The 126417-nt window shown below is 31.4% G+C and overlaps 3 protein-coding genes across 5 annotated transcripts; 1 reads left to right on the top strand and 2 right to left on the bottom strand.

The window, feature by feature from the left end:
• Positions 1–15736: 15736 nt before the first annotated feature.
• Positions 15737–52571, bottom strand: LOC143080217 (fatty acid 2-hydroxylase-like). The gene is made up of 6 exons (XM_076255945.1): positions 52188–52571; positions 30959–31033; positions 24793–25045; positions 21775–21941; positions 18612–18861; positions 15737–16208 (listed from the first exon to the last, which is right to left on the bottom strand). Exons 1-6 carry the CDS (start codon positions 52431–52433, stop codon positions 16150–16152), a joined length of 1050 nt encoding a protein of 349 aa, XP_076112060.1. The 5' UTR covers positions 52434–52571; the 3' UTR covers positions 15737–16149.
• A 14339-nt stretch (positions 52572–66910) lies between these two features.
• On the bottom strand, positions 66911–90659 carry LOC143080216 (alanine aminotransferase 1-like). 3 transcript variants are annotated; one of them, XM_076255942.1, is made up of 13 exons: positions 90339–90658; positions 86590–86679; positions 85191–85302; positions 83505–83635; positions 83159–83275; positions 82395–82524; positions 81394–81473; positions 79300–79433; positions 73154–73262; positions 72447–72512; positions 70480–70635; positions 67729–67841; positions 66911–67316 (listed from the first exon to the last, which is right to left on the bottom strand). In XM_076255942.1, the coding sequence occupies exons 1-13, from the start codon at positions 90537–90539 to the stop codon at positions 67226–67228; spliced, it is 1530 nt and encodes a 509-aa protein (XP_076112057.1). In that variant the 5' UTR covers positions 90540–90658; the 3' UTR covers positions 66911–67225. The 3 variants fall into 3 exon arrangements, with proteins under 3 accessions (XP_076112057.1, XP_076112058.1, XP_076112059.1); XM_076255943.1 differs by lacking the exons at positions 66911–67316; positions 67729–67841 and adding an exon at positions 68132–68203 and having other exon boundaries at positions 90339–90659; XM_076255944.1 differs by lacking the exons at positions 66911–67316; positions 67729–67841 and adding an exon at positions 68785–68829.
• A 14951-nt stretch (positions 90660–105610) lies between these two features.
• Positions 105611–112964, top strand: LOC143080215 (carboxypeptidase B-like). Its single transcript, XM_076255940.1, is given in 9 exon segments — positions 105611–105767; positions 106547–106856; positions 107802–107903; positions 108289–108393; positions 108967–109077; positions 109511–109595; positions 110132–110334; positions 111331–111415; positions 112675–112964. Coding segments are annotated over 9 exon segments (1257 nt in total). The 5' UTR covers positions 105611–105696; the 3' UTR covers positions 112860–112964.
• Positions 112965–126417: the final 13453 nt, after the last annotated feature.

The raw sequence follows: 126417 nt of genomic DNA, 5'->3' as shown, positions 1-126417 counted from the left end.
CTTATGTTCTATTTTTAGCCGTGGCAGCCATCTTGATTTGATGACCGGGTCACCGGACACATTTTTTAGACTAGACACCCCAAGAAGATGATTGTGGCCCAGTTTGGATTAATTTGGCCCAGTTAATAATAAGTTTCAGATGAGAAGATTTTTGTAAAAGATAACTAAGATTTACGAAATATGGTTAAAAATTGACTATAAAGGGCAATAACTCCTAAACGGGTCAACTGACCATTTCAGTCACTTGACTTATTTGTAAATCTTACTTTGCTGAACATTATTGCTGTTTACAGTTTATCTCTATCTATAACCAGATGCTCCGCAGGGCGTAGCTTTATACGACCGCAGAGGTTGAACCCTGAACGGTTGGGGCAAGTATGGACACAACATTCAAGCTGGATTCAGCTCTAAATTTGGATTGTGATTAAATAGTTGACACAGAATGAATGTGTTCTAATGAACTTAAAATTTTTGTTTTCTCTTAGAGCAATTCACTATGCTGTTGAATATTAATCCACTCAAAAAAATGTTTGAAGAAATTTTCTTTTTTATTTACGAAATTTCAAATGAGAAAAATTGAACCCAATTTTTTTAATCACATCCCCCTTTCCCTTATTTCAAAACTAATCTCAATTAAAATTTCTAATGGAGTTTGCAACAATAACTACTCATTTAAATACATCATAAAATATTAAGATGTAAAAAAACTGCTTGTTATCACTGAATGGTAAAGATTATTTTAATTTATCAGTTGGTAGTAAAAAGTGAATATACATTGTATATTGTATATAACAAAGATTTAAGTTGATTCTGGACAAAGAAAGATAACTCCAATTAAAAAAAAATCTTGCTATTGCACAATATTTTGCAATTAGATATTTCTTGCTTACTATTCTGGACAAAGAAAGATAACTCTAATTAAAAAAAAATTGCCATTTCACAATATTGTGCAATTAGATATTTCTTGCCATTGCGCAATACTGTGCAATTGAAAAGACTTGCTATTGCACAATACTTAATATAATAATTTTAGATCCTGATTTGGACCAACTTGAAAACTGGGCCCATAATAAAAAATCTAAGTAAATTTTTGGATTCAGCATATCAAAGAACCCCAAGATTTCAATTTTTGTTAAAATCAGACTAAGTTTAATTTTGGACCCTTTGGACTTTAGTGTAGACCAATTTGAAAACAGGACCAAAAATGAAGAATCTACATACACAGTTAGATTTGGTATATCAAAGAACCCCATTTATTCAATTTTTGATGAAATCAAACAAAGTTTAATTTTGGACCCTGATTTGGACCAACTTGAAAACTGGGCCAATAATCAAGAATCTAAGTACATTTTTAGATTCGGCATATCAAAGAACCCCAATTATTCAATTTTGATGAAATCAAACAAAGTTTAATTTTGGACCCTTTGGGCCCCTTATTCTGTTGGGACCAAAACTCCCAAAATCAATACCAACCTTCCTTTTATTGTCATAAACCTTGTGTTTAAATTTCATAGATTTCTATTTACTTATACTAACGTTATGGTGCGAAAACCAAGAAAAATGCTTATTTGGGTCCCTTTTTGGCCCCTAATTCCTAAACTGTTGGGACCTAAACTCCAAAAATCAATACCAACCTTCCTTTTGTAGTCATTAACATTGTGTTTAAATTTCATTGATTTCTATTTACTTAAACTAAAGTTATTGTGCGAAAACCAAGAATAATGCTTATTTGGGCCCTTTTTTGGCCCCTAATTCCTAAACTGTTGAAACCAAAACTCCCAAAATCAATCCCAACCGTTCTTTTGTGGTCATAAACCTTGTGTCAAAATTTCATAGATTTCTATTAACTTAAACTAAAGTTATAGTGCGAAAACCAAGAAAATGCTTATTTGGGCCCTTTTTGGCCCCTAATTCCTAAAATGTTGGGACCAAAACTCCCAAAATCAATACCAACCTTCCTTTTGTGGTCATAAACCTTGTGTTAAAATTTCATAGATTTCCATTCACTTTTACTAAAGTTAGAGTGCGAAAACTAAAAGTATTCGGACGACGACGACGACGCAGACGACGACGACGCAGACGACGACGCCAACGTGATAGCAATATACGACGAAAAATTTTTCAAATTTTGCGGTCGTATAATAATATTCAAGATAATAACCAAAAACAGCAAAATTTCCTTAAAATTACCGATTCAGGGGCAGCAACCCAACAACGGGTTGTTCGATTCATCTGAAAATTTCAAGGCAGATAGATCTTGATCTGATAAACAATTTAACTCCTTTGTCAGATTTGCTCTAAGGCGGCAACCATTTGATTTTCTGGGGGGGGCTATGGTTTTTTTTTCTGGACAAATTTTTTTTTTCACCTGCAGCGAAAAACAATCTATTTTTTTCGCGACAAGTCGAAAACAATTTTTTTCTTTCAATTTTAGCATTACATATAGTGGCAGCTGAGGGTGAAACAAACAATTTTTTTTTCTCAGAATCAAAAACAGATTATTTTTTTCTCCAAAAACTGGAAACAAACTTTTTTTTCCAAAAAAAAACATAGCCCCTCCCAGAAAATCAAATGGTTGCTGCCTAAATGCTTTGGTTTTTGAGTTATAAGCCAAAAACTGCATCTTACCCCTATGTTCTATTTTTAGCTGTGGCAGCCATCTTGATTTGATGACCGGGTCACCGAACTCATTTTTTAAACTAGATACCCCAAAGATGATTGTGGCCCAGTTTGGATTAATTTGGCCCAGTAGTTTCAGAGGAGAAGATTTTTGTAAACGATAACTAAGATTTACGAAAAATGGTTAAAAATTGACTATAAAAGGTAATAACTCCTAAACGGGTCAACTGACCATTTCGGTCACTTGACTTTTTTGTAAATCTTACTTTGCTGAACATTATTGCTGTTTACAGTTTATTTCTATCTATAATAATATTCAAGATAATAACCAAAAACAGCAAAATTTCCTTAAAATTACCAATTCAGGGGCAGCAACCCAACAACGGGTTGTCCGATTTATCTGAAAATTTCAGGGCAGATAGATGTTGACCTGATAAACAATTTTACCTATGTCAGATTTGCTCTAAATGCTTTGGATTTTGAGTTATAAGCCAAAAACTGTATTTTACCCCTATGTTCTATTTTTAGCTGTGGCAGCCATCTTGGTTTAATGACCGGGTCACCGGACACATTTTTTAGACTAGACACCCCAAGAAGATGATTGTGGCCCAGTTTGGATTAATTTGGCCCAGTAGTTTCAGATGAGAAGATTTTTGTAAAAGATAACTAAGATTTATGAAATATGGTTAAAAATTGACTATAAAGGGCAATAACTGCTAAACGGGTCAACTGACCATTTCAGTCACTTGACTTATTTGTAAATCTTACTTTGCTGAACATTATTGCTGTTTACAGTTTATCTCTATCTATAATAATATTCAAGATAATAACCAAAAACAGCAAAATTTCTTTAAAATTACCGATTCAGGGGCAGCAACCCAACAACGGGTTGTTCGATTCATCTGAAAATTTCAGGGCAGATAGATCTTGACCTGATAAACAATTTAACTCCTTGTCAGATTTGCTCTAAATGCTTTGGTTTTTGAGTTACAAGCCAAAAACTGCATTTTACCCTTATGTTCTATTTTTAGCCGCGGCAGCCATCTTGATTTGATGACCGGGTCACCAGACTCATTTTTTAAACTAGATACCCCAAAGATAATTGTGGCCAAGTTTGGATTAATTTGGCCCAGTAGTTTCAGATGAGAAGATTTTTGTAAAAGATAACTAAGATTTACGAAAAATGGTTAAAAATTGACTATAAAGGGTAATAACTCCTAAACGGGTCAACTGACCATTTCGGTCACTTGACTTTTTTGTAAATCTTACTTTGCTGAACATTATTGCTGTTTACAGTTTATTTCTATCTATAATAATATTCAAGATAATAACCAAAAACAGCAAAATTTCCTTAAAATTACCAATTCAGGGGCAGCAACCCAACAACGGGTTGTCTGATTTATCTGAAAATTTCAGGGCAGATAGATCTTGACCTGATAAACAATTTTACCCCCATGTTAGATTTGCTCTAAATGCTTTGGTTTTTGAGTTATAAGCCAAAAACTGCATTTTACCCCTATGTTCTATTTTTAGCTATGGTGGCCATCTTGGTTGGTTGGCGGGGTCACCGGACACATTTTTTTAACTAGATACCCCAATGATGATTGTGGATAAGTTTGGTTTAATTAGGCCCAGCAGTTTCAGAGGAGAAGATTTTTGTAAAAGTTAACGACAGACGACGACAGACGACGCCGGACGCCGGACGCAAAGTGATGAGAAAAGCTCAACATATAACAATATAACAATGGGGTAAGACTGCAGTTTTGGGCCAAAATCAACAAAGTGAATCAGTAAGATGCAAAACTAATATTGCTAAGTTTATTAACACAGGTGTATGTGCCCCTGGCTAAAATAGACTTCAGATATTGTCATATTTGCAACGTTTCAAGGCTGTGTTAATTTTGTTCTACAAATAATCTACATTCCCATTGGAACCCAATGTGTTCCTCCTCTTTCAGACTTGTTCCTTCAATCATATGAGGCAGACTTCATATGGGAAAGAAACGAAGTTAGCAATATTCTTTACTTCATCTTCTACTGTTAAGATGATGTTCTCTCACTAAATAATTCAAAATTTTGTGACTATATATGTTGGGCTCATATTCCATCAAACTTTAGAAAAAGAAAACAACAGATACAGCTTATTCTGCCTCATATCTTTACTTACATCTACAAATTTACAATGAGGTTGGTTGAAAATTTAATTTTATGACAAAGCTCCCCAATTGTAAACTTTCCATGCATTTCTATGTAAAAACATTCCAACAGCTGTGTACGGAGTACCGGTATATATATATCTCCCAGTTGATGCGATTTATAGGCTTGTATTTCCTATCATGCTTTCTTTGATGGAGTGTTGCTGATCACAAGGAAACATAAAGCAAGATTTCTAAGGGATGAAATTTATTCATCTCTTTGTAAATTTTAAGGACACCTTCACAAGTTGGTTAACTGTTATGGAATATTCGTTTCACAAATGACAACAGATATGTTCCAATGTCACAACTACAATCCTGTCCCCTTTCCCAAGAATGTGACATTACAAAATTAGACTTATCACTGGTTTGAACTAACATGAGCAGCAAGATGGATGCCACATGTGGAGCAGGGTCTGCTTACCCTTCCGGAGCACCTGAGATAACCCCTACTTTTAGTGGGGTTAGTGTTGCTCAGTCTATAGTTTTATATGTTGTAATTAATGTACTGTTATTTGTCTGTTTTGCTTTTTCTTTTAAGATTTGGAATTAGATTTCAGCTAGTTTCAAGTATCCCATAAAACTTAAAATATTACCTTTACATTGTTTTTCTTTTTGTTATTTTTTGTGTGTGTGGAGTACTGATTGAATGAATCCAGCCTTTTTCAACTAGATTTTTTTAATATTTCTTCTCCAAAGGAGAGGGTATTATGGTTCTTGTCGGTCTATCCCATGATATTTTGATCTCATTTTCTTTATACCAAATTAAATCAAAAGTTTCCGGAAATTTGGTGTCCAGTTTCATGTGAGCATGCTCTTCTGTGGGATACTTTTGTATAACGACTTATCAGCTTCCTGTTTACAAAATTATTATATTTTTGTCCAATGAGTGAGCTGTTCATTGTAATGTATAAAATTTTGTAACATTTTTATCCACAGATCAATACATTCTAAAATTTGGAATCAACCTTCATGTGATTTCTATTTACAACCTTTGCTTATCAACTACCTGTTTACTAAAATTCTTACATAGGGGTATTGGTGGAGACATAAGTGAGCAATAACTCATAGTTCAACAAGTTATAGATATAGGAAAATGTGTGGTATGAGTGCCAATGAGACAAGTCTCCATCCAAGAAACAATTTATAAAAGTAAACAATTCTAGGTCATGGTACGGTCTTTAATAAGGAGCCTAGGCTCACACTGAACAGCAAGCTATTAAGGGCCCCAAAAATTACCAGTATAAAACCATGCAATCAGGAAAAACAACGGTCTAATCTATATATGTCCAAGTTTAGGGGTAGGGTCATGTCTTCACATATATGATTAATCAAGACATATTTTATGTGACTATCCTGAGGTAGCAGCTTCTTGTTGAGTGGTTGTTGTTAGCTGTAGTCTACATGACTTGTTTCTCATTTATTGATTAAGCATAACTCCAGCTTGGATTTTCTCTTTTGAATTGTTTGACATTTTGACATGCTGAGGAATTTTCTAGCTACCTATATGGTTTCAGCTTTGCTCATTATTGAAGGCCTAATTGTGAACTATAGTTAATTACATCCGCATCATGCAGTCACTGATAGATAGTTTTCTCATTGAGAATCATACCACATTTCCAGATCTTGATTTTCAACATATTGTTTAATGACCTATTAAAAATATAGTCCTTTCGGGCAAGGTAATCTTCTTCCTGATGTCAGGCAATAGCAAAATCATAGGAAGGTAATAAATTTTGAGAACATAAATTTTTGACCAATATAATACTGAGAATAATATTTTTTACCAATGACAACTGAGACTAAAATACTGGCCAATGAAATGCGGAGAAGGGGATCATTTCAAAATAATTAGCCAGTAAGGGAAGTTTAAATTGGCTAAAAAAATGGAAAAAACCCTCATTGTCTAAATACAAACTATGAAACAATATTGTATATAGTTTATTGACATTATGTATGACGACCACAAAAACATAACCAGCTTGTTATAAAACTGTGTAAACTTTTCCAACAAAAATACATATATTATGCATAAACAAATACATGGATTGAGAATTTCTATCTCAGTTTTTATTGTATACCGGTATATCTAACAATTATTCTTCTTTTGACAAAATTATTTATTTTTCTCTCATTTTGTCCACTCATGTCATAAAAATATATGATTTAGATCTTCAAAAAAATCATTTTGCAAATAAAAAAATTATCAATGTTTCATTCAATTCACTTATAATCACTATTGAAATATATATTTTTTTCAAATCAAAATATCTAAAAAATGCAAGTGCGTCCATCACAAGCTTCAGGTCCGAGTACAAAATATAATTATATGATACATGTATATCAATTCTCATTTTATAATTTATTTCAAAAGCAGGTCATCTATTACCTATAATATATATCATAATTTTATAAAATTCTAGCCCAAGGACCCTTTTCACAAAAAATAGAACAATCAAAATGAATAGTAAGTTTTACTGAACAGTTTAAGACTTGCGAGTATTTTACTTGTAAAATGTTTTGTGAAAAGAGTCACATACACCTTACTATTAATAATAAAAATAAAAAAAGTCCATTATAATTAAACATTCTTATATAATGTATGTTTCCTTGATTTATCTTCATTAGGAATGCTTAGAGCTATGTGTGCAATAACAAAAAATGTGTTCTTAGAAAAATAAATTGATACACATTTTACGGATTTATGTATTGCTGTTAAACATTGACTAAAGCACTGCAAAGTTGAGGGAGTCACTTTTTTCAAATTGCAACCAATTGAATGGCTGTGTTTTTTCTGACTTTATGTTTTTCGGTGCCAAATTTGGTGTGAACTGATAACCAAAGCTACACTTATATTTAAAACTTTATTTTGAGATTTTATTATAAAGTGTATCCTCTCCTCAGGAATTGGAATGTATAATGCAAGATCTTCAGTCCTAAAGCTATCAGTGTTTGACTTAACCACTCATTGGGAACTAAGAGTATCGTGTTTTGGTGCGAACAAATATGTGTACTACTTCTACTGTGAACACAAAGTTTATCATACAATAAAATGCATGATTAGAGGTAATGAATATGTGACTGTGTGTGTGGCATGTTAATCAACAAATATTTTTTGTAAGATTTAACAATAAAATTATGTACTGATATTCACAAGAGATTTCTTATATTGAATATTGGCTTATGCAGAGTAAAAGAAATATTTAAAAAAAAAATTTTAAAAAGAAGACTTTTATCATTCTAAAATTAAGTAAATCATATTTGTTACCATGGAATCGCCTACTGTTCAAGACCTAACGGGTAGGTCGTTAAAAATCCACTTATACCAAGGGAATTAAATCATTGAATTAATGAACAACAGTATATATGTATTTACTTAGACAATCTTTCCTAAGAATTCACAAGTCAGTTTTATATCTATATAGCTCACAAGATCTGTATTCAGCTATTCTATATAAACTAAAAGATGTATTGCTTGATAAAATACACAAAACATACTAGGTCTCAAACTACTCTAAAAGCTATGCTTCCAAAACCGCTACAAACTACATACATACAAAATGGGACTAACGAATCTTATTTTTTCTTAAATAAGGTAAAAATTCTATTCACCACAGAATATTTGAATTATTCATAACCAATAAAATGCTCTTAATCAGATTCCACAATTACCATTTTTTCTGCATGGTATATGAAAATAACAATTTATAAATTTGTTGAGTTTGAAATGCTCTTCTGGATTAAACTCCAACCTAAACATTTGAAAGCTGGGAATGCATAAATAGGTAAAAACTTAATGAGCTTTCTGACCAAAGGGTCCTTAAAAGAAATAGCCAAATAGGTTCTTAAAATACATGTCTTAACTTAGAAAAATGTGAAGACAGTCACTAAATGGGAAAATGTGAAGACAGTCACTAAATGGGAAAATGTGAAGACAGTCACTAAATGGGAAAATGTGGTCTTGATGTACATGCCTTTGGGATCATAAATCTAATGCAATAAAATGTGTGAACCAAACACATCAAAACCTCATAAATTCTTTTTGGGAGATTCAGAGGTGGTGTAAAGAATTTTATTTTCTTAATGATTTGGGATAATACCGAATGAGGACATCTACAAGGTTAACGCAAAATTTCCACACACAAAATTAGTCAAATTATTAAAAATGTTATCAATATAACATTCCCCTTTAGTTGATATTTCATTAAAATTTACTACTAAAGTGAATATCTTGAGATCTCTTTCAAATACAAATATCAACTTATTGCACAGAAATAACATAAAGTGACTTGTTTTAATAAATCAAGGGCAAAAACTTCTAAATGGCAAAAATGACAATTTCAAACTTGACCTCAAGTTTGTCATCAGTAACAACATATTAAAATATGAAAAGCATTTTTTTAGTAGTTAACAAGTTATTGCACAGAAACGAGTTAAAGGGTGATTTCAAAATCAAACCAGGGCCATAAATTCTGAACCTCAACAGTGAAAATTGTCAAGTTAGACCTCTTTTTGTCATCAGTAATAACATTTTGAAGTTTGGAAAGCATTGGTTGAACAGTTTTAAATCAACTGAGGGGACAAGCCTTTTCCCAAATCAATAATCTGATAAACACGATTAACGTCAAACACCCCTAAATCAATAACCAGATTTGGAGAAAAAAAAACAGTTTAAAATTAATATTAACCTTGAACAAATCTCACAAAGGTCATTGAAAAACCTTTCTAAATTCATCCAAATATCTTTCATAATATTACATAAATAAATATATACTTCTATACAATAACAATATACATATAAATATTGGCAACAGAACATTATTGTTACCCACTGTTTTTCACACATACACAGCACATAGCAGCAAATAAGTTATAAAAATACCAATATTTACAAAGCATAGCAAACCATTTATAAATAGAACTGCTGCCTATATAGTTCATGATTAAATTATTAACACTAGGAATTTCACCAGCTGTTCCCTGCCTTATAAAACATTTGATAAAGAAATATATAGACTGCAACCTTTGATTTTACTTCCCGATCATTCCTAATTTTTGCATGTCAATTCCTACCAAATATACTGAAATTTTATATTAACTTTTAAATTCTTTTACTTTTTTTTTTTTATACAATTAGATCTTGAAATATGTTCAGCATAATCGCTAACAAATTAACTTAAACAGAATTTTGATGTCTGCGGTTGTATCTCTATAAACCAAACATGAAATAGCACATCATTAAATTTATAAGGTGTTCTCTTCTCCTGCAAAAAGGGGATACTTTATCAAATGTGTCTTTTGTCTTAATTTATAACAGGACACCTTAATTCTTTCATTAAAAAAAAAGAAAATTCTCAATAAAAATAATACAACCCTTGGAAAATAAAGACATTAAGGTACCATAAAAATAATATTAAAGATCAAGACCAATAATTTAAAGTTATGGTCATCAAGGAAGAGCTTAACAAAAATATCATGATAATAAAACTACTTTCATTTCACATGGATATATCTATAAATAACTTCAACAGAAGACTAACCAGACAGGAAGAGACAATAGCAATGCATTTACACTGCGTAACATCTCCGATTTACTGTTACCACTTTTTTACTGTTAGGTTTTTCACTAAAACAGTAAAATTACATGACAGGGATCCAGTAGTGAAATACAGTACATCAGGGCCCTTTGCCATAAAATTTATTCAGTACACAAAGAACACAATTGGTGTCTCAAACACCAATTCCTGTATATTGGTTGATTTCTGAGTCTTAGTACAATAATTGTGCTAAAAAAATTATGACCACAAAGCCAGAACAATATATGTTTTTTTTTATACTGGATTCTTATCAATTATTCCACTATTCCAGAGACGAAATTGTTACTAGCAGCAATAGATATCATCAAGAGTAAAGGAACACAAGGATATAAAACTATATGTATATGAAGCACATGTTAACATTTAAACAATAACTTTTAACAATAAAAGAATGAAATATGTTTCCATTACTTAACAGAGGGTGGTAAAGGGGGAGTGCTTGCACGAAAAAAACGTGAAATAAGACATAATTTCACGTTGAACGTGAAATAATTTCTGTAATGAACGTTGCACGAAAAATAAATACTTAAATTTGAACCTTTTGTGACTGAGTCACTGCCTTCATGTATATATTAACTCTTTGTTTTACTTGATATTCCCGATTTAGTATACACATTTATGATATAATTGGTTTACGGCTTTTAAAAAAGTATTTCTTGACGATCCCTGCCATGTGTTTGAATTTTATTTGAAAAATACCGAGCACGCAAATAAGACTTTGAAAATCATGATGCACATAAAATTAAATAAGCAGAACACGATGAACGAGGCACCAGTCTTGCACGACTGAACGTCAAATTAAAAAGTAAAAACATGTTGAATGTGAAATAAAAAATGGCGATCACGTTGCACGAAAATAACCCTTTACCACCCTCTTAACATTTAATCATATTATTTCTTGCAGCAATCAATTAAGTTTTTTATGACAAAGAGGCATTTATTTAAATTTGAATTAAAATTGGTAAAGGGGGTTCTTATGTTTCAACTTGATTATTGCAAACCAAATAGTTTTCGTGACTTTTATGAGTAGACAAATACATATTGTCCCAAATATGTAAAGCTTGGATCTTTCTTTTTAAACTTCATCAATTAGATTTTAAAATTGTGAAATTAAATCAGCCTAGAAAGTGCTTCACACCAAAATAAAGTCTCCAAGAAAATAAGTTAACTTACACTTTACCACTAAACATGCATCAAGTTTGTCTTTATCGTCAATATTTACTTTTTAATTCAGTATTATTGTTTTGTAATTGCACCCAATTTAAAAAAAAAATATTGAGTATAAAACGTGATTGTACTATAAATATTAATTGTTAAAAATTTGTACTAATTTTCAAAACAAAAAAAGATTTAACAACAAAGAAGAATCTAACATATTGCACACTTTTGAATGATAAATTTGAGTCCGTAAAACAAAGAATCTTCCAATGACCTTGAAAGGTTGAACAACTATATTTTTAACAATACACTATTGCAGTCGTTAATGATAATTTAAGCATGGCTATTTATTTATGAAAAGCGTAACAATATGTAGAAACTTAACAGATAAAAAAAAAGTTTGGTTTACAATATAAACAACAGCCATTTGATAGGTCAAAGATTACAACAAAGGTCAAGGTCAACAATAAATACAAAACCTGAGTTATGTATACATAACAATTAATAACTACACAGCACTGTAAATGTAGGCTTCTAACATATTAGTACATAACAGGCTATTATTTGAACTTGGAATTATTTTCAATTATGGAATTTGCATAATTTCTTGTGTTTAAAATTTTTAATAAATTCCATGTTTATTTGGTATTATAACCTTTTGAGCGGTTAATAACACTTTCCATACAATGTATTTTGGTTAGATAGTGTTGTGTGTGGCACAGTACATTTATTGAAAATATACTATTTTCTTTGTAATAGAAAGTTGTGCGCAGCTCAGAACATTTCAGTACATAATAAACATGAAATTTATTAAAAAATTCAATAACAAGAAATCAAGCAAATTCAATAATAAAAATAATTCCAAGTTCAAATAATAGCCTGTTACATTTTCTTTATTTCAGAACAATAGGTATACTGTGGATTCATTATAATTCGTTGGATACCCATTTTCGTGGGTTTCGTGGGTACAGGTTAACCACAAATTCAAATGATAAGATATTTTCAATAGGCTTGTATACTGAGATTGGCAAAACCACCAAAAAAAACAAAATCAACGAAAATGCAATTTTTCTGCAATCCATGAAAATTATTACCCATGAAAATAAATGAATCCACTGTAGTAGAATTTATAGTACTAGTGTTGTTTTCAACACACAATTGTATTAACCAGAAAAGGAGAGCTTATCATATATGCTTTTATATTAATTTATTTATTCTGTTCAATGGTGCAAGTATGATTTCTCAATTATTTTTTCTTAATTTAATCATATTTTAAATCAGCTTATGAATGAAATCAATGTCCTAATGTTGTGTGAAAATCAGGAATATGTTATTATCATTTTTGTAGAGGCAATCTTATTTTCACTATATAGCAAGTTCATATGTGAAAAACAAAAAAATTCTGTCTAATATTTTAATATGGATTTCTTCATTTGCAGTATATAAAAAAAAACAGAAAACAACTACTCTTAAGAACATATACAGATAATAAAAAATAAAACATGTACAAAAGCTAAACAAATCAAAACAAAATGTATTTTTTATTGCACAACTAGTTTTTAGAAGGCCATCAAAATTCTAAATACTAAAAAACAGTAATTTTTTGTCAAATAATTACTGTCTTTCATAGGGATGTGCATCAGATTTGTAGAATTTAACATTATTCCCCTTAATTTTTATTTTTTTCTAATTGTGCACTAAATGCTGTATTAGCTAGCTTTATCAAATTGAAATATTTGCAAAAATAGTATAGGTGACTTAATTCAAAGAAAAATAGAGGGGAAAAGAAAATAATATCATACTTAGTAAATTAACTTGCTTTAGAATTTGTCCACATTATTTCTCCTTACTAAAATCTAGAAAATATTTTTAACATAGATGTAGAATCAGTTAATATATTAAAGCACATAATAAGGTGTAACACCACTAATTCTGGCCCGGCCAGAAAGCACATACCAGAAAGTAGTACATATTTAACAAAAAATAGATCCTACGCATGAGTGTAACTTTCAAAATATGTAGAATATTTAGGTATTTTTGGTATCAAATGAAAGCTGAAGGACTGGTGATCATTGTGGAACCCTTTTGAACTTTTAATTTTGAATATTAAAATAACTGCACCAAATTTTAAATAGAGGGTACAATTTGTCTTTTTGTAGATATGAAGTACCGGTTTTAGGTACATCTGAAGTTCCCGGAACCAGTTCTTTCTCATATCCCATTAAATGTATGTTGATTTTTCAGTACAAGACACCATAAAGTGTTGCTTTGACATGCAATGATTGCCACTTTATTTGAACTTAAAACAAAAGAGGTGTGCCTGTTTGAAACAGAGGAATTTAACATAGAAAGCAATGGGACCATGAATTAGTGGTGTACTTCCATAAGGCTAAAACCTGTGCTGCTAGTTATCTCCACCTTGATGTGAGGTGAAAAACTAAAGCTCTATGTTGAAGCCCTAACTGTGTCTTAACTTGAAGACGGCAATAAATGCACTTTTCATTTGCTTCAGGTTTTGCAATGTCAAGTCACAATGTGTGTAACCATTTTGAGTCATGAATAACTATATGTTATTTCTTTTTTATCATTATACAAAATTAGAATATTTTATTACTTATTATACATAAAAATAAAATCAACAAAATATACAATATCATTTATATACACTAAAGGGAAATATATGAGGTCTAAGGGTGGAATAACATGATAATAGTTTTTTCAACAACACAACCAATTTATTAATAACATCACTATGGCAACAGAATATTTTTTGACAACTAACAAACATCAGATAAATAAACAGTTCAGATATGACTGACAAAAATATAAAAAAATACTATAAAATAAACACATTTAAAAAGTTTCATGGGCTATAATCATTCAATTTTCAGAATTTTTTTAACAGAAGATTCTCTTGTTACTTAATATATTATGAAATTTTAGGTATTTATCTTATTTTTGCTATGTTTCTAGTATGAATTTTTCATTTATCAATATACATTATATTGTACTGGTTCATCAAAGATACCAGGCTTAATTTAGTACGCCAGATGTGTGTTCGTCTCCGAAAGACTCATCAGTGACGCTTATATATACATGTTTATATAAGGCCTAAAAACAAAACAAATGAACACAGCCAAGGTAAAATAATGCAGAAACCTCGAACAAAACATAAAGCGAATAAAAATACCAACAACACTCAGAATACCATATGGTATTTTAAATTATTTCAAACTTTAAACCTATAAAAATATTTTTTAAATGTAGTTGTGGCACTCTGCTGTATATAGTAGCACTATGTTTTCAAGTACTGATATTGATATAAAAAGAAATTCTGAAATTCCTATTTTTTTAGCTTATAAACACAATATATCTAAATTATAAACCCATGAAAATGGAAAAACTACTTCCAAAAAGAATGTTATATTAATAAATCTACGAAAATATGTAAAGCACTATACCTAAATCTAATCTAAAATATACCAAAAAAAAAAAGACGTACTTAAAAGGTCAGAGGGTAATGAATAACTTAGGTGGAGAGTAAACATTAAAAAGAAACTTTATTTGCTCAATCTTGTAAGTTTTTTAGAAATGGTGACATTAAAGTGATTCTATGCAACCAATGAATTCATGAAATGAAAATTAATCGCAAACTCTTTTTTTTATCTATAACTCTTTTTATATAAGACACATTAGGAGCAATTTTAATCAAAAAATTCTATTGCCTTTTTTCTCATCCAACAGAAAAATGGCCAAGCATAGATGCACCCTCGAAATTTGTACAGTAGTAAATTAAAAGTTTAGAAAACAGTTTGTTTTGAAAAATTGAATAAATGTTTTCAAATACTTGAACAAAACCAATTACAAAACAAAACGAATACAAAACAAAAACTTTGGCTGAATAAAACTATGGGCAAATGACACAAGTATAAGAATTATAAGCAGACTGATTATATTATATTTTTGTACAAGCGGATGGAAGAAAGATAACGCATCATTGACAACATCACTATCCTTAAGGAATTTAACTTTTGTAAAAATGAACCTATTTCCTGTTTCATAAAAAAATGTCCAACTAGAATTTATTGTAATTGTAGTAAACTTCAATGCCAACATTTGAATGTAGCTTAAACATATTAGATTGTTCAAAAGAACATATGGATCAGACACAAGCTAAGTTTTTCAACTACCGTAAGTAATGTCATCTCCAAAAATTTTAATTTATAAATTGAGGGCCAGATATAGGACAATAAATCATAGTTGTACCCTTTTTTTGAAACAGGGGTCCATATTCTTAGCGGTAGAACACAGCTAATAACATCAGAGTCAGATTCTGCTGTCATGGTTGTAGTAGGAAGAAAAGATCCACTATCTAGAGGTGATTGCTCTACACAGGTATTAATTCAGCAGAGTGTTTGTCTTTACACAGGTATGAAATAGCCCTTCAGCAGACATGTTGTTTTTATACAGGTAGATAATGCCCGTTTAGAAGCAGATCTGTCTTTTTGGAAATTCTAGTTATGTCTGTGTAAGATGGTACCATACACATTCCATCATAATAAGTCTGTAAGGCCACAAGTTTAACCCTCAATTAGGGTGTGGAATGGATAATCCCACATCTTAGAGGAAATTCCAAAACCTGTAATTTGAAAAGTCTGAGTAAAAAACATTTTTAAATATGAATATGAATACTTTATTAAATCAATCATCGCTCAATAAGGAATGTTACATATCATATAAAAAAGAAGATGTGGTATGATTGCCAATGAGACAACTATCCACAAAAGACCAAAAAACAATTTATAAAACAGTTGAAGAATTCTTATAAAAACTATATTGAACAGCCCGACAAACAATGAAGATATATAACAAGACAGATATGAAACAAATATAGGTCCGAGCAAACAGTTATGATGTAGTGAATTTATCTATAACAAAAAACAACAAAAATCTTTTAACAAAAATTTGTAAGGGTTCCACGGAACCCAGTGTCTCGCCTACTTTTGCTGTTAATCGCAGACTCAACAAAAACAAGGAAAGACATCAATAAAAATTTCCCTCTCGATACTGTCTTTTGGTTGAAAGAAGCTTCCAAGTTTGGTAAAAAATCCAGGATAGTTTATGAATCTAATAAATGTTTTATAAACTTTAACTGCAGACTGTATGTAATGTTAACTGGAAGAAAAACTAAGTCCATTTATAAGTAAAATACGGAAAAAGTGAATTTTTTTTTCACAAAATTTACTTCTGAATAATATCTTTTGATCAGAAACAAGCTTTTGTCTAAGTTTGGTAGAAATCCAGGATAGTTCAAGAACATTATAAAAATTTTAAAAACTTAAACCACAGAGTGAATGTTTTGTTTCTGGCAAAAAAACTAAGTCCATTTATAAGTAAAATACGGAAAAGTGGAAATTTATTTTTACAAAATTTTCTTCTTGACACTATCTTATGATCAGAAACAAGCTTCTGTCCAAGTTTGGTACAAATTAAGGATAGTTTATGAAAGTTATTAAAATTTTAAAAACTTCAACCACAGAGTAAAATTGAGAATGGAAATGGGGAATGTGCCAAAGAGACAACAACCCGACCATAGAAAAAAAAAAAAAAAAAAAAAAAACAGCAGCAGAAGGTCACCAACAGGTCTTCAATGTAGCGAGAAATTCCCGCACCCGGAGGCGTCCTTGAGCTGGCCCCTAAACAAATATATACTAGTTCAGTGATAATGAACGCCATACTAATTTCCAAATTGTACACAAGAAACTAAAATTAAAATAATACAAGACTAACAAATGCCAGAGGCTCCTGACTTGGGACAGGCGCAAAAATGCGGCGGGGTTAAACATGTTTGTGAGATCACACATGTTTGAGTGAATGTAATGTTTGAGTGAAACATGTTTGAGTGAATGTAATGTTTCCTCGCAGAAAAACTAAGTCCATTTATAAGTAAAATACGGAAAAGTGGAAATTTATTTTTACAAAATTTTCTTCTTGATACTATCTTATGATCATAAACAAGCTTCTGTCAAAGTTTGGTACAAATCAAGGATAGTTTATGAAAGTTAATAAAATTTTAAAAACTTTAACCACAGAGTGAATGTAATGTTTCCTTGCAGAAAAACTAAGTCCATTTATAAGTATAATACGGAAAAAATGGAATTTTATTTTCACAAAACTTACTTCTGGATACTTTCTTATCATATTCAATTCAATTCAATATTTTTTTATTTACGTCTCACCTTATGTATAAAATTACACAATACATTTATAACAGATACAGATACAAACAAGCTTCTGTCTAAGTTTGGTAGAAATTCAGTATAGTTTAAGAAAGTTATTAAAATTTTAAAAACTTTAACCGCAGAGTGAATATTTGTCGAAGCTGCCGCCGCTGATGGAATGTAGGATCGCTTAGTCTAGCTTTTTCGACTAAAGTCGAAGGCTCAACAAAAATTAGCACGTGCTCGATTCAAAAAATATTTTTAAAGTGTAGTGTATTAATTTTGGGACACATCCTAATTTATGACGTTTTAAAAACTGGACCAGATCACTAATTTATCTTAACATAAAATTACTATAAACTGTTTAGACATGTCATTTCCATTCCATATGACTATATTATGCATAAAATATAAGGAAGTAAAATTGAAAGGTGTATGAATCAAATGTAAAACACTGTCCGCATTAGGGACTATATAAGAAGGACGATAACTGTGTCCCAGATCTATTAAAAGGCTAATACCATGACTTCATACAAACATAAATATGTTATTATGATACTCTATTTCTAGAGAATTAATATAATATTAGACTTTATATATTAGAATTAATAATTATATGTTTGAATCAGAGTTATGATACAGAGAAAAGAAACCGGTATAAACTGTCTCAAAACATTGATATTTTTTTTCTTGACATAGAAGAAAGAAAGAAATGATTTCACAAAGCCTATTGTTCTACCTTTTTCTTAAACATGCTGTTGCTCAAATTATTTAAAATTTTGAAACAATGTGTAGGTATATTCTATATGTATTCATCTTACCTTTTTGCTGGTTTTCAAAATGATGTCTGACATGGTATCTTTTAAGTGATTTAAAATATGTTGTTGATGGCACACCATGATGAAGGTAGTAATGGATCATATCATATGCCAGGTAACCACCAATGGACCCAGCAAACATCATAAGTGCCGCTGAGGATGGCATAAACATACAATATAAAGAGTACATAACCATCCCCAGGCCTATGGCTGGAATAGGAGGGAAAACTAGTCTTTTACTATCCATAGGTGTCTGAAAAACAATGATGTTGAAAGATTTAATTTTTAGTATATAATCATTTCTAAACTCTGATTAAGGTTTTCTGTCAAATTTGCTATGGTAATTTGATTATATGTACAAAATAGATTATTCTCTGCAACATTAAAAGGTTTGTGAACAACCTTTTAAAACTTAGGCAACCTAAAAGCTTCAAGGAGCCTGTCTCACTCATCTGCCATTTTTGAATTAAAATGATTATTTGTGTTAAATAGAAACTGTGTGAACCAAAATCTTGTTTTAATCAATCTTAGTTTCTATTACCATGATTACAGTTTTTCAGATTATTGAGAAAAACAATAAATATGTTTTAAAATATATCATCAAATCCACTAGAAACTTTGGTCATTTTTACTTTATAACAGATCTTCAATTGCTTATTGAAAACCCTTTATAAATTTTCTCTCTCAATTTTCAATAGTTTTGAACAAAAACACAAAAAAAAAATAACCATTCAAGGACAACAAGCCAATAACTCATATAAGTAGTCTATACGTCTGTACATGCATTAAGCCGATCATTTTCTTGTTAGAATTGTTTTAAATTTATCATTTCAGATCATTTATAAGCAACTACCTGTATGTGATATTGAGTTTTGGTCATTGTTGAAGGGTGTACGCTGACCCATAACTGTTAATTTCTGTATCATTTGGTCTCTTCTGAAGAGTTCTCTCATTGACAATCATACCACATTTTCTTATTTTTATATTACAATTTCAGCCATATTGACCTATTAGTAGATTTCATTTTGCTGATAATTTTTGCATTATACAATTTCTCTCAATCTTCTATATTTTTTTGGAGAGAAAAAAAAACACAATGAAAATAGGTTAACTTAATTGTCGTTATACTGATGGCTAAGGACATGTTGACATTTATTTCAAAAAGCATTTAAAAGAGTGTGGCAGACGTGACAGACATGACAGATGGACTCCTATATACTTCCGTACGGTCAAGCGAGGTGATAAAAAATAATAGAAAAGTAAAAACAAACAAAACTGAGCTTGTCCAAGGTTTGGTTTAAAAAATAATGCAAGGTCAGAAATTTTATTGCATAAATTGTTGTTAGCCACCAACTTAACAGTTTGGCATCCTAATAAGAAATTAAAACTTTTAAAAATAGAAAATATCAACCCAAAATAACACAAAGCAACACCTTATTGAGAAAATGATCAGACCAAATTAAAATAATTTAACAGTTTGGCATTAAGATAACCATAAACAGAAAATATGAACCCAAAATAAAAACAAAGCAAAACTATAAATAGAAATTATCAACCCAAAATAAAAACAAAGCAATGTGTAAAGAAAAGTATCAAAACATCTTAAAGCCATTAACATCAGCTGCCAAAATTGTCACTTGTTTATTTTGGTTCTGATCTCATTAACACATGATTCTTCTGGGATTAAATATATAGACATCTTTTGGGTTCTATTTATAGTCATGTCTGTGACTATATATATATAGCCATGTCATTAGCCTTATACAATGAATTACACTTCAAAAAAAAATCTTGAGTACTAATTAATAATATCTTAAAATAGATTTTACTTTAAAACACAAAATACTAGGACATAATTGTCACATCATGTTTTGAATTTTATGTATTTTTGTATTAAGTATACAGACACTTTTTAAAAAATATATTTAGTACTTATTCATAACATCTTAAATTAATTTTTACTTTAAAACGCAAAACACTATGACATAATTGTCACACTTTATAAAAAAAATAACCTCAGTACATGTACTGTTAACTAATAATATCTTAAAAAATATATATTTTACTTTAAAATGCAAATCACTATGACATAATTGTCACCATGTTATGAATTTCATGCATTAAAATTAGTAAACAGGTGTTGAAAATGACCCTGACACAACAATCTGAAGAATAAGTAATGTTAATTTACATTTTGTGTGATGAATTTTACAATAAGAAATGTGTGTCAACCTCTTCCCAAATATAATAAGATCAAAAGGCTTAAATCTTTAATAAAAAACATACCAGAAATTACTAATCTTTGTTTGATAACAATCATTTATATATAGGGTAAAATTTAAGTTTGAATCAATCACCAAAGTATTAACCTAAGAAAAAAAACTTTTTAACAGCAATTTTACAAAAAGTCTTTATATAGATTATACAGTTGTTTTTCCTGTTTGAATGGTTTTACACTACTCATTTTTGACACTCTTTATAGCTTGCTGTTTGGTGTGAGTCAAGGCTCCATGTTGAAGACATTTCTTTGACCTTTAATGGTTTACTTTTATAAATTGTGACTTGGATAGAGAGTTGTCTCATTGGCACTCATACCACATCTTCTAATATCTATTTGCATGTGTAAGAACTTAGCGTGTGTACCGGTATATATTAACTTGCAAAGTTCTCATACAAGTCTTTCAGCATCTTAGCATTATGAGCCATCAAGGCAACTTGAGGAGTACGACTTGAAGAAAGTCAATGCAGCTCCATAACAGGGGGCCTGATGCATCCTACCCCTCTTAAAACGGCCTTGGGTGCTATAATTGTAGGTTATCACAGCTATTTTAAAAGTTATGATGTTATTTGAAAATGCTGGAGTTGATTGACTGTTGGTGTTTAACCCCACTTTCACATCTCTGGTCTATTATATCATAGCAACAAAGGGAAACAATGCCTTGTACTGTAAATTCAGAAATTATTGCATCGTTTATTATTTCGATTTTGTCATTTAAGACTAAAATGCATTATTGAAAATTACAATATTGATAAAAATCTGAATATTCAAAATACGAGTTTAAATTATTGCGATTATAACCCTATGGCATTTTTCACAATAATAAAAACATCACAATAATTTCTGTATTTACAGTATATGAATATCTACACTATATCTTTGCTTTACCTTATGATGTTGACCGTGTAACAGAAAATGTACTAATATGAGAGATGGATAGCCGGCAGGGGGCTTCATGTGAAATAACCAGCGGTGAATAATATACTCCTCCAGAGTCCAGAACATCAAGCCAAGTAAATATAATAAGGAAGCATTCCAACCATTTATTGTTATACCTACAATAATAAATACAAATAATAAATTCCTGATTTTTTTTAGAATAAATAAATGACAAGAAAAAATTCATGTTTCATCTTTTTTTTTCTGATACTATAGACACTTTTATGAAAATGACTATTTAGTGATCTTAAGACAATCAGTCAGCAGACAATATCAATTGTATTAAAGAAATAATGTGAAATTTCCATTTAAAAGCTACTGGTTGGTAACTTGTAAAGTCACTGTTTGTTTTGGGAATGTCTTTCCCATACCCTCTATTAAAAGAAATAGCACTGAAAAAAAATTAAAAACTTCAAAAGTTTTTGACATATGTTTTTGACATATGTTTTTGACATATGACATATTCATACTGCATCTTCTTAAACATAAGTTTATTCTTATATTGTACTGTTACACCACTGTCCCAGGTAAGGGGAGGTTTGGGATCCAGCTTACAGGTTTAACCATGTCAGATTCTAAAATTGAGAATGGAAATGGGGAATGTGTCAAAGTGACAACAACCCGAACATAGAGCAGACAACAGCCAAAGGCCACCAATGGGTCTTCAATGTAGCGAGAAACTCCCACAGCTGTAGGCATCATTTAGCTGGCCCCTAAACAAATATGTATACTAGTTCAGTGATAATGGAAGTCATACTAAACTCAGAATTATACACAAGAAACTGAAATTAAAAATCATACAAGACTAACAAAGGCCAGAGGCTCGGGACTTGGAACAGGTGCAAAATTGCGGTAGGGTTAAACATGTTGTTTTATTTAGATCTCAACCCTCCCCCTATACCACTAGCTGTAGAAAAAACATATGCACAACAATACGCAAAGTAAATCTCTGTTTAACAGAAGTCCGAGTCCGATGTTTGAATATGAAACAAAAGAAAATAAAAAAAATGACAATAATACATAAATAACAACAGAATACTAGCAGTTATTGACATGCCAGCTCCTGACCTCAATTAAACAAATTGCAAGATAATGTCTTCATCATAAGAATATCAGGCACAATGCCTCCTGTTAGGGGTTTAGTATCATGAAATATATGAAAAGAATATAACCTGTGCCATGCCAACAACTGGTTTTAGAATTATTAAATGTGTTTAATTCTGATGCAAAGTCCCTATAAGTGAAGCAATATTAAAGCCAAAATATGCAATCATTAATGACCTGACAACAGTATTGTAACTTTGTCCCTTCTTAATAAGTCTGTTTAAAGGTTTTGTTAGCTTTTGAGGTGAATACTGACATTTTTGTGCTTTGTAAAGAATATTACCATAAAAGATTGGATGTGAAATACCTGAACGTATAAGATATCTGCATGTTGAGTTATATTTACGAATTATTTTCTTATACCAATGATAAAATTTAGTAAATGTTTTGACTAGATATCGAAAACCTTGGTGTAATAATTTTTCAGTAATACATAAATTTCTCTCGCTAAAATCTAAAATGTTGTTACATACACAAGCGAATCGTACAAGTTGAGATATATAAACACTATAAGATGGTGACAAGGGAATGTCACCATCTAAAAATGAATAATTTACAATAGGAAATGAAAAATCATCTCTTTTATCATAAATTTTTGTATTAAGCTTCCCATTATTGATATAGATATCAAGATCGAGGAAAAGGCAGTGGTCATTGTTAGTATTAGCTTTATTTAAAGTAAGTTCAACAGGATAAATTTCTTTAGTATACATACTGAAGTCGTCATTATTGAGAGCCAATATATCATCCAAATATCTAAAAGTATTGTTAATTTTTTGTATCAAATAATGTTTTGATGGGTCTTTGCTGATTTTAGTCATCAACTGTAACTCATAACAATACAAAAACAGATCTGCAATAAGTGGTGCACAGTTTAGGCCATAATAAATATAATAAATAATAGGTTTGTTTCCCCAAACGCTACCTACCAAGAAAAAAGCTGCCTAATTCTTTTATTGTCCTGATTTGAAGAAGTTTTTTTTTAATCAAATAGGCATGAAGACTAATAAACATCTGATACTTCAATTTCTTTTTTTGAAAAAAAAAGAAAATGCCTACCTACCTACCCACTGTCTCAACCTTTGGGTAGGGTTTGGGCAAACCAAAATATTTTTAAGTGTGGCCGTAAGTTCCCATGGGAATTCCAATAACTTGACTATATACAGAATCTCCAAAGCGAACAAAAATGTTATCAAGTAAAAATTCAAGCGCAGAAAAAGTATCAAAGCATGTCCAATTAATTGACATAGTTCTTTTATTTGTGGTACTGTATGTATATGCCTGTCCTGAGTCAGGAGCCCGTAATTCAGTGGTTGTCATTTGTTGATGTGTTCCAAATTTGTTTTTCATTAATTTTTTGTACATAAATTAGACCGTCAGTTTTCTCGTTTGAATATTTTACAATAGCCATTTCAAAGCCTTTTATACCTGACTATGCGGTATGGGCTTTGGTGACCTATAGTTGTTAATTTCTGTGTCATTTGGTTTCTTGTTGAGAGTTGACTCATTGGCAATCATACCACATCTTCTTTTTTATATCCACTAGAGACCAAATGACATAGAATTTAACAACTATAGGTCACCATACAGCCTACAGAACATAATGTAAATTGTTTATTTACTGAAATACTCAACTTAACCTTTGCATAAAACGTATAGCGGTTATTTTCGCTGGTGTAAAAATTTCCATTTTCATTGAATAAGATATACGAAAAATTTCAGGGGATTCAAAACTTTTATCAATACCTTTGCCTGTGCCCTTTGAAATAGGCAGAAATTATTTTGGCAATTTTGTTATATCCGCCAAAATAAGCAAACATTTATATCCTGTGAAAATAACTCTCTATACGGTTAAATACTTACTATAGGAAGAATTAGCTGGCCATTCCACTGGATTCTGCACCAATGAATAATAGGACAATCCTATTAAGATAAACATTACAGGAAGCCAGAATATAGGAACTATATACCAGGAACACTGGGAAAAATATTCTACAAAATCCCACTGGAACAATCTCATGTGGGTATCTACTGGAACATGGACCCAGTCAAAATATTTGTCACCAAGACTGGGGACCTGCCAGACTATTGGTTTCGACCAATCAATGAGACCATCCTGCAAAAGAAAGTTCCAGTTCTGCTGTTTTTTAATCATGGACATTATACTGGTCTGAGTGATAGACACGAATTCAATAAGCAAACAACATTTTTTTAAGTTACTTTTTTACTTTTTGGTTCTTTTTATAAACTGCAAATACTTTGTTCTTTTTATCAAGATTTCAAACTAGAAAATATAAGTTGCAAGTTTTATGCCCCTCTTCAATTATAGGCAGGGCATTACATTATCCAATCAATAAAATTGAATCAAATGTTATAAACAGAGTGTAAGAAGACATTCCATTATATTTTGTTTTTCATAAATCTATTTTGTTATAAATTAGGCAGTTAGTTGCTCAGTTGAATTGTTTCATAATTATTTTTCATGTAGGGGCCTTTTACAGCCGACCATTCAGTATGGGTTTTTCTAAAGGCCATACTGTTGACTACAATAATACATCCACTTCATTTGAACTGTGTTGGATGCTGGGTAATTGTCTCGTTAGCAATCATACCACATCTCCTTAATTTTTTTTAAATAACAGGTACTGAATAAAACTGATAAATGACAACAAAAAAACACATTGATGTTTACCACATGGTAAAAATTAAATTATTTAATGCCCAAAAAGGTGCAAGCCAGGGCCGACCGTGCAAGGGCTGTATAGCCAGTCAAGGTCATTAAAAACTTCCATTTGTTGTTGATGTTCTTCATCTCACTGGGCTTCATCCAATTATAAAATTTGGGAATCATGATTATTCCTTTACCACCTGTTCAAATTGTAGGCTTGAAGTGTTTTTCAACATGACAATTTACATGAAATAAAGAACTTGCTATACATTTAAATTACTTAAGATTTTTTTTTATTTAAATGAATGAATTTAAATTGAAACATGATATATCACCTAACTAATGCTTTTGTTTTTATGTAAGACCCCACATTCCGATAAAGAGAGAATTCAAGTATAAATTATTTGTATACATATCCATTATAATTCTATTAGTAAAAGCTTCTATTTAATTTTGTCCCGTATACTACTTAACAAAAGGGAGGGGAGATTTTCATAGACTATTTATTCTATACAGTTTTTAGATTTATAAGAAATAGATAAAGGCAGATGTGGTGTGAGTGCCAATGAGACAACTCTCCATCCAAATAACAATTTAAAAAAGTAAACCATTATAGGTTAAAGTACGGCCTTCAACACGGAGCCTTGGCTCATAACCTTTTTTGGCAAATATTTTACAATACTTGTCACCAAGTGTTATTTCTACAATCATAAGAATTAAATTATCCCCTTTATTTTTTCATTTTATGTATTTTCTTTATTTTTATTTTTTTTTTTTGGGGGGGGGGGGAGTGGGATTAGGAGAGGGGATGTTAGCAATGCTTCCTAAAAAATATTATAATACACCTATTCCAAAAATTAAGGTGGTTGATGTCCCTATCTGACTATAAATTATCTTTACTTGTGTCCACACAACGCTTGTAGTGTTTAAATCTACCGTCAAAAACATAGTAAATCTAGACAAATTTATACAGAGATAAAGTGCTCTATAAAATAACATTTAACTTATGTTAGTATATCATAAAAAATTTACTAAAATTGGATTTTGATCCTACATTAAATAATGGCTAAGTCCTTAGGATTAAATTGTAATTCTTGTTGCGATAAGGCATAAAATTTAAAGAAGTTAAGTATTGAATTTTTTCCTATAAATGTATCATATTCAAGTGTGTAAAAAACTTGTCTTGTCATTCAAACTTTGTGACAGATTACAGTTTGACTATTACATTGGTTTTATCTTTTTCTAAAAGTCTGTAAAACCAATTTATTTTAGCGGACAACTTTTTTTTCACATTTAGCCCATTTTAGTCCACTATGCCGTAGTTTAATTTTTCAAATTTCAAACTATCTGATGTAGGTAAATAAGGACAGATCCTAGTTTTACAAATTCTGGACGATAAATATTTGTGTCATTTTTCTACTAGAAGATATTGTGAAAATAAATTTGCTTTTCAAAATTAGTTGGTTTACAGTATGTGTCACATGGACACGGTCACCGCAATTGGCTATTGCAGTTTCTCATTCCAATTTTGATGTTCAGTGAACCATGAAATAAAGTGTACTATGTATGCCTTCAATTCACTACTTTCAGATTGCTCTGATATCTGAAAGTATTTTTAAGACCATAGAATTAAGTTCATCAAAAAAGCTGTCTAATGTAGAGTAATGTCAAAGCAATCTCGGACAAACTATTTACCAAATTATCTGTAAGATTTTTACAAGCGAGTTAAAAAGCCTCAAAAACATAAAAACATTATTATCAAACCCTTTCAAGAAATAATTCTGTCGAAATTTAACCATCATTTTATCATCCTAAAAATAAATTTTAATTATTCGATAGGAAATGGCTGAATGATTTAAAAGTTATTGCAAGGAAATAACATAAAGCGATCCTTTTCAGTCAATCAATGACCATTGGTCACAAGTAATGATCAGAAAAATTGTTAAAATTGAACTTAACATAATTTTTTCATGAGAAAAACTTGCTGTACTAATGTTGGTATAGAGTACCAAATATACTAACTAGAACATTACTTATATCACATTTAGCAACTCTACTTTTTTTTAATAAACAAATATTAAGCACAATATCCCAAAGGATGACCATAAGCTGAAAAGCATATAGAATCTGTCAATCTAGTGAAATATTGGCAAATCCCATGACTATAATCAAGTCAAAATTTATGAACCAGAATAAAAAGTCATATGTATATTGAAACTATTCATTATACAATAATATACCAAATTTATAAGTTTAATATCTGAATAAAGAGAAGTGACAAGTAATGAAAAATCTATTTTTCACAAATCAAAATTTTACAAGTACATAATGTACAAAGGACATTTTAATACTAATGAACTGAAAGTCGATCAACTAGATAAAAAAAGAAAAAAGAAAATGCAATCTGAACTCATAACTAAAACTTCAAACATTTCTCAAAATAGATAAAATATACAGAGGGAAAGCAATAAAAGAAATATATTTTTACTGGTTACACCCGATACTTTTATTTCTATAAATAGCAACATGGATGACTGATTTGTTGATATATCACTCAGACACAATTTTAAAAGGATAGACACTAAATTATTTGCCGTCTTTAATTTTCTCAACATCCTCTTTTTTATTCCTACCCTAAATTTGAAATGTTGATTACAGCTAGCCAAATCAGATTCAGAGTATTTTCTGTTAAAATTTCAAATTTGATAAATGAGCCTAGAAAAAGATTAAAATTATATACTGTGGATTCATTTATTTTTGTGGGTACCAATTTTCGTGGCTTGCAGAAACCTTGCATTTTTGTGGACATGTGTTTTAGTGGTTCTGTCAAAGTCTAGATACAACTTTATAGAAATTTTCATTTTGTTGAACATTTAAATTCCTGCTTCACCTGTACCCTTGAAACCCATGACAATTGGTATCCAATGAATAATAATAAATCCAATTTAACCAACCAGTGTCTTGGGACATGTGAACAAGTAAATTGGTCAGTCAAATCCCACTTTGCCAAAAATTGCACTACATATGTTATGGTGTTCACGCTTATATATCATGCAGACTTCCAAACTTTTCAAATATATGGCGGAGCTCTTCAATGAGAGGTGTTGACCTGACACTTGAAATCCTGAGGTAGTCCTCTATTTTAAACACTAAATATTTCAAAGCAGACATTAAAGCAGTTAAACTTACATTTAAGCACTTACATACCTATTTAAAATGGTAGACATTAAATTTAAAACACTTTAAATAGACATGTTTAAGAGATGCACAATGTCTCATTGCACTTTTAAATCTCCCATGGAGATTTTGAAAGGTTGGTAGGTAAAATATATGTCATATTTGTTTGGTAAACATAAGGCATTTCTGTTTGTAGTAAATAAATATATTGATATAAGATGTATTGTTCTTAAAACTTAAAATACATGTGGTTAAAATCAATGATATTGCATCATAAATATTTTATAATTTAAAAATTTTTATTGTGATATATTCAATAAGATATTAGATATTTTGTTTTAAAACCAAATCATTAACTAGAATTTCATTAACACTGTAAATGGTAACTAGAAAATTTAAGCTGTTGAAATAAAAGTGGATGGAAGCTTGTGGTTATATACCTGTATTTGATCAGTATATGAATTTAAGACTTTATATACCTGTATTTGATCAGTATATGAATTTAAGACTTTATATACCTGTATTTGATCAGTTTATGAATTTAAGACTTTATATACCTGTATTTGATCAGTTTATGAATTTAAGACTGTATATACCTGTATTTGATCAGTATAAATTTAAGACTTTGTATACCTGTATTTGATCAGTATAAATTTAAGACTTTATATACCTGTATTTGATCAGTATATGAATTTAAGACTTTATATACCTGTATTTGATCAGTATATGAATTTAAGACTGTATATACCTGTATTTGATCAGTATGAATTTAAGACTTTCTATACCTGTATTTGATCAGTATAAATTTAAGACTTTATATACCTGTATTTGATCAGTATAAATTTAAGACTGTATATACCTGTATTTGATCAGTGTGAATTTAAGACTGTATATACCTGTATTTGATCAGTATAAATTTAAGACTTTATATACCTGTATTTGATCAGTTTATAAATTTAAGACTTTATATACCTGTATTTGATCAGTATATGAATTTAAGACTTTAAATACCTGTATTTGATCAGTATAAATTTAAGACTGTATATACCTGTATTTGATCAGTATCTGAATTTAAGACTATATACCTGTATTTGATCAGAATGAATTTAAGACTGTGTATACCTGTATTTGATCAGTATATGAATTTAAGACTTTATATACCTGTATTTGATCAGAATGAATTTAAGACTGTGTATACCTGTATTTGATCAGTATATAAATTTAAGACTTTATATACCTGTATTTGATCAGTATAAATTTAAGACTGTATATACCTGTATTTGATCAGTATAAATTTAAGACTTTATATACCTGTATTTGATCAGTATATAAATTTAAGACTGTATATACCTGTATTTGATCAGTATATAAATTTAAGACTGTATATACCTGTATTTGATCAGTATGAATTTAAGACTGTATATACCTGTATTTGATCAGTATGAATTTAAGACTGTATATACCTGTATTTGATCAGTATATGAATTTTTAAAAGACTTTATATACCTGTATTTGATCAGTATATGAATTTAAGACTTTATATACCTGTATTTGATCAGTATGAATTTAAGACTGTATATACCTGTATTTGATCAGTATGAATTTAAGACTTTATATACCTGTATTTGATCAGTATATGAATTTAAGACTTTATATACCTGTATTTGATCAGTATGAATTTAAGACTTTAAATACCTGTATTTGATCAGTATATGAATTTAAGACTTTATATACCTGTATTTGATCAGTATGAATTTAAGACTGTATATACCTGTATTTGATCAGTATGTATTTAAGACTTTATATACCTGTATTTGATCAGTATATGAATTTAAGACTTAAAATACCTGTATTTGATCAGTATGAATTTAAGACTTTAAATACCTGTATTTGATCAGTATGAATTTAAGACTTTAAATACCTGTATTTGATCAGTATATGAATTTAAGACTTTATATACCTGTATTTGATCAGTATGAATTTAAGACTTTAAATACCTGTATTTGATCAGTATATGAATTTAAGACTTTATATACCTGTATTTGATCAGTATGAATTTAAGACTGTATACCTGTATTTGATCAGTATATAAATTTAAGACTTTATATACCTGTATTTGATCAGTATAAATTTAAGACTGTATATACCTGTATTTGATCAGTATGAATTTAAGACTTTAAATACCTGTATTTGATCAGTATTGTTGTTTGTAATATCGGAATCATTTGTCTTCCTATTTCTAACTCCATTCTGTGATTTCTAAAATGAAAAAAAGTAGAATATATGTAGATTTTTAATCTATTTTTATATTTCAGCCATTTACTACAATACCTGATAATTTATTTACCTGCTTAATCAACTCAGGTTACCTTTTGTGTTGGTAAAGCTCTTTAAGTGTGATACCAAAAGTATATCCCTTCTGATATGTACTCTTCTTTGGCTATGTTAACAAAGTCAGGTTCTAATATTAAAGTAGAACACAGGATGCATGTGTGTGATGTCAAAATTAAAATTGCAACATCTATCCTATTTTGAATATAGCAAAAGATCAAAATTTACATTATTGATGGTAAATTTTGCTAGCCAGGAAATTAAATTAAAAAAAAAATATGCAAAGTATTTTGATATATGCTTCAATTTAGATTTTTTAACAGTGAAACAATTTGTTTTTTACTTCGTTTAAAAACAGTGAAAGTGATGCCACACAAAATTTGAACTTTATATGGTAATAAGCAATGTGTACAATTTTCATAACATCTGGTTGAGGCAAACTTAAGTTAGAGAACAGAGATTAATATTGGGAAGAATGTTAATACTGAAAGGACGAGTGTAACCCTTAATGCCCCCCTTCGCTCCATCTGGGGGCATAAAAATTAGATGCTTTATACAAAAAAAAGTTCTGATGACACAAACAGTTAAATATTTTGGGGTACAAATCTATGATTGTTCAAATTGTATGTGAAAAAAACAAAAGAATGCAGTGAATTCTCCAACTCTTAATGAAGGTTTAATGAAGGTTTCATGAAATTTCGTCCACAGAATTTTCCATTAATTTCTAATTGATTGCTATAATATTTCCATTAGTTCTTAATTGATTACTATGAAAATTTCCATTAATTCTTAATTGATTACTATGGAAAATTCCATTAATATCTAACTGATAGCAAATGAACATTTCCATTAATTTTTAATTGATTGTGAATATGAGGTATAAAAGCTACATGTATTTTTTTTTTATTGCATGCAAAATTTTACAAAAATCTATAATACTACCCAACATAATATATAGATGTGGGGTTTATATGTCTATGAGACTGCATATACAACCAAACAAATATCAAAACACACCTAGACAATTACAAAAAGTCTTCGAATAAAAAAGTATACAAATCTAGACATGATTTTTTCTTATTTTTGCAAATCCTTTTCTCATCACAAATTGTCAAAAGAACAAATCACAAAAATTACGGTAAATTAAACAGACTTTCAAAGATTCTAGAAAGCTAGAAACTTTTTAACCTTTCTTAGGAAAGGAACATAGAAAAATATGAAAATAAAGTTTCTACAAACACAATATCCTAAGACAGATTTCAAGGTGTGCTATTATGAAGGATAGCATGACATTCATGATAAACAGATATTTAGAACCAATCAAAAGGCATCTTAAGTTTTTGTTCTATCTGTACTCCTAATAGATATCGGGCAGAGGGATACCAGGCTATCCTAAATGGAGAAGAAACAAATACCAAAGTCTTTAGTTTGACTCAGTCCTGATTAATATTCAACGTCTTTCACTGACTGCAAGTGATTTCTAGATCATCGAAGCCATTGACACAGCATCATACATATGTAAGCTTATTTCACTAAGGTCTTTGTGTAAATTCCTTAGTCTTTTGAAGGTATAGAAAGAAGGAATTAACAAACAAAAAAATTCAACTAATACATTATCTTTCTGATCTTGGTAATTTTCTATAGTTGCCAATTTCAACTGGTGATTTATCAGATCATTGATTCTTACTTTTTTTTTTAATTATGATATTCTTTGACACCTCAAAATTTTGATGGTTAAAAAAATATTTAATTTTTGATTGATCAATTTTTATAAATTTGTAAAACTTAATGTAGTGTTATTTTCATGAAGATTTTCAATTTTAAACCTTAACCTCTTTATGAAAGTAGGCAACATATCATTGAGAGATAAAAAAATTAATACATGATACAAAAGCAACACCCTTGGATTTAAAAACAAGGAAAAGGAAGGCATTTAAAATGTCAGAATTCTAACATCATTTTAATTTAAATTTAAAGTCCTAAGAAACCTCAAATTTTAAAAAAATAATGCATATGTTTTTTTATAACTCAATGGATATAGTTTTCATTTTAAAACTTATGTACATATACTTTTTTCTGAAGAAAATTCTTTAATATATTCATATTTAGAAGAAGTTTACTTTATTTTAATTCCAGAAAGCAATTTCCCCAACATACTTTCCGTATGCAAAGTGACCTCAATGTGACCCATCCCATAAAAATCCGGTGATCGCAATACGCATAGATGTCCTTAAACTAAACTATTATCTGAATTTACATGTTAAACATGTGCTCAATTTCCATACTTTTTTGTTGATTTTTTGTTGATTGTTGACAAACAGGTGACAATCGTTAAACTTCGGCTTCAAAACACCAACTTTAAATCCTGCCATATTTTCACAACAACACTGACCGATGAAAAAAATATTGACGATTATACAAAATTTATGCGAGAAAATGATAAATACGTGCACAGAAGACTTAGTTTATGAGTGTATGCACTGGTTCAAGAATTGGAAGAACATTATTTTTCACCGGTCACTCGTTTCTTATAACTTTAACATGACTATGCAGTTTATTGTTAAATTTTTCTCTCTTTTTATTATAAATATATGATAATGGCTAAAACGTAAAAATAAGTAAAAGTCATGATCATGCATGTTAATATAGGCTGCATTTAAGAACTGATAAAACATAACCTTGATTATACAAAGACAAGCTTCTGATGTAATTTAAACAAACAAGGCTATGACTAAATACTGATAAAGAAAAGGATAGCCTGAATTTCCCAGAGTCAATATAAGTGTCCAAACATACACAAAAAGTCCACTTGTCATATCTTACTCAGCATGTGATTTTTCATCATCTCAGACAGATTTTGAATACTACGTAATCTTTCAATTATAAAATCAGACCATTCTGGGCTATTTTCAATCTATTTTCACCCTTTTATTTCAATAATTGGCAGTATGTATATAATTTTCAAATTTTGCTCCTCTCTTACAAAAAAATATTGATGAAATTGACAAATCAATCATTTGACTATCCCAATATTTATATAGGTTTTCCTTTACACAAACAGAGGTTAAAAGGTCAATAACTTCCCTTATTGAAAGCATTATTTTTTTCAAACAATACTTGTTCATCATACAAGAAAATGAACAAGTTATTAAAAGCAAATGCTAATTAATTTATTTTGACTTCCTTTAAAAAGTAATTTATCATTGGCTCCAACATTCCAAAATGAGGGAAAAAAGCTTAACTGATAACTGTAATCAATTCTAGTTTTCCTATAGGTTAAACAAATTTACATTTCATTATTTCTCTGTTTGTATTTCCTCTTACAAATACATTTTCACCTTATTATATTGTAATTTGTAAATGTACCTATATATTTGTTCTAAAAGTATACTTATATATGTATGTATGTCAATAAGTATTGGGGAAAGGTTATCGTATTATTAATTCTTTTCTATTTGAAACTGTTCAGGCGAATTATTATTTCTTTTCTGTTTGTAGTTTATTTTGCCAATCTTGAGCCTCCTCATGGGTTTTTTGATTATGTGATTACTTGACCATTTTCATAGTTATTACTTGGCTGTTTTCATAGTGATTATTTGATAAAAAGACCAAATACTTCATGATTATTTGATTAGTATTATTTGATAATCTAGGACCATATTTTTAATTATATGAATATGTTGTTTAAAAAATAATTAATGACTATGTGATTATATTGGCAAAAGATTTGTGATTATGTGATTATTTGTACATCCCCATGAGGGGCCTCCATCTTATGTAATTCAGTGGGCGTGACAGTCACATTCATGACACAAGCATGCCAAACTTTTCAAGATCTCCATGGAGGATTTAAAGCACAAGAACACCTTATACATCAATTACACACGTCATAAGCGTTTTAAATCTAATATACAATGTTTTTGAATGAGTAAAGTATATTTTTAAACTCATTTGAATGTTTTGATTGAGATGTTCAGTTTATAATATGCAGCTTTTAAATAGTCAGGTCAACACCTCTCATAGATAAAATCCCCAATAAATAGGGAAACTTGGCAGGTCTGTTTATTAAGATTGAAGAAATACTAAAGTACCAGTTTTTCAAAATGATTTCTCTTTTTATTACTTCAATGTATATTACATTTGTATTTTCTATCCTTCTCTGGATAGATCAGTACAAATCAATATTCAAAAAATATGTTATGATAAACAGGTAGTTGTTGAGTTACTTAAGAATATTAAATTGAAGTCTAACTTGAACCAGAATATTTCTATTTTAATTAGAGTACTCTAGGGTCATTATCATTCGTTGGATGCCAATTTTTGTGTTTCTTTTTGGTACGTGTGAACCACGAATTCAAATGTTCAACGGATATCATATTTTCAATAGGCAGAGATCGGCAAACAATGAAATCAAATATCCACGAATATGCAAGTTTTCAGCAATTCACAAAAATTGATATCCACGAAAATAAATGAATCCACAGTATATTTCTTTGATACATTGGTCCACGTCTGTCTCAAAGAGGCAAACCGTTTTTTTTTTTTTTTACTCATAAATAAGGCTTTATATATAACTTGTTTTAAAATTCTGGATATAAATCTGTGCTGTTTTTATTAGAAATGGTCCATTGACCTTTAATGGTGTCACAGGTAAAACGAGAAAAAAAACTCTTTGAACATAAATCCATATTCATCGACAAATTGTATATATATATAACAGGAAAACTAACAGTATATATGAACTCCATTAAAAGGCTTTCGGTCATAAAAGTTATAGTGAAAATTAAGTTAATTACAAAATAACAGAGTATCCTATATAGAGAAACCGCAAGGGATAAATACAACAGTATTGGTCTTGGTGTTTCCAATTAAGTTGTTTAGTCAAACAGATTTTATGGATCTGAAAATGTCTATATTAACTTCAGGGTCTGGAGGTGACCATTCATAATTCTTACACAGTTATTCAGTAGTACATTTCTTATAGACAATAAACACAAATTAAAGAAAACACCTGCTCTATTTTTCCTGTTTTTAAAAAACTATTTTTACATTAGTGCAGGATCAAATTATAGAAAAGTCGATCAGTCCTTACTCAAAATATAGATAATTTTATGTTTAGGGGGTCTATAATTTAGTTTGACAGTTTCAGACTACTCTTTTTTACCTTTAACCAAATGGACCAAATTAATAATTTATCTAAATATTCATGACCCAATTTTTTAAGACATATACTAACTAGAATGAACTCTTCATCTATAAAATCCTAGGATTCCTATGACTTTATATCTATAAAACCCTATGCCATCTACATATGTAACAATCTCTATCAATAAAACCCTATGAATGTCTATGACATCTACCATCCCATTCAAACCCTCTCAATGTTAAAACCCTGTGGTATATATTGATCAGACAATAAGTAATAGCTTGTTAACCTAGACTGGTGTACTGCATGTATATTTTAAATGAGATTTGGTTATTGATACCCTGCTACTAGGATAATGTTGTGGCTATTGATTGCGTTGATGTCAAATTCAAGTACCTAATGAAACACGACAAATTAAAGCAGAATTCCTTGTGTGACGACAAGAAAATCTTACTCGATAGATATGATGATCTTCAGTCAATGTTAATATCGTTGATATTTTATTTCATCATATCATTCATCTCATCTGAACAATTCTGATGTGTACAATCAGACATTAAATACTTCATTAATAATACAAATGGTAAAAATTGATGATTCTTTAATTTACTATCGACTGATGTAAAGTTATGTATATTTGATTTGGTTTTAGTAAATCGACATCAAATCATTCTTTTGCACTTGTATGCTATAATATATTATTCATAATCAAAGCTACTATATAGTATTTACATGGTACAAACTGTAAGCTCTTTGTGGTAAATCTGACAATTTAAATGGATTATTGAGTTTACCTTTTCCTATAGAAACTGATTAAAAATCTTGAAACTTATACTTGCAATTGTCAGAGTAAGGCATGCTCTACTGTTTATAACTCCAGAACAATAAGGCAAAAATAAACACAAATGACTGATATAAAACACTACTTTGTCCTGTAACATTAGTTACTTGCTTAATAAGTAAATAAAAACTTGTTTTAGAAAATATGTAGTTGAACCTGAGTTTCTTGCTTTTGGAAACAAAAAAGAAACATGAAACTTTATTGCCTTTCAGATTTATTTGCCTAAAACCTTTTGGTGACTGAAGTAACGGTCTCAAAGAACACAAAGGATTCCAATGATATTCAGAATTTTAAATAATGCAACACATACAACAACAAGTCTTCAACTGTATAATAACCCTTTAATTTATCAACAAATCTAACGCCATGCCTTCAAATACACAGCAAAGGTAACACTCAGCCTTAAATTTATCAACAAATTGAACACGGTCATGCCTTCAAATATACAGCAAAAGTAACACTCTGCATTTAATGTTAAAGCAAATTTAACACCATGCCTTCAAATATACAGCAAAAGTCACACTCTGCCTATAATAGCCTTCAATTATACAGATAAAGTAACACTCAGCCTTCAAGGTAACAGCAAATTTAACACCATGCCTTCTAATAGACAGCACATGTACCAGAATAGGTTTAGAATATACAGCACATATAGCATGCAGTATAGTCAGCTACATGTAAACAATGCCCTGACATAAAAAAAATGTGAAATATTTTAAAAGAGAAAACCAAAAAGGCCTGATTTATGCTAAAAACATTAAAAAAAAGAGAGAAAGAAAGAAAGAAAGATAATAACTTTAATTAATTACACGAACCTAAAGAAAAACCTTGAATTACGCAGCACATGAATGTGATACTAAATTATATCTTTTAAGACAGTTCTTAATCAAGTTTATTCACCACTAAAAACTTTTTTTGACTCATTTATTTCTTTTTCTGTGTAATGAAGTAATCTGGTTATTTAATCTTAAATAAAGGCAACAGTAGTATACCACTGTTCAATAGTTATAAATTGATCATAATAAAATGGAGGGAAACGCATCAACTGTAAGAGGAAAACAACATAATTTACTCAAGCCCTTAATTCCTCTTAATGTAGTGTATGTAGAAGATAAAGTAATATTGACAATCGTCATATCCTTAATTATATACAGAGAAAAGTTGTAATGATGTCTAATATTCTCTCAGTAATTTATTAGATTTTTTTATATTCTATTTATGGCTTACATGTACTTATAAAAGACAGCTATTTCGAGTTTATAATCATTTTACGATTACTTTATCTTTTTCTGAAAACAAATTTGTATTTTGAATGTTTTACAGAAAAAACATATGATACGTTTTAAAGACGATTTTAAATTGATTGAAAACTTCAAATAGAATTAAACACATATTAAAATAGAAAACGTGTTATGATTGCCAATGAGACAACTGTCCAACTGATGCCGAGTCCAAATGATTAGGATTTTAGCAGTCATTATGTCACTATAAGGTCTTCAACAATGAGCATACTCATACTGTAAAGTCAGGTATAAAAGTTGTTGATTACTGATGCTTAAATCCCTCCCATTCAATAAGTTCCTATTTCTGTCTAATTTCACCTAAATATCTGATTCCATCCCATGAATCCAAATCAACCCTTGATAATTTTATCAGACTGTTCTCTTGTTAATTTAGCTTCATTTCTATCTAGTTCCCCATCTACATGTAGTCACCGTAGTCTGTACCAAACACTAATAGCCCTATTATTAAGCATATGACTAGTAATAACTGGTTTGGACTTTGCAAATAACAAATTAGTACTTTTACAAATTGTGACTTGGATGGAGAGTTGTCTCATTGGCACTCATACCACATCTTCTTATATCTAATTAAGACATGTAGAATTTTTTTTTAAATAGGTGTTTGGACTAGAAGGTATAAAAGGTTTCAGATAAACTGTAATCCATGGGCACATATCAAATGACAGAAAGTAAAGGTTAGAATATAAAAAAGATGATGTGGTATGATTGTCAATGAGACAGCTCTCCACAAGAGACCAAATGACACAGAAATGATCAAAGTTGATTTTATTAACTTACTCCCTACAGACACATTTAGCATATAAAGTATGTGTATACAAGATAAAGTCTTTAAAGTAAATGTGACAAGCTAAATTAATGTATTTTTATTTTTATCTTTGGTCATACATGACTTATTAAATGTATTTTATGGTTGCCTTTAAATAACATCTATTTATTGATTTTTTAAATATAATTTACCACTTTAATGTATCTATGCAACACTAAAGTTGCAAGAGTTTGAACTTTAAAGTCAGACCTCATGTCACATTAACTGATACTTAATACTCTTACCAGCTTTATAAAACATATATTCATAGCATGAACACTTTAGTTCAAACATGAAGTTGTAATAAATTGTCAAGCATTTATTACTCAGGAACTCCCAGGACTATTTTTCACAATGTACTTTAATATGGAACATTATAGACATGAAATAATTGAGAAAGCTTATAACACTCTGAGTATATGGTATGACTTTCTTCTACTTTAAGGAATTTGTTAAAAAAAAAAAGAATGGATTAAAAAAATAATTACCCAACTGTACATGCCCATTAAGGGGAGGGGAGGGGGGCTGGTGAAAGCTGACCCGTTTGGTTGGAAAATTTGTTTGAATATACAGGGATTAGCAAAAGCATGACTGAGGAGCCAATCATCCCCTTAGGTCAGTCAGTGGACCCCCCCCCCCCCCCCCTTTATAAAAAGTTCTAAATCCACCACTGATACCAGCAATTACTAGATTCTAATAATAAATATTCATATACCTATATAACTTTCATGTTAAAATCCATGAATAATTCTAATCATATTCAGAATTTTAAATAATGTAACACATATAATAACAAATTTTCAAATGTACAGCAAAAGTAACACTCAGCATTTGTTTTAAAGCAATTTTAACACCATGCCTTTAAGGGACAACATCAAAAGTCATCAATGTAAGATAAAAAACTTCATTCAAATAGTTTGGGGGTGGGGAGGTGGGAGTTAAACGGCTGCAAGATTTGGTTATCCGACATTGATTTTTACATATATCCATATGGGTCAATCAATTTTTCCCAAATTAAGTTAAGAGGGGGGTGGGGGTCAGTGAAAAAACTATGTGAATTAAGTTTTTTATCCTTGATTGAACTTTTGATGTCGTCCCTAAATATACAGCAAAAGTAACACCCAGTCTTTAATTCATCAGCAAAATTAACAGTAAGTCTTCAATTAAACAGAAAAAGTAGTACTCAGCCTTTATTTTACAGCAAATTTAAATTTAACACCATACCTTTAAATATACAGCACATGTACCAGAATAGGTTCAAACATACAACAAATATAGCATACAGTATAAGTATAGTCAGCTATACAAGATCCTGACATGAAAAAATGTGAAAGAATTTAAACTTAAGAGCGCACACGCTGAAGATGTCTCCCCTTCTTTACTAAATCATGATATTATGTTGATAGTCCTAAATATAAAGGATTATTACAACTTGAAAATGAGGTCAAAGTCAAATAAAACCTGCATGACTGACATATAGATCATAAAATATTTCCCTATACAAAATACAGTTGACCTATTGCATATATATAGTATTAGAAAAAAAAACCAAAACTCAAAACTTTGACCACTGAACCATGAAAATGAAGTCAAGGTCAGATGACACCTGCCAGCTAGACATGTACAACTTCTAATCATTGCATACACCAAATATAGTAGACTTATTGCATACAGTATGCTCCGCACGGCACAGCTTTATACGACCACAGAGGTCGAACCCTGAACAGTTAGGGCAAGTATAGACACTACATTCAAGCTTGATATAGCTCTGAATTTGGATTGTGATTAAATAGTTGACACAGCATAGGTTTCTGACACAGAAATAAAGTGATCTAATAAACTTAACATTTTTTTTGTTGCTTTTGAGCAATACACTATGCTGTTGAATATTAAACGCCTCAAAATAAATATTTCAAGAAATTTTCTTTTTAATTTCTGAAATCTGAAATGAGAAAAATTGCAACCCTCCCCCCTTTATTTTTTTTTCATCTACCCCTTTTCCTTATTTCAAAAATAATCTAAATTCAAATTTCTAATGGACTTTGCAACAATAACTATATACTCATTTAAATTCATCATAAAATATTAAAATATAAAAGGACATACAGTCATTGTTAAAATTAATATTAATTAATTGTAACTTCTAAATATAAATTTACAGCTAATAATCTCAGTATTCTATATTCCAGAAACAGTTTTAAACATTTTATACTAGAACTAGCAAAAAAATAGCAAAGAGTACCAACATAAAGAAACAAGAGGCTCTCAAGAGCCTGAATCGCTCACCTTAATTCTTTTGGTTAAATCTCTCATCAATGATTATTTTGGCTTTTCAATTTATTTAAATGTTTTTTGGATCGTCCTATTTTCTTCAAAAGCCAAAAAAAATAATCATTTTCTCCTATGTTCTACTTTAGCCATAGGAGCTATGTTTCTTGACATACAAGGAAATAAAATATAAAATTTATACTAGATACTCTGAAACTCATTTAGCCTAAGTTTGGCTGAAATTGATACAGCAGTTTCAAAGGAGAAGATTTTTTAAAGTAAGTCAACATGATGAACAAATTGTGAAAAAAGTCTTTAAAGGGCAATAACTCCTTAAGGGGTCAATTGACAATTTTGGTCAAATTGACTTAATTGAAGATCTTACTTTGCTGAACATTATTGCTGTTTACAGTTTATTTCTATCTATAATTATATTCAAGATAATAAACAAAAACAGCAAAATTTCCTTAAAATTATCAATTCAGGGGCAGCAACCCAACAACAGGTTGTCTGATTCATCTGAAAATTTCAGGGCAGATAGATCTTGACCTGATAAACAATATTACCCAACGTCAGATTTGCTCTAAATGCTTTGGTTTTTGAGTTATAAGCCAAAAACTGCATTTGACCCCTATGTTCTATTTTTAGCAATGGCGACCATGTTTGTTGATAGATCATAACTTCGGATACAATTTACAAACTAAATACCCTAAGGAACATTCAGTTAAAGTTTGGAAGTATTTGGCCCAGTAGTTTCAGAGGAGAAGATTTTTGTAAAAGATTACTAAGATTTACGAAAAATGGTTAAAAATTGACTATAAAGGGCAATAACTCCTAAAGGGGTCAACTGACCATTTCCGTCATGTTGACTTATTTGTAAATCTTACTTTGCTGAACATTATTGCTGTTTACAGTTTATCTCTATCTATAATAATATTCAAGATAATAACCAAAAACAGCAAAATTTCTTTAAAATTACCAATTCAGGGGCAGTAACCCAACAACAGGTTGTCTGATTCATCTGAAAATTTCAGGGCAGATAGATCTTGACCTGATAAACAATATTATCCCATGTCAGATTTGCTCTAAATGCTTTGGTTTTTGAGTTATAAGCCAAAAACTGCATTTGACCCCTATGTTCTATTTTTAGCAATGGCGACCATGTTTGTTGATAGATCACAACTTCGGATACAATTTACAAACTAGATACCCTAAGGAACATTCAGTTAAAGTTTGGAAGTATTTGGCCCAGTAGTTTCAGAGGAGAAGATTTTTGTAAAAGATTACTAAGATTTACGAAAAATGGTTAAAAATTGACTATAAAGGGCAATAACTCCTAAAGGGGTCAACTGACCATTTCCGTCAAGTTGACTTATTTGTAAATCTTACTTTGCTAAACATTATTCCTGTTTACAGTTTATCTCTATCTATAATAATATTCAAGATAATAACCAAAAACAGCAAAATTTCCTTAAAATTACCAATTCAGGGGCAGCAACCCAACAACAGGTTGTCTGATTCATCTGAAAATTTCAGGGCAGATAGATCTTGACCTGATAAACAATATTACCCCATGTCAGATTTGCTCTAAATGCTTTGGTTTTTGAGTTATAAGCCAAAAACTGCATTTGACCCCTATGTTCTATTTTTAGCAATGGCGACCATGTTTGTTGATAGATCATAACTTCGGATACAATTTACAAACTAGATACCCTAAGGAACATTCAATTAAAGTTTGGAAGTATTTGTCCCAGTAGTTTCAGAGGAGAAGATTTTTGTAAAAGATTACTAAGATTTACGAAAAATGGTTAAAAATTGACTATAAAGGGCAATAACTCCTAAAGTGGTCAACTGACCATTTCCGTCATGTTGACTTATTTGTAAATCTTACTTTGCTGAACATTATTCCTGTTTACAGTTTATCTCTATCTATAATAGTATTCAAGATAATAACCAAAAACAGCAAAATTTCCTTAAAATTACCAATTCAGGGGCAGCAACCCAACAACGGGTTGTCTGATTCATCTGAAAATTTCAGGGCAGATAGATCTTGACCTGATCAACAATATTACCCCATGTCAGATTTGCTCTAAATGCTTTGGTTTTTGAGTTATAAGCCAAAAACTGCATTTGACCCCTATGTTCTATTTTTAGCAATGGCGACCATGTTTGTTGATAGATCAAAACTTCGGATACAATTTATAAATTAGATACCCTAAGGAACATTCAGTTAAAGTTTGAAAGTATTTGGCCCAGTAGTTTCAGAGGAGAAGATTCTTGAAATAGTTTACGACGACGACAGACGACGACAGACGACGACGGACGCCAAGTGATGGCATAAGCTCACTTGTCCCTTCGGGACAGGTGAGCTAACAAAGCTAAAGTAATTGTCCATTAACCAGCTGGGAACCCTTGTTTTCTACCTTTTTTAAAAACAGATTGAGTCATAACTCCACAACTCCAATCTTAACCATCCTTTTGTGTTGTGTAAACTTGTGATACAATTTCAGGCAATTCTATACACTGTTCCACAAGTTATTGTCTGGACACTAGAAAAATGCTTATTTGGGCCCCTTTTATACCCCTTATTCCTAAACCAAAGAGACCATAACCCCGAAAATCAATCCAAACCTTCCTTTTTGTGGTTTCAAACTTTGTGTTTAAATTTCAAAGATTTATATTTACTTATACTTAAGTTATTGGCAAATTTGTAAACATTACAAAAAATCTTTTTTTTCAAGTAGTCACTGAACCATGAAAATGAGGTCAAGGACATTGGACATGCGACTGAAGGAAACTTCGTAACATGAGGCATCCATATACAAAGTATGAAGCATCCAGGTCTTCTGCCTTCTAAAATATAAAGCTTTTAAGAAGTATTAGCTAACGCCGCCGCTGTAGGATCACTATCTCTATGTCATGCTTTCTGAGACAAAAGTTGCAGGCTCGACAAAAGTCGTAAGCTCGACAAAAAGAAAACCACAGGCCTGATTTCTGCTAAAAACATAAGAAAAGACAATAAAAGAGAGAAAGAAAGAAAGACAATCACTAAAATTACACGAACTTAAAGAAAACCTTGAATTACGCAGCACATGAATGTGATACTATACATGCTATATAAATTATATCTTTTAAGACAGTTCTTAATCAAGTTTATTCACAACTAATTCTTAAAAACTTTTTTTTACTCATTTATTTCTTTTTCTGTTTAATGAAGGCCGTAATCTGGTAATTTAATCTTAAATAAAGACAACAGTAGTATACCACTGTTTAATAGTTATAAATTGATCAAAATAAAATGGAGGGAAACGCATCAACTTTAAGAGGAAAACAACATAATTTACTCAAGCCCTTAATTCCTCTTAATGTAGTGTATGTAGAAGATAAAGTAATATTGACAATCGTCATATCCTTAATTATATACAGAGAAAAGTTGTAATGATGTCTTATTCTCTGTAATTTATTAGATTTTTTTATATTCTATTTATGGTTTACATGTACTTATAAAAGACAGCTATTTCGAGTTTATAATCATTTTACAATTACTTTATCTTTTTCTGAAAACAACAACACACATGTGATGACATATTTTTTTTACAAATTTGTATTTTGAATGTTTTACAGAAAAACATATGATACATTTTAAAGACGATTTTAAATTGATTGAAAACTTCAAATAGAATTAAACACATATTAAAATAGAAAACGTGTTATGATTGCCAATGAGACAACTGTCCAACTGTGCATGCCGAGTCCAAATGATTAGGATTTTAGCAGTCATATGTCACTATAAGGTCTTCAACAATGAGCATACTCATACTGTAAAGTCAGGTATAAAAGTTGTTGATTACTGATGCTTAAATCCCTCCCATTCAATAAGTACCTACTTCTGTCTAATTTCACCTAAATATCTGATTCCCATCAACCCTTGATAATTTTATCAGATTGTTCTCTTGTTAAAGTTTTATTTCTACCTAGTTCCCCATCTACATGTAGTCACCATAGTCTGTACCAAACACTACTAGCCCTATTATTAAGCATATGCTAGTAATAACTGGTTTGGACTTTGCAAATAACAAATTAGTACTTTTACAAATTGTGAGTTGGATCATGGAAGTAATATTTAAAAGGAATAACATCGAGTAATTAGCATGTATTAATGGCCTGTAGAGCCCTGTACTAAAGTCATATGATTTTATCCAATTATAGTCTCAGCGGTAAGACCCCTTTGGTTACTATCTGTGATACCGCGATGGTAAAATGCCATCTGCAATTTCTTATCAGTCACGTGATTTTATCGAGTCCGGTAATTTTAAAGTACCTGTGTGAAATCCAAGGTTTATTAATAAGAAGGTGGCGCTGTATCATATAAAACCTCTGCCTTCAGATGAAGTCGTATGATGTAAAAAACTTGAAAAACGGACGAGAATTGTTCAAACTACAGCAGTTTAACATGGAAAATTGCATTTAATTTAGCATATTTTTGCTTTTTACCGTTTGTTTTAAACTGTTCTAAAAGTATTTTCCGGTTAAAAGCGGATCCCGAGTTAAACAGATAAATACCGATGAATCGATCAGGTTTCACATGATGTTTAACAAAATAATGTAGGCAAATGTAGGCATAGATTTTTTTACTGTTGAAATGTGCAAAGTTAATCGAGACTGAATAAAAGAATTTTTACTTTCAAGTATTCTAAATTTATGTATATGTCATAAATGTCATTGATTGCATTATTGAAACTGGACAACTAAAATGGGGATAATATTTTCGTAAATATATATTATTGTGGAATGCTTGTATTAATATAATAAGCAGTAAAGCTATACAGCAAAAATTATAACAAACCGACGAAATGGGCTTGAATCTATCTGTCTTACGGTAAATTCATTTTTACACAAATTAGTTTATGCATCAAGAACTTAAATTGAAGGATAGAACCGTTTAGAATTGTGAATATTTTAATTGACTATAAATACACGAAGGATTTAGATTTTTCGTATTTAATAAAGGGGGTCCAAACGTATTTTTTTACAATCATCTTCTTAACTTACGGAAATGTTTTTTTAACTGTCTGTAAATATTAAAATTGAAATGACACAATCTTGTTCTCCAATTTCGTATGTGATAGCTGTCGGTTTAAACTATTATGACTCAAACTAACCAAAAATAGGAAAAAATTGGACTAAAATAAAAATTGAACGAATGACTCTTTTCGGCAGCGTTCATCAACGGAATGTAACGAATGGACTATTCGGGTTACTTCGCACGTATAAACGACAAAAACTTGTCTGTTCGTACTTCTCCGTGAACACGAAAATGACCGATAAGTGTCAGTGATTGGATCGATCACATGCAGAGAATCAACTTCCATGCCAGATATTGAACCAATTAACAAGTTATTGAAAGATGGGCGGTTACGCAGATGAAACCTTTGAAGTGACGACGATGTTATTCCTTTCAATATTACTTCCATGGTTGGATGGAGAGTTGTCTCCTTGGCACTCATACCACATCCTCTTTATATCTAATTAAGACATGTAGAATTTTTTTTTTGAAATGGGTGTTTGGACTATAGGATATGAAGGTTTCAAACAGACTGTAATCCATGGGGACATATCATATGACCCAAAGTAAAGGTTAGAATAAAAAAAGATGATGTGGTATGATTGCCAATGAGACAGCTCTCCACAAGAGACCAAATGACACAGAAATGATCAAAGTTCATTTTATTAACTTACTCCCTACAGACACATTTAGCAAGCATATAAAGTATGTGTATACAAGATAAAGTCTTTAAAGTAAATGTGACAAGCTAAATTAATGTATTTTCATTTTTATCTTTGGTCATATATGACTTATTAAATGTATTTTATGGTTGCCTTTAAATAACATCTATTTATTGATTTTTTAAAATATATAATTTACCCTTTAAATGTATCCATGCAACACTAAAGTTGCAAGAGTTTGAACTTAAAAGTCAAACTTCATGTCATATAAACAGATACTTAATACTCTTACCAGCTTTATAAAACATATATTCATAGCATGAACACTTTAGTTCAAACATGAACTTGTAATAAATTGTCAAGCATTTATTACTTAGGAACTCCCATGACTCCCCTTAACAATGTACACTAATATTGAACATTATAAGAATGAAATAATTGAGAAAGCTTATAAGGTTATAAAATCAAACAGCTAGCGACACTTTGAGTATATAGTATGACTTTCTTCCACTATCAGAAATTTGTTTAAAAAAAGAATTGATTAAAAAAATAATACCACTTGATTTTTTACCCAACTGTACATGCCCATAGGCTTGGGTGTGTGAAAACCAACCCCCCTTTGGTGGAAAATTTGCTTGATTATATAGAAATTCACTAAAGCATTCACTGAAGCATTACAGCAGCCACAACCCCCTTAGGTCAGTTGGTGGGCCCCCCTTATAAAAAGTTCTGGATCCACCTGACTGTTGCAAGCTATTACTAGATTCTATTAATAAATATTCAAATACGTATAGTTCTATAACTGCAAATGTGTTAAAATCTTATTTTGAAGCTTGTCTTCATAGAATCAGAAATTACATAAAATTACTGTATTAAAAGAACAGACATCATCAAATGCCACCTTGAGTATCTTTGGGATATCAGAGTTACATGTACAGATAGAATATTGTAAACAAAACTATATTCATCTCTGAAAAGACTGTATTGAAATAAATTGGGAGTAATGGATTCAGATATATTAATTGCCTTTATATTAGTTTTAAGTAATTATGATAATTATATAACCCAGTCAGAGACATGCCATGATAATTATTAGTGATATTAGTATTATTCTTTTCTCAGTGGTATACATTGCTACAATATAAAGTACTTCTCTTTTACTTAAATTGGATAAATCGTCTTCTTTCTCCCATATTTTATTACAACATTGTCAGAATGAATATAGTTGAGCCAACATAATTTCAAATCAAATTTGTGTGCATGAAAAAAAAAACATATATATTTATATAAGTTGTGGATTCAAGGATTGAAGAGAAATTGTATTTTGGATATTTGATTTCATGGTTTTGCCTAATTATGCATAGAACATTTGTAGAAGTCTATAGAAAAAGTGTACCTTATTCTGAAGTATTTCAACATTTCAATTTGTGTTTCACTTGTCCCAATACCACAGTACATAAGGTATAACATATACAAGAATGGTACCACTGTATGTGGATGTACATTCTATAAGATATGTATGAGATTAGTACTCTCACTGCTCTAAACATGTGTATACATGCTGTATGATCAGATAACTTTCCAATAAACTGAAAGTCACTTTCCAGAAAATAGTAAATTCTATTTACCTGTAATAACTAAAATATTTATTAGTAATCAATTGATAAGATCTAGCAGCAAACTATATTATTTTTCTGAAAGAGATTTTAAAAGAAGGACGTGCTGTACATGTAAATGAGTAAAGTACCAGTTCTCTGACTCACTAAGGATTTAGAAAAGAGAGTCCATGGACTTGTCAAATTTGGCTATGTCTAGTCAAGCAGTGAGAAGGTGAAATTATTGCAATGTTTTAATTATTGTGAAAAAATGTGACTAGTTTATAATCGCAATAACTTGAATTGGCATTTTGAATTTTTTTATATAAGCTAAACAGGATTTTTCACAAATATCGCAAAAATTAAAGTCTAATTCGCAATAAAAAATAAACACAATAACTTCTGAAAAACACAATAACTTCTGAAGTACAGTACTTATATTATGATTCACTGGTTATTGCCTTACTTAATTTTACATGATAGAATGATAGATTTTGAATAATCCTCAAAATCAGACAGTTAAAGATTTATCTTCCTGTCCAAATCAAAATATATTTTATACATACAAGAATAAATGTATAAGATATGTTTTTATTTTGACATGTCACAAGAAGATTCATCTATTGTAGAGCTTTGTCACATTGCATTTTTATAATGTCTAAATATAGACCTTTTATTCTGCTAAGTAGAATTGAGAATGGAAATGTAAAAAATAAACAACCACTTGCAGTGGCGAATCCAGGACAGGGGGAAAAGTCATTTTTTTTGGATGATCAATGCATTTGAATGGGGACATATAGTTGGAACCCCCCCCCCCCCCCCCCCCACCCTCCTTTTTTGTCCTGGGTTGGGAACTGGGTCAACCCCCTTTTAAAAAAGGCTAGATCCGCCCCTGACTTGACCCAAGAGCAGAAGTAGTCTGTAAAAAAGTACAATGACATTGACAATGATAATGTACAAGCAGTATGTGTATGCATCTTTATAGATACATGAGATACATAATTCTATATTCTTTTATATACTTTTTCACAGTTTTATTAAATGTGCTGTCCTTCTCAGAAAATTTTATTGCAATGTTTGCACGTTCAGAATCAACGATCATCTCTTATCAAATAAACTTCCTGTACATGCATGTCAATTGGACTCAATCCTATTGCTGCTACATAACAATGCTTACCATACAGCATTAACAGTAACAATATAAGCTTACACCTAAAGGGTATTGCATAACATTTTCAGTGGTAAGAAGAAAGGTCTTTAAGTAGACTTTCACTTATATTTTTACGACATAATGTTCTGCATGTTCTGAGTGGTTAAAAGAAGACTTTCGATCATGTTTTTATGACATGATGGCCTCAGAGATACATTGTAAGAAGGAAGGTCTCAATGTAGACTGTTACTCAAGTTCTTTAATAAAAAAAAGTAATGACTATAGCTATAAATAATAAATCTTACAATCATGTGACAATGTAACTTTGTTTTTTTTGCACTATAGGTATTTTTTATAGAAATGTTTAAGCAATGTTTAGTGTTTTCTGAATGTTCATGTAATATTTGCCACTGGACATTCAGCATCCATCTATTAATCATGTTTATCAGGAAATCAAATAAGTCAAATTTATTCAAACCTTGGAATAAGGCTTATCTTTTACTACAAACATTTATAAAAATTAGTTTTCATATACTGTACCAGGAGTATAAACACGGGCAATGACCCCAAGTAAAATGTAGTAATAAGGAAAGAGCCAAACTTATGTAAGCCTTAACTAGCTTGTATATCACTAGTGAATGAAATCCTACACAATTCTATTTAATTCATAACATTTGGTTAAATGTTAAGTCCTAGGCAACTTTACATCACATTTTCACTGACTTGAAGGTAAAGGTAGCTTTCTCTAAGCTGGGGGGGGAGGGGGGTTGTAGGACCGTGATCAGGACTCCAGGATCGGTTGTTTTTAAGCTCTAGATTTCGGGATAGACCCTTTCAGGATCCGGGAATTCTTGTTTCGAATTTCGGGATGCCATGGCCAGGATTTAAAAAAAATTTAAATTCGGGACCTCAGGATTTCATGTTTTTAAGCCTGGGATTTTGAGATCAAGACACCTACCCCTCATCATACCGTAGGACATTTTTATAATATATATATTCAAACACAAGTCTTCATGACTTCCATTAAAATCAATATCAATATCAACTATCATCCCAACTCATTTTAGGTGATAAAATTATTTTTATATAAATTGTTGAAATTCTTTCTTCCTTTATATATATATAATATACATGAATATAGTTAAAACTTGTGACACTTGAAGAAGGCCATTTGTTGAGCCGAAATATTTGTCAACACGATTTAATAACAACATTTTCGTATTATAACATCTTATATCAGTACCGTTGTGCAAATCTTTAGACTGATATAATATACATGTATATGGCCTAAATTAATATATTGTTTGTTTCCCCAATCCCGACCCTGCCAAGCCAGGTGTGGGTCGGAAGGTAGGGAAATAATTTTATTTTTTCCAAAAAGCTTGAACAACATTGGACAATCCTGCAAGCCTGAAAATAGGAAATGAATAAAATAATATTTGACTTAAATTTGACAATAAAATTTTATGAGTAGCACTGTTTTTGCAGGGTCGGTCGGGATTGGGGAAACAAACAATATTTTATTTTAGGCCCATACATGATATATACATCTAAGTGCCTAAAACAACCCCAATAACAACAAAATATTTGAAATTTAATTATCTATGCAATAATATGTCTTAATGTGTCATAGCAAAATTGAACTAAGATATCTTTCATATTCTTATATTTGAAAAATATTCAAATTAGTATGTTATTTAATGGAAATAATACATTCAAATATGCATCCAAGGCACAATATTCTGTGTCCATCATCATGACTATACATATACATGTATGTAGACATAGACAACATAATTTGCTATTAAATTGTAAAATTAATAAAACTTTATTTACTTTCTGTCCAATAGTATCAATAATAGAATAGTTTATCTATCCCTTGTTAATACCAATTTTTACAAAGCGGCTGAATCAAATTTTGGCCTGACCAGAATGACAAAAAATACTCATAAACAGGGACTGCAAATTGGTTTAAACCTGTGTTTAATTTCCAACCTTTGAATGATATTATACTATTCAAGCTTTGATACAGGTGAAAGCAGGAAAATTAATTCAATAATTCAAAATGTAAGATTGGGGTACAAAATTTGTTATATAGCAGTAAAGTTAATACAATAAATTTGAAATATATGATTGGGGGCAAAATTTGATACATTACAAATGTTTACTAAACATTGCATAATCGGAACTATACTCATGTGATAATTTATGTTTTTATATTGACCATACACAGACATACAACTTACAATATGCTGCCGTTTTCCTATACAATATTTCTTCATCATAGAGTACGCCGCTTTGCTATGTATATGTGGGTCTTTTTGCATAAGTTGGGAGACATCCTGACCACAGTGTTCTTCCAGGTATTTCTTACCCCCGGGATGTCTGTCAGCAAATTCTGTTACATCATAAACATTATCGGATTCAAAAATGACTATTCGTTCACTTTTAATCCTAGCTTGAATGTGAGATTCGACTATTTCAGCTGTCATCTTCTGATCTCTCAATGCTATAAAGTATGCATTGGTGTGGTTGAGTTATTCCAGTAAGGTCAAGGTAACGTTATCCAACCGGTCTATAACTTCCGGTCGTCTCAAAGCATATGAAGGCAAACAAAATCCGACGATGAAAAGATAATCTATTGACATGGAATTAAAACTGAAATATAGAAAATTCAAAAGTAGATGTCACATTCTAATCGGCATAGTTATCACAATAAAATGTAAATTTCATAATTTTTAAAACAGTATTCTTTCGTCCGTTTTGAAATACTCCCCAGACAAAGATATCACCTGATACCACAACACAAACAAAATTACCAGTGAATTAGCACGTCTCTACATAAACAAATCATTAAAAAGGTGAAAAAGTAATCGCAATGATTAATCGACACAAATATAGATATCGGATGATAATCCTGGTACCATTACGACATTTTCAAATTAAACCAACATCTACATTTTTCAAAACAAAACAGTTTACATTAGTCAATTTATATTCCGTTTTAATTTTTGAAAAGGTCAAGGAACAGTAAGTGGCCTGTTTTAATATGTGTTGAATACAAATTATTGATCTGTGATTTAAAAAAAAAAGATCAAAAATTAACTGACAAACCAATTTAAATATGATGTAATCCTTCACTTATTTATTTTAAACATCTGACTCGATGTCGATAAGCATGACAAATGAAAAGGTGCTTAGTTGTGATTGTATATTTAAACTGAATGCAGGACACGCGACGAAAAATAATTGTATGATACATCTATGTTTAGATAACTGGCTAGTGTCTTGTCTTGCATTAGGTGCCTGCTGAGTTACTTATTTTCAATTTGGGTACAAGTGAATGGTGAAAGGAAGGGTGTATCATCCCGAATTCCAGAAAAAATATTCTCTCCCATGTCACGTGAAATTAATTAATAATTCTTGGGTCCAAATTTGTTAAAATCCCGAATCCCCGCACAAGAGTCCCAATCTTGACATCGCGATAAAGGTCCCCCCCCCCCCCCCCCCAGGAAAATGAAAATTGCGTTGTTTTCAACGGGTCATATTGGTGAAGTGTTTTAATGTAGATTAATGGGCACTTAAATTTCATTTATTTTTTTCATAGAAAAGGGTTGCACTCGAGTTGCTTGTCGGGGGGAAAAGGAATCTTTTGTTTGATTCTTTTAAACATTTTAATAATATGTCTCTATTTCAGTCCGAAACGAACATATATATAATGTCAAGGATTTGTATATTATGGGGGATTGGAATCTTGTGGACAGCTTGCATAGCCTGTATGGAAATACATGTATATTGTACATAAAAGGCCTTGAATAGGTGATATAACTATATAAGAACAACGGGGGAAAAAGGAAAAGTAAAAAGCCACCATCACCAAAGACAGTGACACAACTAATTACAAACTCACTTTTGAAAGAAGAAAAAAATATTTGTTTATCATCTTTATATCGTACGAAGGTATGTAACAGTGAAATAAAATAAGACAGTATACGATCGAGCTAATGAAAAAATAGTTACGGCAGATATTACATGAAAATTCAGAAAACACCAAAATTTCTATAAGAATACCCTCAGTACAGCCAGAGACATATATATGTGTATATATGTCTCTGGTACAGCGCAAACAAAACACCAACATATGATGATACATGTTACAAAAGACACTCTTTCAAAAATTGCCTTATTAAAAAATCATTTATTAAGATAGTAAGACGTATTGGAGTCTTGCCGAGAGCTTGCATAGCCTGTATTGAAATACATGTATACTGTTAACACATATAACAAATCCTTGATTAGGTGTCAATTAACTTACCTGCTAGTCAATAAATGATACATGTTATGTTTTGAACATATTTTAAAGAAAAAAAGGACCAAAATGACTGCTTATAGTTATGAAATATTATTTCAAATTCCGCTTTTATCAATACTTGAAACAAAAATAATAACATTTTAACTTTTGTATAATCGAATTCAATACTCTTTTCCATTACTCCTGAATCCGTCAGTACCTTGAGGGATGTGAAAATCAGTTTTATCCTGTACTAGACAATCATTGGAATTGGAGAAGGAAAAAATAATAGCATATATATTTCCAAATCTCTAACGGGATATACTCAATTAATGTTGAGATTCCCATTTTTATGATTAAGATAAAAGTTTTCATACAATCAACAAATGTAATTATTGAACTTATTGTCTTGTAAGTTCAATGTTTACTAGAACACACCCGCGAAATCGCGGGCATATACAGCTTGTAGACTGCTGTAGGATGATTTTTTGTAAAAGATATTATGTATGGAGAATTTCATAAAAGGTGAATTTCATAAAAGGTATCAAAAGCCCTCTCCCTTTTTCCAAAGTCCGATATTTGTTTCCTTTCTGTTAAATTCAATTATTTTCGTGTGTCTGGCCTCAGACCACAATTACTCTTCTCCTTTGCTACAATGCTTCTTTTGGTAAAAGTCAAATCAAATTAACAATTTGCACCGTTTCAAACATGAAATAAATGTAACTGCTTATATATAGACCATTATTAGTCTAATAAAATATGCTTCTAGGACAATCCATCAGTGTTTTCTTTTTCTTTTGAGAGCCTTATTAACATGCCAATGGTAGGATATGAATCATGTATAAATGACTAAGGCTAATTTGAGGGGTGGTCGGACGGGTCCTGATCCCGAAATCCCGGGCTTAAAACCATGAAATCCCGAGATGCAGAATTTAAAGAAATGCATATCCCGAAATCCCGAAATCGAAAAATATATTCCCGGATCCCGTAAGGATCAATCCCCAAATCCCGAGCTTATAAACACCCGATCCCGACGCCCCGAAAAAGGTCCTGCCTACTTCTAATCTCTACCTTACTTTCATTTTTGCCAAATCACTATTTTCCCTTTCAACAAGAAATTGTTATGCCCCATTTATGGGCATTATGTTTTCTAGTCTGTAAATCCGTTCGTTCGGTCGTTCGTCCGTCCGTGTCTGTCCCGCTTCAGGTTAAAGTTTTTGGTCGAGGTAGTTTTAGATGAAGTTGAGCACTTATTTTAATATATATGCAAGTGGTATGACCCCTTAAATAGTAAAAAAATTCATAGAAAACAGTAGACAGAATCATGGCCGACTTTCTATACTAACATACTAACATGCTAACATAGAAAGTCCCTGACAGAATACAGACAGTCTCTATATATCAAAGTAGTATAATCGTAGTTTACATGTAGATAAACGCGAAAAATAATTGTCTTCTCTAAGGAGGTATAATAGTTTTGGTTCTTGTGATCTAAACACCATGATATGAAACGCGAAAAATAATTGTCCTCTCTAAGGAGATATAATAGTTGTGATTCTTGCGATCTAAACACCACGATATTGAGAACGCTCTGAATGGCTTATTTTTTTCCCATTTTTGTTATCCATCATACGATTGGTTGTACTTGTGTCAAATGTTTTACTTATTTTAATATATACAACTGGTATGACCCCTTAAATAGTAAACATTTCAAAGAAAACAGTAGACAGAATACAGAGAGTCTCTATATATATTAAAGTAGTATAATCGTAGTTTACACGTAGATAAACGCGAAAGAAAATTGTTCTCTATAAGGAGGTATAATAGTTGTGGTTCTTGCGATCTAAACACCATGATATGGAGAACGCTCTGATTGGCTTATTTATTTTTCATTTTTGTTATCTATCATACGATTGGTTGTATTTGTGCATCTTTAAAACCGGAAGTCTTATCTATGACTAAAAGTCAGTCCGATGACGGAATCATATCCGGACTCCTTTTTTGTCGTTTTTCTCCCAAAATAACTCAATCTGAATAATCAGAAGAATGGATGACAAATGCGACTATGCATGTTACCTATAGGACACAGAGGCATGATGCAGGGGCGGATGCAGGAATTTTCGAAAGGGGGGGTGCTAAGGGGTGCTAACCCAGGGCAAAGGGGGGTGCAAAACATATGTCCCGATACAAATGCATTGATTTGCAAAAATAAAGGGGGGGTGCGCACCCCCGGAACCCCCCCCCCCCTGGATCCGCCACTGTGATGATTGATTTATTGTGGAAGGAAGAGAAGCGACACCCAAAATGAGGTCTTCTCGTTTAATAGTATAGATATTGTTGATTAATATATATATACATTTTCCCATTTTCCATAATTAAGTTTTCAAGCCATCACTTTCGGTAGAAAATAATGTGTGAGTGTGAATATAATGACTCCAGAGCTGTGTCACTTCAGATAAAAAAAGTTCCAAATAAATAAAAGATTTTTTCTAGCTGCATGCATGAGCGGTCTTATCGATATTTTCGAATATTTGAATATAACGAAATCAGTTCCGTTATGAATTTGCTAAATGAGGTAATTTCAAAATCTTAATCTATGCTGCTTTAGCCTTTATAAATCGTTTATCGATATTTTCAACGACATAACTAGACCACATATATGTTTATTTCTATATCATTGGTGATAGATACATCGATCTATTGCTCGGACACGGTTTTCTTCTTTCTTGGAAAGAGTTTTTTTATTTTTGTAGGGAATAAAATTCATACAGACAAGGTGAGAAGAGGATAAAAAATGAAGAGTTCAATATGCAGCCAGTTTATTTTTCTGGTATCAGCAGTACAAGCTCGCCAACTTTTACCACTCATAAGGTTGCAGATTTCCTTAGTGGCATTCCTATCTTCAGAATCATGAGGGGCCTGATAGGTTATTTTCGCTCTTCGTGATCGGCGCATTTTCGCTATCGCGATCCGTTTTCTACAGATTTTTTATTAATTTATTTTCGTGATCCGTGATCTTGGAAATTTATTTCCTGTGAATCGTGATTGACAAAAAATCAACTCGTGAATCGTGATGAGGACCCCCCCCCCAAAAAAAAAATTAGGCCCTGAATCATGACGAGACCCATTCATTTTCTCGCTGTATTCTGTACAGAGAAATTCTTTTGTTCTGTGGCCCTCTCTGGACCATTTGACCAGCAATCCATGTTCCATGCATTGTTGATACTGTTTATAATGCTTTTTTGTTATTTTATATTTATATGGATCTTGTCTATATACCAGCTTTGATTATTTGGAATATTTTCTAAGTTTCACTTCTTCTTACTACATTTGTATAAATTTCAAGATTTACCTGTATTTTTTTAAAAACCCTTTTTTTTCTAAATTGAATATTTTCGAAGGGTTAAATATTTCGCAGTGGTATCTTGACATGGCTTTGTTTGGACTTGTTTGTTTGCTTTTTGGCCTTGAGTGTTCCAATCTAATTAAAATATAGATCTCCGATTTCGTTATACTACGTTACTACGTATGAGCAAGGACGTATATGACTAACATACTAATATACGTCCTTGGTATGAGGTAACGTAGTATCACGAAATCGGAGATCTATATTTTAATTAGATTGTGAATGTTTGTCCCCAATATTTTATTAACTGCGCATTTGCATCAGATATCGCAGATCAAATTTATTCGTTCATAGTTTTTGATTGAGTTAAGCCTGCCAATTGATATTTTATCGTGTGTTTTTCTATGTTGTGATGTTATTGCTATTTATATGCTATTGTTTCAGAAAAAGGGAGAAGGTTTGGATCCATTAAAACGTTTAATCCCGCTGCAAATGTTTGCACCTGTCCTAAGTCAGGAATCTGATGTACAGTAGTTGTCGTTTGTTTATGTTATTTATACGTGTTTCTCGTTTCTCGTTTTTTTAATTTTATTTAGATTAGACCGTTGGTTTTCCCGTTTGAATGGTTTTACACTAGTAATTTTGGTGCCCTTTATAGCTTGTGGTTCGATGTGAGCCAAGGCTCCGTGTTGAAGGCCGTACATTGACCTATAATGGTTTACTTTTTTAAAATTGTTATTTGGATGGAGAGTTGTCTCATTGGCACTCACACCACATCTTCCTATATCTAATTTAATAGAACCTTTGAAGCGGATGCCATCATCTAGATCCCGTGAGTACAGCTCTCCCCATGCAATTGAAACATGTTACAGGTCCTGTCCCAATGGAAGATGAAGCGATCATGCACAAAGAAAATTGAAGAAGATCTGGAAACAAAGAATTTCTCGAGTGACTTTGCCTTTTGGGGTATGTTGAAACATTATTTGGCTAACTCCTCTTAGAATGGTTAATTAAATATCGCTACAATTTAAATGACACTGAAGATGAATAGTTATAGCATGGCATAGAGTTATTTACATTACATCTTTAAAGTTTTTTTCTATTTCCCTTGTCGAATTTTCTCATGTTTTGATGCAAGTTCCTTTAATATTTCAATGTTTGAAGGTCCACTGATTTACACAACTTCTTTTGACGAATCTTCACAGGAGCCAGGAGGGTGTAGTTATTTTGTTTTATTGTGGATTACTTATTTTCAAAAAGAGGCATTGGGAATGTTCTTTTCAACATAGAATAAAATGCTTTGCTGAGCGCAGCCTGATACGACCGCAGAGGTCGAACCCTGAACAGTTGGGGCAAATTTGGACACAATATTTAGGCTTGATACTGTCTGAATTTGGATTGTGATAAAAATTTTGACATAATATAGGTTTCTGACAAAAAATAAATGTGGTCAAAGATCTTACAAATCTATTGTGCAAAATATGCAATTGATGATTTCCTGGAACTTTTCAAAAATTCGAAATTGAAAAATTTTGAAAAAAAATATGAATCCCCCGAAATATTGGAAAAAACAAAACCGCCAACATTTTAACACCCCCTTGGAGCAATAACCACAAAACTCAATCCCAGCCTTGACTTTGTAGTTTGGAACCTTGAAGTACACTTTCAGAGAGATTAATACACTTTAATCAGAGACATATATACACATATGTCTCTGCTTTAATACAAGTTATTGTTTGGAATCTAGAAAAATGCTTGTTTTTGGCCTGTAATTCCTACGTTTTGGGCAATCAACCTCAAACTCAATTGCAACCTTCCCTTTGTGATATGGAACCGTGTGGTACAATGTCAGAGAGATCCATACACTTACACACAAGTTATTGTCTGGAATCTAGAAAATGCTTGTTTTTGGCCCCTTTTAGGCCCTTAATTTCCGAAACTGTTGGCACCATAACCCCTAAAATGAATCCTAACCTTCTACTTGTGATATTAAACGTTGTGGTATAATTTCAGAGCAATCAAAATACTTATACACAACTTATTATCATGAAATTAGAAAAATGCTTGTTTTGGGCCCTTTTGGACCCCTAATTTCTAAACTGTTCCCGATCATCCACAAAATCATTCCAAACCTTCCATTTGTGGTATTGAACCTTCTAAAAATAATTCATAGAGATCCATTAACCTAAACTAAAGTTATTGTCCGGAAACCCATGTGTCTTCGGACAATGACGACGCCGACGACGTCTACGACTTCATACCTTTATACAACAGGTGCGTTTGACTGTAATCTTGATGAACTTGAATTTTCAGTTATCTTTCCGAAAGGTCGGTGGTTCTCTCAAGCATCCTTCATGGATAAAATAGCCAACAGTGCTGAAAGTGGCAATCAATCAATCAATATATCAATATATCATATACATATATACAAATACCTTATACATTATACTGATCTTTTTGATAGCTTTTTAATTAATTAAAATTTAACTGTTGAGAGTGGAGAAATATCGTAATACACGAGTTCGATGGTGGAATCTGTTTCTCTGATGATTTTTATCCTTCCTTTTCAAAGATTTGTGGAAAGTTATGTACTTTTGATGTAAAGTCACCAGGCATGGTCGCCTTTTTTCATGACGTCACAATAAGAAAATTCAGAAGAAAGCAAGAAAATTTAATGTCACAATTAAATTTCAACCAATTCTTTGACGAGAACAGATTTTTCACTAGTGAGGAGAAATATTTTTCTCACACCGGTCAGGAAATGTGAAAATAGCACAAAAATTAGAGAAATACATATATACAAATGCCTTATACATTATACTGATCGGTACTGTTAAAGGGGTATTAGATGCTGAATTCATTTTAACTGTTTTGACTCAAAATTTCATATGGATTACAAACATACCAAAATGTTTATCCAAATTGCAAAAACGGTCATATTATCAAATATAAACAGATAACAACCAAATGCAATTGGATTTTTCTAGGTCTGTTTGATTTCATATTGTTGGTTATAATCATCGTTGTTTACTTGTAGAAGAATGATTTTTTTAAGGATCCAAATGCATGGTTCATCCTTGTTTCACTTAATATGTTGACATTTTTTTCCTTTTAATAGCTGAATACATGTGTAACCTATCACCAGTTAAGAGGATGCAATCGGAGGTCACATGAATAGGGATTCTTTGAGGTCAAATTATTGACTTGCAAGTGATATTTCTTGACTTTTTTTTAAGAAATTGACACAATTTGGCTGCTAAAATCATAATGCAACTTTATTAGAATAGCAATAAAATCAAAGAAAAACAGATACATTTTATTTATTGTCCAGTATGCATATGTTAAGAGTTATGCAAATTTGTGAATAGTTTGAATAAATAATAAAGATAATTGTAACTTAAGTTATAGACTAATTACAGATGATTATAACACAGATTTCAATTTCTTGTTTTTCTTTAAAAGAAAATACATCTTGTTAATCCTTAATCTTTGAAATGTACATTACAGTGTACTGTTATGCAGCGTAGATTAAAAGTACTATAGATAATTAAAATCAACATTTCTACATATTTACCTACGATTGAGTTCAAAAATTATGTACTAAGTTGAATTATTAAGTGTCTTTTCAATTGTGTGGTTCAAAAATTAGGTATGAACTATAATCAACTAAGATATGTTATTTTCCAATCTATCAAGGACCACATCTCAAACACATTAAAAGTTGAAAATGTCTTTATTGACCTTTGACCTCCATTCGGTAGTCACTAGCATTGGTTGAACTGAATTTATTTATAGCATGGAAACAACATAAAATGTCATTTTTAAATGTCAAGGACAATAACTCCTGAACACTAAAGGTGAAGGGGAAAATTATCAATATCGAAAACTGACCTCAATTTTGTCACCAGTAACAACATATAAAATATTTGAAAAGCATTGGTTGAGCAGTTAATATGTTATTGCACAGAATCTGCCCACTACTCCACTAAATTAATAACTGGACTTTTCCTTTTAAAGAAGTCTTCAATAATATGGAGGTCTTAAATAGAAGAAGGCTGAATTCACAGCTGAAAATGCAGTAGTAACCAATATTTTGCACAAATGTTAGTCTATTTTAAGTTACTATGACCTTGACATTTGAAATGGTGACCTCAAAATCATAAGGATATCTACAATAAAAGAAGGATGAGGTCTATGAGACATTTTACAACAAACCTACAGAGGACAACTTAAGTGCAAAAAATAAATCTGAGGCTTATTACAGAATAAGATGAGGGGGTCTGCCACACACAAAATCATGCTTTAGTTTACAGTTAAAAAGAAATAATGTCTGAGGACATGAATGCTCCCAGTGTCATAAAATTTGCAGCATGTGGCAGACTAAAATAAGAGTGCAGAAACAGATGGACAAGGGTCGCACTGAATGCTCCCTGTCACTTACATAGGGGGGGGGCATAAAAATCACACCATATTACCAAATAAAATATAAATGTTCTTTGCTTTGGGGTTTTCTATCCAATAAAATACAAAGAATCTTATTTCGATTTTTTTATTCATGAAAAAAATAATGACAACATATAAAAATCCTACTAAAAAGTATAACATGCTGTTTAATGTTAAGACATGTCATAGATAGCACTAAATTCTTATTCACAGTGTTCATTTTAAGCAACAATATCAAAATTAAAGCTAATGTTAATATTCATTTTATAAAAAACAATGAGAAGACATTTTGGGACCCAAAAAAGTCTGGTTTTGATTTTTGAAATATGTCTACAAACTGGTTAACTCGTACAATAGATACTTAGTACTATAAAGTGGCAGAGTTGTAAATAAATATACTTTGACCATGCATTTTATGAATTTGAGAGTAATAGAATATTTGTACTGTTTCCAAAATTGTTTGCACCAAAATTTTTCATATCACAGTTTATTTTTATAAAGATTTTATTAATAGTAATTTTTTCAAATTATCAGAAAAAAAACCAGTCACTTCTTAGGCTTTCAATTAATGATTCCATTATACAAAAATGCATGGATGTTTAAAAAGAAAGGTATATGGTCAAATGCACACCAAATTATTGCCCTTTCTTAAATAACTTGGCTTAACAATGAATATATAATAATGGTGTGCAGTTGCAGAGAATACATAATTTGTTGTTATGTTCACAAATTTTTAAGATTTATAAAAAAACACGTAACAATCTTGTGTTTTATTTCAATACTTCTACTTCACAATTTGTGACTTGAAAACCAACAACAACTTATGTTGCCAAATCGCATACTGTAAATTGTGAAATTATTGCGATTTTGTCATTTGGACTGTCAGATTTGAATTATAGCGATTATAAGAAAAATACTTTTTAATTCATATAAAAAATTTCAATATGCAAGTTTAAATTATTGCAATTTTAACCCTGTCACATTTTTCGCAATAATAAAATCATTGCAATTATTTTTGAATTTATCGTACTCCAATATCAAACAGTTATAGTTTGTATGTCTCAGGTAAAGCTCTGAAAGTTTTATAAATAGACAACAGAAGCTATCATGACTGCTTGACTGCTCTTATGTTGGGTCGTTGTTTTTTTGACATATTCACCTTTTCCATTCACACTTTCATGTAAAAATATAGTATAAATACAAACAATTTTATGGAACCAAATGACTTATGGTAAACAATATGTATTTTATGTAATGCATGCCTATAAAAAATTAACAACAGATCTTTATAATAATTTGAGATTATCATCCAAAAGGATATATTTAAATTGAATAAGAGAAACATGAATAACTATAATGAGGATTCATTTATTTTCATGGGTATTAATTTTTGTGGATTAAGGAAAACTTGCATTTTCATGGATGTTTTATGTTGTGGTTTTGCTTATATCTGCATTTAGCTTAAAAAAAATTGTAATTCGTTGAACATTTGAATTTGTGGTTCACCTGTATCCTAAAAACCAAATAAAATTGGTATCCAGCAAATAATAATGAATCCACAGCATAACCTATTAAAAATGAAAACATTTTTCACGTAAGAACATTTTTTTTTCTTATTTGATTTTTTCCATTTAAGGAGATTAGTCAAATTGACCTTGACCCTGATTTGGCACTGTAATCCTATAGTGCCAAAGAGGATTGTCAGCCTATTAAAGTGAATCAGTCAAAATACCTAAATAAAGTAATATTTACACGTATAAACACACAAATCTGCACATTAACAGAAATGAATCATAATCTTCAATCCTTGTTCTCTAAACACCTCAAATTGGCCATGGTTAAAATACTATAATATACTGTAAAATAGTGTAATACCTATATAATTCATAATTTTTATTTGTTGGTGATATAAACATTCCTAATTAATCAATGACTTACAAAAAAATTTATCAGAGTAAAACTTGTCATGATCACCAATGTTAAATTTATGTAGTATATTTAATAGAAAAGTATATATAAACATTTGCATCAATGACCTATAAAACTGAAATAGCACATAAACTACATAAATCAAGGATTGTATAGTATACAAATCCTTCCATAAAATAAACATTAAAATTGTAAATATGAAATACTTCAGGTGAATGTTGTTAAAATTAATGCAAATGCCCATCTATTTACTTTCAGGTACTATCCTATATCAAATAAAAACAATTACCAAAATTTATTTACATTAACATTTATACTCTAAAGCACTAAATTTCAAACAAATAACAAAAACATTAGCAGTGTTATATAAATAGATATATAGAAAAAAAGAAATTTAGCAAAAGAAAAATGATCTATTGCAGCACTTATCATGATAACAGAAAAATATACAACTAAGATTACATTTTGAAACAAATTTATCTTTTTTTTTGTAGCAAATTAATCCACTGCAGGTTAAACTCTAAGCTTTTATTGAGGTAATACAAATCATCTAAAATGTTTGCTTCCTATGCAACACATGACGCTAAAAGAGTTGTAAGTAAATCTCCCAAAACAAATTTATAACTTGATATTATTACAGTACAAAAAAAGGTTTAACATTAAAAAAAAATAACATTACTAGCTATGTTTCTTAACATAATGGTTAACTTAATATTGTTTGACACATTTCAAATCATTACTCTATACTATGGTTAACATCTGTAATTCAAGACACTATAAATAAAATCTAATCGTTTTTTCTAATGTTAAAATAAATCTGATGATGGAAAATATAGCAGCCCTTTTCTGATGTAATGGCTCCTGTCAAGTTCTTTTAAAACCAGGTGCTCCGCAGGGCGCAGCTTTATACGACCGCAGAGGTCGAACCCTGAACAGTTGGGGCAAGTATGGACAAAACATTCAAGCGTGATACAGCTCTGAATTTGGATTGTGATCAAATTTTTGACATTACATGGGTTTTTTTACACAAAACAAATGTCAAGATTTTACAAATCAATTAAAGATTTCTTCTTATTTAAATCTAAAATTAAATAGTTGACACAGCATAGGTTTCTGACACAGAATGAATGTGGTCTAATGAACTTAAAAGTTTTTTTTTGCCTTTGAGCAATTCACTATGCTGTTGAATATTAATCCTCTCAAAAAAATGTTTGAAGAAATTTTCTTTTTATTTATGAAATCTGAAATGAGAAAAATTTAACCCCCCCCCCTTTTTTCACATCCCTGTTTCCCTTTTTCCAAAACTGATATCAATTCAAATTTCTAATGGAGTTTGCAACAATAACTACTCTTTTAAATACATCATAAAATATGAAAATGTAAAATAAAGTGCTTGTTATCACTGAATGGTAAAGATTGGTTGGTAGTAAAAGTGAATATACATTGTTTATTGTATAAAACAATAAAAAAAAACTTCATCAGCAACATTTTATATTGGCAAATTTCCAATGAAGTTATTTACATAAAGTTATTGGCAAATAAAAATAGAAAATGACATCATAGTCATGTCTGGCAAATTTCCAACATACATTATCTAAAACATTTTAGATAAGATAAGGAAAAAAAGCTTCATCAGCAACATTTTATATTGGCAAATTTCCAATGAAGTTATTTACATAAAGTTATTGGCAAATAAAAATAGAAAATGACATCATAGTCATGTCTGGCAAATTTTCAACATATATTATCAACTACTATTCTATACAAAGAAAGATAACTCCAATTGAAAATTAATTGCTATTGCACAATATTGTGCAATTAGATATTTCTTGCTATTGTGCAATACTGTGCAATTGAAAATTTCTTGCTATTGCACAATACTTGATATGGAATCCTGATTTGGACCAACTTGAAAACTGGGCCCATAATCAAAAATCAAAGTACATATTTAGATAAAGCATATCAAATAAGCCCAAGAATTTAATTTTTGTTAAAATCAAACTTAGTTTAATTTGGACCCTTTGGACCTTAATGTAGACCAATTTGAAAACTGGACCAAAAATTAAGAATCTACATACACAGTTAGATTTGGCATATCAAAGAACCCATTTATTCAATTTTTGAAGAAATCAAACAAAGTTTAATTTTGGACCCCCATTTGGACCAACTTGAAAACTAGGCCAATAATTAAAAATCTAAGTACATTTTTAAATTCAGCATATCAAAGAACCCCAAGGATTCAATTTTTGTTAAAATCAAACTAAGTTTAATTTTGGACCCTTTGGACCTTAATGTAGACCAATTTGAAAACGGGACCAAAAATTAAGAATCTACATACATAGTTAGATTCGGCATATCAAAGAACCCCAATTATTCAATTTTTGATGAAATCACACAAAGTTCAATTTTGGACCCTTTGGGCCCCTTATTCCTAAACTGTTAGGACCAAAACTCCCAAAATCAAACCCAACCTTCCTTTTATGGTCATAAACCTTGTGTTTAAATTTCATAGATTTCTATTTACTTATACTAAAGTTATGGTGCGAAAACCAAAAATAATGCTTAATAGGGCCCCTTTTTGGCCCCTAATTCATAAACTGTTGTGACCTCAACTCCAAAAATCAATCCCAACCTTCCTTTTGTGGTCATAAACCTTGTGTCAAAATTTCATAGATTTCTATTCACTTAAACTAAAGTTATAGTGCGAAAACCAAGAAAATGCTTATTTGGGCCCTTTTTGGCCCCTAATTCCTAAAATGTTGGGACCAAAACTCCCAAAATCAATACCAACCTTCCTTTTGTGGTCATAAACCTTGTGTTAAAATTTCATAGATTTCCATTCACTTTTACTAAAGTTAGAGTGCGAAAACTAAAAGTATTCGGACGCCGGACGACGACGCCGACGCCAACGTGATAGCAATATACGACGAAAATTTTTTCAAATTTTGCGGTCGTTTAAAAAAAACCAATCTGCATTTCATATATGTATATAGAAACATATCAAAATACACAGCAGTAAGGTATAAACAATTGCTTTTGTCTTATGTTCCCAATTTTTATACAGCGGAAACATGTTAAGTTCTATTATGCTATTTGTGCATGTGCAGAATCTGTACAAACTATAATCATGAATTCACTTACAGCGGAAACATGTAAAGTTCTATTATGCTATTATACATGTGCAGAATGTGTACAAATTAAAATTGTGAATTCACACGTCTTATTATGAACTGGTTTCTTCTATGACCTGGTACCTGGTTGACTTTAATTGGTATTCACTTGTATGTAGACAAGAACTGTTCATGAAAAGTCCTAAATCTTTCCAACATTTCTTTCAACTTTTCTACAGGAGGCAAGATTGTGGTCCTAAAAAAAATTAGTTTAATTAAACAAATAAAATAAATAGTTTCTCCACTCTTTACTGGCATAATTTCAAAAAAGTTATTTTTGTGCAAGCATGTCAATTTATATTAATCAGATGCTGCAGAAAAAAAATCTTATTTTTTACAATTTTCTTATTTTCTTCCATATGACGATTTGGTTTAGCTTTTTTAGCACTGGCATACCTTATTTTCATAATTTGGTGACTTTAAAATATCTTTAAAAAGAACTCAAATATTAATTATATATATTTCCTTAGATCTCTATTACAGAATAAGACATGAAATATAATTTATTCATCAATTTTATTTGCTGATTTTTTTTTTAATGAAAGTATAATTTTGTGCCAAATGAATAAATTGGATTTGATAATGATTATATTTTAGCATAAGTTTACCTAAAATGATATGTGCCAGGTCTCTGACCAAATCCTGATCCAGGGACAACACATATACCTGTCTTTTCTAACAACTCAAAACAATACATCACATCAGCTGGTACACCTCGTTTCTGAAAACAGAAAGTCAAAACAATGCATCACATCAGCTGGTACACCTTGTTTCTGAAAACAGAAAGTCAAAACAATACATCACATCAGCTGGAACACCTCGTTTCTGAAAACAGAAAGTCAAAACAATACATCACATCAGCTGGTACACCTCGTTTCTGAAAACTGAAAGTCAAAACAATACATCACATCAGCTGGTACACCTCATTTCTGAAACAGAAAGTCAAAACAATACATCACATCAGCTGGTACACCTCGTTTCTGAAAACAGAAAGTCAAAACAGTACATCACATCAGCTGGTACACCTCATTTCTGAAACAGAAAGTCAAAACAATACATCACATCAGCTGGTACACCTCGTTTCTGAAAACCGAAAGTCAAAATAATACATCACATCAGCTGGTACACCTCGTTTCTGAAAACAGAAAGTAAAACAATACATCACATCAGCTGGTACATTTTGTTTCTGAAAACAGAAAGTCAAAACAATACACCACTTCAGCTGGTACATTTTGTTTCTGAAAACAGAAAGTCAAAACAATACATCACATCAGCTGGTACACTTCGTTTCCAAAAACAGTAAAAACAATACATCACATCAGCTGGTACATCTTGTTTCTGAAAACAGAAAGTCAAAACAAAACATCACATCAGCTGGTACATCTTGTATCTAAAAACAGAGAAGTCAAAACAATACAATACATCACATCAGTTGGTACACCTCATTTCTGAAAACAGAAAGGTTAAAACAATACATCACATCAGCTGGTACATCTTGTTTCTGAAAACAGAAAGTCAAAACAATACAATACATCAGCTGGTACACCTTGTTTCTGAAAACAGAAAGTCAAAACAATACATCACATCAGCTGGTACATCTCGTTTCTGAAAACAGAAAGTCAAAACAATACATCACATCAGCTGGTATACCTTGTTTCTGAAAACAGAAGGACAAAACATTACATCACATCAGCTGGTACACCTCGTTTCTGAAAACAGAAACTGTATATAGAGGAGAGCTGTACTGCTATGTCACGTTCGCGTCAGTGTGAATTTATTCAAAATCGAGTCTTACACTTAATTAGAAGAAGTAGAAGAAGATAAGCTATTACACCTTGTTTCTGAAAACAGAAGTTGAAAATAATACATCACATCAGCTTGTATGCCTTGTTTCTGAAAACAGAAAGTCAAAACAATACATCACATCAGTTGGTACATCTTGTTTCTGAAAACAGAAAGTCAAAACAATACATTACATCAGTTGGTACATTTCGTTTCTGAAAACAGAAAGTCAAAACAATACATCACATCAGCTGGTACATCTCGTTTCTGAAAACAGAAAGTCAAAACAATACATCACATCAGTTGGTACATCTCATTTGTTCACTTTCCCATACAAGAGTCTGTATCGCTCACCTGACTCTACTTGGATTTTTGAAATCATATTAAAAGATAAAATTTGGCTACAAAGTTACAAAACTTGGTCAGCACCTAATAATAAGGAACATTCATGCTATAGATATAGGAAGATGTGGTGTGAGTGCCAATGAGACAACTCTCCATCCAAATAACAATTTAAAAAAGTAAAAAATTATAGGTCAATGTACGGCCTTCAACACGGAGCCTTGGCTAACACCGAACAACAAGCTATAAAGGGCCCAAAAATTACTAGTGTAAAACCATTCAAACGGGAAAACCAACGGTCTAATCTATATAAAAAAACGAGAAACAAGAATCATGTATAAATTACATAAACAAACGACAACTACTGTACATCAGATTCCTGATTTAGGACAGGTGCAAACATTTGCAGCGGGATTAAACGTTTTAATGGTACCAAACCTTCTCCCTTTTTCTGAAACAATAGCATAACATCACAACATAGAATTCATTCCATTCGATGGTTCTCTAAAAGAAGACTTTTGTATGCATTTCCCATAGGGTACTATGTTAAACTAAATCCCCCACTGGCGACCATCTTGGATGATGGATCAGCTACAAAGTAACAACACTTGGTCAGCATCTCATTAGAAACATTTATGCTATGTTTTATTTCTTTCCTTTTGGTGGTTCTCTAAAAGAAGAAATTTGAATGTCTTTCCCATAGGGTCCTATGTTAAACTAAGTCCCCTGCTGGCGGCCATCTTGGATGATGGATCATCTACAAAGTAACAACACTTGGTCAGCACCTCATAAGGAACATTCATGCCATGTTTGGTTTCATTCCATTCAACAGTTCTCTAAAAGAAGTCATTTGTATGCATTTCCCATAGGGTCCTATGTTAAACTAAGTCCCCCGCTGGCGGCCATCTTGTTTGATGGATCAGCTACAAAGTAACAACACTTGGTCAGCACCTCATAAGGAACATTCATGCAATGTTTGGTTTCATTCTATTCAGTGGTTCTCTAGAAGAAATTCAAAATGTAAAATGTTAACGACGACAACAACGGACGAAAGGCGACGGACGCCAAGTGATGAGAAAAGCTCACTTGACCCTTCAGGCCAGGTGACCTAACAAGAGCAGTATCAGATAAACAAACATTTATATACATATTCAAGCTTTTTGTTACTTTATATATATAGAATTATGGAAATACATAAACTGCATGAGATGTTACAGATAAAACAAGATATTTACCTTGGCTTCTTCTAAAGCAGCTGGAGGCATATTAATTTGTGGAAAAGCATACATAGCACCTTGAACAACATTACAAGACATTCTGTCCATTGAATTAAATGTCTCAGTCACCATTTTGGCCTTTTCTTTTAGATCTCCTAAGACTTTTTCTTTTTCCTTTTTAAAGAAATTGTAAGCATATTCAAATTATGTGCATTGCTTGAAAAAAAATGGTCTCAATGAAACCTGTAATATTTTTAATCTAAATTTACATATATCTTGTGATAAACACATGTTTTGGCTTGACTTTGTTGTTGAGGTGCTGTCTCACTAGTGTTTATATAAAATCTCTCATTTTTTTCATTAGTTTTCCCATTTAAGTCAATTTAAGCAACGAAAAAAACATCCATAGGAATCAACAACACATCTAGTTTTAGTTCATCTCTAAGGTAACTGTGGCATACCAAATACACAGTGAGTGGGGGTAATAGATAAAAAATTAATTCAAAGCAATTCAATATATATGGCTATATTTTTTCAGTAGAATTCAGAGGTAGAAGCATTTCATGAACATTGTATCTCAATGAAATACATCTTTACTTAAAGAAGTAAATATAATTTGTTTGATAACAGCAAAAACAAGAAGCTGTCAAAGCTACAGCAAACCAGATTTATTAACATTCATTTGTGTCCTGGCATTTTTCAATATCACAAGAACCATAACTCCTGAACGGTGAAAGTGAAAATCATCAATATCTTACTTACTTGACCTCCATTTTGTTATTAGTTACAGTAATAATATATTAAAATTTGAAAAGCTTTAGTTAAACATTTAATAAGTTACAGCAAGGACATGACTGGAAAGACCATTTGTCAAAGGAGTAAGTTCGATAACGGCCATATTTGGCCCCAATTATAAAGTTCAATGTTACAAGACAAAAAACGTTTTAACTTGACTTAAAGACATGGGAAATAGTTAAATAGAACAATTTTTGGCAAAGTTTAATTCTAACACGTTGATTTTTACATCCCAAAAAGGTCAAAATAGGAGATTTTGATGAAATTTGACAAAATCGGCTGGATTTCAACGAAATTTATGACCAGGAAACATAGAGCGCAGGCGTCGACAAACTAAACATTCAAATGAGACATGTGGAATGTCTTCACAAACATTATTTTAAAAGATATTTGTTGTCGACGTATGCGCTCTATGTTTCCTGTCCAATAATCTAAGGAAATTTACCGATTTTCTTTGATTTTTTCGTGGAAAATCAATATGAGTACAACTTGTGACGTCATAATAAAACACAGGAACGTAAATTTTCAACAAAATGGCTTATTTCCTATCTAGTCACTGTATTAGCTATAATGTATTGTGATATTGGTCAATAAATCCTAAATTGAAATTTACGCTAATAAATGGGGCCATTTTAGGACCTTACCGAACCCACTCCTTTTTAAGAACCATAACTCCTGAACAGGAAATGTGAAAATCGCCATTATTTAACTTGACCTCCATTTTGTCATCAGTAACAACACATTTAAATTTGAAAAGCTTTGGTTGAACGGTTCATGAGTAAATACACGGACACGACTGAAAACCCTATTTTTCAATCTTTCAAGAACCATAACTCCTGAACAGTAAAAGTCAAATCGTCACTATTGAACTTGACCTCCATTCTGTTGTCAGTAACAACATATTAAAATTTTAAAAGCTTTGGTTGAATGATTCATGAGTAAATGCACAGACAACATTTGGCTGCCAACCGCCCAACCACGACCCACGGTACATCCCCAAATCAATAACCCACATTTTCGTTGGAAATCCGGTTAATAAAAGAATTCCTAGACTTCTCACTAATATGTTCTATTTCATCTGTACTTTTTTCAGGTGTTTTCTACACTTAAAGACTTGTAAAGTTCATATAGTGTGTGAAAATTAATTAATTTGACATGCATGATGTTAGGTTACTTGAACCATTACTTACTTTCAGAAAAAGTGGATATGAAGGTTCACTTGATGATGGAGGGTTGACAACAACATCCATTGCAGCCTACAATAAACATTAAAAGTTAAGAAATTGTACTCTATGATGATCAGCGGATTAGGATCAGTTGTTTATATATCCACATCAATATATGACTAAAGTATTCATTGTATTTTCTTTTAATTTGTTGATAATGACATCATCTAATACTCAAAACATGGAATGAAAGTTTATTTGTATTTTGTACATATATGGTTTCTTTAAAAAACGATGGCAAATCTTTTTATAAAATTAATGAAAATGTTTTGGACATTTCTTAGGTCATAAGATAATTGTCAAAATAATAGGTAATACTGTAAATTCCGAAAAGATTTAGAGGTTTTTATCAATATACATAATGCAACTCATTGATTATCGCAATATTAAGAAATAACATTCTAATATCTGGAACATATACCTGTAAGTAGTTTACCTCAATTCACAATAATTTAACTTACAGTCTTGTTCATTCTTTCAAAATCATGATAATAAATGCATGCAATAATTTCTGAATTTACTATATTCAATTATTGGGAATTGAAAAAAAAGATATTGAGAAAAAGGAAATACAAATTTGTCATGATGTCTTTCAAGTCATAACAAGCTTTACAAGTTTTCAAGATAAAGAAGATATAATTATGATTCTGGTAGCTATAAGGTAAATGTACCTGTCCAGAAACAGATGAACATAGTTTAGCAGAAATGGACTTCAGCAGCTGAACTTTAACATCTGGGTCGAGGTTGATAGCTTCACAATATCCTCCACGGAAACCACACCTGAAAGATGAAGAATATTTTACATCGATTCATTTAGAAAATCAAAATCTTATAAGGATCCCATATCAAAGTAAGAAGAGCAATCGAGTTGAGATGAACAATCTGTTTATCGCTATTTTACCTATGACGATGTTGTCTATTTCATAAGCAATGCCAAATGCCCCCTTAGTTCTAGCGATAACTTTTATATCACTTGACTACTTTGAGAAAGGAAATTATAGGTCAGTAAAATGAAAGCAAAATTTCGTAAAATAGCGATAATGCATCACACGGTATAGCGGGTTATTTTCGTGGGGTGTAAATTTTCGCGGAAAGAACAAAACCACCAAAATAAATTCCACAAATTATAAAGGGCTGCGCTTTAGCGCATGATACGCCCGTTGCTCTTTTAACTTGTCTTTTATGCTTTAAATGAATTTATATGATCAACTAGAAATATATATACAAATCAAAAGGGATGTTACAATAATATATTCACCAAAGTTTCATAAAATCCCCCTTTTTTAAGTATAAAAATTCATTACTAAAGAAAACGTAAAATCTAAAATTTATAAAAATGGAAAGGGAGCTTATGTCAATAGATATAAACAATTTACCAAAGTTGCATAAAATTTTGTGAAAGTTATTGTCCCAAAATTGGAAAATCCCCCCTTTTTTAAGCATAAAAATTCATAACACTGAAATGTAAAATCTGAAATTTATAAAAATTGAAAGGGAGCTTACATCAATAGATATAAACAATTCACCAAAGTTTCATGGACATTGGTGAAAGCCTTTTTGAGTTATTGTCCGAAGTGTTGAAAATCCCCCCTTTTTTTTATGAATAAAGCCCCATAAATCCAAAACTTAAAATCTGAAATTTATAAGAATTGAAAGGGAGCTTACATCAATAGATATAAACAATTCACCAAAGTTTCATGGACATTTGTGAAAGCCTTTTTGAGTTATTGTCCGAAGTGTTGAAAATCCCCCTTTTTTTATGAATAAAGCCCCATAAATCCAAAACTTAAAATCTGAAATTTATAAAAATTGAAAGGGAGCTTACATCAATAGATATAAACAATTCACCAAAGTTTCATGGACATTGGTGAAAGCCTTTTTGAGTTATTGTCCGAAGTGTTGAAAATCCCCCTTTTTTTATGAATAAAGCCCCATAAATCCAAAACTTAAAATCTGAAATTTATAAAAATTGAAAGGGAGCTTACATCAATAGATATAAACAATTCACCAAAGTTTCATGGACATTGGTGAAAGCCTTTTTGAGTTATTGTCCGAAGTGTTGAAAATCCCCCCTTTTTTTTATGAATAAAGCCCCATAAATCCAAAACTTAAAATCTAAAATTAAAAAAAAACGAATTGAGCTTACGTCAATAGATATAAACAATTCACTAAAGTTTCATGGAAATTGGTGAAAGTGTTTTTGAGTTATTGTCCGAAGTGTGGACGACGGACGGACGGACTGACAGACGTACGGACGGACGGACAGACGGACGGACGGACAACGGTTTACCATAATACGTCCCGTCTAAAAGACGACGGGCGTATAAAAAAGTGTACATGCAAAGGTATTGATAAAAGTTTTGAATCTGCCAAAATAATAATCGCCAAAATATTTCATATACCTTATTCAATGAAAATCGTCAAATTTTACACCCACGAAAATAACCCGCTATACAGTATGTCAATCAACGTTATACTTGTCCTTTCAAATCAAACGCATCATAAAGAGTACATAGCAAAAATTGCAAAATATGTTTTCATATGTTTAACATATGGCTTCCAAAACAGTCGATTAGTCATATATTTCAGACATTTATGGACATTTACATTTTTACCGGACATTGTCCGTCTGGGATAAGCATGAACCAGACATCTACTTTTTAGTGTTCAAGGCTTTCTTAAGAGACTGTCATTTTAACATTATTCGCAATGTTTTTGACCCAACCTTTTGCCTTAAACAGCCACACATTTCCGGTTCATTCAACCTATGCCAACATTTTGAAATTTAGGTATAAAATTGTGTGAAAAAATGTTGGCATAGGTTGAATAATTTGTTACAGATTAAGTGTTATAAAAACATAAATTAATTAGGGGCTAATCAATCTACAACCAGTTTAAACGTAGCATTGATGTTTACTCAATATACAATTTCTTTTACAAGTACTAGTGAAAATGTAGGTAATTGTGTGTGTTGAGGATCTCTATTTCATAAAGGAATAAGTTTAAAATTAGTAAAATGAAATAATGGAGGGGGGGGGGGGATTTTATGAATTTTTATTTAAGGAACAATCATCTAGTCATATTGAATATCTATGAGTGTCGTTTTCATGAATAATAAAGAAATATATGATAAAATATTGAATTTTATGTAAAATAGATTCCTTCAAATACAATGGCATACACCACTATTGAAACTCATGAATTTCATAGATACTGACTCATGTAAAATATCTATTTTAAATGTTCACTATTAATTCCAACACATTCAGAGAATAAGACAAATTTCACTAATATGATTGCCTCAAAAGTCATACTATAGAATATGAATTGAAGCTGCATCTGCACAAGCAGCTGGTGTCATGTTGTTATCCTTTAGTTAAAAAACGAGACATAGCGATCCTACATTCCGTCGACGTCGACGTCGGCGGTGGCGGCGTCCACAAATATTCACTCTGTGGTTAAAGTTTTTAAAATTTTAATAATAACTTTCTTAAACTATTCTGAAATTTTAATAATAACTTTCTTAAACTATTCTGGATTTCTACCAAACTTGGACAGAAGCTTTTTTATGATCATAAGATAGTATCCAGAAGTATTTTTTGTACAACAAAAAATCCATTTTTTCTGTATTTTTCTTATAAAAGGACTAAGTTTTTCTGCCAGGAAACATTACATTCGCTCTGTGGTTAAAGTTTTAAAAATTTGAATAACTTTCTTCAACTATCATGGATTTGTACCAAACTTAAACAGAAGCTTGTTTATGATCATTAGATACATTGTAGTATCCAGAACTAAATTTTGTAAAACAAAAAAGCCATTTTTTCCCGTATTTTACCTATAAAAGGACTTAGTTTTTCTGCCAGGATACAATACATTCACTCTATTGTTAAAGTTTTTAAAGTTTTAATAACTTTTTTATACTATCCTGGATTTGTACCAAACTTGGACAGAAGCTCACAACTCAATATATAAGGAATAAAAACAAACACAGAGTACTTGAATTTTCTAAACTACCCGTAAAACAAAGTAAATAAATAGTGTACTGTCCAACTGGAAAGTTGCTGCCTATAAATGAACCAAAAAAAATATTTTTTTTAAATTTATTTAAAATTTTATATTGCAAAATTAATTTGATTTAGAAAAAAGTTTGTGTTGAAATATGTTATATTTGTATATTTTGTTGCTTGTTAAAGTATGTTTCATATTTAATACAACAAAATATTGAAAAAGAAATAAAAAAAATTGCACTATTGAAACATTTTTTAGTCTCTTTTTTTCTCAAGTATTGTTATGTAATTAATTTTAGAAATTTAGTCTTATTTTATTTTTATAATAATTTAATATTTATTTCAACTCAATTTTGCTAGTATCAAGTGTTCTTTTTTACAATTTGGTCTCTTTAGAATTTGTTTATAATTCCATTTTTTACTACAACACAATTTTGCAGGGCGCACTACGTTTGCGCGCATTTGGGGATTAAAATGTTTTACGTTTGCGCGCAGCTTTTGATTACATTTGCGCGCATTCATTTTACAGGTAAATTCAGGTAAAAATTTAAATTAAATTACAATTGACTATATATTTTTTTTATTTTCATAATAAACATGACTATCAATTATTAATTTTGAAAATATTTCTTAATTCAAATTATAATTTGTTCATATAAAATTGTAAAACAAATTTTAAAGTGATCATTATAAATAATCGGTAATTTGCGTTATTTACAGTTTTATAAAATTTGGGTCACATAATCTCCTTGCAAAATGAAACAAATTGCCGTTTTAAAAAATAGGTGTCCATGCACTCGTTTTCAAATTAAATCAGTTTGAATGATAAAAACCAGTCGAAAAATGCATCTTTTCCCGATATGTCACAGTTTGACGTCGCGAAAATAACATTTTACGTTAGCAACGTCATTACCTCCCCTGTAACTGTATCGTATGCCCTTAAGACATACATGTAACTTCATTGCGAATGTTTCAGAATAAAAAGTGTTTCAGTGAATAGTGATCGATTTTAAAATTAGTAAATAATTTAAGTTATTTTTTAAAGTTACACCAAGGCACAAACATGGAGTTTCGGCACGTAACACCATGTAAAGTAATGAATTTATCAATACCTTTACCTTTTTTTAAGATTAGCTATCATGTTTTAGCATTTTAACAATTTTATCTGTATAGATTTCTAGGATTTAGTGCTTGTGCAAAATAAAACGGACTTATCTTGCTCGAAATCCCACTTCCACCTCATCGTTGGTGAGCAGGGTAAATAATTGAACAAATTATAAATAAATAAGTATTATTACCTGTATTTTACCTGAGTTTACCTGTCAAAAAAATGCGCGCAATTGTAATCAAAAGCTGCGCGCAAACGTAATGATTTTTGCGCGCAAATGTAGTGGTAATGCGCGCAAACGTAATGCACCGATTTTGCAAATACTTTATTTTTGTTTGTGAATTTTTAAAGAGTAATATTTAGTGCTTAAATATACTGACTGTATTTTACCTTTTATTAATTAATAATTGTTATAACAACACCTATTGTATTTTGTTTGTAGGCATAGGTTGAATATATTTTTATCAAATGTTGGCATAGGTTGAAGACACCACATTTCCATTCATAAAGGTGACATGATGATAAATTACTATCAAAACAACCCCTACTCTTATACCTTCTCATTTTAATCAAGGGTAATTAGTTGAAATCTACCTGTTAAGGTGACAGGTAAACTATTTTGTACTGGACATTATATAAATTGTTCAGTCTATTCAAAGTTATTTTCTTACTTTTTTGCGGTTTGCAACTAATTCATTTAGTTTAAAAGATTTAAATTATGAGAAATACGTTTATAAACTTGATTTGATTACAAATTTTAAAAGGTTTATAATGAAAAATCGTCAGAACCACATGGTTTGAACTAGTAGACTTGTGCACATGTGTGCAGGTAGGAAATTTAATTAAGCATCCAATTTGCTAAAATTATCATTGATACCTGTATCTAACATAAAATTGAGAATGGAAATGGGGAATGTGTCAAAGAGACAACAACCCGACCAAATAAAAAACAACAGCAGAGGGTCGCCAACAGGTCTTCAATGTAGCGAGAGATTCCCGCACCCGGAGGCGTCCATTTGGTGTATTTTGTTGAAGAAATAAAGCGGAAAGAGCTTCTCATACTCTGTCGTGCTTTGAAAACATACACAGATTTTATGTATCTGTCTCTGGTCCATGTTTTACCATTGTAAAGTCAACATTCGGTATTAGGAAAATGTAATTTAAAAACAAAAATAAAGTGTTTCACAAAGTTTAAGGCAGGTATTTGTACACAGATGTTGCACACTTCAAATGATGCACTGCCAATTTTACAGTTTAAGTGAAAAAATCGAATTATATCAAAGTAAAGTTTTATACTGGTTTTTTCTTTCTTTTCAATCATTGGGAACTGATTACCATAATTTCGTTTTTTAGTCCTAAGGGATTAAAAATTAGGATCAGATATAAAAAGTTCCGGCTAGCTCAAATATATTTTGGAAGTCCTGGTTTATATGTTTTTCATATATTTGAAAACTTATGTAAACATATGTTCAGGCCAAATATGAAAACATATGTTTTGGAACATAGGGAAAACATTTAAAAAACAAGTTTGCAATTTTTCCTGTGTATGAAGATGACAGCACTATTTCATTAAAATAAAAAGACATACAGAAAACATTTGAATTTTCTAAATTACAGACTTTGCAGATTTTATATAAACATAAACATTGAACTATTAGACTTTTATTTTATTTGGCAAAGAGGCAAGTGATTAATAACTTACTCGCCCATATATCCTTTTGATGTGGACATAAATGAGGCCAGCTCAATGTCCTGATATTCTGGTCCCATCTCTGTCAATACCTTTTTAAAGGAATGGAATGCTGATCCTTTGGCATATACATTGTGTTGATAAACCTACAAAATGTCAATAAATGTCAATTTTATAATCATTATTTCAACAAAAAAATATTAAAAGTATATGTTATTGAACCTGTTTTTAGTAACAGTGTTTTGAAAACTTTTTCCTTTTATACATCAGTCTTCAAATTTATCTTTAATGTAAGATAAAATAATATAAATGTCTTTTGTTTATACAAATTTCCTCAAAAACATTGCATCCTCTCTTGTGTCACAAATCTACATTAACTATTTGAGAGACAGTTGGCAGATACTACATCATGGACATTAAGATTCTATTGTTTTTTCTTGCACGACGAAAGAGGCTGATCAGAATTTTGAATGTAAAGAAAGACTACTTGAATAAAATAATATCACATCTCCTTATTTAACTGAAAACCAAATAAAATGAAATAAAGAACAGAGTTCTTATGTGCCCTGCATTGCACATATTTTATCTATCCAAGGGGAAATAACTAAAAAATCTTTATTTTTCTCATTTTACAAATATCTTTATTAAAAGAAATAAAGACTTGAAAAAAATACAATGCAATTTTCAATATATTTAATATATTCAAGGGGCATATTTTTTTCAAAAATAATTATCAGCACTGATTATCCAACTTGTCTTGAGACATAGCTGATATAAACCTGTGAAAAAAGTTTCTTAAAACTCTGGCATCAATTGAAAATATATGATACTGATAACAATGCAATATCCTATATAATAATCAACATTTTCCAAAGGACATGAGTTCAACAATTTTAAATATAAGTGATATTTCTAAGGGACATGGCATGTGACATCACAAATGCCAAGTTTTCATATTTCTGACAAACGAAATGCAACTATACAAAAGAACTTAATGAAATACCATACAAAACTCACAAAAAAATACAATAAAAAAATATTTTTAAAACAACAGCACGCAAATTGTAAGGTAACCCAGGTTCCTCGGATGAGTAATTGAGCAGTTCTTTAAAAGCTTTTAAAACAAGACAAAAGTAGAACTGAAGGTAACCCAGGTGCTAGGGATCAGAAAGCAGTTTATATATACTCTCCTGTTGAAATATATGATAAAGCGTATAAAACATGACAAAATCTGTACCACATGCAGTATCACCCTCGGGCCTAAAGGCCCTCTGGCTGATATTGGTATCTCGGGATGATATGGCATATGATACAGATTTTGCCATGTATTATTCTCTATAATATAAGTTTCAAAAAATTCTGGCAAGAAAAGTACATATGAGAGTGCTTACAATTCAATTTTCTTAATTAATAAGTATTATTTCCAAGGGGCAAGACTTTTTTAAAATAGTTTATCATCACTGATTTTCGAACTTGTCCAATACATAGCTGATATAAACCAATGATATAAGATTCATAAAATAATAGTAAAAAAATGTATACATAATTACCAAAGCAATTTTCCATATAATTAATTTTTCCAAGGGACATGACTCTTTAAAAAATAGTTGATTAACACTGATTTTCTAACTTGTCAAATATAAACCTATGATATAGTTTTGTTAAAAATCTTACAAGAATTGTATTTGTGATAGCACTGTCAAAACCGGACTGATCCCAGTATTTGTTTGTCAATAATAGCAACAATGGCAAGTGCTATTTCTGCATACCAAAACGAGTAAAAATGCAAAACTGATCTGGGGATCAAAATAGCTTCTCAGCTATTCAACTTTTTCTATACATCCTTGGATTACAAAAGTTTGAAGTTTGGGATTGACCTTTCTTGGTGAAAGTAAATCCAGAAAAGAGCTTTGAATGCACATAAAATGTAATTTTCTCTTTAATACTCCTATTACCTGACCAAATTAAATTTCTTTTTCCTAATGTTAATGGTTTCCTATACCATAGAGTAAAATATTTCCTTACAGCATGTTTTGCATTTGTCTGCAATAAAGCCTCGAGTAAAGTTTTAAAAAAGTTATGAAAAATGTATTTGATTAAACCTACCTCATCGGCCATCAAGACTAGATTTTCTTCTTTGGCAAATTGAATAACATTTTCTATATTTTCTCTAGATAGCACCTGGCCTGAAAAATAGATAAAATATAGTGCACAAATGTTTATTCTGATAAATTAACGGGGAGCTGTATAACAATAACTAGTCTACAAAAAACTGGAGAAAAAATTTCTACAGTCAAATTTGCCAGAGGAACCTTGAAAGTCAGTTTAGTCATTAATTAATATGATTAACAAGGATTTATTCAGGTTAAAGATTTATGTACTAAACGCAATTCAAAAACATCTTCGGGGAAAAGTTTTCCATAATCAATATGAGGGTGGTAATGGGGATACCTTCATGACGAATAACGGTAAAAAATCTTGCCAAAAGACATTTACGGTAATTTTTGGTGGATGAAGATTAAATGTACACCTTCTTTTAGACAATAGAATAATCCAATGATTTTGACGAATCACGTTAATTTTTTTTCAAAAAATATCGGAAACGATAATTATTTGAGACCTTTGAAGAATCATGATAAGAATATTTTGATGAATCACAGTATTTTTTTTATCAATTTAACACTAACAGTAGCCGAAAATGACCATTTGACGCCTGACATTAAAGGGCATTACTACCCTCTAATATGTATTGACTTATAAATTGGGAAAAGAAACATTTACTGTTAATAGAAAGACTGGTTTTATTATTTTCAGGCAACTTTAGGTCTCTTTTTTAATGTGTGCATTTTCTTATTCTTATGTAGATAAACCAATTGGTTTTCCTGTTTAGATGGTTTTTCAATAGTCATTTTGAGGCCCTTTATAGCTGTTCGGTGTGAGCCAAGGCTCCATGTTAAAAGCAGTACTTTGACATATAATTGTTTGCTTTTTTACACATTGTGACTTGGATGGAGAGTTGACTCATTGGCACTCATATCACATCTTTTTATTTCTACTTAAATCTATTTTACTTTTGTATTTTTTTAACTGTCAAATTCAATCTTTACCTGTAGGATTTCCAGGGTTTATAACACATAGAACTCTAGGTACACAGTGAGATCTTGCTTCTTGTATGGAACGTTTAAGTTCAGGTATGTCTAATGACCAATTGTTATCTTCATTTAAGTAATAATTGATCTGCAAAAAACAAACTTGTATAAAGAGCATGAATGAGAAAATATGAATACAAAATATGAGAGAATTTCAAAATGGGGCACTTAATGTCTTTTCACACAAAGTTAAGGCATTTACAAATGTAAGCAGCACTTCTTCTGCAGTTGCTACATTTTTTGGTAAATCGTGTTGATTTTAGGGTAGCTTTTCTATATGGGGGAAATTTTTTTTCCACCCTCCAGTTTATCAAATAGAGGTTCTTGTTTTGAAGAACAATTAAACCGACTACATTAACTGAAGATGTACAATTTCAAAGTATAATGATTTGCTCTAACTTTTTGTAAAAAAAATTCCAATTGTTGAAATAAATTTAAAATACATGTAGTACCTATGTTGTGCATATAAATATTCATCTATTATGCAGGACAAGCATTATACTCAGCTATTATAGTGGTCGTGTGGAGGGGAGTGTAGTACTTACAGGACAAGCATTATACTCAGCTATTATTGTGGTTGTATGGAGGGGAGTGTAGTACTTACAGGACAAGCATTATACTCAGCTATTATTGTGGTTGTGTGGAGGGGAGTGTAGTACTTACAGGACAAGCATTGTACTCAGCTATTATAGTGGTTGTGTGGAGGGGAGTGTAGTACTTACAGGACAAGCATTGTACTCAGCTATAGTTGCTGTATAGAGGGGGTACTGTGGTATTGGTATCATAACTCCTGCTCTTTTGTTTCCTCCTTCACCAGTCATACATAGTTTCATGATGGTCTGTGGAAAATAAAACAAAAAATTATTCACGATAATAGCAGTGTTTTTAAAAAGAATCAATTTTGATATTGCTGAAAATATAGCTTGTAAATGTCTCAAATATTATGAACAATAGGAAAAAAAGTCACAAGACAAAAATGTCATAAACAAAAACAGTGTAAACATTCAACTTTCATAGAGAAAAGAGACTCTTTTGCTTCATTAAACATAAACGGTCATCTATCCATACCTTGATACCATCACTTGCTCCAGTGCAGAGGAATATATTATCAGGATTACAAGGATGACCATCTCTGTTTGTAATATAAGCTGCTATGTCTTCTCTTATAACCCTCACACCTGAACTGTCACTATAAGCACCTAAAATAGAATCAAAGAGCAGATTGCTCTGAGGGATACGATTGCCATTGTTTTCATTGACACATGTATGCATGTAGCTGGATAATATTATTTTCAAAACTAATTCAACTGCACATGTCAAATGTAATTTACGTAATCTGAATAGTTACAAAATAGCCAATCCCGGTTAAAAGTGTATGAACAATGTACTTAGGCCTATTGTGTTTTATTTTTGTACTATCAATTCCATTTTTTCTTTCCACAGCAGTGACTGAGACTAAGAGTGAGAGAAGTATTTCACTTCGTATCTTATCACCTATTTTCCTACGTTAATTCTAGGAGGAACCCCATTCCTAACTCTTTAAATATTTAATTTCCTTTGGGTCAGTGATCATGACTCCTTTCCGTACACATTCCTCAGTTTAAATTGCGATCGTTTTTAATATAATACGACGTTTATCGACAGAACAAGTTAATTTTTCTCAACATAATGTTTTATGCAGAATTCAAGGAAGTGACTTCCGGAAGGGAGACAACTCGAAATGATAATATGGAAGACTCCATTTCGCCTGAAGGGGTGTTGAAAATAAACCTAAACGATGTGGACTATTTTATTTTAATTTAAATGATGCATATGATTTAAAATTATGCAACAACAATAACCCTCAATAGCAGACATACATAGAAAGGATCCCATGAGTTATAAATTAATCAATCGAGTGTGGAATCCAGAGCAACCATTTAACCTAGTACCCCTTGAAGTCAAGAAAACTATACGCATGCGCATAATTACCTAAACAAACCCTGTAGTAAGAACGTATATTAAACCTAAATGGTTCTCTATTTTTTATGGAAGTACAATATCAAATACCAGTTTAATAACGGTGACATATAAGTAAAACTCCACTTCAGTTCTTATATGACAGAAATAGATTTATCGGAATTCAGAGAACTCTCGCATTTTTATCACAACTGGGGAAGTCCCTCTGATGTGTTTCTAAATTTATAAAAACACTAAATATAAATACTGCTTGATTCTGATTTTCTGTGTTGTTAAAAACATGCATATAAGTCAAAGGAAATATCAAACATGAAGATTATGAAAAGAACATTATAGGAAAGTTGTTTAAGTTCAATCCCTTTGTTTGTTTTTACCTTTTAAACCAAGACAATCACAAGAATCTGAGACGGTCCTTAATCATGTTAATGTTTAGAATAAAACGGTTGACGTGAGGGCATTGTCCTGAGCCACTGGTATAAGTCTACAGATTGCTTGAAAGCAATCGTATCCCAAAAACAAATTGGACTTTTACCAACATTTATCTATCAGATGGAAATATGGGGATGACCATGTCTTTAAGTAACATATTAAAACTATTTCTTAGCTTTTCTCATCCAATCAATGTACAAAAACTACAAACAAATTATAAAATAACATTTAAAGTTTTGCAAAAAGACATTAATTCTCCATCATCATGGACATTGGGTGAGACACCAATATCAAAGTTTTTAGCAACCACATGATAGTTAACCAACATATCAGGGTGAGAAGGAATATTTGATGTGATACACATACCTATACTTTGGCCCCCACAGCCTGATAATATACGTTTTGCTCTACTTTTAGCATCTGCTGGATATTTTGGATCATCCATTAACCTATCTGGATCGGTACATATAGCAACAACCTGGAATTATGTGTAAAATGTCAAACATCTTGAACAAAATATGTGTCATTGGTATAAATCAAATTTTTTGTTTTATATAGGAATATTAAGGATTTCGCTATATTTTTTTATAAATGCACTTTATCATATATTTAAAAGAAAAATGAAATAAAAAAATGCGGTCACCATTCATTTAAGCTCACAATCTGCCTCTGAAAGAAGCATACATTTTTGTCAATATCCTTTTTTTCTGTTGAACTAATAGGAGAAATAGAGGTAATATAGAAATAAAAAAAGAACTAAATTACAGAAATCGCTTTAATTTTACAATTATTTAGTTTATGTACAGCTTATTTGAAAACAATGATAAAAATTATAGGTCACCGATGAGTTAAAAAAGATATTTCAATTTTATTGCCAAAAAAGTCATTTCAGCACTGAAGGGAGATAATTAGGAGCTTGATAAATGATATAAACATTTTTAAAAGTCATCTGGGGCCAAGCCGAATCTATTTTTGTGGTTAATTTTTGTACCATAGCATAAAGCAATAACTAATAGTGTAATAAATAAAATGTGTAATGAAAAAAACAATTGTTTAATCTTATGCTGAAATCTTTGTATCCACGATCCTCCTTAACATGAAAATATATATGTAAGGAAGCAAGTGTTAAAAGGAAAAGAAAGCAAGTTTCTTGTATTTCATTAATTCATAACCTTTCGTAATAGTATACTGTAAATTCAGAAATTATTGTGATGTTTTTATTATTGCTAAAAAGGTGACAGGGTTATAATCGAAATAAAATAAACTAGCATTTTGAAGTTTTTGATATAAATAAAACAAGATTTTTCCCAATATTGCAAAAATTCAATTCCTTATAACAAATGCTCACAATAATTTCTGAATTTACAGTATTTGCTGGAAATTCTGTGTTTCAGCAGTAAAATGAAGATAAGAAATGTATAATAACCAATTACTCATTTAGCATGTTCAGTTAGGACACATTTAACTATAAAAAGGAAGATGTGGCATGATTGCCAATGAGACAACTCTCCGCAAGAGACCAAAATAACATGGAAATTTATAAACAACTATATATTGCGGACAGTTGTCTCATTGGCAATCATACCCCATGCATCTTCTTTTTTATATATATAGGTCATGGTTTTTTTTTTAAACAATAACATGAATAAGGCAATCCTTTACCTGTTTACAGAGTAAATGTCTGAGAAAAAACAAACAGTGGTTATTTTCAAACAGCATGACAATCAGTGGGGGTTTTTCCTAGGACAATGCTTTATATATTTACCTGTCTCAGGAAGGTCAGGGGTTTTTGACCAGTTGCATGACAATCCCCAATATTGGCCCTAATAACATCAGAAAATGGTTTACTCTTACCCTGAAAATAAATAATATATATTTTTAAGCACTTTGATTTGTAAAGTTTTCAGATACCCAGATTCTCACTGAGGCTTTTTGAAGGCAAGTCCAGAAACTTGTTTTTTTTTTATCATGGTCCATTCATTGCCAACATTGGAAAATGAAATTTTATTCAAATATAATTTATAATTTCTGTCTCTACACATGCTACATGTATATAACAAAATAGAGCAAGGAAATAGCATCAAATTTAGATTATTTCTAAACTTTTGTTTCAAGATGATTTGTGTGCTGAGCTCTGTTGATACTTCATTTTTCAATTTTGATGCATTTGTGGACTGATCCCCAGTTAGTGAAACAATGAGATCAAACAGATTTGTTGAGTCTAGCTAGGACTCATTGACTCACCTTAGTGAAACCCTACATGTTAGTATTTTTTGTTTAATCTGTTGTCATGAGAAGACAAAATTTGACAATTAGACCTACATGTACTATAAATGGGAAAATCTTTTTGGTCTCATATAAATAGACATCAACTGTATCTTGTATCAGACTATAGTGCCTTTAAATGTCAGGTGTAATTGTGGTAGACTAGGAAACAGGTGTGATGTGAGCTTTAGCTATGAGCTGGGGACAAAAATTTCTCTGATTGAATCAATGTATTTACATGAAAAAACTAACGTTTGGGAAGGAGATCTAAATAAAATTTTGTTAATCCGATTGGAACGGTTAATTTTCATTGTACTCTAGGGATCATTATTCGTCTATCAGCTGTTCCCCTAGTGTTTCTGTACTTGTTATCATAAGAATACAGATTTACTTCATAGCTGATAGCCTTCCTATGACTACTGCCTTAGATCAGTGGTACCAGAAAACATTATGTTAATAAGGACAATTAGCTATAAACAGTTACAGTTATGCTAGGGAAAGCCTAAACCAGAGACAGAAGTTATAAAGATGTATAAATTATTCTATTTCAGAAATGTATAGCAGTTTGATCTATTGTTACATGTAAGCAGCATATCATGACATTATTCTAGAAGACAGTGGTTGCTTTAAAAGAAGGCAGTGTCTGCGCGTAACCGCATGCGGGAACGAATAGTCAAATTGCTGTTCTAGGCTGCACGTACCCATATCCGGTGTTCTATTAAAATGCCCTTGGATCGGGAATGAAACGTGAAATATATACGGAATTTGTTGCAATTAGTGAATAAATTGATTTAAACTACTCAGAATTTTTATAAATATACACATATATATACAGGTAAGTGAACAGTTTTTTCTCAGTTAGTAAATATTCTTAAAATGGAAGAGAGTGATATTATAACTGTGGGGAAGACTTTTATATTTTGTTCATTTTAACCTGAATATGAATACTTGAAATATTTCATTATATTTCAGGTGCAACAGTAGAAGTAGTAAAAGATGAATCTGGTGTTTTGAATGGAATATTTTTCCAGGATAAACCAATGCAAAATTTCTTTGATAAATATCCTGAAGTCTTACTTATTGACGCAATGTTATATATCAGTATGTATGGTCAGATTATGTTTCTGTATGTAAGAGAGAGTTGTTCCCCTTTTGTCAGTATTTTGTATTTATGTTTGTGACGTCATCTTTGTCTGATTAAAATATAGAAATGGAAGCTGATGTGTTTTTATGTGTCCGAATATAATCGTCTCCATCCATACTACCAGAGCTATTCCCCTAGTCTGTAATATGGTGGGGACCCGAAACGATCGTGAATAATGATTTATACATATTTTGGAGTTTAATTTTTCATTAGATTTTAGATATTTTTACTTAAAAAGTTGACCGATTGTTCCTGATGGATCCTGTTATTCCGCCATGATGCTGATAACTTTTTATTGTTTTTAAAAATTTATACCTGAACTTTTATTATGATACCAAAATTTAAATGGATTTTTGAAAGAAGAACAGACCATGTCTCGTCTCGTGTACGTACTGTCTTTGTGAATTATTTATGAATGTCTACATGTATTCCGTTTTTAACCAGAAAGCACGTGAGATTTATCTCATTGCATCATGATTATTCGATTTCCGTAATATTTGGATCCTGTTTATATATATGCTATTTTCATTTGACATTATTCAATTTGCATCGGTGATAACTGTATCGCCATGCATAGTCTAAAGTTCCGATTTCATCAGAAGAGCCATTTTACATAACAACTGTTGACCCAGATTTATCCGTTGAACCTTCTACACGTGTGATGTGTATTGCGTAATATGTTGACTGTATTGCTGTTGTGTTCATTCCGCCGTAACCTTTATTTGACTCCGTCTTTTAAAAACTTAATTATATTTACTGTGTTTTGGTGATAACTGTATCGCCATGGTTTTGCAGATTTCCGAGAAGACCTATTTTAAAGAAAAGATGATGAATTTATTCTGTACGAGAACATTCTATTTTTAACCATGTTGATTTTATGAAACCAGATACTTTTCATGCTAATTTTGATCTACGTTATTTGTTTACTTTGAAATTTAAGCTAATGTGAATGTGTTTATCATTTAGCGGTGTGATATTTATCATAAATAAAACCTTATTAAATTTAAGAGTTTAAGGTCTCTGATGATACTATCAAATTTGTATTCAGCTATTTATAATGATATATGTTTGTCTAGTAGGAAATGCCATTGATATGTGTGTATCACTGTAATTGTTGTGTGGAAGTAATGCGTGCATAAGGTCATCCGAGGGAGGAGTCCGAGATGCCAGACTTTCGGGTTTGCAGCGTTGATACGTTTGTTTTAAAATGGTTACTAGAGTGTCGAGAGATTAACTTTATTCATGTAAACTTTCAATTTTGGAAATTAATATATATTGTATTTTTTTTTATAACACATAAACATATTGACCATTGTAAAAATTTAGTAAATTTTTGTTTTGGGGGCGGGATGTTATATATCAGTATGTATGGTCAGATTCAGTTTCTGTATGTAAGAGAGAGTTGTTCCCCTTTTGTCAGTATTTTGTATTTATGTTTGTAAAGTCATCTTTGTCTGATTAAAATATAGAAATGGAAGCTGATGTGTTTTTATGTGTCCGAATATAATCGTCTCCATCCATACTACCAGAGCTATTCCCCTAGTCTGTAATAGCAACATATAAATTGAATGACTTATGACTGCCTCTTTTTGTTCTTATGTGCGTTGACGGAAACAAAACAGTTTCTGTTTTACATTTTACTAAAAGATTATTTTAAAATATCATATGGGTATATTTTTAAATTATTAAAATGTTATTCTTTAAATTTTCCGTGATTTAAATTTTATAATAGTATTAATTTCTATCATGTTTTTTTCTTTTACAGGGACTGTACAGTTTCATTTTCCATCATTGTGCATTTAATTTTGCAATGTTTATTATGTATCATTATTTAATTAATACAATTTGAAAATATTATTTTTCATACTCTTTACTTGTTCTACACGAAATCCCCATATTATCGATAATTTCCATATATATTTCATGTTTCATTCCCGATCCGATAGCATTTTAATAGAAAACCGGATGTGGGTACGCGCAGCCTAGAACGGCAATTTGACTATTCGTACCCGCATGCGGGTACACGCAGACACTGCCTTGAAAGAAAACTTGAATGTACTGTCAGAGACAAGAATCTTACAAATGTTAACTCCAAAGAAGCTTACAGCTTTTAGTTCTTGCTCTATTTCTGCAGCACGAATAACAATAGGCCCTCTAACTGCATATTCCATGTTTTTGACAAATGGATTAATGTTGTCAGTTGACAAAACCTTTGACCTTGTTTGGACAAGGTTTACACGTCCGTGTTCTTTTGACCATTTTACATGACTACAAATAGTATGCAACCTTTGTCGTGCGCTCCTCATTTTGGTTTTCACTTCAAAAGTCCCGTCAATAACAAGTTTTGCTGTTGCAGTGTTGGTTGAAGCAGTTTGAACTGGAAATCCAATTATGAGAGAAGTATTTTTCCAAGGGAGACAATTCAAACAACAATGTTAAAATTATCCAAAAGAAACGAGTCCGGTGTGGAGTTCCGGAAATTTGATAGATAAATTTTCCGACACAAATGTGATTATTTGTCTTTATATATCATACATTTAAGTAATAGCCGTAATAGCAATTTGTATGTTTAACTTCCAATAAACGACCTAAATCCTCGTAACCGATTCCTTTGAGGATTTATTTTCAGAATTTCATTTTATAGGCACTAACTGCTTTGAAGGGGCTTGATTTTTCTTTATTAACGAGAAACTTTTTTCGACGTAGGTAAAAAACAGGACAGAATTACGATAGAAGAAGGTAGCTACCATTTGATTTTGATTTGATGGTGGTGGTGGTAATGGGAGAGGGCGCCAGGATGAGGTTGAAAAAAAGCAGAACAGGAGTTTTGAGTAAAACAAAATGACAGAATAAGACACAAAAAATAGACAGGACGACAATTTCTGTATATAAAAAAAAATCAGGATATACTAATAAAAAAGGCACTGGCTACGGTAACATGGAAATGTAACAATAATAAAAAATATTATTGTTACATTGGAGACTAAATGCCGGAATGCAAAGTCGGATAAGGAACCGATTAATTACGAATGTAACAATACTAATTGAGGCTACGGTTACATTGCGTTATTGTTACATGAAAAACAGCAATCATGGTACGCTCGATTTATTAAACTTAAATCTTCTATAGTTTTGTTGCCTTAATCTTGCATATGTACGAAATAATACTTGTGTGATGATTTTGTATCTAAGGTTAAATTGTTCACATTGGTTATAGTTCGGTAGAAGCATTATTTTATGCATTGTATATATACTTTAATAAAACATAGAAAAGAGTAAGATGTTTCGCGGGTAAACTTTGGGTCAGGTCAAACGTGAAGGGGTGTTCCAAAGGAAACTGTCAGTACGAGTAATGAGACACTTTGGATGAACACCCCTCCTTCAATAATGGTACGGCTACCATTGGGGTATATAAGCAGGAGAGATTCCTAGCTCAGGGTCGATTGTCATACGTTTGAAGACGAAGACCTGAAGTACGGTACGTAGATATTCGAGATCGCTGTCTCTTATATATTATATGTTGTGTTAATATTACTAAATGTAATAAAGAACAGGTTGGTGCCTGTAATAAATACGGACTTGTACGTTTACAAGCTGAACCGTATTGTACCGTATAGGACAAGTGTGAGTCTGTGTGACCACCTTGTAAAGTACATAATTGTACCAGAGGAACAAAGACAAGTGTGTAAACTTGTAGGGTACATTATTTTACCAGGAGGACAAGTTTGTTCTTGACCTAGGACAAATTTGTAATAGTACAAATTTGTACCAGTTGTATATATATATTAGAGTAGAATTGTTTATAGCTAGTTTAGTAGCGATTGCAAAGAGCAGTTGTACATATTTTGGTTCATTGACGTAAATATTTGAATAAAGATCATTTGTTATATATTCTGTAAATAGAACATTTTGGATCCAGTATCAAACTGGTAACGAACACATTCTAGATAGAAATAGACACGCTTACCCTGTGTACACGTTACACTTGTAATAATGATGAATAATAAATATTATCGATTAACAAATGGTGTTTAAATTGGGTTTTTTAACGTATAAATGATCACGTTTGGTGTTTTAAAGATACTACTTTAGATAAGTAGTGCCAAAGGCGAAAATTTAGTCCAATGGTTTGTTGTTGAGAACTCGGGCTGAGTGTTCACTTTAAGTATTTAACTGCAAACCTACTCGTATTACTGTCATTGTACTTTGCACAATAGATGAAGAGATTCCTGTGACCAATTTTGTTTTGGGTGAAAAATTTAAAACTTGGGATTCGTTTAAAACAAAACTGAAACAATATCAAGACACAAATTTCATTCAGCTATACAAACGCAGTTCTAAAAAAATTGATTCATCTATAGCAAAGTTTGCTAACTGTGAAGTAAAATACTGTGAACTTCTGTATACATGTATCCACGGAGGACGTAATTTCGTTTCAAAATCAGATGGAGCTCGTCCAAACCAAAGGTAAGTTATTTTAACCTATAAACGAATATCAATGGGTCATAATATTCATGCGAGATTTCAATTACATTCATAATTCAAAGTTTGAATTGACACAGACCAAGTCTCCAACTTTTTCTCTCATTCTTCCAACGACATATCTGCTACATCTATATCATTTAAATGCACCAATTACGCAAGTTAGTTAAGTCATTCAATATGGTGCTCATTAAAAACATTTTTGTATGTGAAATTAAAATCAAATGTTTGTTTTGTGACTAGCTATGCCAAATAGCATTCAAGAACAGCCTCACATCTTCTTTAACAGAGTAGTTTAATGAATGTAGTATGTATGCCTCTGCCTCGTTTTTGTTGTGAAATTTTAAATTATTTCTTAAAACCTGATCTAAAGCATTGTTTTTATATTTTTAGCACTTTCCAGATGAAATTCCGGATAGTTTCTGGTCGACAACTGGTCCAAAATTCGATGTGTAATGAGTGACAAAGACATGATCGAGAGAGACGTCATTAGGGAAGAAATACCAAATGTACCCTAATGTCTTTTCCATGTACTTAGAACTTAGAACTTTCAAGAGAGAAGTGACTACTGAGAAGCTTGGAATTTCAAAAGACGAACGTATTTTGGCTCTTGAATTGCTTCAAAAGATGGCATATGCTAGGACCGAAGACAGCTACTCAGAATTTTATCGAGAACTTAAAGACACTGATCTTGAGTCAGTTATTAGGTACTTTGACAAGAAATGGCACCCAATTAGGACAGAATGGGTAGAAGGACTTAAAGATAATACTACAAACTTAATGAACAATACAAACAATCGTGTTGAATCTACTAATCAAAAATTAAAAGGAGTGATCTCAAAATTTTCAAATATCGTTGCATTTTTCGATGACTTGATGAAAACTGTAAAATCTTTACGTACTGAGAGGGATCACAGAGCTATCACGATTTTCCAGAAGGTAAAAGTAAACCGTTTTGAGAGTAATTCCAGTTTATCTGAATATTTAAAACAAGTCACACCATTCGCATTTGGATACATAGCAAAGCAGATGGAGGCAAGTCATAAAATTACTTATGATGAAGCTATTACTTCAAACACAGTAGATGTATCGTTACCAAGTTCTGATGGTGATCTAACAGTAACTGCAACCACATGTGACTGTGGCTTCTTCAAGAGCATAACTCTACCGTGTCAACATATTCTCTTTTTTCGTACACAGTCTTTATTAAGTGAATACTCACCAGACCTCAGCGCATACCGCTGGACAAAAGCTTACTATAGAAAAAGTCATGTAGTATTTGATGAATCTCAGCAACCTGAGAATAATATCTAACTGACCACAACTCATCGGCGCCGTCGAGTGGGTGTGTTGTCAGGGCAAGATAAATACAGACGTTCATGGTACAACACAGCAGTTAGCTCGACTAGTGTCGGATATGCCGATGAGACATTTCAACGAGCATGTACAGAAACTTGAGCAAATAGTTGATTTGCTGAAAGACGGAAAAGAGTATAACGTCCAAGACGATATTCTTGCAGGTAATGATCTTCAGTTATTATAATGTGTATGTTAATACTTTATAATATACTAAACTATGTAAGATGATTTCAAGTTACTGACAGAACCTTCCTATAAGCTCCCCCTAAAATTATACGCCGAGGAAGACCGAAAGGTGCAGGAACGACCGTCGTTGGATTGCCCAGAAGAACGAAGAGTCATGCCGTTTCTTAAAAGACGACCAAAGGAAAAAGAAGAAGGTAAATAACTTTTAAAAAAATTGGACAGTTGATGTACCCCAGTTTTTGATAGGGTTCGTGTTTCTTAGTCTTTAGTTTTCCATGCATGTTGTGTTTTGTGTGCTTTTATTTGTCTGTTTGCCTTTTTACTTTTTAGCCATGGCGATGTCAGTTTGAATAATGGAAAATAATTCACTATTTATTAGTACATGTAGTACTTGATGAACTTTTGACTTTTGACTTGCATTTTTATAATTTATTGGTTTTTTTCAGCTATGCTAAGTTGGATACTGAAATCCGAGGTAAACCTTACATCCGTAATGGACGGCAATGTGACCATACTGAAAGATGACATACAACTACATCACATGCTTCCAACCAAAATATTAGATGAGAATATAAACATTGCTAGAGTGAAAAAAGTATTTCTCACTGGAAGCATGGCAAACATTAAAGGTTGCCTTATCATCAAAACGGGATATCGCAGAATGGAACTGTACAGTATGTGATACGGACGTTCAGTGCGGCATCACTGGTGTGTGATGGCTGCTTGGAGTGGTTTTACCAAAAATGTGTCGGACTTAGAAATGCTCCAAAAACCACTTACCGGATATGTAGAAAATGTCATTGCAAATAAATAATTAAAGAATTTATATTTAATAATTGTATGTATTGTAAATATAAAATAAATGTCTTCAGTTTTTATTAGTACATTTTAATAGACCAATCGCATATTGCTGTTTTTCATGTTACAATAACCCAATGTAACCGTAGCCTCAATAATTATTGTTACATTCGTAATTGATCGGTTCCTTACCCGACTTTGCATTCCGGCATTTAGTCTCCAATGTAACTAATATTTTTATTATTGTTACATTTCCATGTAACGTAGCCAGTGCCAATAAAAAATAGGCAGGACCGAGAAGAGTGAAAAATAAAAAAGCAGGACAGAGATAACAGCTTAAATAATGCAGGGCAAATTTTTTGATTTTAACCCCATATAAATGAAATGGTAGCTCGATATTTGTCGATAGTGATTAATTCAATCTTAACATTACATTATAAAACAAGCGACGTCGTACATAATTCAAGATGTTATTTTGCAATTCCCCGTACTACGTAATACAAGTTGCCTTCCAATAAACAAACACTTTTTGAGAGCGAATTTCTGTAAATATGAAGTCATAGTTACTATCATAAACAAAAGATTTGTCAAGAAAAAAAATGATGAAAATCAACGGTTGAGTATTTTGCCAACGGTGGGATGGCAGGCAATTGGCCTCGACATTTTCTGATACTACATGTACAGTGCACCGTTGTCTACTTGAAAAAAAATAAAGCTTTGTATATCAGGAAATCTATTATATTGATAAGTGGTTTAAAATGCCATTTTTTTTTGTATCTGTCATATATACTTTAAAAGCAAATAAATGCATTTACCCATATGTTCCATTTTAACCATAGTGGCTATATGTGTTTCTTGACGGAAATAAAATACAAAATGTATACTAGATTCATTTGAGAAGATTTTTTTAAAGTTAGAAAACATAAAAAAAATTGTGTAAAATTGTCCTTAAAGGGCAATAACTCCTTATGGGGTCAATTGGCAATTGTGATCTAATCTGTAGATCTTACGTTGCTGAACAATTTTGCGGTTTACAGTTTATCGTTATCTATTTAAATATTTAAGATAATAACAAAAAACTGCAGAATTTCCTTTAAATAAAATTACCAATTTTTTATTGGGGTAGGAACCAAACAGCAGGTTGTCTGATGCGTCTGAAAATTTCGAGGCAGATAAATTTTGTCCTGTTGAACCACTGTCAGATTTGCTCTAAATACATTAGATTTTGAGATATAAGCCAAAAACTACATTTGATCCATGTTCTTTTTTTGGCCATTGTGGCCATGTTTGTTGATGGATAAAAAAAATCGGATACAGTTCATAAACTAGATTCCTAAAGGAACATTCTTTTAAACTTTAGAAGTATTAGGCACAGTAGTTTCAGAGGAGAAGATTTTTAACTGTTATCAAACATGAAGAACAAATTGTGTATAAATTGTCTTTAAAGGGCAATAACTCCTTAAGATGTACTTAGGTGAGGTCTTAGAATAAGTGTCAAACGTTCGGACTCCTCGGTCTTTTTCCATACGATACCATGTAAAATATGTTGCCAAATAACACATTTTTATCTATTAACATAAGACTTAATAGCTCATAAAAGGTCATATGACAAAATCTAAGCAGATTCTTGATTTTTTTTTATTTAAGACCCAAATAATACCAATGCAAATGTAAGGTAAAAGTCCGAGTCATCCTTTTCTCGCCCTCTATTTTATAAATCAAATATTTCGAAAAGGAGCTCCATGACCTATCAAATATTTTTTTAGTTATTTTGATCCTTAACTCTTGAAGCATAAAGTATCAATTTTGAATTCTTGCTTTATCTAATTTTACATTAGATCAACTAAGTACATCCATAAGGGGTCGATTGACAATTTTTGTCATATAAAGTATTTTGTAGATCTTACACTGCTGAACATTAGGGGACGACCATTTGATATTCTGGGGAAGGTGGGGGTAAAAGGATTTTGAAAATAAATAACTCAGCCTTGACAATCACAAAAATAAATGGTTTGTTCTGTGGTAGATTGAAAATAAATTACCTGACTTGCAATGTATTGAAAATGAATAACTCAGCAGGTCTAATCGAAAGTATGAGATGGCACCGGATTCTTCATAAATTCATCTTTTTCCAAAAAAAATCGGGAAACACTTCTCAATTTTTTTAATAATAAAAGTATATATTTTATTTAAATATACTTGAAATGTCTGAAAATTGGTTTTATTTAACTTGAGGTATATATTGTCTCAGGAAACCTTTCAAAGCTAAACGCTTGTCTCCATATCAAATTGTGATAACGGCGAGTGCCTTGCAAGAAGCAAGTTCTGTTTTCCCTCAGACGTAGCCCTGATTTTTCGGGATCAATGTTTCTTATTTATTTGTCTTTTGTTTATTGATTGTCCTTCTGTATTCTGTTAGTGTTGCATTCCTTGTGTAATCTAGTAATTTTGTTATGAACTTGATCATGAGTGAAAAAAACAGCAGCCATAGACTTAACTATGTGAATTCCAATTTTGCTTTATCATGCACATTGGTCTTTTGATGTGGTTCCTGGAAACTTAAGTCTTACACTTAATTGTAGTGGAGCGGCGAATGTTGAAAAAGTCGCTTAGTTAACGATTTTAAATTACCTAAATACCTCATGGAATTTTAAGGTCTTAAATTGTTTATCGATTATTCAGCTTTAGAAAAATATTTGTCGTCAATATCAAATGTGGTACAAATGACGTTAAAAATAGCCTTAACTGACGTTACCCAACTTGCACCGAATACCCCACTGCTGATTCGGTAGTCAAATTTCACAACAAACCCGTTCTAAAAAATAATATGTGAATGAAATTGGTAACTACAGTTATTCGTGAACTTCATACAATGTAAGGGCATTTCCAAATAGTCCTAAATTTAATGCTTAATGCATCTGAAAATGGTTGAAAATAACACTGTAAAAATCAGCGTTTTTCATCTAGCATTATTTGCACGTGCAGTATAGGTGTATTTTAAAGGCACAACAGTGAAGCCGCCGTATATTACTTCAATCGACCCGATTTACTTTTTGAAGTTAATTCCTATTAATAGAAATATTTGGCTAAATATCTGCTTTTTATCCAGATTTCAAGTCCGAATATTTGTCACAGATTTACCGACATTGTTGTGGTTTCTAGTTATAGTCCAACATTCAGCGATTTAGCGAAGGTCATTTGTAGTCATTTTCAAGCATATTTCTTGTTCATTTTATAATTTTATAATTGTGATTAATTTATGTTGTTTGGTATTGTTGTATACTCGTTTTTGTTGAATTGAACTGGGAAAGTGAATTTCATTTTAGGGTTCGTTTGGTTTTCAGGTGTGTCTGATTTGGTTTTTTTTATTCAATCAAATGGACAATTTAACAATCTCGTTAAAACTGGTCCCTCTAGATGCCAAAAAAAAAAGGAAAGTGGAAGTTTGTGTTGACAAATGCATTATCTGCAATTCTGTTGTTGATGAAATATTAATAACATCAACAGAATCTGGAAGAAAAAGTATGATTACTGCTGCAGCAAAGAGACGTGATAATTTGTTCAGTTATTTGAACGAATTCTGCAATGGAACAGCAAGTGAAATACCCGTATTTAGGTATCATATGTTATAAAAGCTACACAAGTAAGCAGAATTTAAAATCAGTATCTGCTGAAAAGGAATCACCAGATATAGATTCCGATTTATCTAACTGTTTGGTGCCTGAAAAAAATATCACAATACATAAAAGTGTATTATTTGCAAAAAAAATCTCATAAAAGGGTGAAAACATTACATACAATTTCATCTGCTGAAAGGTTAGTCAATCTTATAGATGCTGCTTTTAGAGCATGCGACGGTGAAATGATTAATCGAAAAGAGCAAGATAATTTGCTCAATAATGCAGTGTATCACGCAGCATGTCTGACCACAAACTTGGCATATAGACCAAAATCCACTGATCAATCTGCGTATGATTTGGCATTTAGCAGTAGTTTAAATTATAGACAGAGACCTTATTCTTGACAAAAAGTATCTTGTTTTATCATCACTTTTGACAAGGTATCAGTCTTTTTTACCTGATAAAATAAGTAAGGCATACTGTAATTCCTCTAAACGTAAGGTTAAACTTGAGAGGTACTACAGGAATGCCATTGCCTTTTATGCTCAACAAGGACAATATAAATCTAGAATTGTATTTGCTAGCAATATTTCCATTGGAAACGCTGTTAAAACAGCGAATAACATGTAAGCAGAATTAGAAATGCTTGCGATAAAAGCCGACTTCAGTACATGTAGCTCCACCAAAACCAACGAAGAAATCGGTATGCATGTACTTTATGAAGCAGCCTCAATATTATGACAAAAAATGGAAAATGTTTATATATCTAGGGATTATTATCCTGCAAATAACCAAGTACAAATGCATATTGTTGGAAATATCAGAAGCATTGTTGTCAACCTGTTTGATAAGTTTTGTTAGTTGTCTCTTGACAAAGTCTTTTGAAACATTTTCTTCAGTATCAATGAATATTTCGCATGACATTCGGAGAAAATGTGCTACTCTCGCAGAGTGCCTGGTGTCAAATTGTAATAACATATAATTACTCCAATTGAAGTCTTATTATGCCGGTCGTTCATGCTCTGGGTGGGTGTGACTCCACTTCAAGTTTATTTTGGAATCGGTTAAAAGTCGGTATTCAACCTCTTTAAGACAAAACCAAGCCGTTTAGGTAATCTTGTAGCCTTAATGCATGATGATGTTGATAGTGCTGTAGTTACCGCTAGAGTGCTTGAAGCTTCTTTATATGACTCGAAACACAAATTTAAGAATTATCACAACGATTTAAATTTGCGGAGATATCACTTGGCTATAAATAAAGATAAAAGTCTTATAATATAAAAAAGAAGATGTGGTATGATTGCAAATGAGACAACTGTCCACAAAAGACCAAAATGACACAGACATTCACAACTATAGGTCACCTTACGCCCTTCAACAATGAGCAAAGCCCAAATGGCTATACCGCAGTCAGCTATAAAAGGCCCTGATAAGACAATGTAAAACAATTCAAACGAAAATCTTTCGGCATGTGAATTCGTATTTAGGCAACACGTACTACGTACAATGTGGCAAAGCAAAGTTTGGTTGTCGGCAAATTTAACTAACCGAAATAATGGCTCCCCATGTGCCTTTGTTGGAAAACTGCGCAAAATGACAAGTTAGAGCCAGTTTTCTTTGAGGGACAAATGGCATCGGACTTTCTACAAGATCTTATTTGTTCATGTAAGGGGGAAAACATGCCAGGCAGCACGTGTTTGCAAAGAGCAGGGTCTTCCTTGCACTGATTTATGTTTTTGTCAAAATGTAGGTAGTTGTAATGAAATATCATGAAAATAGTTCTTGTAATATTTGGTAATATAAAAAAGAAGATGTGGTATGATTGCCGATGAGACAACTATCCACAAAAGACCAAAATGACACAAACATTAACAATTACAGGTCACCGTACGGCCTTCAACAATGAGCAAAGCCCATACCGCATAGTCAGCTATAAAAGGTCCCGATAAGACAAATTGAATGTAAAACAATTCAAACGAGAAAACTAACGGCCTTATTTATGTAAAAAAAAAATGAACGAAAAACAAATATGCAGCACACAAACAAACGACAACCACTGAATTACAGGCTCCTGACTTGGGACAGGCACATACATAAAAATGTGGCGGGGTTAAACATGTTAGCGGGATCCCAACCCTCCCCCTAACCTGGGACAGTGGTATAACAGTACAACATAATAACGAACTATAAATATCAGTTGAAAAAGCTTTACTCATCAGATGGACAAAAAATACAAGTGGACGTGACCAGGTACTTATACATCCCGACACAAAAAGACACAATGAACAGATCTGAGAGTACTCGCAGTTATCTGATAGCTAGTTCAAAGCCACTAACAACTAATAAAAAAAAAATCAGGCATCTAAGACTAAACTATACTTTATTTTAATTTGCTATAATGTTTTTGACGTTTCATTTGGTATGAAAATAAATTCATCATAGATACAATCACGGTCATGTCTCAATTTTAGGAATTTGTTCTACAACACGCTTGCACTAATTGAGTAATATATCAAACTCCAATAACTATATTATATAAAAAGGTATCTTGTATTGAGATAGTTTGAATTCATTTTAAGAAAACTCAGTGACACGTCGAATCCTTGAAAACTGAAACGAATTTTTTCATGGCTGCATATTTGGTTTGATTTATTAACTATGCATTTCAGATACTCTTTGAAAAACTTTTTAACTATTAAAGTATTCAAGAAATGCTTTTTGTCGATGTCAATTATCATTGTTAATATGTTCCTGTTTTCCATTAGGCATTAAAATTTGTATACCATGGACTACCTTCAAAAAAGTTAAATAAAACGTTGTTCTGACGTCATGTGCAAATATGAAAAAGATTTTGTATGATCTAACGTTTTTCTACATAATGCTACTCATATAATTTATTGAATAGATTATTAATTTTGAAAAAATATCAATGGTATTGTTTCTCTAGATGAAAGTAGGATTTTTTTAAGTGATGACCTTTGACCTTGATTTTCGATATTATTGTACCAGATTTGATATTGACGACACATATTTCCAAAAAGTACAGGATTTCAGCTTTCCAATGAGCTATTAAAATCCCATGAGGTATTTAGGTAATTTAAATTTCTAAAATTGTCCTCTCCGCCGCTCCACTATTGATACATTTTGCTTTGAGACCAAAATATTGTCAAAAAATTATTAAAACAAAACTTGCATTTTTAGATTATGAAAGGGTCTTTGGAACACCCAGAAAGCATGATTTTGTATCATTTGTTCTATAGCTTCTTGGGCCTTCAGTGGCTCAAAAACTCTTCAAAAAAATATTTGAAAATTGGTTTCATTTAACTTGAGGTATATATTGTCTCAGGAAACCTTACATCATTTTTATTTTAACAGGGCCGTAACTTCATTGAGGCAAATGCCTCATGTAGGAATTTCAAAACCAAACGCTTGTCTCCATATCAAATTGTGTTAACGGCAAGTGCCTTGCAAGAACCAAGTTCTGTTTTCCCTCAGACGTAGCCCTGATTTTTCGGGATCAATGTTTCTTATTTATTTGTCTTTTGTTCATTGATTGCCCTTCTGTATTTTGTTAGTGTTGCATTCCTTTTGTAATCTAGCAATTTTGTTATGAACTTGATCATGAGTAAAAAAAAACCAGCAGTCACAGACTCAACTATGTGAATTCCAATTTTGCTTTATCATGTACATTGGTCTTTTGATGTTGTCCCTAGAAACTTAAGTCTTACACTTAATTGATACATGTTGCTTTGAGACCAAAATAGTGTCAAAAAAATTATTAAAACAAAACTTGCATTTTTAGATTAAGAACGGGTCTTTGGAAAACCCAGAAAGCATGATTTTGCATCATTTGTTCTATAGCTTCTTGGGCCTTCAGTGGCTCCAAAACCCTTCCAAAACATGTCTGAAAATTGGTCTCATTTAACTTGAGGTATATATTGTCTCAGGAAACCTTACATACTTTTATTTTAACATGGCCGTTACCTCATTGAGGCAAATGCTTATGTAGTAATTTCAAAACTAAACGCTTGTCTCCATATCAAATTGTGATAACGGCGAGTACCTTGCAAGAAACAAGTTCTGTTTTCCCTCAGACGTAGCCCTGATTTTTCGGGATCAATGTTTCTTATTTATTTGTCTTTTGTTTATTGATTGCTCTTCTGTATTCTGTCAGTGTTGCATTCCTTTTGTAATCTAGTAATTTTGTTATGAACTTGATCATGAGTTTAAAAAAAAACCAGCAGCCACAGACTTAACTATGTGAATTCCAATTTTGCTTTATCATGCACATTGGTCTTTTGATGTGGTTCCTGGAAACTTAAGTCTTACACTTAATTTTTACATTTTGCTTTGAGACCAAACTATTGTCAAAAAATTATTAAAACAAAAATTGCGTTTTTAGATTATGAAAGGGTCTTCGGAACACCCAGAAAGCATGATTTTGCATCATTTGTTCTATAGCTTCTTGGGCCTTCAGTGGCTCAAAAACTCTTCAAAAAAATGTCTGAAAATTGGTTTCATTTAACTTGAGGTATATATTGTCTCAGGAAACCTTACATCATTTTATTTTAACAGGGCCGTAACTTCATTGAGGCAAATGCTTATATAGTAATTTCAAAACTAAACGCTTGTCTCCATATCAAATTATGATAACGGCGAGTGCCATGCAAGAAGCAAGTTCTGTTTTCCCTCAGACGTAACCATGATTTTTCGGGATCAATGTTTCTTATTTATTTGTCTTTTGTTCATTGATTGCCCTTCTGTATTCTGTTAGTGTTGCATTCCTTTTGTAATCTAGTAATTTTGTTATAAACTTGATCATGAGTTTATAAAAAAACAAGCAGTCACAGACCTAACTAGTAATTTTGTTATAAACTTGATCATGAGTTTATAAAAAACAAGCAGTCACAGACCTAACTATGTGAATTCCAATTTTGCTTTATCATGTACATTGGTCTTTTGATGTTGTCCCTAGAAACTTAAGTCTTACACTTAATTTATACATTCTGTTTGAGACCAAAATATTGTCAAAAAATTATTAAATTAAAACTTGCATTTTCAGATTATGAAAGGGTTTCATTTAACTTGAGGTATATATTGTCTCAGGAAACCTTACATCACTTTTATTTTAACAGGGCCGTAACTACATTGAGGCAAATGCCTCATGTAGGAATTTCAAAACCAAACTCTTGTCTCCATATCAAATTGTGAAAAGGGCGAGTGCGTTGCAAGAAGCAAGTTCTGTTTACTCTTAGACGTAGCCCTGATTTTTCGGGATCAATGTTTCTGATCTATTTGTCTTTGTTCATTGATTGCCCTTCTGTATTTTGTTAGTGTTTCATTCCTTTTGTAATTTAGTAATTTGTTATGAACTTGATCATGAGTTTAAAAAAAAAACCGCAGCCACAGACTTAACTATGTGAATTCCAATTTTGCTTTATCATTGTTCTTTTGATGTTGTCCTTAGAAACTTAAGTCTTACACTTAATTTTTACATTTTGCTTTGAGATCAAAATATTGTCAAAAAATTATTAAACCAAAACTTGCATTTTCAGATTATGAAAGGGTCTTCGGAACACCCAGAAAACATGATTTTGCATCATTTCTTCTGTAGCTTCTTGGGCCTTCATTGGCTCCAAAACCCTTGAAAAAAAATGTTGCCTCGCTCGCTGGGCGAAATATGTATGCCAATACTATATAAAAAAAGGCTAGTTGCAACCAAACTTTAATATATGTATGTATGCAATACATGTTTATGCAGTTATATAAAATATAAAAGATTCATTTCTGCAGAGGATGAAGATTAATTCTGATTAAATGGTACATTATGACTTGACTATACATGTTTTATTTATAGTAAACAAATCATTTAAAAATTGTATGTTTTCGAATATCATAAGTATAGTTTTGAAAATGAATAATCAGTCCTTGCTTTAATGAAAATGAAAAATCTTGCTTCTATAGTGCAGAAAATGAATAATCAAAAACAAATCATCCTGCCCACCCCCACCCCCCAGGATGATCAAATTCAACATTATTACTCCATAGTTATCAAAGGTACCAGGATTATAATTTATTACGCCATACGCGCGTTTCGTCTACATAAGACTCATCAGTGACACTCAGATCAAAATAGTTGTAAAGCCAAACAAGTACAAAGTTGAAGAGCATCGAGGACCCAAAATTCCAAAAAGTTGTGCCAAATACGGCTAAGGTAATCTATTCCTGGGATAAGAAAATCCTTAGTTTTTCAAAAAATTCAAAGTTTTGTAATCCATGCCAGATTTGCTCTAATCGCTTTAGTTCTTGAGATATAAACATAAAAATTGCATTTGACCCCTTTGTTCTATTTTTATCCATGGCGGTCATGTTTGTTGATGGATCAAAACATCAGAGACAATTTATAAATTAGATACCCCAAGGAACATTAAGTTAAAGTTTGAAGATATACATATTTGGTTCAGTAGTTTCAGAGAAGATTTTTTAAATAATTAACGACGACAGACGACGAACGACGACGGACGACAAGTGAACATAATCTCAAATTGTGCCCTTCGGGCCCGGTGAGCTAGAAGGATATAATTTCTGCTGCCCTACATGATGTAAGTACAATAAAACATAAACTTGTTATATGTTGTATATTTTGGACACGGGACATTTACTATCTGTAACTAGTATCTATATCTTTGTTATCAAATCTAAAACTCATAATTGATCATTTAGTTTTAATCCCGTGACAAATTATATTGAAGAGGCTCTTTAAAGGGGAAATTAAGGAGTTTGGTGTTTTTATAGATACATACTCCGTTTCGAGTAGAAAGTTACAATGTAAAAACATGCATTAAGGAAATCACATCATTTATATAGAATACAGTTATGTTTACAATGAGCCAAATTTCCATATCATTATTTCACCCAAATCAGAAAATTTGATACGATATCAATAAATATATTTATCTAACGAAAGTCGTTTTGTTAAGCGAGAGTGTTTCGTTAGGACAGCTCGTTATACAGAAAAATGAAGTTATTGTCGTTTCTTCTTTGTCTGAGTCTGTGTTATATTGCATACGCAAAAGTGTCGTACGATGGGTATGTATGTTTTATTTATTTCAGAAATGTTCCAACTTATAGGTTGATTTGCTTATAAAGAAAAAAACCTTATATTTAAACGTATTATGTAAAAAAAACAATACATGCATTATTTGTTTTAAAGATTACCGAGTTTATTGCCGTCACGATTGTGTAATTCTGGAATTTGGAGAAAATTATTACAATCAAATAAATCAATATCGATATTAAAATTGATGTCTTACAGAAAAGTAACTCTACAAATCATTTTTATTACCAAAATTGCATCTTGCAATTAGTAGAACATAGCAAAAGATAAATACAAAAATGAAAAAAAGTATAGTAGCTCCTTCCCCTTTTTCTTATTTACTCTGTCACTGGACAAATCTCGTATGTCGCCTTGTTAAAAAAGAAGTCTTGGTAAATAATAAAAATAGATCGAAAGGTTGAATTTATATATACGACTGAAACATTTCCTAGTAGTTCTGAAAAATAATAATTCTTTTCATTTTGAAATATATTCAAGTTGTAGTTTCATGGAACACATTTTCGTCTGTTCCATATATGCAATAAACTCTTTAAGCTCGTTAGTAGTGTCTAGTGTCATGCATGGAAAATCGTCAATTTAAGTGTTTCAAATTCAAATAAAAACTATGATGCTCTTGAAATAACATCTGATTTTGGTAACCCAAAGATCATTCAATGAGTATTTGTGTAATATTGTGATGAAACGAAGAAGCACATTATTGTTTTTGGTGACTATAAAAACACAAAATAACTTCTTCAATGATTTACTCTAGATTCAAAATGTACGAAGTTATTCCACGGACGGGATTACAAGTGAAGATTTTAGAAGGCATGTACACAGAATCTAAGATCGATCGTGTTGATTTTTGGGTGCCACCCAGGGGTATTAACATTCCTGTTCAGATTTCGGTCTCGCCAAAAACTAAAATAATCGCAACTCTTCGACTCATGGGAATGGACACTACATTGGTTATGGACAATGTACAACACTTTATTGACCAACAAAATAAGGTTGACCTAAAGTACAAACCACGAGGCAAAGCTGCGGAATTCGATTATGGAGTATATCATGATTTAGCAGCTGTAAGTATTAGTCTGAATCTAAATTAATTGATTATAATTTTAACTTATGAACTGATTATTAAGAAGGGTTATGACTTTCTCCCTATGTTTTATACCATCAGAAGGTTCAATTCAATACCTTCATTCTTGTTCAACAACAGTTTATATATGAATTTTACATATTTTGGGTACTTATAAAAAGGAACGGCATTTTTCATCGAAAAGTTGATTTCAAAAACACCATCTTGGAAAGTCCATTTTATCTGTGAATGAAATCATCACCATTTCTTCATTCACTGTCAGCTGCAGGGGTGTACCGTTTATTGAAATAACATATTTCCCCCCCTATATTTTTTCAAGTCTTAAATTTTTTTTAGTCTAAATATGTGAATGCATCATGTTTTTGTAAAAGAAAAAAACAGCTAGATTTCGATACATTTGTCATTCGAAAAATATACTGACGCATGACACATGATATTCATAATTCCTTTTAAGATAAACAAAATAAAATTAATAATTTAACAATTATCCTTTTATTTCATTTTTATTTTGAAGACACGTGTTTAAAACTAGATTCTACATCACCTCATTCCGATATATAAAAAAAAATAATTATAGAGATATGTCCAAAATGTACGGCAAACAGATGTTCGGCGACCAAAAGACATATATTGTAAAAAATATATAAACGCCTAAAAAAAGTGTACACAACAACTCCAAATACAAAATAGGTAACTATAAATGTTATTATTCATAAATATTTCGGATAACAAATATCCTTCCTCAGTCAGATTCTGATGTTAATCAATCACAATGTGCGACCACACATGCACTGCTTTTTATTGATATCAATGATAAGGTACATATGTAGCAGTACTTGTAAGTTGACTAAAAAATTGCATTATTCTAATAACAAAAGATTTTCCCAAATATTCTGATTTTAAAGACGAGATGACAATTTTACAGATAAACGATTGGATAACAAATATCACAACAGTATATGCAGATAAAGCTAAAGTTATAGAAGTTGGAAAGTCATTTGAAGGACGACCAATCAGACTGATACAGGTATATTTTTATATATTAGTTCTTAACCAAAAAGAGTCAGTCAGACTTTAGTTAGCTTATGAATTACGTTTAGTCACAAAATTTTCCCTCAAAATGACATAAGAAATATCATATTTCGGCGGAGGGTGGCATGATTTATATTAGCAGGATACTAACTTTAAGCGTTGGTTCTGTATATTATTGCTTTGTTTTACTTCCTTTAAACTAGTTCAAAATAGGATTGTGCGTAGATAAAACTAAGGAGAGAAATCTCCTACAATGTTATATTGATCTATATTGAAATTTACCCATATGAATTTTATTGTTTAAAAAAAAATACGAACTTTTTTATTTTTACAATTTGAACATACGTGAGAAGTGACACAACTCATATTTAATTTTATAGATTGACACAGGCAAAGTTCAACAGAAAAATGGTTTCTTTATAGAAGGAGGAATTCATGCCCGAGAATGGATTTCGCCTGCTACTGTGATTTATATGACTGGTCAGGTAAAAAAAAGCACTGGTTTTGTCTTCTGGAGAAGAAAATGAACGCTTCGATCTTATGAAACGGTATATCCATGTTGATTGATAGCTGCTTAACGTCCAATATATAAAATCACTAGCACGTTCAATAAAAACATACACTGCCAAGAAATTAGATACCTACCAGACAATAAATATTGTCGAAAAAAGTTAAAAACGATACAAAGTGAAAAAACACCTGTCCACAATGTTCGATGTAATTCTTCACGAAAACAAAAATCAAGAGGAACCATCTAAAAGACACAGCAGTGCGCGCACTGAACGTTGAGAGCTGCTAAACGGATCTCATGTACTGTCAATATAAACCAACGACGCTCTCACTACCGTATTATTGAACCAGTATTGGCACACACAACGTGTTCATGTAGACACAGACTAAACATTAAACATAGTGGATTCTGTTTTAGATACTTAGTATTGAATCCGTATGTCAATATTTTGTAATTTGGGGTATATTTTTAAAGTTGTACTTGTGTGAAAACTAAGTTAACCCTAAACCATTTAATTTAAACATTTAAATTGTTATTTTAATTTTAGATGTTAGATCTGTACGGTACAGACGCCAAAATAACAGACATTGTGGATTCCTACACGTGGTACATTTTACCAGTGTTTAATGTAGATGGATATTAGTACACTTGGACAAAGGTATTTCATTTAAGTTAGATCTTCTTAGGCTTAGCAGTATTTTTTCTATAAAATTAATCCTATTCGGACACGTAAACCAGTATGAAAGTGCAAACACATTTCTCACCAATATAACATAGTGACTGTCTAAGTTTGGATCTTAAAACGACAACAAGGATTAACGCTACCTTTTTTCTTTTTCTTTTCTTTTTTGGTGGGGTGTGGGAGGGGTGAATTGATTTTTCCCCGCTAGATTATTTGAATTACCTGTTTATAGCTAGAAAAAATGTAAAATCTACTTAATATCCCCCTTATAAAATAATATTTCATTCTATTTGTTTCAGAATTATTAAAGAGATCTGACATGTTTTACTTAATTCATGATACAATATTCCTCAATTTACTTTTAGGTATAAGACCATTATTTAACATAGTATTCTATTTCTTGTTGTAGGACAGGAATTGGAGAAAGACAAGATCCAAACATGGACTATGCCATGGCGTTGATCCTAACAGAAACTGGGATTATGAATGGTGTAGTGAGTATTCTATAAACGTTATTTTATTTTCAACGTTGGTAACAATCAAAGAGTTTGAAATAACATTAACGAAATCAATATTATTTCATCAGATGTGCATTACACAATAAAAACGATATAATAACTTTGGCAACATATTGCGGGTCTGACTTACCGGTAACTTTTATCGGAGCGTGAGTGAAAGCAGCCATGGCAACATATAAAAAATACTGAACTCTCGCGAAAATTCAAAACAGAAAGTCCTTTATCAAAAGGCAAAATCAAAAGTTCAAACACACATATATATATATATGTATAATGAATGGAAAACGACGTTCATGTTCCTTACTCATACACACATTACCTTACGTAGAAATTGTTGGATTAAATCTGGTTTTAGAGCTATATAAACATCTTACAAACGAGGGTTGCGTTCTAAGAAAACAAAGTTTCTTTCAGTATTATTTTCATATACATCGGGGTTATTTGGCAGCATATTAGAATTTTGAAAGCTGTAATCTTAAAAAAAATTCACTTGTATTTTTTTCAAATGAAAGAGGGTGGCGCTAGCAAAGAACCATGTTCAGATACATATTGTGGTCCATCTGCGTTCTCAGAAGTGGAGGTAAAAGCTGTATCAGACTTTATCAATTCACACAAAGGCACTATCAAAGCCTTTATAGATTTCCATAGTTTCTCACAGCTTTGGATGACTCCATGGGGTTATACAAAAGATCTACCAACAGATTACACACAACTGGTAAATATAGACGAATCATTCAATCAAATGGTTTGCCTTCGTTTCACTTTCAATGTTGACATTCTTTGGCTTTAAATAACTAGTACACGGACAATGCATGAGTTATCCATCTCTAGCTAAGGGGTTAAATTGAAGTTCACATGAATACGGATTTAATGTGGTCGAAACATTCACTTGCAAGTGAATAATTCATTATGGATGTTTCTCAGCTTAATTAAAAAAAAAAATTATGAACCACGGTTGCTAAAAGCGAATTATTATTTCATTATTTCACTTTCAATAAAGATTGAACAAAAAAATCATACTTTAGTTTTTTTTATATATCTCGTAGCTAGTGCCCCTTTAAAATTAATGAAACCTTTACATATATATCAAAAACAAAAAAAAACAAAACTCTGAAGTAAATTCAACAATTGGCAGAGGAAGTCCATAAAATCTGACAGAAACCAATGCTCGACTCTATCAAACAACTGTCAAATTAAAGACTTGGTACCTGTATTTTTCGAAGGACGAGGTGTGTTCAACCTTATTGTAAAGCTAGCCAAATACGACTCCTCCCACTTGTATAAAGTACAGTTGTTGATAGTTCCTTCATATTGAAATAATGTGTGCGCAACCCAAAATATATAATTGGTTTATACTCTGTTATTATATATCTAATAGATTTCTGGACATGCTGGAGGCAAAGCGTTTGAAAGAAAAGAAAAACAATTGATAGGTAGTAAAAAAAGAACAAGAAATTGGAGAGGTCGAAAAACATTCTTTAAGCAAATCATGCAAGTTGTATAATATCCAAGTTCTGAGCATTTCAGATACAGTTATTACTATTTCATATAGATTAAGTAAACTGGCATTGGTCGGTATTGACACCAGTGATACATGTAAAAACTATGTCGGATTTTGTCCTCATTCAAAATCGGTTAAGCCATACTTTAAATAAGATGATACATTGACTAGTGTTCATCTTTTTATGTGATATATACACATTTGTTTCAGAATGCTGGTGCAAAGGCTGCGTGTGATGCATTAGAGGTAGATTATGGAACCAAATACCAGCATGGCAATATTGCAGATATCATTTGTAAGTTTTATAAACATGGAATCAAATAAACTCCATGATATACTTTATCGCATCGAATAGATCATTATGAAAGTACTCATATAACCACTGGTCAGAAGATAAATTTATTTTTTAAAAGATTTCTGGGACATCATTCATTTGACCAAAACGATATGTTGGTGTCTCAAACAAATTAGCTACAAGTTTTCACGGTTCGTAAATCACTATATACCAGTATAGACTGTTAGTCGTCTAATGATCTGATCTGTAGTTTTATTGATTTTTTCCTATTCCCGCTTGCGACATTTTGACTGAGTGTGAATTCGCATGACGTTAGATGCATGTATATCAAGAGACGAGCGTAAAAGGGGTTGATCTTTCATGAACACACACAGTTCCCTCGGGTTTTATTAGTTACCTCGATTTGTCTCTTCCTACAGTTATGTTCAGTTTCTTGTATATTCCTCCATTAATTGTGGAGCACTACCCAAAGGGTATATTTTTAGCAACTTATGCACCTTAAAACATAAGGAAACATTAAATTATATACAGATGACCGAATTTGGTTATAATAATCACTAAATAATAAATATCATTAATTAATTCATAGGATTGTCATCATAAAGTTTAAAAAAAAAAATAATAAAAAAAAATAATAATAGTTCATAATGTGCCGAGTTGTAAGAAAACGTTAAATAACAACTGCATATATTTACAAATAAGAGTTAAGTGGTCTCAAATCAATAATGAAAAGGTTATTTATAAAACCTGTTAAAAAAGGGTTGGGATTTGGAAAATTTTAACCATATATACATAATTTTTTTCTTCAGTTTAAATGTTCTATATGGAGATCATGTCATTATTCTTTTAATTATACTCGATATCTTAAAACTTTAAAAAAGAAAATATTTACTTGATTTTCGTGATTTTGATTATTGCTAAACATAATTAACGTGCCATGTCTCAGCACTTAATCATGTTCTTTCATACTACTAGTTATTTTTACCTCTGCCTAATCGTATGGCATTTATTTATCTCAATTGAAACGTTACACGCGTGCATATTTACATTATACGCACTTCACTCCGTACTCCTGCATGATTATGTAACCGACTGCAATCGAACTGGTTGACAAATACGATGTGTTAAGTGTTTTGACCCCAGAGAAAAATACTATACACGTGCTACACATATGATTAAAATATATTCATGTGTACTAAAAGGCATACAGTAACTAAAATACCGGTCAATTCCATAAACTGACTAAAATATTATTTTAGATGTGGCCAGTGGTAGCAGCGCTGATTGGACATATGGAGCAGAAAAGATCAAATATTCCTACGCAGTTGAGTTAAGAGATACAGGGGAATATGGGTTCTTACTGCCAGCCGACCAGATTCTTCCATCTGGAAAGGAAACACTAGAAGCACTCAAAGCTTTGTGCAGCTATGTGTTCAATAACTAACAACGTTAAACGTGACTTCGTAGCTTGATGTATTGTTCATTTATGAAAATTTGGAAATTATAAAAGTATGAGATTTATAAAATGTAATAAATACAGTTTAAGTTTTGTTATATGTTTCATTTGAAAGAGAAAGGTGAGCAATGGTGAACCTTCCGGGACACCTAATGTCTTTGGTGTTCTTGTGCACTTCATTCACCTTCATTTTGTGTTTCTATGAATTGCGCGTTGACAGTTGTTTGCTATACGTAATTTTCTTTTAACGTCGTTGTGTACCCTTCTATGACGCATGTTTCTTTTGCATCATGGTTCTAACTCATAAGAAAGTCATAATTTAAAGTAATTAAAGGTTGTTGATATTTGCATTCGTCAAATTGTTTTATTTGTCGCTAGTCTTAACTCATCATCAAACACTATAATACACAGTTCGTATATTATGAAAGACATTTCGTTTATCGAGGGTTTTTTTATTAGTACGAATTCCTCAAGTTTAGTTAAGATGAATATTGCTCGAAGCGTCTTCACTCCTTCATTTTAAAGATTTGTTTTCGTGTAAAAGTTCATAAGGTATGTAGTTGTTTATTAACATTAACATAAATGTCTATGAACGTCTGAAAATCAAGGAAATTTTATCTTTCTGGTTCTGCATGTTCTGGCGGCATTGCCATTTCAACCTTTTTAAATTGAGCATATCTTGTTCATCTTTTGCCATTTCCTCTTTAAATGTCCTGTACCAAGTCAGCAATATGGCAACTGTTATCTATTTATGTTGCACTGGCGTATGTTTTTGTTGCACTTCAGTGTTTCTATTCTCCCATTATTATCCTCTTAAAGCTGATGTGTTTTCCCCCGTTTTAGTTAGTAATCAAGTAAACGCAGAAAAAATCGCAATCAAAGAAAATTTCGGACCAACCATACAAATATTTCGGACCTAATTTCCATTTCAAAAAACAACGGCAGACATTATCTGTTAACCAAGCTTTGTTCTTTACCTATAAATAAATTAAATAAAATTTTAGAGGATTGCAACACAATTTCATATTACAGTCCTAAGTATGAAATTGTCCAAATTATAATGGCATATTGTTATTCTAAACTGTTTCCAAAAATTGATCGCCCTGAAGATCATAAAAAACATTTTATTAAAATAAAGTATGTCAATAAAGGTTTTGATTTTGTAAATATTGCCGGTATTTTTAACGACCATTCTGTTAAAGACCAAATTCCTGGATATTTTGATAATACTGAACTCCCTCTCATTTGTTATATTTACAAGAAATCTACCCGAAAATATGTGTTTAATTATAGCCAATTGTGTAAAGATGTAAATATCACTGAAAATACACCTATGTCGTGTAATTGCAGTAATTCAGAATACACCTATGGACCAATTTCCCATGTTATAACAGGAGACCTTAACATCGTTCGCGACCGAGAGTTAAAATCATTCCTCAGTAAAGGACCTAAATATCGTCCCCCGTCAACTATTAACTGGAATGAGTGTCGTAATATCATCAACGACTCACTCCGCGCCTACTGTTTGAAATGGGTAAAACGGGAAAAAGCTGACAAAAAATCTTTGGACTCTTTTTTTAATTCAGTAATGAAGATAGTTGATATTCGAATACAACATTTTAAAGAACATTTTACCCTCAACAAAAACTATAAAAACCCTATTTCGCGTATCAAAAATAAACTAACAGAACTAGCCAAGGAATTTGTTTTTGTCCCGGCTGATAAAGCTGCGAATAATATCATTATTGTTTGACGTAAATTTTATATAGAGGTTCTGCAAAAGGAAATCACGAATTCACCAACATTCCAACTGACTTCATTTTCAGAAAACGACATCTGTAACAAACATAAACTTTTAGCTACTTCTTTACAAGCAGAACCAAACACAATGAAAGTCCCAACTATGTACTGGCTTCCGAAGCTGCACAAAAAACCTTACAAATATAGATTTATTTCATCTTCCAGCCATTGTTCAACTACTAAATTGTCTGTTTTACTTACTAGTACACTTGGTACAATAAAAAACCTGATAATAAATTGTTCAAATAAGGCCTTTGAAAATAGTGGAATTAATTACTTTTGGAGTGTCAAAAACTCGTTGGAAGTACTTGATAAATTGCATGCATATATTGGTGATTTTGAATCTGTTCAAAGTTTTGATTTTTCTACCCTATATACCACTTTGCCTCATATTCTTATTAAGAAAAAATTCACATCCCTAATTAACTGGGCATTTAAAAAGTCGGAATGCGAGTACATATGTTCAAACTCTTTTAGATCATTTTTTAGTAGCAATAAACAAAAGAACTATGTCAATTGGACATGCTTTGATACTATTTATGCACTTGAATTTTTACTTGATAACATTTTTGTTCGCTTTGGAGATTCCGTATATCGTCAAGTTATTGGAATTCCAATGGGGACTAACTGTGCACCACTTATTGCGGACCTGTTTTTGTATTGTTATGAGTTACAATTTATGACTAAAATTAGCAAAGACCCATCAAAACAACATTTGATACAAAAATTTAACAATACTTTTAGATATTTGGATGATATATTGGCTCTAAATAATGACGACTTCAGTATGTATACTAAAGAAATTTATCCTGTAGAACTTACTTTAAATAAAGCTAATGATAACAATGACCACTGCCCTTTCCTCGATCTTGATATCTATATCATAAACGGGAAGCTTAATACAAAAATTTATGATAAAAGAGATGATTTTTCATTTCCTATTGTTAATTATCCATTTTTAGATGGTGACGTTCCCTTGTCACCATCTTATGGTGTTTATATATCTCAACTTGTACGATTCGCTCGTGTATGTAACAATGTATTAGATTTTAGCGAGAGAAATTTATGTATTACTGAAAAATTATTACACCAGGGTTTTCGATATCACAAACTGGTCAAAACATTTACTAAATTTTATCACCGGTATAAGGAAATAATTCGTAAATATAACTCAACATGCAGACATCTTATACGTTCAGGTATTTCACATCCAAAATTTTATGGAAATATTCTTTATAAAGCACAAAAATGTCAGTATTCTCCTCAGAAACTAACAAAACCTTTAAATAGACTTATTAAAAGGGGATATAGTTACGATACTGTGGTCAGGTCATTAAAGATTGCATATTTTGGCTTTAACATTGATTCACTGATAGGGTCTTTGCATCGGAACTAAACACATTTATTTCTAAAAAAACAGTTGTTGGCATGACACGGGTTATGTTCTTCTCATATATTTTATGATAGTATGATACTAAACCCCTAACGGGAGGGATTGTACCTGATATTCATATGATGAAGACATAATCTTTCAATCAGTTTAATTGAGGTCTGGAGCTGGCATGTCAGTTAACTGCTAGTAGTCTGTTGTTATTTATGTATTATTGTCATTTTATTTATTTTCTTTTGTTACATCTTTTGACATCAGACTCGGACTTCTCTTGAACTGAATTTTAATGTGCGTATTGTTATTCTTTTACTTTTCTACATTGGCTAGAGGTATAGGGGGAGGGTTGAGATCTCATAAACATGTTTAACCCCGCCGCAATTTTGCGCCTGTCCCAAGTCAGGAGCCTCTGGCCTTTGTTAGTCTTGTATGATTTTAAATTTTAGTTTCTTGTGTATAATTCGGAGTTTAGTATGACGTCCATTATCACTGTACTATTATGCATATTTTAGGGGCCAGCTGAAGGACACCTACGGGTGCGGGAATTCTCGCTACATTGAAGACCCATTGGTTGCCTTCGGCTGTTGTTTGCTCTATGGTCGGGTGGTTGTCGCTTTGACATATTCACCATTTCCTTTCTCAATTTTATTGTTTTCTCTTAATCAATTTAGGTCTTTTGAACAGCGGTATACTACTGTTGCCTTTATTCATGCAATATCTAGTCTCTAATATAAAAAAGAAGATGTGATAAGGTCTCAACTCCCTCAGGCAAAGTTGGCAGATGAATTTGTCTTTTATTTTGGGTCCTTTTTTGGTCATACAGATATTCAATTGTTTCGGTTGTTATATATCAATTACTTTAAAATACATATACTCGAATTTGGTTTTTCCTCATGAAGGTAAATCCAGACAATGTCTTCGTAAACATAACATCAATGTTGTTTTAATAAATTATGAGTTTTAAAGATATCTATCAGAAAATTATAAAATCTTCGTCATTTGAATTGTGGAGTGAATGAATGTAACTTAAAGAAGATGGACCATAATTGACAAAAGTGTCATGTGTATCTATATATAGGAAAACAAGACAGACTGACTGACGGAGTTGGAATGACGACAGCACAAAATCAAAACCCCGAGTAGCTCCATTTGAAATTAAAACCCCATTTAAATGGATTTTTTTTTTTAAATATAAATATCACCGATTCAGTTCAAAAAGCTCCCTATAAATGCAAAGGACAATCAGATCATAATAAGTGCAAGTAATAAAACAGGTCATATAAAAAACAAATTCTGTTCCTGATTACAGTAGGAAATCATGGAGCAGATTAAGTCATTAGAATCAAATTTATTTCACATATTTCAAAGTCCAATGCATACCAATCAGTGTTTAACAATATAGTTAGTACGTGACATTGACTGCTTATAAGGTAAATCAACCAACTTTAGAGACACATTGAAATTACCAAATAAAAAGCATTTGTAGTAAAAATAGTTGATTTTATATTCGACTTTGATATTTTCTCAGTTTAGCTACAAGCATCAAACTTTTAATTCGTTTGTGATAGCGAATAAAGAGAAATTTATGTTAATTGATATAATTCATTTAATCCAGGTTTTCTGTTATTCTGTTTGTATGAAGCATTCAATAATTCGACTGTATTTATTCACAAGGACCGTTAATTATATAAGTGAGTGAAGATATCTACTTTCAACATTTATTTTGAATATTCGTAAAGAACATAGTCTTGGATAAACAGACAATTTAGAGTTTTCAAGACAAAACTGTGATTAAATTTTCATATTGTACAGAATATGTTGATGTGATGATGAATACTATCGTGTGCTTTAATGTGATATATCAAATAGTAGTACAACTTTACTCACACGGAGTAGCGGCCTTTGGTGAGTATGAAGGGTGGGAAACAACAAACAAATCATTCTTAGGTAAATGATTGAAGTCAAACTTAAAATTTTAACAAGCTAAGACGTTATATCTTAGTTAATAATGGGAAAAGGTTATTCATATGAAACTATATTTAAAAGTCTGAACAACACACATTGCGAAAGAAGGTTTTGTTCCAGTTACAAGGTGTTTTGTTCATTTAGGGGGAAATAGTACTATTCATTATATATCTAAGTATATGCTATAAAATTCAAATTCCTTAAATTGCAAAATGTATGAAAAGTAAAATCCCCAAAATACTGAACTCCGAGGAAAAACTCAGAAAGGAAAGTTTCTAATCAAATGGCAAAAATCAAAGCTGAAACACAGCAATCGAATGGATAACAAATGTCATGGTCCTGACTTGGTACAGGCATTTTCTTTTGTAGAAAATGGTGGATTAAAGTTGGTTTTAAAGCTAGAAAACCTCTCGCTTGTATGACAGTCGCATCAGGTCCATTTTTTATTGATAACGATTCGTGAACAAAACAAATCGGGTTTAATTGGTAAACAATTCAAAAAATAGGGAAACAGCAGTCACTATTATGTCACAATCTCAATCACCATAAAAACAAACAAACATGTAATTAAGAAGCACAAAATGGCAAATGGAACAAGCATAAAGCCATATTAGCAAAAATTGAAGGCAAGAATGACAAATGACGGGACGTAGAAATACAAAGCCACGTCATATATGTATCAAAGAAACATAAAAAGGCATATAGACAAAGCGTATTAGCTAAATTGAAAGACAAGAATACAAAAAAATCAGCCATTGGCGAGATTCTTGACTTGGAACTAGCACAAGAACATTTGGTTGGTTTGAAACAAGTCGAGTGTAGTTTATTGATGTTCGATTCTTGTGAATCTGTCAACAACATTTTGTTCTTGGTAGTTATGCTTAGTTTATTGCTTTCTACTTCTTCGTTTTTGTTTGCGTCTTTGCTACGTTTTCGTCAGTTGTGGTTAATGTCTGTGATGTTTTTTCACACAGTTTTGGCTGCCCGATCACAATTATTGACACATTGACCTACTATATCTGTGTAGGGTGCTTGCACAGTTTTGTCAATATATATCGGAACCATGAACCATGTGGGTGGGTGGGTGGGTGGGGGGGGGGGGTAAGCTGGCTATAAAACAGATTTCACCTATCATGAGAATGTATGTAACAAGTGTGGAATATATGACAGCGTTTGATTTTGTCAAGCGTCATTCGCCTTTAAAATGTACACTCAGTGCAAATATCACAATGGTAAAGGGCACAATTGTAATAGTAACCATAAAATCGGGACAATTTCATTAAAAAAAAACACAAAAAAAAAACAACAACAAAAAAAACACCCACACCCAAAAAAATATATCAGTAGGTTGCACCACTGTATTCATCCGAATAAACTAGTGTTGAGACGCTTTCAAAATCAATATGTGGAATTACAAAAACTACATAATATATATATGCAAATTATTTTTGAGAATAATAAATAAATTTGTGATATCGCTACAATTACAAGTGAAAAGTCTACAAAAGGGGCGACAAATTATCAGTGGTTGTCTAATGATATGTCTTAGTATTGTTGCTTTTGTTTGTGTCGGTGTTGTTGTTGTTGTTGCTGTTGTTTTTTGTATTTTGAAAGTACCATGTGCTTCTATTTCCATTCATTTACAAGTAGAATAAACTCGGGAAAATTTCTAGCATTACATATTGTATGGTCGTCTGTCTATTAATGGTGCCACTTCATGTAGCACTATTGTCGTATTGATATCTTTACGAATTATTGTCTTTGGTTGCCTGTAGTTGTATCTTTGATAACCTGACAGAAAACTGAAGTTCGGGAAATTATTTGTTGTTTTTATATTTTACAGGAGATACACAGGCTGTTGTATGTGAGGGTGACAGTTTGCTGTTATCTTGTGATAAACATCAATTTTTATCCATCCTTAGCGCCAACTTTGGGCGGGAAGAAAATGACGTCTGTACAATTGATAGGAAAACTAACGACACGTGTAAATCGCCGTCTGCTTTGAATATTATGCAGAATTTATGTGAAGACAACAAGGCCTGCACTGTAACAGCATCAGCAAGTGTATTTGGAGATGACTGTCCAAACGTGACACGGTATCTATGTGTATTTTATGTGTGCAAAGAAGGCAAGTCCTGTTTATTAAGGAGAGCTTAATTCGGATTTCATATTCTATATTTGTAAAAATGAAAATGTATTTTGACAAATAAGTCTGATAGCTCTAGAAGCAAAGCAAACGAATATATTCCTCTCGCGACTAACTGATAAAAACGGTCAACTTCGGGGATGACAACTAATGGTGATATTTTGGGGGTATTTTTTGTATGCCTTGTCGAATTCTTCAACATATAATGTCGTTAATTGATAAAATAAAATTCTTTATCGACGGTGGAACGTTTGAAGTTTGGAATAAAATATTTTTATTACACTGTCGCATACAATAAGGTGAACAACGAGATACTACAGATAATTGATGTAAACCACGATATATAGACAAATAAACATAATTATTTGTCTATAAAAGTTTATGCGTTACCATTTCATAACCCAGTTCTATACATTTATATACCTATCGGTAACTGAAACGTATCTATTTAACTCTGTGTGAGGCACATATTTTCAGGGATAGATAAACTTATCAAGACCCAAATTATATAGATGCACCAAAGATGGATAAATAACATTTAAATCTGTAACTTCATAAACAAACGTCTAAAAGGAATCCACAAAACTTTCTTATTTCAATTGTTCGCAATGGATATAGAGTTTTGTTACGTTACATGACTCTTATATGTCAAAATATTCGTTATAAAGCATGACAATTGGCTCAATTCGATTTCTTTAAAATAAACGTAAATAAACTCATTATAGATACCAGGATTGAAATTTTGTATTTGCGTCAGACGCACGGTTCGACTACAAAAGACTCATCAGCGACGCTCGAATAAAAAAAGTTCAAAAGTCCAAATAAAGCATTAAGTTGAAAAGCATTGAGGACCTTGAGGTAGAAAAGACTTAGTATTTCAAAAATGTAAAGATTTGTAAAATCTAATTTATAATTATGAGCATATCAATGATAATTCATGTCAACACAATAAAATATTCTTTTAAAATGTTGTAGCGTTATTCAGAAACATGAGGATTACTGTCTACAATATATATACATATTATAATCGTTTTTTTAAATGTTTTGTTTTTTTTCAGTGTTTGAATCCACAATCCAAACCATAGAAACAGCTATGGGAACTTATAACGTTCAACCCAAGCTCTGCACGTGTGATTGTAACATTCGTGATATCATTCATGATATCGACTTAATTCGACAAGTACCAGTTTTAAACATAACCAAGTCAATAGCAGTGGATAAATCAGCATTGTCGTCTACAAGGAGAAGATTGACATCTGCGGTCGATAGAAGGACTTCAGCATCGATGATTGGTTACGGTGGCGTTATTATTTTGACCCTAATTCTAACAACCATACTTGTGTTTGATATAGTAAACTGCGTAATGTGTTCAGCTCGTATACCAGACACGAAGTACAGAAAACGTAAACCAAAGACAAAATACAAACGACAAAAAGTCACTTGATAGATTTTCGTCTGTTTCTTTTAATATATATCTCATTAAAAAGTTATCAAAGGTACACGGATTATAACTAAATACACCAGACGCGCGTTTCGTCTACATAAGACTCATCAGTGACGCTCAGATCAAAATAGTTATCGAGCCAAACAAGTACAAATTTGAAGAGCATTGAGGAGCCAAAATTCCAAAAAAGTTATGCCAAATACTGCTAAGGTAATCTTCTCCTGGGGGTAAGAAAATCCTTAGTTTTTCGAAAAATTCAAAGTTTTGTAAACGGCAGGAAATTTATTTAAATGATCATATAATTGATATCCATGTCAATACCGAAGTGCTGACTACTGGGCTGGTGATACCCTCGGGGACGAAACGTCCACCAGCATATCATTAAACACCTCATAATCATATTTGTCATAACGTACTTTTCATTCGACGATTTCTACCGTTCTTAACAAAAATAAAGGGTTTTAAATTAGTCTCACGTTTCATTTAAGACCATAACTGATTATTATTCTCAAAACACCGGTATGTATCTGCCAATATTACTTAATATATATATCTATTTATTATTTTAGATTATCATTCATTGAAAAAAATGTGAAGATGCCAATGGGGGACATGGAAAAAAAATTTTGAAGTGGACGAAAACCAACCTAATTAAAAACCGATCTCTCATCGCTCCTGTTTCTGATATGTCGCGTGGGAGATCTAACGAAACCGGCTTTGGGGTCACATGTGAGTGACCTCGTAGGTGTGTCATTTTCGACCAATGAAATTGAGTCTTCCACGATCTTGAAAGTCTAACGTAAGGTAAAGGGATGTTACTCATTTTTTTTACGACGAAATCGTCAGTCAAAATAATTCATAAACTTTTTTGATTGGCTTATCAATAGGTCGTCAACTCATTTGCATATCATTATAAATTCATAACTTTTAGTTCACTCACATGTGACCTCAAAGCCGGTTTCGTTAGATCTCCCACGCGACATATCAGAAAACGGGAGCGATGAGAGATCGGTTTTTAATTAGATTGGACGAAAACGACAATATCATGGTATTAAAAAGGGGCACTATCTACGAGATATATAAAAAATCTAAAGTTTGATTTTTTTCTGTTCAATCAATAATGAAAGTGAAATAGTGAACAATTCGCTTTTTGCAGCCAAAAAGGTTCAATTTTGTCAAAATACGCTAAGAAATATTGATAATTAGCAATTCACTTGCAAGTGAATGAGTCGATCTCTTTAAATCCGTATTCATGTGAACTTCAATTTAACCCCTAGCTAAAGATTGACAACGCGTGCATTGTACGTGTACTGTTAATATATAGAAAAAGAATGTCAACAATGAAAGTGAAACTACGGTAAATCATTTGATTACTAATTCGATGCACATAAAAATCATTCTTATACGGTTAAAAACAATGAGAAACATCTATTTTTAATCTATAAAATAAAATCAAACAGACCTATAAAAATTCAATTGCACGTGTTGGTTTAATCTATTCATAACTTACATCGCTTATACTATGATGGTCATCTGAGGTCAAATCGATAGGTAATTAGATGGCGTCTGGACTAAAATACACATGAAACGAACCTATATATTATCTATACCATGCTCTGTAAACTGTTTATTTTAGACTATTGATAGTTTGGATAAATGTTTTACATTGTTATAAATCAAATATGAGAATTTGAGTCAAATCGGTGACCATGAACTTGACAGTTAGTGCCCCTTTAAATAAGACGAAAAGACTAATATCCTGTCTAGAAGCATAATTTAGAACGGCAGAAAGGAATTTTGGGGTAATAACACCGCCATTGATGTTCCCCTATTAATCTTTGTTAAATTTACACTTCAAATCGTTTTGAAGAATTAATCATTGTTTCAAATAAAGTAATACATGGCATGAGTAATGTTTTATTCTGTTCAGTACTAGACCAAATTTCGCATTACACGTCATTGCAAATCGGAAAATAATCATCGACCGAAGTTAACCAATCAGATGGCCAGCCTTTTTACCTGTGTATAAGCTCAAGTAAACAATTATAACATCAATTTTCCAAAATATTCTATAGGAAAAAATATTGGTGCTTAGAAACACCAAAGATAAATGTTTATGTTAAATTTGTAACTGAACTGAAATGTAAGATTCATTTCCTACAACTGTCAATTCAAGGGAATATGTTTTTTCCCGACCATTTTTGTATTCAAACCGGATGTGACGTACTATGATTTGATCGATGGTATTACATCTTTTGTCTATACAAGACTCACCAGTGGCAGTCAAATCAAAACAGTTGCATAACCAGTAACAGAGACGAAGAGCACAAAATACTACACAGCTAGATTAAGTTCAGGAATAAGACACCCCCAAAATCCGGAGTCATACTCTGATGCCGAAAATATGGAGCAGCTAAACTTGAATATCAGGTTAAATTTCAATTCAAGAGGAAACACATATAAAAAAGTCCACAGTGCAACCAATTGCAGCCTACACTTAAAAATAAAGCTAAATTTAAAAAGTACAGGGAACACGTATTATAAATGTAAGCATCTAGATCAGTTTTAAGAAGCAAACTATATGGCAAATTAGAAAGTAACAGTCGTTTATCGATATTATCGATGTTCAAATAATAAATTCGTTAACAAGAAACAGGTCAAAGTAAAATAATGCAAAAAATTAGGGAATTCAATAAGAGCAAGACATGGATCTTCGACAGGACACGTGAATGCATTCTCTAAAAATTCATAATCTTGAAAAAAGACACAATCGGTTATTGTATAGATCAGACCAACAGTAAAATCTTAAATCATAAGATCTAAAACCGCGAAAATTTGTTGCTAGTGAGTTTAGACATAAACTCGTTAGAGTCAACCAATTTGTAGCCGTAAACTAATGGTGTGTTGGTGTTAATCGTCTATAGTAGCAGCTGTTATAGTGTTATGTCCCAGTTTATTCTAGTAAGTGAATTCAGTAAAGTGTGAACGTTGAAATCATCCCGTTTGTCAAAGATTGTTGTTGGTCTTATCGACTTAACCCTTTGACAAAAGAATTGCGAGTCAACCTTGGTGAACCTTTCATTTCTACGGAGCAACTGTCCGGCAGCGCTTGCATACGGTATATAGTATAAGACGCCATACTATGACTTGCGTTTTCTATGGAATAATGATTTGCTTGATAGATTTTAGAGCTACTTAACATGCTCAATGAATGGTTCTTTAACTGTTTATTCTTCTTCGTCATCGCAGAACATATCTAGTGTCTAAAGGTTAAAGTATTTTTTCGAAAGTTTTTTTAAAGGGTGTCGTTATATTGAATTGACATTTCTTGAAAATCAAAATCATCGCTTGACACGGCTTTATTCATTTTATCGTAAATACTATTTTGTTTGGTATTGGACGGCGGATAAAAGAAACGGAATTATCTCAGATCATCGATATTTTCCCTGAAAGTTTGCAACACGGTAAGTGCCACATTTGATGCAGAAACTTCTTCTTTGTAGTAAATCTAAAGTTCATTCTTCGTGGTAATCTTCGGACTAATTGTACATCCAAATTGAATTTTCAATCTTAAATTTTTTGCTTACTGTTTTCTTACCTTTTGTGTACATGTGTGTTCATCTTCCCGTTCAGTCAATATTTTTTGTTTTCTTTTTCCCGCATATTGTTATGATTAATCCTTCATATCTTCACTCTTTCGTATGAAATTTCTTATTGAAGCTTTTAAATTAATTAGGTCCGTTACGTTTGAACATGTGATTTTGTTTTCCCTCGGAATATATTTTCAGTATTTTTAAAATTCTTTAAATTAATTAAATTTCCCCTTCCACTTAAAGTTTACATGTTCGTTTAATATTGTAAAAAAAAACTTTGAATAATTCCACAATTTTGTTTTTTAAAACCCCAAAAAACAGCTGTTGATTTATGCGCATAAGACTCATCAGTGACGCTCAGATTAAAATAGCTATACAGTCGGAAAGCAAGCCCTTAGAAACGACCGTTGTTCTTGCTACTTTCTTAAGACAAAATGGTACTGATATTAAAACCATTCATTCTGAAATTGCGTTAATTTGAAATATAACTGAATGAATTCTTACAAAATGGATGAACATTTATATGGCATGCACATAAAAGCGGTGAAATGTTAAACCCTTCTAAAATCCGTCTAAAAATCATCGAATTTCGGACTTCTACTCCATAGATGTCCCTTAAAAAAACTATATGTTGTTGATACATAAATTTCCGATATAATGATGAAAAAAAAAAGATAAGGTCATAGACTGCGTTTTTACGGTATACATCATTCAAACTTGTGCTCCTTGTAAAAAAAAAACCCGTCGAAATAGTCGTAACTTTATCGCGTTGCAGGCCGTAAACGTTGATTTTTGCTGTTTTCCAATACCAAAATTGATTATAAGACAAAAAAACTAAGTCGGTGACCATATGGTTATTAACAGAAATGTATGTGTCAACAACAATTTTTTTTAGATAAAAGTCTATGGAGTAGAATTAGAGATTTAACGATTTTAAGACAAATTTTAGATGATTTTTTTTTCACCGATTTTATGTGCTGATGTGTTGTAGTTCAACGAGACAAGTATGCAAAATTTTACCAACATCTGTGACATAGCAAATTTACCGTTCCTTGACATCAAAATCTTCCTTGTGAGCAGCAACCTTCTTTTGGTCTACCATAAATTATGGAAGTCAGACTGTCCTATACAAAAAAAAAAAAAAAAAAAAAAAACACTTTTAGTAAGATATATGTTATGTATGTACAAGTTTTCAATTTATACAAATTATA

The sequence above is a fragment of the Mytilus galloprovincialis genome, chromosome 6, assembly GCF_965363235.1.
Source record: "Mytilus galloprovincialis chromosome 6, xbMytGall1.hap1.1, whole genome shotgun sequence".
Classification (NCBI taxonomy): Eukaryota; Metazoa; Mollusca; class Bivalvia; order Mytilida; family Mytilidae; genus Mytilus; species Mytilus galloprovincialis.
This window is presented reverse-complemented; position numbering and strand designations above follow the sequence as displayed.

Bases quoted from the DNA above. Each gene is read 5' to 3' on its own strand.
- LOC143080217 (XM_076255945.1), bottom strand. From the start codon at position 52,433: ATGACAGCTGAAATAGTCGAATCTCACATTCAAGCTAGGATTAAAAGT. The intron at 25,046-30,958 runs GTATTTAAAGTC...TTTCTTTTGCAG, and splicing joins ACAATACTGATCAAATACAG to GATGGTCTCATTGATTGGTC. The intron at 16,209-18,611 runs GTAAGATGAATA...TTCAAATTACAG, and splicing joins TTTTGAAAACCAGCAAAAAG to GTTTTGGAATTTCCTCTAAG.
- LOC143080216 (XM_076255942.1), bottom strand. From the start codon at position 90,539: ATGAGGAGCGCACGACAAAGGTTGCATACTATTTGTAGTCATGTAAAA. The intron at 85,303-86,589 runs GTAAATATATAA...ACATAATTCCAG, and splicing joins CCCTGACCTTCCTGAGACAG to GTTGTTGCTATATGTACCGA. The intron at 83,636-85,190 runs GTATGTGTATCA...ATTCTATTTTAG, and splicing joins CTGTGGGGGCCAAAGTATAG to GTGCTTATAGTGACAGTTCA.